Source organism: Periplaneta americana, chromosome 13, assembly GCF_040183065.1.
Source record: "Periplaneta americana isolate PAMFEO1 chromosome 13, P.americana_PAMFEO1_priV1, whole genome shotgun sequence".
Classification (NCBI taxonomy): domain Eukaryota; kingdom Metazoa; phylum Arthropoda; class Insecta; order Blattodea; family Blattidae; genus Periplaneta; species Periplaneta americana.
In genome coordinates this window covers 38,751,719-38,895,897 of record NC_091129.1, presented here as the reverse complement: position 1 = coordinate 38,895,897, position 144,179 = coordinate 38,751,719, and the positions used below count along the sequence as shown (strand labels likewise).

The following is a 144,179-nucleotide window of genomic DNA, read 5'->3' as shown; positions in this document are numbered from 1 at the left end:
TCAGTGACAGGACAACCACCAAATTAACTTTAGTGCCCCTTCGCGAACTGGTCACATTCCTAGTTCACTTTCGTTTCGTATCGTATTTCATTACTTTGCTCGTCTTTGTACAATACAGAAGATTGTCTGTGGTGTTACTTACCGAAATATGTTGTGTTTTTTTCCAGTTATTTTACGAAGTGAATTTTAAACTTTCCAAGAAGGTAAAAAAAAAACATAAAGAGCTCCGGCACTGTAAAGTTTGGGACTACAACCCTGTTTAAACGACAGCCCACCCGTTTAAACTAATGTTGGCTCTATATGCTGAAGGCTCTCTCACTTCGAGCCCGTACCTTGGATGTAGCATGACTGATTTAAATGACCCTCAAACCAGCTTCACATTCTAATGTATACAGTCCGAAGCTTGAGTTGTTAGGGTACTAGGAACAATAGACTGTGCCGGTACTATTTCGCATTGTCTGTGATGAGGCAATAGTAGCGGTCCTAGTGGTTAGCAACTATCTATGGATGCATATTCCCTACGTATTGAGCTTCGTGACTGTATATACTATAATATATTAGACTGTGCCAGCTTAACTGTGAGATTCTGCTTTTTCCGTATAGTTGGCGCTGACATCACACCACCTACACAGTGAACCACCTATACCACCTAGCAGTCGAGAAATAAAATACATATAATTTTAATGCATCTAGGTAAATTGGACATATTAAATAATAAATCTGTCATTATATGTAATGTCTAGATTCTAGTTTTTCTTTATAATGAGACGTTGACCACATTAACACTTAAAGTGATATGTAATGATTTGATAGGGCTGAAAATGAAAAGAAATAAAACCATATCTCTGTATATTGTATACGAAGATTAAATGAATTTGATACATATTTTTTAATGCATTGCATTATTTTATAATATAATTTATTGTATATATAACAAAAATTATTACAGCTAGTTTATCATTGAGAAATAAGGAAAAGCTGTTAACTTGAATTTATTGGAAGCAAAGCCGTTACTGAATTACGTAACAAGGTAGGCGATGTTTGGATCCTGTGTTTCAACTCTAATATTATGTATATATTTTCATTTTATTATTATTATTATTATTATTATTATTATTATCGACGAATTTTTGCTTATGCCAGAATCCGTGAATAAAAGTGGAACTAATCGCCGACGGACTCAGAAAAACAGAACAGGGAAATTCGTTCAGTAATAATCCCTATTGGCTGGCTCACTTGTGTTGGCTGTAATGAAGGAAGAGCTCAACAATAAGCTTTATCGGAACTGGCCAATCAGAGCTAAGTAAGCCAATGACGCGTCATTTAGTTTCAACATGCCAGCTGTTTATAAATATTCGTTGCTATAATCAAAGTAAATGAAGAATAAATTCAACGGTGTACTAGTTTTATAGATATGCCTAAATTATTTATATCCATGTGAAGAGTTGTGTGGCATCATTCGATCTACTATTTGCTGAATTACCATTTTGTGACATTTCTAACAATCCACAAACACAAGTAAGCATTATGTATGTACATTAAATGTAAACAGTTCAGTAATGGAAGCAATTAGAAATCAGTAGAGGAGGAGGAGTAGACTGTTAATTCGGAGTGACGACGCATTAAAGGCATTTCATATTATCTTGAATATCTTGGAAAGCATTCTCGATTCCATTTTTCTCTGATAAGCTAGATCGTATAATCCATGTCTTGTGACATCTGCATTATCTTATGGAATAGGTATGTGGGTCCATTTTAATATAAAAATTAACTTCCTTTAATATTATTCTTTTCTCGTTGAAAATCACCTTTCCAATGAATTTTAAGAAAATAACTTTCAGCTTTTAACGAGTTCGGTAACCCACCAAGTTATACACACCTGATGTACTCAGAACCTTAGTAGGCCTAATTATAAAATATATACTTTCTCTAGTTGTTATTTTATTATACTATCTTAGAAAATAAATACAATGCATATTTCATATAATTAGTTACTTTCTGTGATTGAAATTCAATACTAATATAATAAAATTATTATATAAGCACAGACATATTTAAATTTACAACATAACTGTACTAATGAGACAGGGAAATAAAATCCCTAACTCCAATAAACCAAATTTTACAGGAGAGAGAAAAAACTTATCATTTCTCTTACTAACTTTAAATGTTATACATTTATATATTAATATTGTGTAAAATTACATTCTTTATCAATTGAATACTTCAAAATCTAAATTTTTACATTATCTTACGCTACAATTTGAAATAAACACTGCTGGAGTTAGTGGTTTTCTGACTTCGACAGTGTATGAATTAAGGAAAGTGAATAAATATGAGCCATGTGAAGAAAAAAAGATAAGTATATCATAATTCCGTTATGTAATATTGGAATATACGAGAAAATGTAAGTTTATTATTAAGATTAACATTGCTACATCTGTGCTTCAGTGGCTGGCCATGATAATATCTTTGAAAAATATTGTAGTGCAAGAGGTCAAAATGACTTTATTGTCAAACGCCTGACATTAGAAAACAACAACAACAATATTTTTTTTAAATTTCAAATGGCCTATGTGAGACAGAAAATCACAAATTACCATAAAGCACATCAAAATACACAAATAAAACCAAAAACAATATTAAAATGTTAACACAGTCTCATTCATGTTACACATTGTTTTTTTCTCTCACTCTCATGTTCTTCTTGTGCATCTAGATTCTAGATTATTACTGTCCGCAAAGAGAGTTTGGTAATTCATCCTACTTTCCTCAGAAATAAACTGCATTAAATTTTGCAAGTCCTTTTGCTTTCTTCTTTCAATGGCAATGCTGAATTGTACTTTAGTTGACTGGGGAACGATGCATCGGTATTGGATTTCTGGAAGTTAATCGACTCGATATTGTGCCTTTAATAGTCTTATTTACATGGATTTCATAGATTTTTATGACATTCTGAATATTGTATCATATCACTTTACTCAGCTGGTTGAGCGATAGTTTTGCCACCTACCGGGAAATTAAGCTTGGAATGCAAAAACTCTCTTATTTCATGGAGTAAGAGGAGTTCTGACTTCCACGAGTTTTAAAACAGCCCCCAGAATGCAGATGAATGTCGAAATTAGTGTATTCTTGCCTTCCACGCATGCGGGATAAACTGAAAAGCATCATCCAGCCCATAACTCAATTTTGTAAAAAATTGGAGTTAGTGGGTTTTTGATCTCCCTGTCTCAATTAAAATGAAGTGGGATTTTTATGTCATTGTGATCACACTATATTACATTAAAATATTTGTGTACCAATACTAATATTTTATAGAACACAGTTACAGTACAGGTATTCATTTCATCAGTAGTATTCTATATAATTGTGATTGTGTTATAATATATTATAGGCCTATCTAATGCTACACTCGCACAAGGCACGTCAGATGTAATAAAATAATTTTGTACAGCATTTGCACTATGAAAATTAACAGCTCTGAGTAAGCTCCACGGTAAAACACTAATTTCTACTTCATTTTTATTGTATTTTTGGTCCAGAACAAAATACTTGTCTTTTACGACAACATGAGGTTACAAAAGTTGTGTATAAACATTTTCACTTACCATTACATTTCAGTTCAGTGAAAGGAAGTATTTCAACATTGTAACTACTTCACAATTCAATAATATAACTTAACAAATGTCTATCTAATTAATATGCAAACATTATTATACAGTATTCAATTTATCATTATGAACATTATCTTTCACTTTCCTCTATTAAGAATGTTATTTTGCCAGGTGACACATTCAGCATCTGAAACTAAGTAATCAACTAATTTGTCTCTCAGTTCAAGTAATGGAACGGAGAAAAATTCTCTTCGGCACCGGGATTTGAACCCGGGTTTTCAGCTCTACGTGCTGATGCTTTATCCACTAAGCCACACCGGATACCGATCCCGGTGTCGGACAGAAGCATCAGCACGTAGAGCTGAAAACCTGGGTTCAAATCCCGGTGCTGGAGAGAATTTTTCTCCGTTCCATTACGCTTTCATTCTGTCCGACACCGGGATGGGTATCCGGTGTGGCTTAGTGGATAAAGCATCAGCACGTAGAGCTGAAAACCCGGGTTCAAGTCCTGGTGCCGGAGAGAATTTTTCTCCGTTCCATTACTCTTTCATCTTATGATGACACAGAATATCTGCATGGAAATATCATATGTACTTCGGTACATTAAAATAATATATAAGCACAATGTAGCTTTAGCTATAGCTTCTGTTGTTTGTACAGATCAAGATAAGGACTGTCTGTACACTCTTCACTGGCTTGCAAGAATACCAAAACTATTTTCAATCGTTCTTCTTGCCCTCGATAGTCTATAATTGAAAATGTTTTTTTTTACCCAAATATTTACCTGGGCATGGCCTCATCATGTATTCCCTTAATGGAAAATCCTCGTCTTCTACGAAGAAATGGGGCATTGTTATGTCACTACAGCTCATGCATTATGTCCAGACACTCCTCCACTCTTCCTACAGAGTTGCGCAGGAGATTGGATGAGTCTATTTACGAATTATAGGAGAATGGATTAGCCTTTGCCTTGAACTCGGTAGACATACACCCGACCTTCCCTTCTACTCCTACCCCTTCCACGGAAACGTTGTTTCCCTACTGTGCATTGCGAATATCTTGACAGAATGCATGAGCTGTACTAGGAAGTATAGAAGAAGCAATGGTAAAGTACGCTGTTCTAATGCACGTCCCATGACCTTATTTTAGCCTAAATATTCCTGCATTGTTTTCTGATCCACATGCACCTAGGCCCTATATCAGCCCAAATGAACTTGTAATCTGAGTAACAACATGCCAGCAACACTAAACTAAAATGTTGTTTAAAATTATTGTAAAGGTTCCCGAATGGGGTGGACATTTAATTTCAACACGCTTTCCGTCAATTGCCCCTAGAGTTTTAGGGAAGTTTCATTTTCTGAAAAATCTTTTGCTGATTGTTATTCATTCTTCATATAATGATGGTTTAAGTACAAAGGGCAGAATACTTCCCAAATTGTTTGAGAAATCTACACTTGAAATACCAACTCTAAATTCCCAGCTTAAATTTAGAAATGACCCTCCATGTGCCAAATATTTAAGTGTCATTGCTAAGCAAAGTTCTGGACACAAAAATTCCCCGGCGACTTCGCTTCAACAGTTTAGGATTCACAAGTGATAATAGTTTATTGAATATTAATGTGGTTCCATCCGTGTGTACTTGAACATTTCCTGGTCATTTACTTCCATGTGTTGAACTATGGTAGCAAAAGCACCATGATGATTTCGTTCTTTGTTTATTGGGCGAATCCCCCATCTGGAATATAAACAATACTAAATCATATACAGTTAATATAAATATATGGCTAAACTAGTGCTTATAGTAAGTTACAGTATGTGCAGGGCCACTGACAGAATTTATGGGCCCCTATGCAATACTGTACTCAGACCCCCGTTGAAAAAAGTAACAATTACAAGTTACCAGTTATTCTAACCATAATAATTATTTGCAAAATAAATAAGAGATAACCCCATACATAGATACGAACTTAAAAATATACACTTTTATTACATTGAAAACTTTTAGCAAAACTTCACATTAGCACAATATAACCTATTATATTCATAAAACATTATTCCTAAACAGCTGTAATTTCTAACTTGCAGTCCGACATCAACAAACAACTCTCCTTGAATTCACTGATGCAGAATCATCAATTATATCACCAAAATTTAAAGACCTAGCAAGATCGTTCTCCAGACTAAGGAGGCCAAGGTCACTCAGACGTTCTTGACACAGTGTTTATCTGAATAGAATTTTTATTTCCTTCATTTTGCTGAAAGATCTTTCAGCATCAGCGACTGGCACAGGAATTTTATAGAATATTGTAATGGTTATACAAATATTTGGAAATCAACTATACAGTTTTAATTTCCTCAGACTATTTAGGAGATTCATAGGTTTCAGTGGGGCTGGCCCTAAATTAGAGGCCTGAATTGATTTTAAATATTTCAGCTCATCATGTTCTCATTGTTAATGTCGCCATAATATTTTTCACGCAGTCTAGCACTCATATTAATATCTTCCAATTTTTTCTTTCTGTCCTTATGCTTCTCAGGTCCCGACTTATGCCTGTACTTGTCCATTGTGCAGTTAAACTATAACCGGTAATACTAATAAACAGAATTCACTAGACAAACGACAACGAAAGTTTCGACACGAAACATACAATGTACTGAAAAGGAAACGTATCCTGCGACTTTGGTTTGGGAGACTCCACTAACATATTGCTGTGGGCCAGCGGTTGGTAGTTAAAAAGGACAAGCCAATAAATAATTGAATGTGTTCGGTACAAGTGACGGGAAGATAGTTCAGGCAAATGTAGGGGCCCTCAATTGTCATGTCGATGAATGTTAATGCGGGAAACCGATATTCTATTATATAAAAGTCAAATATTTATATATGAAGTGGTAATTTGTATTAATTCTACTATTGTTGAGTTAATATGTCAAATTTATGTAACAAATGTTCTTACAAAATTTTATAGTACCCATATGTATCTACGAATAATTATTCATGATATTAAAAAGTAATCAGACTCACTTAATCTGACGGGCCTTTACTGCTCACGGGCCCATATGCACTCTCCCTCTTTGCTCCCTCTTCTCGGCGGCCCTGAATTTATGTGTAACAAGTATAACATGATACACACAAAATAAAGTACCGGTAAATAATGATAAATATATTTTTTGTTAAGAAAAAATTCAGGGTATGCGACACATCACCCACACCCATGCACGCTACGCCCCTGGTAGCGCTACTTCCGGTTTATTATGGGAAATGGTACTACCACCAACCGATTCTTTACATAGGTTCTGGTTATCAAAATTTTTTTATGAACAACCAATATCATATAGGTTTTGAGAAAAAAGGCTCATACAGGTGGTCTGAAACACCCGGTACGTGGAATTATCACTGCATGAACACATGGATTCATTCACAGAACAACGCTTAACGTTAATATAGGGGTGTAGTATTATGTGACAGATTAGATTAGGTTTGATTAGGTGTGTATTATGTGACAGGTTAGATTAGATTTGATTAGGTGTATAGTATTATCTGAGAGGTTAGGTTTGGTTTGATTAGGTGTGTAGTATTATCTGCGTTGGTGACACTGAAACCAACTGTCGCATTAAGGAAATATGACTGTATACTTCATTCACGCACGACGATTTTCGTACATAAGTAAGGTACGTATTTAGGGTGGGTTGGGTGGATATACAGCTCTCCCAGTAATCACATCAATTTATAATAATCAATACTATAAATCCAAGGCATTTTCAAGGTATTGTTGCAAGTTCCTATAGTGGCCGGGACATAAGTAACCTTCAACTAAATAAATTCCTGTTCTAGGTTATGCTTTTCGAGCATGTTTAAATTAAAATGCGCAGTACAAATTCATTGTGTTAACAAAAAAATGTTTATTGTGATATCAGGGATGATAACTAATCTATTTTGACATGGGAGGAGTGCAGCCTTAGGGTTCATATTCGTTAAAAGGTATTTAATATCTCTCTAATATACTGTAGCCAAACTTCATTGTTTAATCTTATCATTGTGTCTCATTCATTTTAGATTTCCATTCAGCAGACCACACATTCTGCATCAATGGGTAGCTGCAGTTAAAAGGTAAAAGTGGACTCCCACAAAAAACAGTTCTTTTGTGTAGTGAACATTTCACAAAAGAAAGTTACGAAGCTCAGCTGTCATCAGGTAGATGGTACTTAAAGGAAGATGCAGTGCACGAGTTATTTAAGGGGAGAAGATGGTATTTTTTAAAACTATTTTCCTATTTGGTGTAAAATATTAATTTTTTGTGTGTAGAGAGCTCATAGCTGTAGCAACTCACCCAAATATAAATATTTTGAAAAAAAAAATCGGGGGGGGGCCCAAATTTGAAAAAAAATATATCCAATGCAGGATTGTACTAAAACCGATATATCTAAACCGTTTTTAAAGATAGATTCAAACGGTTTTTTGCAATGTATTTGCAAAAGCATGTTCTACAAACTGTCTGTAACAGAATTTTGATATTAGTCCCTACGTTTGTAAAATAAACAATTAAAATTTAATAACAATTTTCTGATTTCCTTTCTTGCAAACAAACGGACGTAATTTTAAAATGAAATAAATTAACAAAATTCTGTTACAGAGAAAAGTTTCCTAATCATCTAAAGAATATGTGTTATAAATTTGAAAAAAATATACCCAATGCAGGATTGTATTAAAACCGATATATCTAAACCGTTTTTAAAGATAGATTCAAACTGTTTTTTGCAATGTATTTGCAAAAGCATGTTCTACAAACTGTCTGTAACAGAATTTTGATATTAGTCCCTACGTTTGTAAAATAAACAATTAAAATTCAATAACAATTTTCTGATTTCCTTTCTTGTAAACAAACGGACGTAATTTTAAAATGAAATAAATTAACAAAATTCTGTTACAGAGAAAAGTTTCCTAATCATCTAAAGAACATGTGTTATAAATTTCATGCATGTATCTTTAATAGTTCAGAAATTATATCCATTTTTGTCTGGCAATGTAGCAAAAAAAAAAAAAGAATGAAGTTACTGAAAACCGATAAAAGCGGGCGTGTGATTTAAAAATCCATAAAGCAGGAAGTTTAAAAAGGACGTCTCAATATCCGATAAAGGCACAAATACCCACAATGTGTTATGCTATGCATTCCACACATATCAAAGAGTATTTTAAGGAAAAAAAATTTTTTTTTTTTTGAAAATTTAATTTACCGGAAACAACAATAAAAGTTGGCGAGTGATTTAAAAATCCATAATACAGGAAGTTTAAAAATGGCGACTCAACATGCGATAAGGGCACAAATACCCGCAAAATGTTATGCTATGCATTCCACACATATCACGAGTATCTTAAAGACTTTTTTCTTAATTTACTCATTTTTCACCAAAAAATACTATCCTCTCCCCTTAACTATCCATAACGAATGCATAAAGTTGTAAAAAGGAGAAGGCCTCTTATTCGGAATACTTCAGTTGTACCAGAGAAGATAAATACCTTTCTCATTGTTCTTACGTTTTTATATAGCCTAATGCAACAGTCTTGTTATTTTGAGTATTGGCTCTTCATGAAGGTTAGAGAGAGTCTCATAGCCTACTGTTACATAACATTGCTCACATCAAATTTTTTTTATATTACAGAAATTAAGAACTATCCAGGACTCAGTACATTCTAACTCAAATCATGAAAATGATGCCAGTTCATCAGACACACTAACAATGTCAAGTGACAGACCACCTACAGCTGCACCAAAAAGCTCCAAGAAACAGATTGAAAAGAAAAGTGAAGACACAGCAGCAAAAATTGCAATGCAAGAATGTTAGGATTACAACAATGAAGGAACTACTTAAAGAACTAAAGAGTAAGACTAACACTGCACCTGAAGTAAATATTGTTACATAATTATTTTAGTGAATTTCCATTAAAACTATTACAAAATGAAGTCATAATAAAGATGTAAAAAAGAATGGTGTCAGGTACACCGAAGCTATCAAGCAATTTCTCTTACTCTTTTACTCTTTATTTTTATTCACCTAAAGCTTGTAGATAAGTTATGTTAGAACTATGTTTAAATTGCCTCACCCAAATAGACTGAATAGTTACTTATCTAAATTTAAATGTGAGCCAGGTTTCATAAATGAGGTGTTTGAATATATGAAAGCTAATATTTCAGAAAAACCATGGCTTAAAGACTGCACACTTATAATTGATTATTGATTCTATGTCACTGAGAAAACAAATTCATTGGGACACTACACATTCGCGGTACTCTGGTTATGTTGAATTAGCTGGACTTGTAGACGAGAAAGATGTATTAGCTACAGAAGCATTGGTGTTTATGACAATTTCGATTGAACATAATTTTAAATGTCCTGTTGCATATTTTTTTTACTGACAAAGTAAATTCTAATGTCCAGGCACAGATTTTGAATATATGCTTAACTAAATTGCATGTAATAGATATTAAAATATGATCAATTACTTGTGATGGTTTATATGCCAATATCACCACCCTCACTGCTTTAGGATGCAATTTTTCTGCCCATGACTTGAAATGTTACTTTGTACATCCAAACATGGGTAAGGTTTGACTCTTGTCATATAGCAAAATTAGGTAAGGGTTGTTTAGCAGAGAAGTCCTCTTTGACGTGAGAGAAAGGTTCAATACAATGGAAGTATATTCCATGTTGAATCTTTCGTACTCTACTTTTAACACTTTAATATAAATAATTGATTAAAAGGCGATCTTACTCGTGTTAATTATGTAAGCATGTGTGGCTTACAGCTGCTTCGGTGTTACTTGACACCATCCTCAGAACCTACTAGATCTCGGTGCTACCTCAACTTCGCTGCCTGTTGTGTGGGTGCGTTCGTGTGATGAAGAGTTGTGTCAAATAGTGTGTGTGTTCTGAAATTGATTTGTGTGTTGAGAATTTGATTAGGGTGTGTTTTAGTGTGTCTGTATATTTCATATTGTTCTAGTGTGTTGAGTTTTTGGTTTTTGGGTTGTATGTATAGGATTTCCATGTCTGTATTTATGTTATTGTATGTGTGGTTAGCATTAGTTATGTGTTCGGCATATGTAGATGTATTGTGTCCTCTGGTTATTGCTTTAATGTGTTCTTTGTGTCGAGTTTGGAATGATCTGCCTGTGTGTCCAATGTAGAAACTGTCGCAATTATTGCATGTGAGTTTGTATACGCCTGTGTGGTTCTATTTATTTGTTTGTGTTGTTTGTGTGTTGAGATGTCTTTTTAGTGTGTTTTCTTTTCTGTATGCTATGTTGTATTTTTGTTTTCTGAATGAGGATGCGATCTTGTGTGTGTTTTTGTTTTCGTATGTTAGTGTGATGTATTTCTTGTGTTCTTGTGTTTGTGTTGTGTTTTGTGTTTGTTGAGTTTTTATTTTGTCTTCCTTATAATGTTTATTAGGTTTGGGTTGTAACTATTTTCTTGTGCTATGTATTTGATTGTGTTCACTTCTTCATTGTAGTGTTGTTGGCTCATGGGTATGTTGAGTAATCTGTGTACCTTTGTCCTGAATGCAGAATGTTTGTGTTGTGTGGGGTCATTATGAATTTACATGAGATACAAGAGTAGAAAGGGTTCAAATTTGCTAATAAACTCTCAGGCGCCCATGTAAACTGGAGAAATCAGAATGTTAGATTAGCTGTGCAAACTTTTAAGTCCTACCGTCGCTGATGCTATTGATTACACTGGCCAACACACATTTTGGTGCCTCCAATGTCCAACCTGTTCCTAAGTATATTCAACTCGCTGATTCCAAAAATGGCACCAGTTTTTCCCTATCAGCTCTAGTTCTTGAGATACAGCATAAATGCCATGTACCTCTATTCACTCTAGTCGGTCGTCAAAATTCAATATATTTTGTGGTATTGTTTTAATTAATCTCTTTGTAGCATAACAGAAACAGATTAAAAATTATAATAAACGTGAAATACACTAAATTTAATCATTTGAAACGAAAAGCACGAGTTTCAGATACAAATATTCCAATCATTCAATACAGAAGTGGCTCCTTTTGTAGTAGGACTTCCAAGTGTGGGATCTGCCAGGACAATCATGCATAATGTTCCAACAGTAATCTGTCATCATGTGTGCATCCCGTCTTCCTTGGTATCTGTCTCCTATTGTTTTTATTTATTAGTGAAATCTTTCACCCGGTTCTTCGCTTAAGTCACCAAGATTCTCTGGAAAATGATCTAAGTGAATGTGCAGAATATGAACTTTAATGCTCATTTTACATTCAAGTCTGTTGAAATGAAAGAACATCTCTTCTAATTTAGTATAGTTGCCTGCTTGTTGCCAAGTAAGTTTTCACAAGAACAAATAAAGATCAGGCACAAGATTAGATTTCATTAATTGATTCTATGAAATGTGGTCATTTATGAGCTATCTGATCGTTGGCCATCGAAAATTTATGCTTCAATTTTTCCGTCGTAAGTCCAGGCATTTTATGCTTTATGTATTCAAAACACGAAACATTTTTATTCACAGCCTTTAATTTATATTTTATGTGTAATGGTGACAGAATGATTCTGTCTCGCGCTATCAAAGGTGCATTTATAACAATGTACTCTCTAACCACAATATCTTTCCTTGGAGGCCAATCCTTTTTTATCCAATGAATATGTTTGGCCCTACTGTCCCAAAGGCATAGAAAGTAAGGATATTCTGACTAGCCACTTCATTGACTAAGAAGAAAATGAACCATCTTCAAGTCTGCATAGATGCTTGTGGTAATTTACTTATTTATTTATTCTTAATTAGCTAGTGAATACAAAACTTTTCACATTTAATACAGTTATAACAAAGTCAAGCATAATACAAATTGTATCAATTAATTTTTGTTCTTAATTTCGAGATTTTCCTAACACATTGTAAGATGTATTTGTGATTTTATAGCACCGTCAAACGGGGTGATACCGAAAATTAGTGGCTTTTTGTGTTTCAGTGTTGGTAGAAGCTTGCTGCTGAGACTTTCTCTTTCATTTCCAATATATTTGTAATATTTATTACATTACTCTACATGCTTCTGCATTCAAAAGTCAGAGTTATTACATTCACTGCTCAGACATTATCAGTAAACAGTGAAGCTAATGAATTTTTCGTATTGAATACGTCGCTATTGTACAAAACATTTTTCGTATACTGTGGGAAATGTCATATTACAATTTCTTACGCTTGTGGAGTGTCGCCTTCGTGGATCTATGATCTTCCATGGAGCAGATTCCCTGTTTCTCCAGATATTCCTCTATCTTCAGGTTATCCGTGCTCTCAACTACCACAGAATGCCAGAGTTTCTGGAACTCATCGTCCACAGGCAGAGCTGCTGTCTTGTTTGTGAAGAACACAATCTTCTTCTTGTCAATCGGTCGCGAGATGTATAATGATCTCATTCTGCAGAGCCTTGAGGGTTTTATTACAATGTGGCAAAGATTCCTGAACGTCTTCCAACAGAATTCCTTCAAGACTCTTCAAGTCTTGTTGCGTCAACAAACGCAGTTGATTCCGGTAGTAGGCCAATATTTTGAATTTTAAAAATAAAATATTTCCTCCAAAGCCAGTGTTTGAGGGAATGTCCCCATAACACTGGCAGCATTCCCACGCTGGATAGCAATAGCGATTCTTTGTCTCAAGAAATCAGTCAACCTGGAATCTCCATTGAACGCTTGCAACTTTTTCCCGATGTCTGAAACCAGCATTTTAGCCTCTGAGCACCAAGGTCCCAACGTCTCAACAACAAAAACAGAACAAGTATCTGTCCTGGAGATCCCGATACTTATTCCTTTTGATGCTCACTGCGGATGTTGCAGCAGAACCAGCAACTTTGGAGGTGGCAGGCAAATGGGATGGTGCTAAAGTGTCAACACAAGCGGCATCCTGTAGCAGAGATTTTCCATGAGACCAGGGTATCAAGGTCAATCCATCTGGTCTTTTTCCATCAGATAGGCAGATTCCAATAGGTTCCAGGATTGATGGAAAATCAGCAGAGACAAGTGCCCTATTAATGATGTCATTTAATTGAAAGTGCCTGGAAAATCTCCCGGTATTTTTGGGGCAACTTAAGCCATGGTGACCATAGGGGTCAACAGTGGCTCCACAAAGACATTTATGTGGGAAACAAATCTTGGACCCGAGTCTTAAGGCGACAGCAATTTTAAAGGACATATTGTCCATTAATGTGCCTATATTGGAAGATGGTATTGTCTGAAGCCAAGACCCTGATTCCTTCTGTCGTATTGCATGGTATCTAGCTTGATCAACCTCAGACAATGACGACGCTAGTAGAGCCTGGTAGATATCAGAGGCATGGATGTGGTCCCATTGTTTCTGAATATCACGAGAAGCTGGGAGGTTGTTGTTTCCTGTAATGCTGAACCATTTCTCCAAAGCCTCATTCACATAACAGATCCTGATTTCATCACCTTAATTGAGAGAATGGACTTGACGAAATCAAGGACTCCATATGCAGAAGCCAAGAAAGCATGAGACAAACATCACTCACATTCCGGATTCCAATACCTCCAAAGGCAATAGGCAGAGTGGCTAAAATCCAATTGTTATCTTCAAGACGTATACTGAGAATCGATTCCAGACAGTTTCTCAGTAGATCATCAGTCTCTTGAAGTAGGGATGGAAAAAGCCATAATGGGGTGGTGCGAAGAAAATATGTTAATTTAGGAATTAAATAACAGTTCTTTAAGAGAAAGTACGCTGTATGTGTGGAAAGAGATTGCAGACCATCAAACAGTTGCTTCATAATTTCAAGCTTTTCACGCATACTTGACTCTACAGTGGGAAGAAAAATGGGAGATCCAAGGAGAGTCAAATTAGATCGAGATACTACCTTAATCCCTGGAGCTATATTATTGAATGCGGACACTACAGCATCGTCTTGTGTAGAGCATAAGTATAATTCGCATTTTTCAGGATTAATCTCCAACCCAATGGATCTACAGGAATCTTTAAGTTTTTCAAGATCGGAAAGGACCATATCTGGATCCCCTCCCAAAGAACCGTCATCCAGGTAAAAGAGGTTCAAGGTACTATTCAAATGGGTAATGACAGAATTCAGGGTTAGACTAAATAGCAGTGGACCTATCGGATCACCTTGTTGGACTCCAGCCTGCAATGAAATGATGTCAGAATTGTAATACAGGTTAGATGGGTTTCTATACGCTTGCCACAAGAATGCATAGAGTTGAGGGATCTTACTCTTACCAAGTTCAAGCATTGTGTCTCTTTCAAGGCAATTAAATGCATTTCTAAAATCGATCTTAAGAAGAACATTTTGACTGCCTTCGTTCTGATTTAGAAATGAACGTACCGAGTGAATGATGGCTTCACATCCTTCACTGGTGCCAAAACCAAGCTGCTGAGGGCGCAAATGTTTACTAACTTTCTCCTTAACAGAAGTGCAAGCTAACTTAGCCGATAATCTGCGAAAGGTATTCCAACTGTGATTGGACGTATCCCGCCATTTTTCTTTTTGATGGCAATTAAAGATGCTCCATATAAAAGAGGACAGATTTCAGGATTAACTTTACCAGCCAACATTAGATTACATAATCTAGTAATAGCATTTAGGAGTCTCCTACCAAAATCTCCAGCAGATTTGGATGTGAGATCTTTTAAATGTTGGGGACGAATCCCATCAATACCAGATGCAGAGCCATTAGGAAAGGTTTTTATTCCTTGCAAAACCATATCTTGAGATACAGACAAACACACTTCATCGGTGGTAGGAGGATCTGGAAATGCCAAGGGCCGTGATGGTGGAGGGTGTTTTTGTACTAAAGCCTCTTGTGTAACTCGTGAAGCATGAGCTACTCCTGAATCAGAAGATAGAATTCGAACAGCTCCCTTTATATCACTGTCTGCCACTTTAGCTTCAACAATGCGTGACCTAGAAAGTGTAGACTTATTCTTACGGGGAGGAACTTCCAGTGTAAAATCATTAATGTTCTCTTTGATTTTAGACACTAAAGATTTGTCAGAGTTCTTCTTTGATCGAACATGTATCCGAAGGGCGATATATGCAAAAAGCAGAAGCTCTTGCCAACATTCTTCACTATTTTCGGAAATACATTTATCAATAAGTTGAGTCAATTTTTCTGCCGCAAAGCTTCTAGCTCCTTTAGGAATTCTTCTTAAAACTCTTGTATTGAGTTTACAATTAGCAATCTTTTGATGGAAAAACTCAAAAGAAGCATTTTCTGAATTTAACAGAAGGTCGTCAGGAGGTTCATTGGGATGAGCCCTAGCACAGTGTATTCACAGTCCTTTCAAGCCTTTGTAAGATTTAGCATCACTGCCAGTGCAAATTGGGCATGAGACTAATTCGACATAATTAGGGGCTGAGATATTATGGGTCCCACCTTTTGATGAACAAGATGGACAGAGCCAGGGGGAGTTAGACTCACCAAGGACTTTTACTTCATCACTGCATAAATAGACACAGCTACCATGGAACCAGCACTTACACTCTACACATAAAATTAAATTATATTCTTCACAAGTTCTACGATTATCGCAGAGTAGGCATTTAATGGATTCACTGGCATTCATGAACGAAGATATGAATCAGGTTAAATAAAACAAACATACAGCAATGTGTTGCTAACGAATATCAATAAACTCTTGTAGAATGAAAATGTCAATATTTCATTAACCTACTTAATAGTTCAATTCACGAACACATCCACAATTACAGTTCACAATTAATTATGCCATATAAATTCAAGAGATTAACTTCCTATTCAACGTAGGAAGATAGGAAAAGCATTGCTAACGAAAATAATTAAACACACACGAATGAATAAAATGACCAGATGTCAATAAAATATTTAGTAATTTAAAATATTTGGTAATTTATCTTTTCCAACACTAAAGAGAAGACGTTGTACTCTTCTTTCATCATACTGTAGTGACCGATTGCAATGGAGGTATATTTGTTGCCATTGTTTAAAAGAACACATTTCAAACTACGTTTTGAACTGTCAATTAAAAGAAGTCATTCACTAGGGGTATATTCTGATACACCCATTTTCTTCAGAAGGCCTCTGAAGTTGCTGTAGAATACTATGTTTTTGTCTTCAGTAAAAAAGAAAGAAAGCGGCAAATCTCTTTCTCTCCTTTGGTAAAATATGATTTTCATTCCAGGCTAAAGTACATTCTTTTTCTTTAGTCTGGAGGCCAGCAATTCAGAAGACTCCTTAGAAAGATTTAGTCCCTAATCAGGTCACTCAACTCTTTCTGGTCAAAGCGTTCATATGTGAAGCTGTTTAAAAATCACTGTAGCTGCGCCACTTTCTTTACCTTGTGCTATATCAGATATATAAGATCCATACTCTGAGAACCGTGGTAACTCATGGCAGGGTGGAATTGAGGACCATTTTTGCAAAACTTGCTAAGTGAAAAAACTAAATTTTACAGGAGAGACAAAACACTACTGGGTGTTCAGTTCAAAGTGTGTCATGACGTCACTGTTGTTGGGTCACCGATTTGAAGCGAGTTTCAGCTTATATGTTAGAGAAGTTGCCTATTATTTAAGGCGTTCTTCAATCTGAACTTGAGAACGTGTACGGTATAACTTGAACGTCGTAGCAACAGATGGCGGTCTGTACAGTCTGTGTGCTACCATAACCTCTTTCGAACTGTGTTTTTCGCCGGCAAGTCGTACGCAGGGTATTTGTTATCATTGGTTGCATACGGTAACATTCCACAACACAAATCAAATGCTCCGTGTTCATGTTGACCGTCGAAGTTAATGTCAACAAATACGTAAGTAATCGTCTTAACCCTCTCCCCATATCCCGACAGTACGTATTTCCAAACAGTTCACATTCCTGCCACTACTGGCGTTACCGTACGTATCGGTACGTACTCTTCAGAATGAACGCCGTACTTGCTAGGCAACTTCTCTGCCTCTTAGGTTATACACCTCTGCGGAAATGTAGGAAGATTGAATTCTCTAGGCTCATCGGCTAGCCACATGACGGCATACAGCGAGCCATGACACATTTTGAACTGAACACCCAGTATATAAGCAAGTTTTGCTGTATCTCTCACTTATAGCAGAAAGCAAGTTTTGAAAAAACGATCACACTTTGACACATTACAATGAAGAGAAATAACCCAATTTTACTAAGACGCCTTGAACATCATGTAGAGGCCTGCCTTATGTTAACGAATCCATCAAAATCTCAATTTTGAAAATTTTGCAGTTAGCAAGTTTCGCAAAAACGGTCCTCAATTGTAAAAGATGCGAGTAAGACACAGATCTCATAGCTAAAGGTGATCAGGATATGATTATTTCAATTGAGTTCTGTGATATTAGCAATAAAAAATAAGCCATCAAAATGATTTTTTGGTTCCAGGAAAACCATTTAGATGTTTTTACAGATAATTTTGTAAGAAAACAGAATTATGATACAGGTACCGGTATACTATATAATTATTAATTAACAATATCTAAGAAACTAGAGCTGATATGGCCTAGCTAATGTGATTTTCTGAATCAGCACATCAACTAACCCTAAGAACAGGTGTAAAAACCAAGGCACCAAGAAAAAAGTTCTTTTTTTGTTGGCCTGTGTTATTTAAGGATGATTAGTCATGAGTCTTTTCAGGGTTTTGAAGCAACAATTGAATTTATAAGATACAGGGACAGATTGCTCGACATTTTAAATTCCAGGAACCCTTTCTCTTCTTGTTATAAAAAGTTACTATCATTGAATAATGAAAACTATTGGAAAGAATTATTTCATGAATCTAAAATCATTGATGATTGATGGTATTCCACTATTGCCGCATCCAAGAAAAATGTTTGTATTAGGATATATTGTCTGTATCACTTCTATTGAAAACATTGCCATTGGTATTTTGAAAAGACAAGATGATTCTTTAAAATATTTATTAACATATAAATTTTGCCAGGACCACCTTGAATTACTTTTTTCATGCATCCGGGCAAGAGGTGGGAGGAATAATAATCCTAACACGCTCCAATTCAAGTGGGCACTGAGAAAATTATTGTTCAGAAATGCTGTTACTGCTAGTGGTAACTGCCTAAATATGGAGCACTCAAACATAGAGTCAGTGCTGGAGTTTAATAGTAATAACAGAATCTTAACTCAAACTTCTACATCATTTGATCTTAGCAGTGATACAGACATTATCCAGCTTGTAAACAGTTTAGATTCACACACTTTAAGTAGCTTCCAAGAAAATATATTATGTTACATTGCTGGCAGTATACTTAAAAAACTTCTTGAGTAAATTAACTGTGAACACTGTCAGGTAATGTGTGTTAATCAACAAACATTTCAAAGCATCACAATTACACCATGTTGCCTTGCATTTTTCAATTTCATAAATTTGTATCCTATCAAGGAGTGGACTTATAGATCTGTCAGATGATGTGTTTGTGATTGTAGACATGTTGAGAAAGCTTTTCAGATTTACATTATTCAACAGAATATGATAAGTACCATATGTGAAATATTGATAAGTACATTACTGATACTTGCTTTGTCATACAAAAACTGCTGAGTTTAGGTAAGCCTCCATTTACTTCCTTCCATCCTCCTACAGAAGAACTGAGATATGAAAATACCCACGAAATAAAAATTATAAAGGCAGTCATTCAAATGTTTAAGGAGTTAGGTACCCTACAGCTTACAGCAGTAAAATTTTGGAAATATTCAACATTTTTTTCCTCCATTACTATATCTTGTACAATAATAAAAATTAGTATGTGTAAAACACTGTCCTTCTGCTATATGAAAAAATATTTTTATGATTTAAAAAAATATTTACATTTTTTTTTTTTTTTTTTTTTCAAAATTCAGTTCACTGTGCAGTGATGAAGCGTTTCCCACATAACTAAAAAACTAGCCAACATTCTGTGATGAAATTTTTTGTGTGTCTTTATGCATGTCATATCTACAATATGATGCAAGATCATTTCTCTACCTTTGATGGATTGTCTGATAAAAAATAAATCCGTTTAAAAAATGGTCAAATATCAATACTTTCTTCTAACACACAATAAAAAAATATTATTTATTAAGGGATGTAGTTGAAAGAGCAATAAAATAAAAAGAGAGAACATGATCAAGTTAACATGTTTATGAGTTATGAGGGAAACGCTTCATCATTGCGCAGTAAATTGAATTTTGCAAAAAATAATAATAATAATAATAATAATAATAATAATAATAATAATAATTTTTTTAAATCGTGAAAATATATTTTTTTTTCATATAGCAGAGAACAGTGTTTTACACATACCAATTTTCATTATTGTACAAGATACAGTAATGGAGGAAAAAAATGTTGAATATTTCCAAAAATTTTACTGCTGTAAGCTGTACCTAACCCCTTAAACACTGGCTTAAAACATTTTGCTAAAAAGTTCACATTGAAGGTTGCTAAAGGAAATGCCACCGCCATAAGGAGCAAATTAACAAAACAGATATTGTTCCAACATGTGTATCTTTGTGGAATAATAACATTTTAACTATATCTATACAGATTTTGTGTTAGATATTAACAAATAAAATGCATTGTGATATTTTGAATAGTATATTTTTCTCCTTATATTGTCTGTGTATTGATTTAATGTAAGGCTATTGTAAAACCCAAATTCCTTTCAAGAATGAGTCCTTATTTAAGTGGATTATAATGTCAAATTGTTTGTAAGATGTATTAAAAATAATTTCTTGATCTTTAAAGATTTTGAAGAGTGTCTAAACTGTATGTGTGAAATATCTCAGAGCAGTTTCAAAATAAATGAACTGATGAAGTATATGTGAAGCTGAATATTGCCCCTCAGACCAGACATGACTAGTCGCACAGTTCTTATGTTACAGTGCTCCATCCAGTTTATCTTATAAGTCTATGGGTTATCCTCACTGTCTACATTCCCTGCCACTTGATAGCACTGAGACATGAATCATTTGCCTCCCTTATCGTAAACTTTCCAGTATTGTTGTTAAAGAGTATATGCTTAAACTGCATGCTGGTGCTATTTCTGTCGCCAACAGAAATATAACACTGCTTTGTGAGACTACAACACTTGAGAGATAGCAACTGATAAGAATGCAGGTCGGTCTTGAACTGATTGAGAGGTAATGCAAGTGTCAGTGTTGCCACACGTATAATATTCTCAATATCACTTTTCATATTATGCATGGTGCCTCGAAAAACCCCACAACACAGTTTGAGGGTTATGCATTTCTTTTAAACAGATTTTTTTGTTTCCCCAAATCGTTGTACTTCGTGACTTAAGGGTTTTCTCAAAAAACCAAGTCAATTGCTTTCGAGTGAGCACACCTAAACTTTTATATTTATATATTTATGCAATAGAGAAGAAAACAAATGATTGTATGCACATCGGAAAGCATTTCAGTGAGATTTTTGTCATGCTCCTGAAGTGGTATGTGAATGTATGTAAGCCACTGAAAATAACACTATTAATTCTAAAATATATGTCTCTCAAAATATTGTTGTTCATGTTCAGAAATGTGTTATTGCGAAATTGTATCTATGTAATCATGTTGCCGATGTAGTATGTTAAGCATTGTAGAAAGAGCAATCTCTTAATTCCTAAAATAATATGTCTCTTAGAATATTATTGTTCATGTCAAACAATGACTTCTCGTGAAATTATACTGTACCTTTCTCTATTCTGTATATAAAATAAAAAATAATGTAATTAATATCATCTGAATTTGTAAGATTTGTAAGATTAGAATTTGTAAGATTTCTAAAGTCATATTAAAAAAAAAAAGACATAATACAGTATAAGCAAGCATACAGCAGTCAAGGGGTAAACAAATCTTCCAATTTAAATAATTTAATTATTTAATGAAATTATATATACGTATATAGGCCTATTGATTCTTGGTACGACCGACAGAGAGAAATTTTGACCCACTACGACACCCCAATGGATTCAGACTGGAACAAAGGAATTACCTATTTATCGTCAGCTGTCTGAAGTTCAAGTGAAAACATATATATAGGGTAAAGTTGCCTAATTTCGTGATAGGTTTTTTTTTACTGAATATCACAGGATTGCATATCTTGCTAAGAAGTTCACTGGTGCCTCAGAAGTAGGCGAAAGATGCACTATTGCGAGAAAGATGTCTAGCGCTATTGTCGAACGGTAAAGCATTGGCTGACATTTTTTTTATCAATCATAAGAAAACTTTATTATACAATTATGTACAATACAATTGTGCTTAAAAATTATAAATACTGCGCTATAAAAGCACACAAGAAACATGTATGGAGGTTGCAGTCCTGTGACTGTCCTCTGGCAATATGTGAAACAAAACAAAAATGTTAATCTTCAAACAATAGATCTGAGTGTCTTTTTCTTTTTAATCTTCTTATTTGGCGAGGCGGTGGAAGTTGTTCTGGGATGGTATTAAGCAGTTCATTTTGATGGTTAACCATTGAACGATGAAGTCGTATGTAGTAGCTGCGCAGGGTGGATTCAATTGTAGGCACGTTCAAGTCTTTGTGTAGGTTGTCATTGCGGATGTACCAGGGTGCATCCATGATTAGACAAAGGACCCACTTCTGAATAGTCTGAATTCGTCTGATTTGGGAATTGGATGCAGATCCATACCACAGCCATACATCCATATAGGTCTGATCAATGAAATTTTAAAAAAGTATCACGGAATTAGGCAACTTTACTCTGCATGAAATTAAGTGAATGTCAGCACAGTTTCAAATCAATGTACAGATCTTATAATTATTTTATATCTGTCTCTGTACAACATCACATTTCCGATGTTGAGGAAAGGATATGGCAGATGCTCACGAATAAGATAAGCCACTTGAAATTAAACGGTCACTGATCTGCAGAGATAAAATGTAAGATCTGTAAAACATTGAGTCAACACTTAGTTGGTTATAGGTATCGAGGGATATGGTTTTGTTTTGCTCAACTTCAAGACAATGCTACTCATTTAAAATTTTTGTGACTGTAGCCTTTATATATTTTTGTTTAATTTTACTTTGTTTATACTCATAGTTTGATTTTTTCTATTACCGGTACTTTATTTATACGCTCGTATTTCTGGGTGGCGTGGAAGAGAAGGCCTATTGGTGTTAACTATATCAGATCAAATAAATAAATAAATGAAATGAAATAAACTGAAAAAAAATTAAATATATAAAATAACTAAATTATATTAAATAAATAAAATTTAATTATTAAAATAAAATAAACTAAATAAATAAATTAATTAAAAACCAGTTGACGTAACTCACGTGATGAAATTTTTTCTTTTCAGTGCCTGATCTACAACTGTTTTAAATTAAGTTGATCCTGGCAGGCATTTGGCTAAAATGTTTGTTAATTGATATAAGTGACGCTATGTGAAGATTCATCGTTATGGACGAGAAAAACTTAGTAAAGGCAATTCGTTTTGGTGTCTGTAGTTGAGTTTCCGAGATTTCTAAAATGTCTAACAACCTGTTTAAGTAAAAATAGTAGCAAAAAGGAAAGCCCGAGCAATGCCGGGTGCTTTCAGCTAGTACAATATAAAAATTACATTATTTTGTTTTCTTATAAAATAAAATGAATAACTTACTAGAGGGCAACGTTTTATAAGTAAAGAAAAAGTAACGGCATTTACATCAACATTCTCTTAGATTTCAGAATGGACACTATTTTCGTTGAAATTAATAAATATTTCAAATGTATTCTTCGAATATTAGAATGCAATGTTAATTATCAACATTAGTTTTAGAAGTAATTACTAGGGAAGTAGACATTTATTCCAATTATCCAATGTCGAATTAACCTATTTCTATTGTATTATTATTATTATTATTATTATTATTATTATTATTATTATTATTATTATTATTTGAAAAAGGTTTGACTCCTGCGAAGGTTTCTAATATATATTTTCAATCAGTACGTTAATTACCATATGACTGACATAATGTAGTAGCCTATGATAAAAAAGCTGTGAAATTTTAACTGTCTACTTTCACTTGCTCCAGAAAAAATGGAGACACATGCACAGAGATTTTATTTTTTAAAACCAAATACACAGATGAACACGTGGGAAGAATTGTGTTTTCTTAACTGCACTGTCCCAACAGATTCATCTCCTGACTATTATAAAAATGCACCCAACAAGAAGTTTCAGCTACAAAATTAATATAAGAAGAGGAAGAAGATCTCTAAGTCAAAGAGTTTTGAAATTAATGTTCTCGGAAAAAGTAAAGATTTGTGATTTTCATACTGATAAAAATCAAGTAACAGGAATGCAATACATCACTGCATCATAAAATGCACGTTAATTTATATCAATTTCTTCAGAAAATTTAAATATATGTTTTAAATAGAAAATATGAAAACAACAATATTTAAATTCTCTTGCAGCTGATTGACTATATTTTAAAATCAGGTCGAAAGTTCTCAACCTAAGTACTATCGATTTTCTTATCTACGGCTTCTACTCACTGACGCTAGATCCATTTTTTCATTCTCTATGGAATTCGAGTTCATTGCTCTACGCGTAACAAAGCCATCTTCAACAATGCAAATGACATATTGGACGCCATTATGATTTTTTATTTCAATTAAAGCAAGCAAGGATAGCGTTTTATGGAGAGTATGTGTATTGAGGAGCTCAGTTCGATTCCCATGGGACAACCAGGATCAACCTCTTTCCACTGAGGTAAGCTTTCTAAGTTATATTATGATTTCTGCTTGAAAACTGCAACAATAAGTAAGGAATAAAAACATTTACGTTTTGTGGCGTCAATGACGATTCTAGGAATAAATGTGTATGTTGGGGCTGCCAAGTAAGCTTAGATTGGACCTGCATATTTAAAAACACTACCAAACGCGCGACGTAATAAAAAAAAATTACTGAGGACAGTGAGGTTTTATGGTTTTAAAACATATTGTTTTATGACCATCCTTCCTTATTAATAAATACAAATAAAATAAATCGCATAATGTGTATATTGCAGTGCATCTGAAAGTGTGGAATTCTGTGAATCGTAAATTATATTTAAATAGCATTTTAAGTTTGGAGAATGCTGCAAAATGTATACAAAATCACGAAAATACGAATGAATAAAAACTTTAACCATCACCAATAATAATTATTATGATATAATCGTAATATTATAAAATAAATATTAATAATTTTTATATATTATTATTACCATTAAAGATATAAAAATAAATATATCATTAATCAGTTTCATATCTGGATTCTGTACGTATTTATCCATGACAAGTTATAGAAATATGCTAAATGCAGAAGCAGACATGAGACCAAAGCTTTCCGCCCTAAAACCAGATAATTATACAAAAAATGTGTACTCTTTAAAAAAGAACGTAATTTATCCCACCCAACAGAACAATTAAGTACTAGATTACATATAAATATTTGTGTGAATGGGCTCAATACGAATGTACCAGTCCCGTACTACAAATATCCACTTGATGTTAGAGATACAGGGACTAAGTTCCCTTCTTTGCAAATGAAAACTTCATGGAAGTATTAATCATTTCATGAGTAAAATATTGCAAATTTTGACTTAGTTCCTTTCTAAATGGTGCGATTCAAATATATAGGTGGTAGCCTAGCTACATATTAATTATAGGATAAGGTATACATACGAGTATTTTATCACTTAATTACATATTTGGGTGATTCACAGTAATATATACTTAAACGTCATTTGTTCCACATAAAATATTAATTTTTACTAAATTTCAATATAATAATAATAATAATAATAATAATAATAATAAATTATGGCTTTTAGAGAATCCAGAGGTTCATTGCCGCCTTCACATAAGCCCGTCATCGGTTCCTATCCTGAGCAAGATTAATAATTACAGTCCCTACCATCATATCCCACCTCCCTCAAATTCATTTTAATACGAGTATTATCCTCTTATCTACGTTTCAGCCTCCCCAGTAGTCTTTTTTTCCCCTCAGGTCTTCCATCTAACACTCTATATGCATTTCTGGATTCACTGATAGACCTACATGCTACATGCCCTGCCCATCTTAAAGATTTGGGTTTAATGTTCCAATTTTTAGGTGAGGAATGAAATGCGTGCAGTTCTGCGTTGTGTAACTTTCTCCATTCTCCCATAACTTCATCCCTCTTAACTCCAAATATTTTCCTAACACTTTATTCTATAGCAAACTTAACCTCTGTTCCTTTTTCAAAGTGAGAGTCCAATTTTCACAATCATACTGAACAACCGGTAATAAAGCTGCTTTATAAAATCAAACTTTCAGCTTTTTTGAAAGTACACTTGACAAAAAATTATTTTCAAACGAATAATAGCAAACATTTCCCTTATTTATTCTGCGTTTAATTTCCTCGCGAGTGTCTTTATATTTGTTGTTGTTGCTGGAAGACATTTGAATTTGTCTACCTTCTCAAAGGATAAAGTTGGAATTTTTATCAATTTTTATATGTCCAGTTCATATTAATTTATGTGCTGGTCAAGATACATAATACTTTACTTTATTTTTTCGGAATTTACTTCCAAACCAAACCAAGTAAAATTTCCTTGTTTTCCCTAATATTTCTTGGATTTCATCATAACATATTCACGTCATTCGCATAAACAAGAAGAGGATGTAATCCGTTCAATTCTGAACTTTCTGTGTTTTCCTGGACTTTCAAAAATGACATATTTTAGAGCTAAGTTAAAAAGAAAAAGGTGACAGTGCATCTTTTTGTTTTAGCCCGCAATGATTTGAAAAAGCCTGAGACAGAAATTGGCCTGTACGGACCCTGCCGTACGTTTCACTGAGACACATTTTAGTTAGTCGAAATAGTTTCTTGGGAATACCAAATTCAACGAGAATACAAAAAAATCTTTCAGTAATCCATCTATTACCGGTACGCCTACGTTCAGACGGACTTAAGCTTCTCAAAAGAATATCGGATAAATTTTTGTACAACGTCAATAAAAGTGGTATTCGTAGAAAGTTATTACAATTAGTATTTTTCCTCTTCTTAAAGGAAGATACAGTTATGGACCCCTCCATTATTTTATTCTGGTTCAATTTCCTTTTCTCAAATAGCAAGTAAATGCTTATTTCACCAGATAATGTTTTACACCCTCTTCCATTAATTTTGTGCACTGGAATTTTATTGATACCTGAAGACTTATTTTTTCAGCTTTCCTATCACAATTTCGACTTCAGAAAGTCTGGGATCTGGTATAAATGGCTCAGAATTTTATATATTATATTTTAGTTCCGATCATTTCTATTTGGCCTATGTAGACTTAGTGGTTCCCAAAATAGTTTTTCTATTTGTTCAGGATGGAATGAGAGTTTGTAAGCAAGTCACCGTTCTCATTCTTGATCGCGTTTATCCTTGCCTGATATCCTTTCTTAAGGGGTTAGGTACAACTTACAGCAGTGCATTTTTTGGAAATATCCAACATGTTTTTCCGTATCTTGTACAATAATGAAAATTGGTATGTGTAAAACATTGTCCTTCTGCTATATCTAAAAAAATATTTTTATGATTTAAAAAAATTATTTATATATATTTTTCAAAATTCAATATAGTGGCAGTTTACTATGTAGTAATGAAGCGTTTTCCTTATAACTCATAAACTTGTTAACTTTTTTATATTCTCTCTCTTTTATTTTATTGCTGAAACTCATGTTTACCCTTAATAAATAATTTTTTTTTTTTTGTGTTAGAAGAAAATATTGGTATTTGACTATTTTTAAAAATGAATTTATTTTTTATCAGACAATCTATCAAACATAGAGAAGTAATCTTGCATCATATTGTAGATATGACATGCATAAATACACATAAAACATTTCATCACAGAATGTTGGTTAGTTTGTTAGTTATGTTGGAAACGTTTCATCACTGCACAGTGAACTGAATTAAAGAAACGTAAATACATTTTTTTTAAATCGTAAAAATATTTTTTCATATAGCAGAAGGACAGTGTTATACACATATTAATTTTCATTATTGTACAAGATACAATAATGGAGAAAAAAATGTTGAATATTTCCAAAATTTTACTTGCTGTAAGCTGTATCCAACCCCTTAAATTCCTTTATGTCCTTATATAAATGTCTAATGTTTTATTCTTAGTATTTGTTTCTATCTCATTTTGTTTTTCCATCAAATAATAACTCTTTTTGTTCATAAGTTTACAACTTTCTTCCCGTCTTTCATTGACATAATTTGTAATAATAATAATAATAATAATAATAATAATAATAATAATAATAATAATGAAAACAATATAAATATGCACTACGAGAATTCTAAGTTTGTACAATATGTTAAAAGTGATCACAATGGAGAAGTTTGAGAAACACTGGCATAATGTATCACAATAAACAGTTATTAAATTTAATTCAAATTCAAGTAACTGTTACGAAAATCTTCATATTCTATCCATAATTTAAGAGTAATGTATTGCACGAATTAACAACTGCTTCGAAATGTTTGTAATTTTTCATCCACCCACGGTACGAACTCACAATATTAGAGGCCTTACAGGTGGCCACGAACTGATCACATGTTCCTCGGATAACAGCTAAATTGACATGAACTCATATTTCTTCTATGGTCCTTCTATTATCGAAGCAGTCTCAATGTTAAAAGGAATTGAAACACATTGATTCCCATAACTGCTTGTATTCCACTTGGTCTTATCACTTGTTTGGGTCACATAATCCCATAGCTCATTATGGATTCATTTTACCTTAATATTGTTATGCCTCAGGGCTTAAGAACTCCCTATAGCATGATTTCCTGTGGGGTGTCAAATCTGAAACAGTCCAGTGAGAGGATTTTTTGGCGGCAGACAGTGATACAGTAGGATGGTGACATCGTCTGGCAGGGATCGAGGACCAAGTCGTAATGGCATCGGCAGAGACAAGAAATATACCATTGTAAGTAACTTGTTATGTGTATTTGTATGTATTTAATACGTCAAGTATAGTTTCATTCACAACTAATTCAGTGTGGAATCTTAAGTTCAGTAACCATGTAGTTTTCCTATAATATCCTGAGAGTCCCAACTCTTTCAGTAAATCGTTTCTTTTCCATTATAAGTGTAATGGTGATATCAGAAATCCTGATAGGCCTAAGTGTGAGCGGCAGTCGAACGCAGTAGTCATTCGTTCAGGAAGTCATCCGACCTAAGTTGACGGTGGCACAACAAATGGTGTTCAGAGGCGAGATACGACGCGAACTACTCATAGACGCGTTCTATTCAATATGTAGCTGTCTATCAGGATACAAGGGAAACTACTGAATAATGTTTATATATTTCAGACTGATAATAATGTGTCTACACTCTACACCAGATGTCTTTGGAGCAGACCATAACAAGGGTCTCAATGCATCTCATGTTATCGCTGCGCTCCCATTGGTTGGCGAGTCATTACTTAGCTGAGAGTGTTGTAGACACTAGCGCGTGCATATCCTGGTTACGAGACTATTTAGAGACGCGTCCACTACTACAGTTTCTATTGCGTCTAGCATCTGTGCGGTGTATGAGCAGACGACAGCAGTACAACTAGTGACTGATGCAAGAAGGTATGTTCAAAGACATTACTTTATTTTTCACTTTTCGTTATATGAACGTAGTCGATTACTTGAGGTGCCTAGAAGCAAAGTCAGCAATCTCCACTTTTTTTAGAAACATATTATGGCAGCATTGGATCCACCTTGGTGTTTTCTAGCAATCTCCAGAGGTGAAGCAAAAGCAGCTGTAAAAGGTTTAATTTTCATATTGAAAACCGGGGTTAGAAGCAAAGGCAGCAATCTCCATGCTCAAATTTGATAATCTGAGAAGCAAAGCCAGCAATATCCACATTGGCCAATCAGAGAATCCCATTTGGTCATGTGACCGTCAGCTGTCTTCTTTCCTTTTTCTCATTGTTATTATGGTTATTACAGTGTCAGTTCTATTTCTCTGAGGTAAAAGTAAACTAAATTACTTTGTTTTAATGAAGACAGCTATCATAAAATTTCCAGTAAAATGAATAGTATAGAGAAACATTCTCAAGAGACCAACCAACAATAATCGCAATGAGAGGTGAAAACTTTTACTTGCGTAACACAGGCTGCTTTAAATACATAACAAAAAAAGAAACTCATGTCACTCAAATGGTTCCAAAACGCATTCCACCTCTACAACCAAATCTTGTGCAACCTAAGAAAATTTCTGATGTCAAACGACTGCTTCAAATCCACTTCAGTGAGAACTGGCGTCAGAACGCAAAATTGAATTTTTACAAGCCGCCAATTGACAATGTTGATACATTGGACTTATCTAATGAGGTAGACACTAATGACTGTGCGTGTGAACTCATGGAAGAATCTCCAGAATTGTGTGTGTAGCAAGATGAACAATAAGACTTTTCAAATGTTGAATATTGTGAAAAAAAAAAAAATTGTATGTTTTGTTATCCCTAAAATAATGCTTATAATTCAGAATTAAATTTGATAATTACACATGACTTCTGAAATCTGCAATAAAACCTGGCAATCTTCCTCATCTTACATGCAAAGACTATAATATCCATATCTGAGAAGCAAAAACAGCAATCTCCATATTAAAAGCTTTAATATATTGTTCCACAGTTACTTTGAAGTAAAGATACTATGTAAAATTGCTTTTCCGATGTCTATTTACATATGAAAATAGTTTTTGATGGAATTGTCGTTCAGTGAACACCTCGAAAAGTTTTTTGCTTCTACTGTAATATTTTCCAAAGTGGAGATTGCTGACTTTGCTTCTAGGCACCTCACTTAATTCATACACATATATTTAGTATCGTGTGAACCGCACTCTCTTGCATTTCGTTCCGTTTATATCTGCTCCAAAGACATCTGATATAGAGTGTAGTAGTTAAGTTATTTTATAAGAAATGTGTGTTATAGTGCATAGTGTATAATATGATGCTACGTAATAATTTGCGTGTGGCGGATACTGGCTGATTCCCTCCAGTAAAACAAAATGGCGCACAATCTCGAACAAGCTATTGTTAATCTTGTAGTGTAGGCTTTAGCTATTGTTGATTACAAACCGAAGTAACGGAGAACTAAAGATCTATCTTCAGCTACCGCGTTGAAAGAATGGACAGGCTTACCAGGCAGCTTACCGATTTATGAATTTTTCAACAATATTGACGCCGCTGCGCTATTAGAAAATTTAAGTGAAGAAGATAAGAAACACATACTCAGACTTAAAATAGCAGGACCAGCATTCGAATTTTTGCAAAGTAGACCGGATCTCATTCAAGATGGCGCCACCTTCGCAGACATTAGAGCCGCGTTTGAGGAGAGATTTAGGGGAAAAATGCCTGATATTTCTATTATGTATAATTGTAGAGCTACAAACGGCCACACAAAAGGAAACAGAAAGCCCAGAAGCATTTGCGGATAGGATTAAAGCTCTCAGTTTAAAAACCTTAAAAAAGACAAGGGACTCGTTAGAAAGAAGCATACTCACAGAAGAGACGGAACGTCGATTGTTAGGCACATACGTAGCAGGATTAAGAGGGGAAATAGCCAAATATGTTCGGTTAGGAAGGCCAAAGAATATGAAAGACGATGTCCAGTTAACCGTCACCGCGACGAACGAAGCGAGACAGGAAACAGGTCATCGCGACGTATTCGTAGTAACAGAACATAAATTCCGTCACAAATGTCACCGCAACGGGCACATGACTAAAGATTGCCGTACGAAAAAGCCACTTTCCACCCCGCGTCACCAGCAGCGCAGAGACGCTAAGGGAAAACAGTCACTACCAATACACCAATAGAAATAGAGGTGCCGCATATGGATTTCGTAGGGATACTACAGTGTATTACTCTTGCCGAAAAAGAAGTCATAAAGCAAGAGAGCGTTTTCGTAATGGATATGATAGTCCAAACCAGGGAAATGGGGATGCCTTGGCTCCAAACCTCGTAACGTCAAGGCAATAAATAAACCATCCGCTTGCACTCTCCTCTTTACCAGTTCACGCGTGGCAGGACTCCTGGCCATCGCAAGGGTAAACGGGAAGGTAACTAAGTGGTTAGTAGATACAGGGACAACCATATCAATCGTCCGACCAGGGTTAGCAGGGAATATAATTAATGATACCGATAAAAGGGCGATAAGTATTACCGGGAAGAGTCTTGAGATAAAGGGAAGACAAGATCTTGAATTAGAATTTACTAATGCGGTAAGGATCCCGCACAGTTTTATAGTATGACCAATAAATGCAGGCCCGGAAGTAGGTGATTGCTAGGTCTAGATTTTCTACAGAAACATAATTGTATCCTCGATGTAGGAAGCCGAAGGTTGAAGACGAAGGAAGGCTGGGTTATAAATTTGGCAAGCGAATCCACATGTCACGAAAAGGTAGGCGTAATTGATTTTGGAACGGCCACCTAAAATAGGTCAATGACTCGAGCGCAGCAGACGCAGAATTTGAGTCCGTCGCATTAAGTAGAACACAGTGAGAGGGAAAAGTCAAAATGTCTTAGGAAGACCCACATCCTAAATCTGAATCCCGAGGCGTGGTTGTTAGAAATAGCAAGGAAGCTATTATACCGCCAAGAAGCGAAGCAGTTGTCTTAGGACGGGTTAATGGAAATACCACCAGGAAAGGGGTAGGTTCCAATAAGAGAAATGCGAAGACATTTCAAGACAAAATTCCGATTATTCTCGAGCCGGCGAGTTTCGGAATAAATGGTGCATATGTTGCTAGAAACCTCAATGACAATCGAGCCAAGTAAGGGTCAGTTAGTCCCCGTGAAAATCATAAATTGTACGGGAGAAGAAATACGAGTGCATAAGAGACGAATATTAGGAGAAATTGAGTACCAGTATAGTGATGCCTCACCACAAGAACACGATAAGTCCCCATTGTAATGTTGTAAGTGCAATAAGCGAAAGTTCAGATAGTATTGTAGAATCTATCAGCTTAGACCATTTGAGCGAAACAGATCAAGTAATAATAAGAGAAGTTCTCCACGAATACCGAGATGTTTTCCAGGATCCTACACAAAATGAATTAGGGTGCACCAGTAAGGTGAAACACAGGATTAACGTAGGAGACGCCCTACCGATCAAGAAAACACTCTATAGGTTGCCGCACAAGTATAAAGAGGTAGCCAAGGACATGTTACAAGGACATGCTAGATAAGAGCATAATCCGACCGTTTGCCAGCCCGTGGAGCGCACCCATAGTTTTAGTCCCAAAGAAATCACCTGATGGAAGCGAGGAAATGCGATTCTGTACTGATTTCAGAAGTCTAAATTCTGTTACCCATGGTGATTCATATCCACTCCCTAACATCGTAGAAACACTCGAAAGTTTATCTGGTACTAAGTACTTCAGAAAAATTGATCTATTCAGTGGCTTTTGACAAGTCGAAATTGAGGAAAAAGATAAAGAGAAAACTGCCTTCGGTACACCCATGGGGACGTTTGAATACAATCGAATGGCGTTTGGTCTAGTAGGAGCCCCGAGTACTTTCCAAAGACTAATGGATGGAGTTCTAGCAGGCTTAAAAGGCGAATCGGCTTTTGTTTATATTGATGACGTCATTGTCTACAGTTCAACAATAGAGTAACACACAGAGAGGCTAAAAGAGATTTTGCAGTGTTTAAGAGACGCGAATCTGAAAGCACATCCCCTAAAATGTACTTTTGCAGTACCCGAAATCGAGTACTTAGGTCATGTAGTGGACTCGAGAGGCGTACGTCCCGACCTACAGAAAATTCAAAATTCCAGTTCCGAAAAACGCAAAACACATAGATCATTCCTAGGTCTAGCAGGCTATTACCGTAGACATGTTGACAACTTTGCTGAAATTGCTAAACCATTGTCAGATCTCACAAGAAAGGACGCCACATTTGTTTGGACCAAAACAAAGGAAAATTCATTTAGCACGTTAAAAGAAGCACTGTGTAGTGAACCAATCCTGAAATATCCTGATTTCAGTAAACCATTTATACTAGCGACAGACGCATCAGGAACTGAGCTAGGAGCCGTTTTATCTCAAAAGTTAGAAGGGAAAGAGCACCCAATTGCATATGTCTCACGAGTACTACAAAAATCTGAAAGGAATTATTCCACCACAGAACGTGAGCTATTAGCTCTAGTACAGGGACATCATTTTATTTTTACTTGCATTTTTATTGTACCTGCATTTCTGAATGTACTTCACTCTCATCCCTTCACTAATGTCCTTGCTCCCGTCAGACACACAAACTTACGGCCGCTGTTACATTCGAAGTCTTCAAGCAGTGAAGTAAACACTGCAGTGTATAGTGTGTTTCATAAATATGATTGCGTTTTCTATAGAAGAAAGAACCTATATTAATAATATCGTACTAAAAAATTATATTCAAGAAACGATAAATTCATTTTCAGAGAATATGCTTCAAAATGTTTTTAATAATATGCGTACTGAATTGAAGCCTGCATTGTAATGAACGGCAACCATTTTCAGCAACTTGTTTAAAAATTCAGTTTAGCTTTTTTTGAATTGAGGTGGCTAGAAGCAAAGGAATGCTAGTGACATAAAGTGTAGTGTTGGCCTATTGAAATATTATAGTGTGGTGATACTAAAGGGTAGAAATAACCTAAAACTAATATACGTAAGTACATTAAATTGAAAAGTGAGTGAAATTGAATTTGTAAATAAGGTACAGTATATACATAATGTGTGCTATGGCTGCTCTGTCTGGAAACTGTCGTAGTTGTAGAAGGATTGTAGTGAAAGGATTGGTATGTAATAATTGTAATTTCTGTTTTCATTGGAAATGTATAGATATAGATCCTGATAATTTTGTTGACAAAGGTAGTTGGGAATGTAGTGATTGTATATATGATAGAAAGATGCGCGATCAACTGGAGAGAATCAGAGCCCTAGAATTGGAATTAGATGAGGCAAAGTGTGAAATTAATAAATTTAGAGCTTTGAAGGATAGCATTAGTGTTTCGAATAAAGAGAGATCTCACACTTGGATGAAACCGAAGAATTCCAAATCTAGGAGTAGACGTTTCTCTGCGGATGATGCTGCATCAATCAAACTGACCAACAAATTCAGTGCTCTTCAAGCAATGAATGTTGATCAGGAGAACTCAGACCCAGTATCGACACTAGTAAAGGTAAGTCAGAAAACAGATAAGGTTAATGATTGTAGGAGTAAAGTATTGATTTTAGGAAGCAGCCATGCAAGAGGTATTTCCTCACTTTTGAAGTCGAAACTGGGCGATGAGTTTGAAGTATCTAGTGTATGTAAGCCTAATGCTCCTCTCAAGAATGTTGTTGAGGATATGATGAAATTGAGTTCAGATTTTTCTAAGAGGGATCATGTAGTTATAGTGGGTGGGCCAGGTAATAGTATTGATAACGATTGTAACTATTCTATTGAGAAAGATGTCAACAACATAATTGAGATGAGCAGCCATACCAATGTGGAGTTTCTTGGTCTTTTCAGCAGGTACGACAAGCCGTATCTTCACAGGAGGGTGCGGAGCGTGAATATGCGGCTTGAGCGGGCTCTGATGAGGCCTGGGGCATCACACATTGGTTTGATAGATGTAAGCCCTATAAGAAGGTATGAATATACGTCACATGGCCTGCATCTGAATGGTAGAGGCAAGGAGCACCTTTCGGTTCTTATTGCTAATAGCATCAGAGGCAGCCATGTTAAAAAGCAGAGTTGTAATATTCCTGTGTTAGTTAATGCTAGGGCTTCTCCTTTTTTAGGTTAAACCTCCCACCAGTAAGGTGTTTGAAACAAGTTCAACTAAATTGTAAATGCTCTGATGTTTCTAGTAATGAACACAGTAACTTCACTATTTTTAATCAAAATATTAGGGGATTAAAACAAAAAACTGATGAATTGATCACTTCTTTAGCAACTCAAAAGCATAAACCTCAGATATTATGTATAACTGAACATCATATGAAGCAACAGGAAATACTACAACTGTCTTTACATGGATATGTATTAGGTTCTCATTTCTGTAGACATGTCTTCCAAAAAGGGGGTGCCTGTATTTTTATCAGAGAGGATCTATTATTTAGTAAAATTGATGTATCTGATTTTTGCCTTGAACAAGATATTGAAATCTGTGGAATACAAATTGGTTATGAGATATCAAATTTAATTATCTTATGTGTTTATAGGGCGCCAATGGGAGATTATAAGAAATTTACAACTAACTTAGATTCATTATTGAAAAGACTTTATAAACCACATACCGAATTTGTAATCTGTGGTGACATAAACATAGATTATCTATCAGAAAGCTCACGTAAAAGAAAATTAAACTCACTTCTTGAAACTTATAATCTTAGTCACACAGTAAGTTTTCCAACCAGAACACAAGCTGGAAGTAGTACTGCCATTGATAATATATTTATAGATAAAAGTAGATTGAATTCCTATTCAACAGTACCATTAGTCAATGGCCTGTCTGATCACGATGCACAAATTCTAAGTGTTTTCAATATGAGTGAAAAATTCCAAAGTGTTAATCTAAAAATAAAAAAAAGGATTATAAATGCTGAATCTCTTCATCATTTAAATACATGTCTACAAAATGAATCTTGGGAAAATGTATATAGTACCGATACCATTGATATTAATACTAAATTTAATGCATTTTTCACTACATTTACGAATTATTTCAATGAATGTTTTCCAGTCAAGGTGGTGAAAAAATGTAAAAGTAAAAACACGTGGATAACTCAGGGAATTAAAATATCATGTGCTAGAAAAAGGAATCTATATTTAATGAGTAGGAATAGTGATGATCCTCATGTTCTTAATTACTACAAGAATTACTGTAAAACTTTGACAAAAGTTATAAAAGATGCAAAGAAAATGTATCTGAATGAAAAAATACAAAATTCAGATAATAAGATTAAAACTATTTGGGATATTATTAAAAATGAAACTAATCGATATTTTTTTTTTTTTTTTCATATACTTTTATTTAAAAACAAAGAAATTAAAGAACAAATACAATTTAACAGCTGTCAAAAATTCCAATTAATGTGTTTACACTTTTTTTTTTTCATTACATGATTTTTCTTCTTCTGTAAGCAGCTTCGTCATACAAGTCTGAGGCGTTTTGTTTTATTCTTAGAGAAAGAGAGCTATAAACACAAATCAATGACTGTGGTCGTTAGAGTATTGAATGCGATGATATATAAGATCACCTAAACATTTGTTGTATTTTTTTTTTTTTTTTTTAAGAAAGTTCAATGTCTTTCAGTTTTAAGAACCATGTCTTAGCTGGAGTTACACGTAACATAGATTGTTTTTCATCATACAGCACACGTTTCAGTTCACGAATTTCAGGATGTTCACTAGACAGGACGTAATGCACTACACCATGAATAAGCCACAACTGAGTTTCAAGGTTTTCACTTGAACCAAAATCAAAATGGAGTATTTTCCGTAGAGCATCATTTGGGTTAGTCGACATATCAAATTTACACAGTTGATGTTTTAGCCACGTCCAGATAGTTCTAGTACCTTGACAGCCTATTAGTCTGTGTTGAATGGTATCCAGTCTATTACACTTTCCACATGCTGGCGAATCTACCATGTTGTGTTTATGTTTCTTGGATTCTGTTGGGATGACGTCATTAACCATCATGTAGGATGTTACTAACCATTCTGTTGGCACATGCGGAAAATTTAGATTTTTCCAGATGCGGGACCAGGGACGATTTGGGAATTTCTCTTGCACAGAAGGCGTCGTAGTCATACGGCTCCGTAAGACTTTGTAGATAATTTTAGAGGTGCGCGGAGAGTCTGGCTTCAGTTCTGCTTGTTGGAATTCTTTCAAACCTTTGAAAACACAGCGATACGCACCTGAAACGCTGGGTCCATCTACGTGTTGGTTGTTCCATCTCTGAATATCCACGACATCCCCACTACCTTCCATAGACAGCAGTATCCGTCGTATCAAAAGCGATTGGGCTTTGATTGCTACATCGACCAGGTTTTGACCGCCTTTACCCTTTTTATTACGAAGTTGAGATCTACTGATTCGATATACATGACCTGACCAAATATAGAATCCAACTGATTTTTCCACTTGTTGTGAAAACTTTGCAGGCATTGGCAATATTGAAGCTGCGTACCAAATTTTGGATAAGAAAAAAGTGTTGATATGCCAAATCTTCTGAAGTAAGTTGAGTTTGCGAATCTTGTGTTTATTGATGACATGACGTATGGAGTTAACTATTTGTTCCCAATTACGGGTAAGCATTCCCTCTAATGTTGATTTGAAGTATATTCCTAGAATTCGGACTTCATCACGCACTGTGAACAGAGATGGTGAGAACTCAGTCTGCCAAGCCCCAAAGGCAACAAAGATGATTTCTTGTAATTCAAATTCGCTCCAGAAGCCAAGTTGTGCATCTTCACCGTGTGTACCACAATTTGTTCATCTTCAGGGTACTGGAGTAGTACTGTCACGTCATCTGCATAAGCCCGGACTGTAAAATGGAGACGTTCAGATTGAAGCTCTAGCATACGATTGTGTATCGTGCGGAGAAATGGTTCCAATGACAGAGCAAATAATAGCATTGAAAGCGGACAGCCTTGTCGAACTCCCCTCTTAATTGGGAAACTTGACGTAAAGTATCCATTTAGTTGCACTTTTGATCTACCAACAGCATAAAGCTTTCGGATAACGGATATCATAAAGTGTGGCACATTAAGTTTTTCAAGGACCATGAATAAGAAAGAGTGATTAACACGGTCGAAAGCTTTTTCAAAATCTAAGGATAGTATCGCAGCTTGTTCTGTGGGATGCGCTTGTAAGTATTCAACGATATTTCGTAAAGGAGATAAATTCCAGAAAATATTTCTACCGGGTACGCCGCATATTTGTTCCTTTTCTATCAAATGTGGGAGTAACGGTTTAAGTCTATTGGCCAAAACTTTCATCAATATTTTGTAATCTGTATTAAGCAAGGTAATGGGACGGTAATCGGCAATGGTACGAGGATTTGTTTTGGGAAGTAAAATGATTATGCCTTCTCCAAAGTTATAAAGCTCTTCTTGTGTAGTGAAAATGGCATTGAAGGCTGCCAAGAGGGGATTTTTTAAGATATCCCAAAATGTTTTATAAAAATCATATGTGATGCCGTCATTTCTAGGGGATGTGTTTGTTCTTGTGCCTAACAATGCTTGTCGGAGTTCCTCTTCATCAATCGGCTGTTGTAGTAGTTGTTGATCTTCTAGGCTGATGTGTCGATTAACATTTTGTAATAACGAATTACACATCTCACTCGATATGGGATATTCATTAAAAAGTTCTTGGAAATGTCTCGTGGCCTCATGTAAACAGTCTGAAGTTGTCGAAATTTGTTGATTGTCATTGGTCCGGAGATGATGAATGTATTTTTGATAACCTCTTTTCTTTTCTTTCACTACATGAAACAATGTTCCTTTCTCCTTGTCCATTTTGGATTTGGGTCTACACCTTATCATCACGCCCTGCATTATATGTTCATGGAATTGAAATATTTTTTGTTTAATTTTATTCATTTCCTCGTATACCTTTTCTCCTTTCTGAATCTCGTCATGTAGTTCATTTAGTACTTCATAATAAAAAGAAAGCGTCGCGCGTTGCTCACGTGATTTTATTGACCCTACGCGCTTAAAATATGATTGGATCGCCGGCTTGACTGTGTTGATCCAATACTTAAAAGGTGAATTAGCCTGTAAGGGTCGCTTTTTGTTGATTAGATCAGATAAATAAGTGCTAAAATCATTTTGATCGTCTTCTTTGCTATATAATGATGGATTCAGTTTCCAATAACTACGTCCTGTGGTAGCGAGCTTTTCTTTTATTCTGAGGGTCATAGTAAAACATTCATGATCAGAAAATACTATGGGCATGACTGTTGCATCGTAAATGGCATTACTGGTGTCCTTATCCACATAGATTCGGTCCAATCTAGATGCCGACTCCCCCCGAAAAAATGTAAACTGCACCGTTGTAGGATGGAGAAGTTTCCAAGCATCTTTCAAATTTAATTCTTCAACTAGTTGATTGAGTATATTCAAAGAGTGAAAATATTACTTGCATTAAAATCAATGATAGTAAAATAGATAACCCAAAATCAATTGCAAATCATTTTAACGACTTCTATATAAATATTATTCAGAACTTAAACATTCAAGATTGTGCAGAAGATGCTGCACTTGGTTACCTAACTGATGCATTTAACAGTGAGTTTTTAGGTCTCAAATTTATTCCCACTACCGCAGCAGAAATCATGCATGTGATAAAACAACTAAAAACAAAATATTCCTCTGGATATGATGAAATTCCAAGTAAAGTTCTGAAAGCTTGTTCTGAAATATTATCCCCTCCGTTAAGCTATCTATGCAATTTGTCAATGCAATGTGGTATTTTTCCAGAAAGACTCAAATATTCAATAGTAAAACCAATATACAAAAAGGGAGATAAATGTACTATTGCTAATTACAGACCCATATCATTATTAACAACATTTTCAAAAGTGTTTGGATTTAGAAAACAAAAATCGACAGAGAATGCTGCTTTTAGTTTGGTGGATGAAATACTAAATTCATTAAATTCGAAACTACATGTAGGTGGGATTTTTTGTGACTTGGCTAAAGCATTTGATTATGTAGACCATAGTATATTAGTAAAAAAATTGAAGTTTTATGGCATTAAAGATGAGATGTTGGGTTGGTTTACATCGTACTTATCAAATAGAAAACAAAAAGTAGAAATAAATGTACCAAATAACCATAAAGTTACTTATTCAGAATTTAGAAATATTAAACATGGTGTTCCGCAGGGGTCAATTTTAGGTCCATTGTTGTTTCTAGTTTATATTAATGATTTAGCCTTGACCATAAACAATTCATCCCATGTAATTTTATTTGCAGATGATACAAGTGTAATTATTTCAAGCAAACAATACGATCATTTTATAAACACTTCTAATACAGTGCTGAATCTAATGAATGAATGGTTCCATGCAAATAAACTAGCACTTAATGTTGATAAAACCAGTGCAGTCAAATTTAGTACACACAATAGTGCTCAGGTTTCCTACAGTATTCGATTAAATGGAACTCATCTCAAAGAATCTACAAGCACAAAGTTTCTTGGATTAGAATTGGATAATCACTTGAACTGGAAAACGCATATAGAATGTATTACTCGTAAATTGAGCTCTGCCTGTTATGCATTAAGATCCTTATCTACTATTGGTGATATAAACTTACTTAAAATGTCATACTTTGCATATTTTCACTCTGTAATGAAATATGGATTAATATTCTGGGGTAACTCGTCTGAAGCTAAACACGTTTTTGTTTTACAAAAGAAAGCTATAAGAATAATGGCCGGTGTGCATAAAAGGACCTCATGTAAAAATATTTTCCGAAACTTAGAAATCTTGACTTTACCTTATGAATACATTCTTTCCCTAATGATGCTGTATATTAAGAACCAAGATAAATTCAGTACTAATCAAGACATTCATCCTTTTAATACAAGACATAAATCAGATCTTCATCTACCCTCTGTTAGTCTAAGCTGTTTTAAAAAAGGAGTTCGCTATTCATGTATAACAGTCTTCAATGCACTGCCTAATTATCTTAAAGATTTGAAGAACAACGAGAAAAGGTTCAGAAAAGAATTAACCAAATTTCTACATACTCATACCTTCTACACAATTGATGAATTGTTTATGCTTGTGAATTGAATTATTCTACTTAAATGGCATGTACAATTGTATATAGCTCAACTAAAATATGTTTTTATATTGACTTAATCTGTTTACTATGTATTGTATTTTTTGTTTAGCATAACTGATGAATTGTATGTACTGTAAATTGAATAGTATACTGTATAGGTCAACTGATGAATTGTTTAAGCTTATAAATTGAATTAATCTACTTCATATGAATTGCTTATAGCTTAACGAAAATAAGTTTGTAAATTGAACTAATTTGATTGCAGATGTTTGTATAGTTTGGCTGATGAATTGTATATGTTCTTAAAATGATTACTAGTCTGTGTAGCTCTACTGATGAATTGTATATAGACCTACTGTAGATTGCATGGTAATATGTATAGCTCAACTGATGAATTGTTTATGATTATAAATTGAATTAATCTACTTGATATTAATTGCACAAATTTGTATAGCTTAATGAAAATATGCTACTTTGTATTGTATATATTTGTATAGTTTTGGCCGATGAATTGTATATGCTTTAAATTGAATAGTAATCTATATAGCTCTACTGATAAATTGTTTGTGTTTGTAATCTGAAGTAGTTTGCATGATATGTATTATCAATTTCTGTATCTCACAACTGGTTGAATTGTTTATGCCTTAAATTTAATTAAATTGTTTTGTATTATAATATAGCTCAACTTATGAATGATCGTTTGCATTTGTAAATTTAATAATCTGATTGGCTATGTATTGTATACTTTTAGTAGAGCCATCGATGTTGCTCAGTCGACAGACTCGCTGGGCTGCTGATCCGGAGCTGCGTTCGGGCTTGGGTTGGATCCCCCTTTGGACTTTGGTTTCTTCGGAGGTTTTCCCCAGCCGTGGGACTGAAGCCGGATGGTCTATGGCGAGTCCTTGGCATCAACCCCTTTGATTTGATTACCCCCTTTGATTTGATTACCTGGTTGGGTTTTTCCGAGGTTTCCCCCACCGAAAAGGCAAATGCCGGGTAATATTTTGGCGAATCCTCGGACCTCATCTCATCTCACTACATCTCGCCAAAATGTAAAAAAATGTAAAAAAATTGTACAAAATTGTAAAAATTGTAGAAAATTACTAAATTGTAAAACTATAAAAATTTGTAAAAATTGTAATTGTAATATTGTAAAATGTTGACATGTTCCACATCTTAAAGCTTCATAGCTCATGTAAGATCTATGGAATAAAATAAATGAATGAATGAACATTTGTAATAACATGAGTTAAGTGCATCCAGTGTAAGCTAAAGTATCTAAAATTTTAGTGGCAAAGGGATATTTTAATCGCATCACACATTAAAATTTAAATAAAAATTTCACCGATTTTACGAAAGCTTAAATATTTAAACCCCATTTTCTCAAAAGTAGCTTAAGTGCACTTACAGCCCTTTATTTACGTCCCCCTCAATTTAAATGCACTATCTATATTGTATTTTAACACCAATAATTAGTATGCTAAATAAAGTAGACATTACATAACGAACATAGCCGCCTGAAAAGTTGAGTTTTTGAAAAAAAAAAAAATGTTACTACTCTACTGTATTTTAATAAATTCCGTAAAAGTGATGATCAAACTGAAATATATATCGTATTTCCCTACAACATAAATGGATACACTACTTTTCTCTCCTCATATACCTAGTAAAATGATTTGTTTACATATTGCACTAGTAACATCAAACTCCTGTAATGGAAGGGGGCAACAGTGTTTCCGAGTATAGCCAGGTTAATGTTAAAAATGTTGGTAAAAATAAAGTGATGTCCCTGTATGAGCTACAAAGTACTTTAGATGTTACCTATACGGTCACAAGTTCATCGCAGTGACCGACCATGCAGCTCTTCGTTGGCTAATGAGTCTCAAGGAGCCGAGTTCGAGACTGCTCCGATGGACGCTCAGATTCTCTGAATTTAATTTTCAGATTCAGTACAAACCAGGAAAAAAACATCAGAACACAGATGCTCTATCTAGAATTCATAAAGTGCCCTTTGTTACGATCGACAAGATGGAATCTCAATCCGTTCGAAATCTACAATTGCCGAACCGCAATATGCACAATGGTTGAATGACGCAAATCAGTTTAAATTAGATGACAATGGGATTTTGTTTCGAATCCAAAATGACCGTGAACCTTGTTTGGTAGTACCTATACCATTGAGATTGACTATACTAAAAATATATCATGATTCACCAATCGGTGCACACCAAGGTCAAAGGTGGACCTATGACTTATTAAGTCGAAGTTTCTATTGGCTAGATATGAGATCAGACGTGGAAAATTATGTTGCAAATTGCATGTCATGTAGGGAAAGAAAAACAGGAAAACATCCTGTAGCCCTCTTCAGGAGTTCGGTGAAGTGGTGAAACCTTTGAATTAGTTAGCATGAACATCCTTGGTCCATTTCCAAAGACCACTTCCGGAAACGTCTATCTATTGATTTTCATGGTTGCCTTCACGAAGTGGAGTGAAGCTATTCCGATACCTGACCAATCTGCGGAAACTGTAGCTAGGGAATTTGTCACAAAAATAGTTGCTAGTCATGGAACCCCTAAACAAGTATTAACTGATCAAGGCAGAAATTTTGTATCTACATTGTTCAAGGAAGTTTGCAAATTGCTACACATAAAGAAAATACAGACAAATCCGTATCATCCTATGGCGAATGGACTAGTTGAACGCAGTCATCAAACGTTCACGGCAATGATGTTTCACTTTGTGCGTTAAGACCAAAGAGATTGGAATAAGTGGATAGCTATAGTACAGAAGGCGTACAGAATTACACCCCACTCGGTGACCGGGTACTCCCCATTCTTTCTCTTGTATGGCAAGGAAATGCCTCTGCCATTTCCAGTTGATATGAGTCCGAAATTTCCAAGAGAAAATATAGAATCCGACCCTATAGTTGGCCAAGCCAGGAAACTAGAGACGGCCTACAAAGTGGTTAGAGAACGGTTAAAGCAAAGTAAGACAACGCAAGCGAGACAGTACAACACGAGGCGAAATGTGAAACTTCAAACATCTGAGCTAGGAGACAAAGTATTCATACAAAGCACAGTGTTGAAAAAGGAAGTAACGAAGAAATTAGCTAAACCATGGACAAGCCCAGTTGAGATAGTAGAAATACTAAATGAAGTCAATTACCGCATTCGCTACGGAGACGGTAGAACACAAGTAGTTCGTGTAAATAGATTAAAGTTGTGCCGATGTCAGGTTGACGACATTCATCCTACCAAAAATAATACGGAAAGTATGTATACGCACTATTGGGAGAATGATGAAGGACCCCTGGGAATGGAATCGAACAGAGAACCCCAAGGTGAAGGAATAATCAGTGAAATGTCAGGAACGGCGAAAGAAAACGCGTGGGCATCGGAAAATGAGATACCGCTAAGCGAATTAAGAGAAAGAGTAGGAAGAGATGAAGATTTTGAGTCCGAGGACGAAATCCCTCTCGCCTCGTGGAAAGTGAGATCAGATGATCCTCCCCAGGCACACAATTCTGCTGAACCAGACCATGAGTTCGACTCTCCTCATAATTCATTTAATGCTCCCAGTGTGAGTAATGAAACAGCCGAACAGAGGAGCCAACCAACTTCACCTCGCTACGGATTGCGAACTAGAAATATTTACTAACCTATTGGATTACAGATTATCTAATTGTTGTCGCAAAAAAAAAGTGATCTAATAAAATATGGGGACGAGAATTATACTCTCTGTTCCCCGGATGTAACAATATTTTCAGCTACTCAGCCGCAATTCTAGCCAGAGTAAACTGAGGAAGCCTGTGTCATCGGATCTGAACGACCTTCGACGTGATATCGTCCATTCCAAGAAAACCCCAAAGTATATTGTATAATGTTAAGTTGGGCATGAAGCTCGCCTGGAGATGCCAAAGTTCAAAATGGGACTTGTAAAATTTACTTCTACTTTTGTAACTTAAAATAACTGTATCATAAATAATTCTGTTCATCGAGTTAACTGTTATGTAATATGTATATAGATTTCGAAACATTTTGAACAATGACATAATATGTTTCTAAGCTTAGGATCAATTTAACATAAGGATATTATTGTCTTGAAGGTTAATATATATGTGTAAATATTCAAATCCAAACGTATCTCAAGTGATGATTTAAAGAAAAGACAGTTGATGTGAAAATTGAAGTTAGACATTCATAACTAAAACTCTTTCGTGGTTGAGTAAATGATTATCTTAATTTAATCATTGTGCTACTCGAACTTATGTACTGTATGTACTCCAGGCTTCGAGAATGCAAGACATACTGCCGGACGCCGGTGGTGTAACATGAACAGCAGCGTAAGCAACGGGAGCCACGAAGGATAGGTGACGTCACTCGCCAGCTGGAACACTATCAGCGCCTAGTATGGGATTCAACCGCATGTGTCAGCAGAAGGAGAATATTGTATGTACGAAAAGGGATCCAACACAAAAAACAGAGTTAATACTTGAATGCTTTTAGGATAAACATTTTAGCTTAAGAATGGAGTGAATTACATTGAAAAAATGTGTGTGTGTGTGTGTGTGTGTGTGTGTGTGTGTGTGTGTGTGTGTGAGGTATGCATGAGAAGAAAAGAATATATATCGGGGCCAGAAAAAATAAAAGTGAATGAGTGTGAGAGAGAGAGAAATAAAGTTATCTTAATAATATCCCATATTGTGAAATTTTATTGTAACGAAAAAGAAGTATCCAAAATCTATTATTGTACCTAGAGTTGATAAGTGTTATAGCTGGCGCCATGCAACGAACCGAACCAACACAAAATCATAGAATACAGTATCTCAAAGTTTAACACGGAAAATCCAAAACCAATTAGAATACATTAAATGAACGTTATTAATGATTCCGCTCTGCCTATGTAATTCAGCGACCACCAGATTCATAGTATACATGATGTGCATGTGAAAGCCAATGGCGAAGGAATAAATACCCCTTAAGCCTTTCTGAGCAGAAAGAGTCCCTGACACGAGATTAACTCTCTGTAAACTCTCTCTGTTGCTTGTGTGTGTGAATGTATTCCAGAATCTAATCCACAATCACTAGGCCAGACAACAAGTTCAATGAAAAAGCATGTGCCATTGAGGCATCGTCTTTTTGAAATGAAGGGGCATTCAGTGGCGTATACTGGTTAAAGGGTTTGGGCTACCGCTGACCCTATTATTACACAAAATATATCTAACAATTACTTTAATTTTAATTATTATGGTAAAACTAATAATACAAAATTATTACATTATGTTATATTATAAACTTTTTTTTTTTGTAATTTCCTTGGGCTACCGCCGGTAGCCCGCAAAATACGCCCCTGGGCATTGTTATGCCTCAGGGCATAAGAACGCCCTGTAGCATGATTTCCTGTGGGGTGTCAAATCTGAAACAGTCCAGGAACAGTGTCAGCGGAATACATGGTCTTTAGCAGAAATGTAATACAATTCCAGCTTGTGAAGTAAATAGATGCTTAGCCAGCGTTAAAGAGTTTTGTCGCGCGAGCGGTAAATCACTGCCTACGATAAATGTATTCTTACGCCACGAATTACTGCTGGACTATTCGCAATGGTCCAGTGGAACAAAGCATGCATTTTAATTGGTTAAATTAAATCACGCATTGTTCGATTTCTTTTCTTACGCGTAATCTCATTAAAGCGACTTATCACTGTATTGCAATCAATCGAATTATTTGTAACAGAGGTTTGATTAAGACGACATCTTCAAGCACGAATAATCAAAAGGGGTTAAAGCCTATCTCACCTGTCCGATAGCGTGGGTGGTACCCCGTTCGGGAGACCGATAAGAGAACATAAAAAGTGATGGTGAGAGGATACAGTCGGATGGTGACACGGTCGGGCAGGGATCGAGGACCAAGTCGTAATGGCGTCGGCAGAGACAAGAGATATACTATTGTAAGTAACTTGTTATGTATATTTGTATATATTTAATAAATCGAGCATAGTTTCATTCATAACTAATTCAGTCTAGAACCTGAGTTCAGTAATCATGTAGTTTTCCTATGATATCCTGAGAGTCCCAGCTCTTTCAGTAAAATAGTTTCTTTTACATTATACGTGTAATGGTGATGTTAGAAATCCTGATAAGCCTAAGTGTGAGCGGCAGTCGAACGCAGTAATCATCCGTTCAGCAAGTCATCCGACCTAAGTTGACGGTCGCATAACAATATCATCTCCATTCCACCAATTCATTCGACGCTGAGTGACCTCGTTATATAACAGACTTATAAGCTGCCGGAAAAAAAAAAGTTCATACATTTTGTGTTTCCACGGTCGAATGTGGAAAGCTGCACTGTGTACTGCATTTTCGGCACTGTCCCCCAGAGCATGGAAGGAAAAAATATATGCACATATAATCAATTAACCGAAGTATAATCAAACTCACATCCCCAACACTTGTGTCCCTTTCCCTACTCCATCTACGCCGGTTATCACTAGCTGTGTTAAATTACATTCCAAGCATTCCGAAAATTTTTTAGGCGGCATTTACAAGTCTTTCAGAATTTTCGAAACAATTCCAGGGATCTACATGTAATTCACTGATTAGATCATCCAAGTTTCTTGCAGTATTGTAGGTCTACCGGCATGGCGCGTTCTCAGGTTGCGGATCGAGGAGACGGCCTCCAGATATGGAGGTTAGTTGTGAATATATTGAATAAGCGGACAGCCGATGAGGGGTGGTCCTCCAGCGGGGGGGTTGGGCGAAGGGCTAACAACCCATCACCGTAAAAAGCAGCTTGTTACGAAACCTTCAAATAAGCCTCGGAATGGGACTGATTCTCTGGCACGACCACAGCAAAGGAATAAGGTTTTGAGATTTGGTACTGGCAAGGATAAACGTGATCAAGGATGAAACTCTCATTCAATCCTGAACAGATAGAAAAACTATTTTGGGCAACTACGAAATATACATAGGCAAAGTACAAATGATCAGGACGAAATTGAAATACAAACTGCTGAGCCATTTATACCCGAACCCACACTTTCTGAAGTCGAAATTTCGATAAAAAATCTGAAAAATTATAAGTCTCCAGGTATCGATAAAATTCCAGCAGAATTAATACAAGAGGGTGGAGGCGCATTATGTAACGAAATTTATAAGCTTGTACTTGCTATTTGGGAAAAGGAAATTGTACCAGAACAATGGAAGGAGTCCATAATCGTACCTATCAGGGGACAAGACTAGCTGTAATAACTTTCGAGGAATATCACTTTTGTTGACGTCGTACAAAATTTTGTCCAATATTCTTTTGAGAAGATTAACTCCATATGTAGATGAAATTATTGGGGATCATCAGTGTGGTTTTAGGCGTAATAGATCAACTATTGATCAGATATTTTGTATTCGACAGATAATGGAGAAAAATGGGAGTATAAGGGTACAGTGCATCAGTTGTTCATAGATTTCAAAAAGGCATATGACTCGGTTAAGAGAGAAGTTTTATATGATATTCTTATTGAATTCGGTATTCCCAAGAAACTAGTTCGATTAATTAAAATATGTCTCAGTGAAACGTGCAGCAGAGTCCGTATAGGTCAGATTCTGTCAGATGCGTTTCCAATTCACTATGGGCTGAAGCAAGGATATGCACTATCACCTTTACTTTTTAACTTTGCTATAGAGTATGCCAATAGGAAAGTCCAGGATAACAGAGAGGGTTTGGAATTGAACGGATTACATCAGCTGCTTGTCTATGCGGATGACGTGAATATGTTAGGAGAAAATCCACAAACGATTAGGGAAAACACGGGAATTTTACTTGAAGCAAGTAAAGAGATAGGTTTGGACGTAAATCCCGAAAAGACAAAGTAAGTTATATGATTATGTCTCGTGACGAGAATATTGTACGAAATGGAAATATAGAAATTGGAAATTTATCCTTTGAAGAGGTGGAAAAATTCAAATACCTGGGAGCAACAGTAACAAATATAAATGATACTCGGGAGGAAATTAAACACAGAATAAATATGGGAAATGCCTGTTATTATTCGGTTGAAAAGCTTTTATCATCCAGTCTGTTGTGAAAGAATCTTAAAGTTAGGATTTATAAAACAGTTATATTACCGGTTGTTCTGTATGGTTGTGAAACTTGGACTCTCACTTTGAGAGAGGAACATAGGTTAAGGATGTTTGAGAATAAGGTGCTTAGGAAAATATCTAGGGCTAAGAGGGATGAAGTTACAGGAGAATGGAGAAAGTTACACAACACAGAACTGCACGCATTGCATTCTTCACCTGATATAATTAGGAACATTAAATCCAGACGTTTAAGATGGGCAGGGCATGTAGCACGTATGGGCGAATTCAGAAATGCATATAGAGTGTTAGTTGGGAGGCCAGAGGGAAAAAGACCTCTGGGGAGCCCGAGATGTAGATGGGAGGATAATATTAAAATGGATTTGAGGCAGGTGGGATGTGATGATAGAGGCTGGATTAATCTTGCTCAGGATAGGGACCAATGGCGGGCTTATGTGAGGGCGGAATTGAACCTCCGGGTTCCTTAAAAACCAGTAAGTAAGTAAGTAAGTATTGTAGGTCTACAGAGACATCTACCTTGCGACAGAGATAATTTTCATAGAAAGTGAACTTTAAATCTTTAATAGCTAGAATCCACCCATTCAGGAATAAGACTAATTTAATTGCGTCAGTGTACAACATGGGACACTCCACTTTATTTTTGTTCTGAAGAGAGCCAAAATTACGAAATTTATTGCCCTTAAAACTACTCCATCGTCGATTATAATTTTACCATCTATTATTCCACATTTTCGAAATTTTGTAGGAATAACAGGAGCCCATGCATTTGGAAGACATCGACGCAGAGAATGACATGCAGCCCATGGAGTGGGACCCTATAACTAACCCATTCGAGCATCAGGTTACATCAGAATACCAGACAAAGATGGGATACTCAACGGAATTAATGGAATAAACGTTTCACCAACAGGTTTAGACCTTGTGGCTTTCATCTTCTGTACTATACTCCGTTTCTGGAATCTGTAGAGTATAGGAACCGAAACAAGTCCTTTGCGCAAGTGGTGAGTGGAGGGGGCCAGTCCAATGACCGCTCTGGGGGAAAACATTGATTGAAGACGAGAATCTAAAATGCCACCTCTACCTATCACCTTCTGTCATGCGCATCTTACCCCATAGCGACTGTGAGCCGATGCAGCTCGCAATATACTCCCGCACTGATAGACTCCGCCCATTTGTTTGTCGTAGGCTCCTCCCAAATGCGTCGATTTACTCCACAGATTTCAGAAATGGAGTGCAGTCTAGGTAAAATAATTGAAATAACATGAACTATTACTCCAGCAATATTCCTGGTCCACAGTGCAGTAGCAGGGAAGTGAGGGTTTAAGATTATTTACCTCTAGGAATACAAGGCTTTTGATTTGAGAAATATTCAAGTTAAGTTATTGCTTGTCCATAACGTCTTGAATGGGCAATTCTCTTAATTCTTAAAATTAATTTATACCGATTTTTTTATAGCTTGTATATTCGAATGTGTGGAAATATGTAGGTTTTAACGACTACAAAATAGTATGTGTCTTTTGGAGTTTAGGCAACACCAGTTGTTACAAACACAGATCTACGAGTATGTACAGATGCGGAAAAAATCTGGAGTTTCCTTATTGTACAAGTTTCGCCTACAACACACTGCGCATGCGCAGTAAACAAGAACCCCTATATGCTATTTGTGGACAGTCGTGTGACATTGTTGCCTAGATACAGGTGGACTCCCATGAAGACTCACTCCATGAAAGAATTTTGAGTAGAATAAGTACTTAGTGCGTATGAGAATGCGTAATATTTCTTTTTTATTACGATTTTGTTGAGACGGGCTGTTCGCTCTTTGTAACGCCTGTTCAATCTGGTTAACATTTTAGTGTAACTTTAATGGATCAGTCGTGGAAATGAAAAGTGCTGTAATTTTAAGTATGCTTTTTATGATGTACACAACAAACACAAACAGCGAGAGTAAGATTATTCCAGTATTCATATTAAACAGTGTAACGTACACGAATTTACAACATGAATACTTAATACTAAGACTGGGGAATTCTGCAAAACATAACCTATAGAAAGTGTTGTCTGAGCGGTAGTTGTGTTTGTGCTGATCATCATGATGACTTGCAATGTTTGGACCTACCTGTCTTTAGTGTCAGTCCAAAGACAAGTGCACAGCACATAAAATAATTTTCACATGCAATTTCTCATCCACTCAAATATGAGCTCTGCTAGACATATTTTCACTCAGGGACACCAAGATTCAAGGGGCTTTCATAGAACAATACAAATTATCCCAAGCCTACCTGTGTGCCCCCAATCCACACAGCATTTGTTTCAAAATCTCTCTTATCACTGCATAAATTAATAATATTGAAGTGCTAGTTTCTTTAATCTTCACATAAGTTTAACTTCATCTTGTTCCTGTTTCACATCTAGGTATTGCGCAAACTGAAAATTAATAATTAATGGTATTTGTGAATTTAAAAATGGTGTCGTTCTAATTATTTTATTCTTAATGTAGCCAGAACATCATGTTTATTTCTTAGTAGGTAATAATGTTAATTTCACATATCTAGTATTTCAATGACATAACTTTAATCATAAATCATCCTGGAAGCCTAACTTTCTTGGTATCATGTTCGATAAGGATCTTAGTTGGCCTTTTCACATCGATGACCTTCATAATTCTTTAGACTCAATAAGGGGGGCAAAGACTAATTGGGATTTCCCGGTCTCTGATCGGGTCAAAAACCCTGATGGAACTGATATTTAACCCTTGTGGTGAATTTCGGTGAAGTCCGGAGGGCCTAATTAGTCAAATCCACTCTCCTCACCTCCACGCTGGGGCCCCCTGGGATCTTTTAAGGTGCGAAAGAGAGAGTGGTGTGCGGAAAGCAATGGGAAGCTTCCGCATTTATTTATCCCAAGAAGAATAGTATTACAAATAACTGCATGATGAGTTTTTCTCCCGTAAAAAATTCCGGACGTAAACTATCCCCCCAATCGGATGTCCGGGTGGGGGATACAGGAGAAGGACGATTCATGCCAGAACACGAAAAAGAAGAAAGAAGATTGACGACTGCAACTGGAACAGGAGCTACTCTGCAGCCAGGTAAGTTGGAAAATTTGAAGAAAGCAATAAGAACAAACAGAGTGGATGTGATGGGAATATCAGGAGGGAGGTGGGAAAATAGTGGGGAGTTGCAAAAGGAGGCTAGCAATAGCGAAGGAAGTTTTTAATAGAAAAAGGAACATCTTCTGCGGACCTTTGGGAAAAGATCTAAGAAAGATAGTAAAGTGCTTCGTATGGAGTTTAGCATTTTGTAGAGCAGAAATATGGACATTACGACGAAGTGAAGAGAAGAGAATAAAAGGATTTGAAATGTAGATATGGAGAAGAATGGAACATGAGAATTGGACAGACAGAATAAGAAATGAAGCTGTGTTGGAAAGAGAGGGTGAAGAAAGAATGATGTTGAAAATGAGCAGGAAGGGGAAAAGGAATTGGTTGGGTCATTGGCTGAGAAGACACTGCCTACTGAAGGATGCAATGGAAGGAAAGGAGAAAGGGAGAAGAGTTGGGGGCAGAAAAAGATCTGAGATGATAGACGAGAATAAGATATATGGATCATATGAGGAAACAAACAGGCAGGCAGAAAATAGGAAAGATTGGAGAACGCTGGGTTTGCAGTGGAAAACCTGGACTTGGGAGAACAATGAATGAATGAATGAATGACTGAATGACTGAATGTATTTTTTGTTACGGTTAAAGACCGCAGATTATGTAGAGGAAGCTATTGCATATCTGGCGAGGATAAAGCAATTTTGTGCATTAATCAATGCAATTGCCCACTTTCTACTGTACTATTTCATCTTCAAGTTTTTTTATTGTAAAAATCGGAGATATGCTTCCCCTTTACCATTTTTGATATCTTCATTCGATTTTGGTATGCCTTTTTTTCTCTTTTGCCTATAATTTTTAGGGCACTAAATTCAAATGCAGCCTTTTTTAAATATATGTAAAGTTATTTCATTCTTCTTCTATGTTTCCTGAAATTTTGATTTGTTGAAGGTGTTCCTTTATTCTACATTCATAAAGCCATTGAATACTACTATCTCTCAATAAATCTATTTTAAATATAGACCTAAGCCTATTATTTTCTTGCTTGAAATTTTTATTCTTTCTTTTATTCCATGGTTATGGTATTCTAATAGGGGATACAACTAAATGATAATCCGTGTCTAATTCTTATATTTCAAAGTGTTTAATATAAACAATTGAATGCTTTGTTGACGTGAAGACACTTCGAGATATACGAGTAGCTTCTAGCCACATAACTTATCCTTTTCATTTGGAAATTTGAGAACTGTAACATAACACTCTCACTTATAGCACTCTGGTAATTGCTGGTACACAATCACACAACATTTAGGAGCCATCTGTGAATAAAAGAATATGGATAAATTAATTTCATTTTAAATGAAAGTCTAAACTTCCATCATTTCAGTTCCCTGAATGTATTTTTCTTTTAGGTTATACTGTACCTATACTAGAAGTAACCGTTACTATGCGATTCATCTTTTGATTCCTTTTCAGACTTCACTTTTATGATTCACTTATTTTTAATAGTTTGGAGACGTACAAGTTACCATACTACTGTCCGTCCGAGTGGTTATTTCGCAGGGTCGTCCAAACAGGGGAAATCACATAGCAGTTAGGCCTACTTACTTAACCGTGCCCTTTCTTTTAAATTATTTTAAACAGTTGTATAATACTGCGTAAATTTCCAATTCTGTACAGCAAATATTTGCAGAGAAGAGTATCCACTAGTTCTTACAGAGAGGACAGGAGAAACGTTTGGGGCAAACCGGGATGCGACATAAGCATTCGGCTGGACAGTAGCTACCCATTTATCCTCTTCGTAGTTACCAATCAGTGTATTACGAAGATTTTAACCAAGAATTACACTTCCTTTTAGATCGACAAGAAGAAAATGACAAGATGGAAACGCCGATGATGGTGGAGGCTTCGAGCAGCGACCAACAGCGGGCATTTAACAACTGGAATGCGGAGTGGGAGAAGAGAGTCAGGCAGGGGGACCCGCAGAATCTGAAGAATTTGGAGGCTGGACTTCATTATTTCCAATTCGATAGCCGGGAAGGTACAGTAACTGTTTACATCCCGAAGTATACAATTGCTTTCAGCTATGCACAAGCAGCTCGTGGATACCCAGAGTAGCGCAATCAGCTAATCGGCCGCCATTGTTATTCCATTTCAACACTCTTGGGATAGGAATATTTAAAGTAAAGCTCAATTTAGGCAGTGTCCGTGGCCCTTAAAATTAAGAGTAGGTTATTTGATTCTGACTTAGACTATATTATTTCATTCCTATACAACTGTAGCATATACGACAAATAGCGAGCGCTGCGCTGGAATTGCAATGACTGATTTGTCGGTTTTCTGGCGCAAAGGATTGTGGTACTCTGGATATCTACGGACTCTGTGCACAAGTTCAGGAGACTTGAATTCTTATTAGTAGCGAATATGGCATTTATCCAGAGATGTCATGTAACCAGTTCTCACTAGTCGCCCGATTCACTTGTTGAATTAGTCACAATTCGTAGAATCTATTCTTAAATGTTTGAAGTTTAAAATACATTAGGTTCTTGAGAGAAAGCAAGAACATTAAACATTTTAACATGAAATTCTCTAGCTTTTTAATATGGCAGTAAATATAATCGTATCATATTTTTAAATCGTTGTTTCTTAACCAAGTGTGCAGACAGTCAGAGGAGGAATACAATATCGACGGCCCATTTAGAAAAGAAAACAACTCAAAATTTAAAGTTTTGAGAAACCTGAATTTTGAAGCTTCATGTTATTGTGAAAAATCATCAAAGGATTGTTGAACTTAATCCAAATTGAAATCATGGAAATAGGCCTACGTAGATAAATTAACATGGAACAACCTAAAGCTTAGTATTCATATCATGAAATAATGTTATTTAATTACTCTGTCTATTTAGAATCCCCTATAGAAGATTTCACTTTAAGAAAAAAGCATTGAACATATGGGGCTATTCCATCAAATGACCAGTTGCCATAGAAACGTCTACCTATCACATAGCTTGTACAATGTACAGAGCGATCCAAAAGTAGCGCACATCTTAATAGGTTTCTATGGATGAATAAATGGGTAGACCTTATTATAACAATTTTTTTGGTATACCGTCTGTATTTATGTCCTAATACGTTCACATATATTTATAAAGATGAATTTGTTACATTTACTTACATCAGGTTTAACTTAAGTTACATCATTTTTCACAACATATGCTGAAAATTGCAGCCCCGTTCAGTAACGCATGTATAGCTCGCGCAAGGAACGATTACCGAAAAGCAATGGTGGCGTTGCTGTCTGTTTTGACGTGTGTATGTAGTCACGCCGAGGGGGCGAGAAATGCTGGCCGATTGAAGTACTGTCTCTTCCAACAAGATGAACATATGAGGACACAGTTGTGGAAATGAAGAACGTAGCAAGAGAAAAATTTGAAGCTAATTAAACGCGTAACATATGTTTATGAATGAAATAATAATACCGTGCGATACAAGTCACGTATTCACATGCAACGGAACAAACTAAAGTCGTGATGTAACTATCATAACGCAAGACTCATTCTATAGATGTCATTTCTCTTCCGACTGTACTCTTGAATATCATTTAATCTATCTCATGACCTTTCCTGTTCGCCGCTCTTCCTTATCGCATTGTTTCATTCGCATTCCTTCCTTCGGTATTCTCTACTTGCGAGACCTATACCACGGTAGGTAGGCTATAACACGGTACTCGCCACGCGCAGACTACGAGGCAAGCCCCGCCCTTCTCTACGTCATCCGTTGTACAAAGTGTGAAAGCTTACGCGCCACAGACATGCATTAAAAACGGAGGAAAACAGTAACACTATAATATATGCATACACGCAGCAAAATACAATGAGCACTATTACTTAAAACATTGGCGTCTGGCTACGGAAATCTCCATAGTTAGGTGGCCAGCTGTAGGTGTCGGGGGCCACGGAGATTTCTGGTTTTACGTAAGGGTTTGTTTTGTCATATGTCAACTTTTGTAGATTAAGTCACAGGCTTTTAATTGTCGTAACATATTATTGAATAGGAAGTTTCTTATTACCTTTGGATCCTTCTCCCCTCCTTCCCCTAAAAATTTATAGCGTACAGACACATTCACAAACCGTCAATAAAATTTCAGTTGAAACTGTCCCTGAATGAGGAAATTATTCTTTAGAGAAGCCGTCTAAGAGTATGGACATGCAATTCTGGAAAATTAGTAAAACACGGCATTCTCGTGAGAATGGTAAGTGAGGTCATAACAACGTATATGTAACATGGAAATATACTCATATGCTACTGAAGGAAAGAGATTAGAAATAGACACGATATACACTTTCTGGAACCGAACTTCTATCTACGGCATTTTCTTGAAAGAAAGACAAGGGTTTACGGTACAATAAGAAGCAACAGAGAGCTTCCGAAGTCTTTCGTTGAAGATGAAAATAATTTAACAGTAGAAGAGAGCGTATTATATAGGGAGGATGGCGTCTTCTTTATATTTCGAAATACGAAAGAAGAGAGGAGTTAGGATGGCCAGCACTTTGTACTTGGTGACACTAGGAAGAAAGGAAAATGCTAGAGGAGGCTGTGTGAAAGCTCTCTTGCATCATTCAATAGAACAAATATGTACACAGAGTAAGTCAATATCTGTTCTACTATTCAATTCTGAGAAAAACTATAAAATGGAGCAGAAAAGTTGTGTCGTGATTCCTAAACTGTGCTTTAGGATCTATAAATTAAAAACTCTGACATGAAGCTGTTATATAAGAATAGGTCTATCTTGCTGGAAACAGCTAGCTACTGACGGAAATGATTTAATCTAGATGTCATAAGATACTTGTAGTTGTCTCTCTTCAGTTCCTCAAACAGACCTCGAACACTCTTTATAAAAATCAAAAATCCTTTCTGAAATGGCAAAATAACTTTCTTACCACTACACGCATTAAGTTGAACAATTGAAATAATTAATCTTAAACTTGATCCTGTTTTTCAGTTTCTATGCCGTAGATGATCTTTAAATTATATTTAGTGGCTGGCTAGAGTTCAACACATCGAATCCATCATTAACACATTTTATGAATTCTGATACATGCTTTTCTTCGGGAATAAGGTGCAAAATGGTTTTGGATATTGTATTAGAAAGAACTTCTGCGACCTTTCTTACATTTTGCTTCTCCATTCCACACAGAGTTAAATGATCATTTTGTATCTTGTATGTGTATTTCAGATCTCTTTTGTTGTAATTCAGAAGTTTTAAAAATGTATTCTCATTCACAAATTTCAAAACCACTATCAAGAAGATCGTTTCTTAAGAATTTCAGCGCATGTGGCACATCACAAAAAGCCCATATACTTATTTCAGGAACGTTAGTATTCTGAAATTGGGTTTTATTTTGGACACGACCCAACTTTAACAGAATCCACATATTACACGGCCCCATGTCATTTACGAATCCTCTCATCCTTAGGCCCATATTCTTCAATTCATATACAGCAGTATGAAGAATGGCAGGGGTTACTGCGCTGTCGGATCGTAAAATATTATCTATAAGAATGCGTATCATCATTTCCCACGGGGCGTGAAACGCTTCTGTCAAGTACGCTTTCGTAAGCCACTATCCATGTGAACGCGGTGTAGTAAGCTTGCCGGTGACGTCAAAAGCTCACGATTCGGTCGTGACGGGATCAAACATGTTTGATTTTCAGTCGTAAGCCGCCTGGCTTTAGTGAAGCAAGATGTCTTGTTAGCTTTGTTTTTAGATTTAGTAAGAGTGATACAATACAATTTTTAGAACTATAGGTATCAAATAAAACATGTTCTGTACAATCCAACATTGGGCGAGTATCGGGATCGTGATAAACAAGCAGCAGCGGATAAACGAATGTCTGCTACCCTAAATATACCAACATTTGGACCGAAGGAATTTATAATGAAATTTAAAGACTTGAAAAGTTTTTTGCCAGGAAATGAGGAAAATTTCTGAGAGTGAGAGATCAGAAAAGTCTACCGATGAGATCTACAAACCTAAAGCTGCCTGGTTAATGAAAATAAACTATTTCAAGTGACATTCTAGTTCTGTTTTGGCAGTTATTGTTTGTTTCATACAGTTTTTGTGTCATATTTTGTTATAAGAAGTCGAACTCGCTCAAACAAATCTTCAAATTGTACCTCTGTCATTCTTAACGAATTTTTGAAATCCTCAGGATGATTTTTAAGTTCTCCTTCAATAAATCTTCAAGCTCCCAAAGCTTTGCGTTGTAGTGTCCACTGCCTAACCCACCATCTCCTTCTCTTGTGTTTTCTTCTTTGCAAGAAACGATTTCATTCGCTGAAACTGAACATATAACCCAGCCGTCGGCAATTTTGTACTCGCGATGACATCACTGGACGCAAGCCGCAGTACGTAAGATATAATATTAGTCGAGGAGTATAGAGCACTCCGTTCGGATCCCAGTGGCGGACTCTCAACCCAATCATCTGACGTAGACTACACAATATTGTTTTATAGATGAACAGATTGTATTGTATTTCACCTTTATGTTTGCTGTGCTACAACAACCTAGGAAAATACTTCACAAATTGCCAGTCTTAATACAACTCGTAAATTTTCGTCTGCTAGTCACGATCTTTGTTTAGATTTTACAAGTTTTCGTTCAGAAAAAAATTGTTCGGAAATATATCGAATGTAGAGACAAACATAGCGGCTATGTAGGGTCGCGGCAGGCAACCTATGATAATACTATAGATATTTTCTATGGAGAGCATTTTAAATAATTCTAAGCCAGTCTGGTGTGTTATACAATGACAACGTTTAATGTCCTCACTTATTTCCAGCTCTCTTAATATCACGTTAGTCCACCTAGTAGACTTTTTTAAAGTCGTATTTCGAGTCCCGTATGTTACTATAGATACTAATTACTTTCTGTTCAGATTCGTTTCTTCTATATATTTTCTTCATGCTTGGCATAACTTTTCTCTTATTGTATTTCCTTCGAGTGTAATGACATCGAGCAAATATTCTTATACAGAGAGATAATTCGTAACTCCGCGGATGAACATTGTCATTTATACTGCATCAATATCTGTGTTTTCACCTGAAACGAGAGATTAGACCACTGTTCATGCATCTTTGATTTTATTTCTCGTTCAGCTAGTGTTTCAATATCCCTTATCCTCCTTTGTAATGTCTGTGTGGATAATTTCATACTGTTAAAAACATCAGATTATTCGGGACAAATAATGTTAGCAACTTTATTCTGACATGTTTTAATGAATTGTCTTTTATTTTAGCACTTCAATGATTTTGCGATTTGTATGTATGTATTGCGAGTAATTTTACGGCTGTCGCCGTCTCCCGCTTCTCAACTTCCAGGTACTCCGGTTTTGACAATCGCCCATTTGTAGACCCCTGCAGACCATATCCTCCTGAACCTCCTCGCTCCATTTCTTCATTGGCCTTCCTCTTCTCTTTTTTTCCGGGGGAGTCCAGTTGAAGACCTTATTAGGCCAGCGGTCGGCTGACATTCTCTGGAGATGCCCATACCATATCAGGCGTTTAGTTTCCACTGATTGTAAGATATCTCCTGATACCTGCATTATATTTCGGACATCCTGATTCCTAATGTGGTCCATCCTCGAAACTTGACAACTACGGCGCCAGTAATCCATTTTTAGAGCCAACAATTTCTTCTTCATCCTGTCTCTCATTTCCCAAGTTTCAGATCCATTGGTACATATACTTTCTATTATAGTTTTATATATACTTGTCTTAGTTTTCCTTGTTACCTTGTCATTCCACAGGAGTGTATTTAATTGTCTTATGGCCCGCTTTCCTTGGCCAATCTTATTATTATCTTCATCACTTTTGGCCTGACTGTTGAGGGTAACACCCAAATATTTGAATGATTCAGAATTTTCTATTTGTGTATCCCCAGTATCTAAATTTACCTTGCTGCGACTACCCACAACCATGTATTTTATTTTCTTGAAATTAATTGATAGCCCCCCTTCCTTATTTTGCGATTTCCAAAGCAATAATATAACTTGCATGGAGTTCCCTTTCACTCAGTTTGTTCCATCATAATTTAATACTGGAATTGTTATTTGAATTTCGTTCTTCTATATTTTAATTGCTTGACTCCGTCTAGCCCTACGAAAAGAAAATTATTTTTATACTTATTTTCTACTGCATACATTTCCGTTTACAATTACATTGGATATGTTCATGCTTACCTATGATTTCGTGATAATCTTATGACGTGTCGTAATGTCGCTAGATGTTTGATTTTTAAGTGTCTATTATAATTTTAGAACAGAAGAGGCGTCTACATTGTCACCATATGCACACCTACTGTTCCTCCCATTCTTCCTTAAACACACGTTTCCGAACAGACGTTGAAGGTTTTGAGAAAGAAACAATCTAATATAATCAGGTATCCACTGATAGATGTCTGTGTACTGGAGTTGTAGGGGAGTTGATTGGAAGGGAGAGAGTGAAGCAAAGACAGTTTACTGCGCTGCCCCTTCGACAGCACTATTGCTAATGATCACGATGACATTTTCTCCGATCCCTGCCATACATTCTTCAGCAACTAACCATGGCTACGTCTCGACTGACTACTTTGTCCTTCCGTGTGAACGGACCACGCTTTCCAGCAAGAAGGAACTGGCGTGGAGCAATCACGATATTTTTAAATTGACGCGAGCGTTTCACGCCCCGTGGGTACACAAGCCTGCTAAACAGTCAAATGTATTGTCGTAAGAAATGCTATGCTGCACTTGCATTTATTATTATTATTATTATTATTATTATTATTATTATTATTATTATTATTATTATGTCTTTTTCCATGTCAATCGTATTATTTATATTATATTTTAAGATCTCAAAACTAAAAGAGATCAAACCTACATGCATTTTATGGTGAAGAGATGCCTTTGTAATGTTCGAGGAGAAGGTAATGGATATTTAAGTTGTCTTTTAAAATCATAGGCGTTTTAGACAGAGCTCGTAACGTGACTGCTACAGCAACATCTTCGACTTTTTCCCCCTTCAAGTTACTGCTCTTCTAGTTATTAACACTGATTTTTTTGAGGACTGAAAATGGAGGATAATTTAATACTTTCATTTTCAAAAGTCTTAATACGGGCTTCTAAGTGCATATTTTCATGTTTTAATTCCTTCAAAGTTTCTTTTAGCTCTGTAATTTGGTCCGAAAGCATCTCATTTTCGGATTTCAACAATTTTTTTTTCAAAATATTAATTTTTTCGTGTCAGAGATACTAGGATTAGTGAACACTTGTTCATTTCCATTATTAATTGCAGGACAATAATTTTCTCCCGTGTTCGAGACGCTGGAATCCAACACATTTTCTAGGATCTTTTTGTTATTTCTCCTCTCCATGCGTTGGGTCCGGCGTTCTGAAGGATCATTATTTGATTCGGGATTAGAATTCGGTATAGGCCTATTTAGATGGGGTTCAGCTCATTCACGTAATATCCATTTATGTTTCAAAGTTGGAAGCTCCGTTTTAAGATCCCTTTCATAATAATTTTCACCAAAATGATAAGATCAGACTGTTGCGTTTTCTTCATTGAAAGAATCTTCCCTTTTACACAAATATGCCCATCTTTTCCTACGCACATCTTATTTAGGGAATCTGTGGAAAGTGATACTCGCGCGGGCAGAAATCCTTGTTGTAGGCTGTTTGAGCAGGTAGCAATAGCGCATACAAAAGGAATTTTTCTTGTTTTGTTTTCGCAATAGCTACTTTCAATAGTACGTCATAATGTTAGTCCTTAGAACTAGACCAATTAAATTTATATTTCAGTTATGCAATATACGGTCGTAGGACATATTTTGGCTGAGAAAGATAGCATAAACATTATTTATATTAACATTTTCCAGAAATTATTATTAAAACAAATGACCTTATGATGAAACTTACTTGTATGTACAGAATGAAGTAGCTCTATTAAACCTAACACAAAAATATGTACAATCACTATTTACAAACACAAAAAACAAACAATTTTCACTCAAACCCTCAAACTACTGTAAGACTGGTAATCCCCGCCACTTGGAGTGTACAGTACGATTATTTAGTCCTGACAGTCGCCGGAGATGTGCGCCTAGATCAGGCGAATCCATTTAGTTACGCCAAGGGGTGTATGGGTTATTCATTCGCTTGCCTTCGAAGCGATCGGGATGTCATGCGTGCGGTGGAGCGGCATGTTTCCAGTACAATTAAGCTGTACTGCATTCCTTTACCGACCGCTCGCCCTTATCTCTACTCCGGAACTTTTCCCCTCTTTCGCGTCGCTGAGCTGTCAGGACTAAATAAGCGGTCTGTACAACGGCTGACGCCAGAGACAGAGTTTGCTACCGCGCATCCAGTTCATGACATGTACCGTGTTATACTTACAGTGGCATGTACGAACTCTTTTTATCATGTTTGCGGCCACTTTTTTGAGCACGCGTACACTGATGTTGTTAATCTCCGTTGTTATAGTACTCTTTAGTTCCTCCAGAGTGTGCGGTCTGTTTTTGTATACCCTTCCTTTAAGATAACCCCACATAAAGAAATCTGGGGACGTCAAATAGGAGGTCATGGACGCTACAATCCTCGAAAAATGATACGCTCACCCAAAAGCTCGCGCAAAAACTGCATGGTTTCATTAGATGTGTGACATATGGCACTGTCCTGCTGGAACCAACAATCACATTCATCACTGTCAAGAAGCGCAATAAACTGTATAATGATATCTATGTACACAACACTGGGCACTGTAGTTTCAAAGAAAGTGGAGCCCACTATACGACGACGTGAAACGGCACACTACACTGCAATTTCTTTAGAGTGTAAGGGGGTTTCATGGAACACATGTGGATTTTCGGTGGACCAAATTCGAGAGTTTTGACTGTTCATGTAACCACTAAGGTGAAACCACGCCTCACCTGTGAAGAACACACGGTCAAGCTCTGCAATTCCATGGTTGTCAACTAATGACCGCAACCATGTAAGCTACAGTACACTACGCGATTTTGTTTATTAGGCTCCTTGAATTCTTGAACACTGCGTACATGATAAGCACGAAAATGTAACCGCTTCATCGCTCTCTGAGCACTTCCACATGAACTCTTAAGAGTGGAGCTCAGAGTCTCCGCGAACGTTTTGAAGGCGAACGCTCCATCACATTTCTCACCTCAGCCAGTTTAGCAGGAGTTAAAATGGCCGGTCTCCCAGTTCTCTTCTTGTCTGCAACTGATCCACATTCCCTGAAACTGACGATTACTCTCGTTATGGTCGAATTGTTGGGCACTACCACATCCGGATAATTCCTACGAAATTCGTCTACAACACGTGTACAAGGACGACTGGAAAAATAATGTTCAACAACGAAACCTCGTTGCTCTTTGGAAAACGACATGTTTGCCGAGCAATAAACAAAGAACTATTGCAAGCGTCAGTGTATACATACACATCACAATGACGACAAGGTTTGTTGCTGTTAATACCCATGATGCGGTAGCCGATAGCACTTTCCAACTGCATTACTCAATATAGACACCATAATTTTAATGTGAGCGACTTTTGGAGCGCTCGTATTAGGCAAGACCCATAGGCCTATAATCAATGCTTTTTTCTTAACGTGAAATCCTCTATAATTACTTTCTTCTCACAAGATCTGGGAGTTATCTTCGGCATGGAGTTCCACCTCCTTGGCCACCAAATATCTTCATTGAGTCATTCCACTTCAAACAGGACAAATATAAAGGAAATTTAACCTTGATGTTTTTTATTTGTCAAATTTTTTGTTCGATTGAAGGAACAAAAATAAAATTTAAGGGGTACAGGGTTACATACAATCTGTGAAATCATATCTTTGTAATTTCTCAGTCGTAGATTGGCTGTTAATTTCGCAATGTTTCCACCATCAATTAACAACTTTATATTCTCATGATGACCACACACATACAGACTGAATGAATACTACTAGCTCCAGGAAGCACACATTGTTTTGGTCTTAGTTCCGCAAATTTTTAAAAACTAATTTGTATGTCTCAATATTTAACCTTAAAAGCTCAAAATGTTTCTTTTAAATCTGATAACAATAATCTTTTCTGTTTCTGTACTTTGTGGCCATCTTCTTTTACAGAAACGAAGTTTTACTTTCTCGCCATGATGCGACTTATATCATTATTAGTGTAATGGTCAATTAAGTACTTTTTCCACTATGGATGTGTCTAAAGTTTATCCAATTCTAGATTCTGGATTTGAGAGAATTCCCCTCTCTGCAGCTAAGTTTTTTGCAACACTGATCATGTGATTAGATGCATCACAGTGTTCCCTAATTTTACTGTATGACCACTCTTCAAATATATAGTATTGACAGAAGTCAATAGTGTTTCCGAAACACTCTGGTAGCTTATTAATTATGTCACCGCTACTCTTCTCATCTGGTGTTGTTTCTACTTCCTTTTTTCTCAACGCGAAAAATCTTTTCCTTATGTGTCTGTTTTATTTTCTGATATTTCTGTTAGGGATAATTCTTCTGTGATAATTTCTTCTTCTTAATTGATGTCTCACCCTTGACATCAAACTTTCATTAAAATTATCAATGTCCGTCACTGACACCTCTGACACCTCTGAATTATTTATCAATTTCCGAATTGCCTGTTGTTTCTTCTTCAATGTTCTGGACACTAGAACCGCCTAAGATATCAACACTGCTGGTTTGAACAGCACTTGATTCACTAATATTTGACATTAACAAAATTTTCTTACGACAATTTTCACAAATCCTAAGATTGTACGACAACTTAATGTGTTGCATTTTCAATTTTTAAGCATGTTGGAAGTCACGCACCTTAATTTCCCTTTCTTAAACCTACGACTATGATTGCTTATTTTGAAAGGATTAAAACACTGATCATGTCTAGGTTCTGTTATTACTCATTGTGATTAGCCTACACACTAATTGCACCAACTAAAAACAATAACAGAAACTACGCCACACACACTCGCGGTAATACTATAGTACAGTGTTATTAATGCCCTAACGTTTGAAAATCTCGGAACAAACTGAAGAGAATTCATTCCGCCTTGGACCTGGATTAGGTATGGTATTGTATATCCCAGCCAATCTTCTCCAGACATAAACAAAGAGGACTGACAGTCGCCAGTGTGATGTCGCATGCCAGACTTCAGCCAACAGTTAACAGTGTGCCGCTACAAGGGATTAAGAGCGCAACAGAGCTCTATGCGCGTATTTATTTAGTATTTTTTTACTCTGTCATTTATTGCTTTTCCACTATGAAATTTTGGTCTACTTACACATAATTAAATGGAGAACATGCTGATAATTTAAAAATGGTGTTCTAAGTTTGCTAACATTATGAACAACAAAATTAACCTATATAATAATTATGGCATAAAGTACTGTGAATACATAAAAATGGAAAGTGATTATACACAGGCTAAAAGCCTGATATTTAACCTTCCAAATGAAACTAACCTCGATTTCATACGATACACATAATGGGAGAAACGAATGTTTGTATATGCCAATGTGTACAATTTTTCAATAATTTTGATGCTGTATAGATCTCAAAATAACCAGAACTGGGGCCAAGAAAAATAATATGGGTCTCTTATTTTTACCCTTAGAAAGCATACAAGAAGTTTCAAACAATTCTAAAAATATGAGATCAAAAATTTGTCCGGTCTGACGTGGAATGACTCCATTGCATATAAAGCCGACACCTTTACATTTATACTTTGCTCCAAAACATGACGCCCTTCCTTCACACCTTTCACCACTTAACTGTAGAAACGAGCAAGGGGTAAAATTTACAAGCGTCTAGCTGTAGCAAACAGGAGTCTCAATTTCTGCGTGTCTGATTGGGTCGGGAGAGATTGGTCGAGATCGGTCGTCTGCCGTTGTAAGAGCCATCTCGTGTATGTGTATATATACGCGTATTAGACTGTGGTCTATATCGTGTAGGCCAATGCCATCATCCTGGCGGCAGCCTTCGAAATCTCATAGAATTGTCTGTGTTTTTTCTGTAATTTGTTAAATTTGTTTCTCTATTTATTTGTGCTATTTAGATGTGTATTGATATAATGTAACTAGTAATAACCATACTTTTTATGTAAGTTTTGTGGTTCCTCAGTTTTCTTATAAACGTAATGTACAAACTCATAAGAAAGTAAAGCATGTTGTGAAAGTAAGCAAGTCCTTCAAGTGCGATTATTATGACGCGCAGTTCAATCATGTGAAGAATCTTAAAAGGCATGAAATTAAAAAAAAAAAAAAAAAAAAAAAAACATAATATTGTATATAATAGGTTTAAAAGTGACAAAATCTTTAAATGTGAAATGTGTGATGCTCAGTAATCAAGAAAACAAACTCTGAAATAACACGAAAGTCAGGTGCATCAGTTAGAAGCAGTGACGCGTAAGAATGTATCAAAACATCATTGCTCTCTTTGTTCATATGAATCAACCAAATATGAATGATTCAAACATTATAATGAAATTCATAATATATCACAACTAAATCGGAAACATTTCTAAACTTAGAAGAAGTTCATAAATGGAAGAAAAACACAGAAGTGGAGACCAGAGAAAACTTTATATACAGTAAGTTAGAGCGTGTCAGAAAACAGCAAGTAACATTAAGCATCACTATTTTTCCTGTTACCACAGTTGAGTATTACATGCCTACGTGAAACAGACAAAGGCATATATACAAATACAGGGCAGCAAAAATTAATGCTTTTTGTCCGGCCAGTATGAAAATAAGAGAGTTGGAAGTTATAATTTACGGACACACATGTTGGGCATGGAAGTGACCTTGGCCATTTGTTTCTCTCTTCTTCTCAGCGCCTGGAAACAGCCAGTAAGATAGCTAACAAGATACCATTTGACACCATATTGAATGAGATACGAGACTCTGTCACAGAATCCAGTTTAGAAACAGTACATCTCTTAACTAAAAAGGACTGTATAATACTGAGAAAGCCTTCAATCTTTCGGAAGAGGGGATGCGTAATGCTGGATACAGGAAGTTACAGAAAGCAGTCATCGGTGTATTCTGTATTATAAGTAGGGAAAGGAAGTTCATGTATTTGCATATTTATTCTCTATCATTGTTTGAATATGCTGAAAGATTATCTACATGAACCACACATTTCTGAATACAATTATATTACTTTTATTGTGCATTAATGTGCATATTTTGCCTCTATTTATAAAAGCATCATATTTTAACATTTATGCAGGGAACCTGCTTATTATGTATGTTTATTTGTCTTTCCCTCATTTTTAAAAGTATGTAACCTTGTAAACACGACTAATTTATGTTTATGAATTTTGAACATAACGATGGCGCCCCCATAGGGAGCCTCTTGAGTTAGCAATTAGTATTCCTTTACTGCAGTCTTGAGCAGATTTCGATAGAACAATATCCAGTTTAACATCAGTTCCAAAAAAATGTAGGAGATAAAGTGAATGAGAAAACAGCAAATATTCTTTCCAAAAACCCTGGATATTATCAACTTAAAGAAATTCAAGATATTCTCGAAGGAAAAACACCCCAAAAACCAACAAAATGTTCTGTAGAACAGCTCACAGCTTTTGTGCAAGCCCTTCTTACTTCTTGTGACGTAGAACGAAATTTATCGCGCTACAAAGCTATGCTGAGAGACAACAGGCAAAGAATGACAACAGAAAACATACGACACTGCTTAGTTGTGAACTGTAACAGCATAAATGGAACATTCAGCAATGAGGCTAGCATTTCAAAATCCATAGACTAAACGTAAGTTACCTATACCTTATTATTCTGTTAAAATAATCTCAGACTGATAATGAATACTTTGTAGCATATTTATCAACAATTTTTACGGCATAAATGCATACATATTCTTCACATTTTTAGGGCATGAACTTCCTTTCCCTGATTATAAGCCACAAGGAACTGCTCCTGACATGACAGCACATTTTTTGAAAGAAGAAGATTTTGTTCTTATAATACAAAGCCCAGGGAGAAATTTAAAAAACATATGGCTCAGAGAAAGTAATAATTGAGGGCTTTGCCGGAAGAAAGGCGGATAGACCTATATGCCCTTCTTCGGAAAAACGGTTTAAAATGTAGTGAATAATTCGCTAATTATAATAGCGGAATTTTGTTTTGATTGTACTGTACATACCTGCAGGACAGGGCTGCATGCTTGTATAACATTTTATTCAGGTGCGTTTTAAAATCTTAGATTGCATGTATCTCATTTAGCCATATTGACGTATACGCCCTTTTTCCGGCAAACCCCTCAATTATTGATGGTAGGGCCTACCCATGGTATGGGTGATTATGGATTTCAACTTATCGCAATAATGACAGTTGATGAAATGAATCAGGGATTTCCAGGGACTTTCTTAATATCTAATAGGACAGATGAAAATGTGCTATCTTTTGTTTTTTAATTGTGTTAAACAAGAAATTGGTATCCTGGCCACAAAATCTTCATGAGTGACATGAAAGAAGAATTTTATAAAGGTTTACGAAAATGTCCAGCTTTGGCATCAAATTTTTTGGATTAGGACTCTAAATTATACCGGGAAGCTAGAAGGCGAATGAAGAACTTCCAAGTGCCTGGGCAATAGATATTACTACAGTGCGAGCGAGAAGTTTCTCCGCAGTGCTTCTGTAGCCACGGTGCAGCCGAGAATCCACCAGGCAGAGAATTCAAGTGGCAGCACTGGCCGCTAAGCATATGATTGACTGGGGATGTGAGGTTGTCAAACCGGAATTAATGGGAAAATGTCAACTTTCTACAAGATTACGTACCAGCTGTCTACAGGATTACTACAACTAATGGAGCTGCGGAGGGACTTTTGGATCGCACTGTATAAAGCTTGGGTAACTGCGATGGGCCCTCCCGATAAACGCTTGTTTTACACCTGGCACATCGAAAAAGTATGGAGTAAGAACATTAGGAATAAAATAAACGATTTAACCTAGCAGGCAGTAACATACAAGTATTTACGAGTTCTTCACACAGAAAATGACGAGAACACTTATGCTAAACTTTTGGTAGGAATCCTTCAGTATTTAACAGGTGATACTGAATTATCATTATTTTTTTAATATTTTACTACTACTGCATGAAGAACGTAGTGTGTTGGGCCTGCTGCCGTAGGAAATAATTGTGGTATAGATATTAATATGCACATAGAACGGATGCAACGTAGTGCTCTAAAGCACATATACCTACACTGTAAAAAAAACAAGAAGACTAAACAAAGACATATCAACTCTCATGAAATTAACCAGAGATAGACTATTCGACAGACTGACCGTTTTGAACAAAAGAGAAATACAAAAACAAATCTGATATGAGCAAGCCAATCCGCAAAGAAGTTCTAAATATTTCTCTGTCACTTTTGCAAAGAAAGGAAACAGATCAATAAAATATATGTACAGTTCATGTTTCTTTAGTGTTGTTGTTTGTTTGTTATTTAGTAATATTGTATTTGTTAAATTCGTTTCTTCATAAGACAGTTTATTCATTTTATCCTGACATTATCTATGGGTGGCAAGATTTATATACAGTGATGTACAGTTCAGCAGTGTAAAGTGAAAAACTGGTATCTACACATTCATTTGTAGATTGGATTTAAATGGTGAGTGACCTATATGGTATTTCATAACATACTATTAATGATGTTCTTATATTAATTATTTATGTTGGATTTAATCAATTTTTTGTGGGGATATTCATATTATGTTAGTACAATATAGGAACCTTACATGCAGGAAACAAGCATCGAACCAAAATCACACATGCGCGACTGATTTCACTCGACCCAACAGTACAATCGTTAATGTTTTATTGTGCAATCATTACTTATTAATTATAAATAAGATACATTTTAGAAGTGTAGGTCTAAAAGCAATTGGCGTACAAATGTATGTAACACTTATTATACCACTACACCTATTCATTTCAAGAGAAACACAATATCTGAGACTTAGAATAAATCGACGCCTAATGTCAAAGGACACTAACTCCAAAATCACAACTTTACAGGGGAGGCAAAAAACAGTTTAATTGTGTACATTTTATTGTTACTGCTTTAATTTAAGAGATATGTTGATAAAATTTAAATCATATATACTGTATATATATCAAATATAAACCTAAAGACAATACAATACAGTACATATTTTCTATAAATATTTTAGTATTGTCTTAAAAATTAACACATTTTGGAGATAGTGTTCTTTGTTACTAACGAAGCTTTCAATTTAGTAGACAGTGTTAAAAATAAATGCCAAAATATTGAATTTAAACATTTTAATAAAAAATTATAGCTATTTGACAATGCAAATTAATAAATTTAATTATTGTGGTGAGCAGCAAATATCAATTTCTTCTTCTTCATAAAGGAATATTATCTAAACTTAGAACATATCAGTAAGATTATAAAAATACCAGTTAATATTATTTACGCAGCATAAAAGCATAATATTATCATTATTAGATCAATTTATACTATTATCTGAAATAATAATTTTAACAGTGCATTTATAAAATAATAAAAGAGCAAAGTTATCTTCATTTTTACATTGCATTTTAGAACATCAGTGTTTTTAAATATTGCTAATGTTACTTTAATATACCACAGCTGATGAGGGTTTGGACGAAAAAGTTATTCAATTAATGATCAATTTATTTAAAAAATAATGAATTCTACAAATTCAGTTCATTTAAAAGTCTGTCTGCACGTAATGAAAAGAAAACACACACTTAACTCAGAATTTGTGCCCTAAATGACATAGAATAAAATTATAATATGAATATATTATATTTGATTCAGTATTTTATGTTTTGAATAGTATCAATATCTACACCTCTCATATAAAAATTTGAAATTTCCTCTTAATTTTATAATCACTCATTGCTCTTCATTTTGAGTACTGTATCTTATATTACGATTTTCTGTTCTCCATTTTTAAACTATTGTAAAAGAATTGGTAATTTCCTGGTAAAATATTCTGTTTACACAGTTGCAATAGATTTTTAATTTTCTAATCTTGTATATTTTTAGTGCTCCTTGATGCTTTGGTTTAAGCTGACGATTATCCAGCCTAAATCCAAGTGTAATCTTGCTTTGTACATTGAATTTTTGGAATTCTTCATCATACTTGTATTTAAATAATAAGTGTTCACTGTTACTTTTCCGATACTGGAACCACACTATATCCAGCCATCTTACAATGTTTCTGTTAGTGTCAACTTTCTTGTTCTTTATTAATGTCTTCTGAATTTCTCTTACATAATTAAATCACTCTGTTTCACTTCTATTTTTGATACAGCTTAAAGTATAGTGTATCACCCTGATGGATCAAATATTTCTGTATGTTTGGTTGTTTTTTTTTTCAATGTTCGCGTGGACTGTGTCCATTTGTGAATGTCCTGGTTAAAAAAAAATATGTTCAATTTGAGGTATGTCAAAAACATTCGCAGCGTAGAGGAGCATGGTTGATATAAGCACATTCCTCCACAAGTATCGAACATGAAATAGAACCTTTTACCATTCTGCAGTTTTTTCATTTGAGCAAAGAGACGTGATGGTACTACTGCAGCTTCCCTTTCTGCAATTATCTCGTTTCATATAACATTTTGTGCTGTTCTGTTGGCTACAGCATACACGGTCAAATTATATAGGCCTACAGCTAATCTACGTTTATAAAACACTCATTCCATTTTAAAACTTGGATTGTAGCGCACAGCTTCGAAATAAAATTAAAAAAAGTAAAGAACGTTCACAGATGCCATAATTTTGTAATTTTCTTTTACTTGAGCTGCTTCCTTTCTTTCAATGTGGGACTGACGAACTGCCTCCGTTTCTATCTTCTTAAGTTCAGACATGTGATCATATTTATAACATTTATTGCATTGATGCTTTCTGGGATTATGAAAAGCTATATTAAAATTATTTTTGAAAATATGACGTTAATATGAAAGGTTTTCTGTCTGAACATTAGCATTCCTGAATTTCCCTCCCCCCAACATTTGGGCTCATCATTGATCCGGATGCACCGCAACCTTAGGCTTACTGTGCTACCTATGTTTTATCATTTAATACCAATTCATCAACCCTGTTACCTTGATTAAGGTGTACAGTCCAGATATAGAACGTTTATTACAAACTGTAAACTTCTTACAAACTGAATTGATTTAAGAATGCGTGTTCTATTAATAAAAAAAATTATCAAATCTTTAACAATAAACAGTATGGTGATTGTATTACATTCTTGGTTGTATGTTCTGAGGAAATGTCACCAATAAAATCTTAGAAATGTTAAATAATTTAGAGACAAAGAACACTATCTCAACTCAGTGTTCTTCTAGTTTATATTTTATTATTGTCAAAGAAAACTAAGTCTAGATAGTGTTGTTTGACACTCAGCATCTGTCTAAATTAACACAACACTATCTTAAAAAAAAAAAAAACAAAAAAAAAAACAAAAAAAAAACTATTACTTGTAGAGACATATTACTTTCACACTATTATAAAGGCTACTTTGTACAACATGATACTACAAATAATTCAGAAAGTCGATTTTTGGCGATAGTGTCCTTTGACACTAAGCCGTCGAAATGTCAAAGTGTTTTGTAACTAATTCTATAAGTGAAATGAATTACTTTATAATCGAAATTGAAACGTTTATCTCTCTTCAATAGCACAGAGCATACAGCTGATCGCGAAGCCCGACCTCTCTATGACGTCACATGGAATGTTTGAGAGCGACATTTCTATTTGTCTCCGAATCACACATTAGTCGATGGTAGCCAATAAGAACTCGACATACAATATAGCTAGCTACACCTGAAAATTTCTACTCCTCACAGCGCGACCGATCTCGACCGATCTCATCCGACCCAAATTAGACGTCTCTTGTATGCTACAGATAGACACTTATATAAAATTTAGCTGAGTTGCCAATTCCTGAAGTCATTATCACATTGTATTTATGCCACGCGCCTAAGGGTTAAGAAGATAGGGATTTACGAGGGTTTACAATTCCAGGAAGAAAGACCGTCATATATTTTGGTGCAAGGTATACCCTCACCATTATTACGATCTAAAAAGCGTCACATTCCAGTACAGTGCCCCGAAAACTTACATAGTGCGAACACTGGATGAAAGATTAAGTAACAAAGTTTACTCCGAAGACCGTTTAATTGCACAACTGGACAGTATTTCACAACACAGCATGACCTAATAGTCTATTGTAATGTAACGTTTATTGTTATAATTGTAACTAACAATAAAATTACAAAAATGGATAAGCAATAAAGAAAACTGGTAATGTTTTAGGCCCATATTCGAAAAATTCTGGGTTAAAACTCCGTGCCCAGCCAATTTGACTCATGTTTTTCATGGTTTCCCTCAGTCACGAAGGCATATACTGGATTGGAAATTTGCATATCATGATTCATAACACCCTTAATCACCAATATCATGAACATTAAAATAAAATCTAAATCAATTACATGAACACAAGCCATTTATAACACACGACAATAAAAACAGAGTCAGAACAAAAGTCCATGGCCTACAGATATACCCAAAGATCCTACACACGTGATACGATCATAGATGTTAGTGTGTATGAATAAACTTATCAAAAGAGATGCCAACTGAGAATAAGTGAAACAGGAGAAGGTGGTTATGGGATTTTTAAGTCAGGTAGGATAAATTTAATTTTAGACAAAATGAATAACACGACCTCAGAATGGCTCGAAATTAACATAGGAGTGAAACGGATTTGCGGTGTTTCTCTTTTTCTGTTTATAATGCACACGAAAAAAATTATTCAGGAATGGAGAGCCATGCGATTTAAAGAGTTGGAGATAAACAGATATTTAACAATATGTTAATTAATATTTGTGGATAACCTAGTTTTAATAGCACCTACAGAAAATGATCTACAATACTCAGTACATTAGTAAAATATCATTGCAAAATATAACATGGAAATAATACAGAAAAAGAAAGTTTCGCCTTCTGGCGAAAATAGCTTGTCCCTAGTAAAATATGTTTGGAAGACAAAATTTTAGAAAGAGCAAATGATATTACATATATTGGCTACAAATTAACATTTGATAATTATTTAGAATAATGAGCAAAACTGTAAAACACTCCAAGACTATGGAAATGATCAATAGAGTAATGAAACCTTCCCTGGTACAGAAAAGCACTAGAATACGACTTCAACAAACCCTGTACTCAGTTATGGCAGTTCTTTTTATTTTATTGAGTTATTTTACGACGTTGTATCAACATCTCACGTTACTTAGCGTCTGAATGAAATGGTGATAATCCAGGTGAAATGAGTCCGGGGTCCAGCACCGAAAGTTACCCAGCATTTGCTCTTATTCCCTTAAGGGAAAACTCCGGAAATACCTCAACCAGGTAACTTGCCCCGATCGGGATTCGAACTCGGACCACTTGATTTCGCGACCAAACGAGGTGACCGTTACTCCACAGGAATGGACTTACGGTAGTGAGGCAAATATATTAAGGGGAAAGAACAGCTAATGAAATAAGATTTATGCGAAGAACAGTATTATATAAAAATGAGACCATAAGCGCAGCGATGAAGTAATGGAAGAACTCGGCCTGTAATCAATACTCAATTTCATACAAAATATGAGAACAATTGCATGAGACGTTTGCGATGTATGAGATCCCACAGAATCCCAAAAGCTATGCTTCACTATCTATCTTAGGGGAAAAGATTTCTGGGAAGCCCCATAAAGAGTTTGAGAGAAAATTACTCTTTATTATGAGATCTAATAGACCACATGACCTAAAACTTGTATGGATGATGATGAAGTCAGGTAGATAGATCTTTGGAAATGGTTCTTGTTGCGCAGTAGTGCAATGGAACAAATGCATAGTGTGATTGTTTTGGTTTTGCCAATCCACATTGCATATGCAAGGAATTTCCGCCATCGAGTACAGTTAAGAGAAAAATATTATGTGCTGACAATTAAGATTATTATTGTTTTTACCAAGTATGCTAATTTGAAGCTTTATGCCATGAAGTCCTGATAATATGCTGCATAGCATGCTCAATAGTTAATATACACAGGAACGCCTGAAATATGAAAAAAAGGTACAGTTAATTTTGTATATTCGTTACTACTGTCGTTCAAAACATGTACAAAATGATTTTGTATGACTTGAAAATGGAGAGTAAATTATGCAGTTGAATACGTATCCTCGCCTTACTACTAGGTCTATGTCATTCACTGAAAGCAAGTGAATGCAGTGACACATGCATAACAATCAAGTTTATTTTGCTTCTTGCAGACTTACCAGGATACATGGAAGACAAGCCAGGTACAATACCACAAACCACGCCAGCTACCATGACAGAACCAATCCCAGCTCACATGTTAGATCCCATGCCACCACCCGTGCCACATTCCGTGCCACCACCCGTGCCACCTCCCGTGCCACCACACGTGCCATCACCCGTGCCATCACCCGTGCCAGCACCATCATTACAGAACCCACCAGAAGAAGAAGATGACAGGAGAACGAAGAGTTGCTGCTGGCGTTGTTTAAGGTATTTATTTCGTTGGCTACTTCCCATGTCGAATCGCAGGCCAGCAACCATGCCAGCGCCTATGTCATCTCCCATGATAGATTCAATGCCAGCTCCCATGCAAGATACCATATCAGTACCTTTTCCAGAAACCATGTCAGCTCCCATGCCAGAACCAATCCCAGACCCCATGCGAGCTTCAATGCAAGATATCATTCCAGCTCCCATGTCAAGTCACATACTAGATCCCGTGCCAGCCCCCATGCCAACTGGAATGCCTGCTCCCACGCCAAGAGCAATGAGCCTCTGGTCTCGTTTAAGATATAGGTTTCGTGGGCCAGCTTCCATTTCATTTGACATGCCATTTCGCAGGCCAGCCCGCATGCCATCTCCCATGCCAGCTCGCATGCCACCACCATATTCCAATTACCTACCAGCAGAAGATAGGCACCGAATAAGGAATGCCTGGTGGTCTTGTTTAAGATATATATTTTTTGGGCCACGTCCCGTACTAGATGACGAGACATATTACACGCCGGCAACTATGCCAACTTCTGTGACAGCATCCTTGCCAGATCCCAAGCCAGTACCCAGACCAGCACCAATTCCAGATGATATGCCAGGATCCATGACAGCTCCCATGCCAGATCCAATACCACTGCCAGTGCAAGATTCCATATCAGTGCCTATGCCAGGTCCTATGCCATTACCCATGCCAGCTTCCATGCCAGCAGAAGACAGGCACCGAAGAAGGAATGCCTGGTGGTCTTGCTTAAGATATATATTTTTTGGGCCACGTCCCGTACTAGATGACGAGACATATTACACGCCGGCACCTATGCCAACTTCTGTGACAGCATCCTTGCCAGATCCCATTCCAGTAACCAGACCAGCACCAATTCCAGATGATATACCAGGACCCATGACAGCTCCCATGCCAGATCCAATACCACTACCAGTGCAAGATTCCATGTCAGTGCCTATGCAAGGTCCTATGCCAGTACCCAGACCAGCACCAATTCCAGATGATGTGCCAGGATCCATGACAGCTCCCATGCCAGATCCAATACCACTGCCAGTGCAAGATTCCATATCAGTGCCTATGCCATGTCCTATGCCATTACCCATGCCAGCTTCCATGCCAGCAGAAGATAGGCACCGAAGAAGGAATGCGTGGTGGTCTTGTTTAAGATATATATTTTTTGGGCCACGTCCCGTACTAGATGACGAGACATATTACATGCCGGCAACTATGCCAACTTCTGTGACAGCAGCCTTGCCAGATCCCATTCCAGTACCCAGACCAGCACCAATTCCAGATGATATACCAGGACCCATGACAGCTCCCATGCCAGATCCAATACCACTACCAGTGCAAGATTCCATGTCAGCGCCTATGCCAGGTCCTATGCCATTACCCATGCCAGCTTCCATGCCAGCAGAAGGTAGGCACCGAATAAGGAATGCCTGGTGGTCTTGTTTCAGATATATATTTTTTGGGCCACGTCCCGTACTAGATGACGAGACATATTACACGCCGGCACCTATGCCAACTTCTGTGACAGCATCCTTGCCAGATCCCATTCCAGTACCCAGACCAGCACCAATTCCAGATGATATACCAGGACCCATGACAGCTCCCATGCCAGATCCAATACCACTATCAGTGCAAGATTCCATGTCAGTGCCTATGCCAGGTCCTATGCCATTACCCATGCCAGCTTCCATGCCAGCAGAAGGTAGGCACCGAATAAGGAATGCCTGGTGGTCTTGTTTCAGATATATATTTTTTGGGCCACGCCCCGTACTAGATGACGAGACATATTACACGCCGGCACCTATGCCAACTTCTGTGACAGCATACTTGCCAGATCCCATGCCAGTACCCAGACCTGCACCAATTCCAGATGATATGCCAGGATCCATGACAGCTCCCATGCCAGATCCAATACCACTACCAGTGCAAGATTCCATATCAGTGCCTATGCCAGGTCCTATGCCATTACCCATGCCAGCTTCCATGCCAGCAGAAGGTAGGCACCGAATAAGGAATGCCTGGTGGTCTTGCTTAAGATATATATTTTTTGGGCCACGTCCCGTACTAGATGACGAGACATATTACACGCCGGCACCTATGCCAACTTCTGTGACAGCATACTTGCCAGATCCCATACCAGTACCCAGACCAGCAGGCATTCCAGATGATATGCCAGGACCCATGACAGCTCCCATGCCAGATCCAATACCACTACCAGTGCAAGATTCCATGTCAGCGCCTATGCCAGGACCCATGCTAGACCCCATGCTGGTTCCCATGTCTGATTCCATTTCGAATTCCTTGTCAGCAACCTATTCAGATCCCATGCCAGTACCCATAGAAGTCCCTATGCCAGCTTCCATGCCACCAACCAAGCCAGACCCCATACAAGCACCTATATTAGATCCCATGTCAGATTCATTGCCATACCCCATTCCAGCTCCAATGGCAACACCTATATCAGATTCAATAACAGCACCCCTGCCAGATCCTATACAAGCTTCCATGCCATCACCCATTCCAGATTCCTTGCGAGAACCCATGCTAGCTCCAGTGTCTGATGCCATGCCGGCTCCCATGTCGGATTCCTTGCTATCACCCATGATAGATGCCTTGTCAGAATCCATCTCGCCAACCAAGCCAGACCCCATACCAGATTCCATGCCGGATTCCTTGCCATCACCCATGCTAGATGCCTTGTCAGATTCCATGCCACCAACCAAGCCAGACACCATACCGGATCCCATGCCTGCTTCCATGCCGGATTCCTTGGCATCACCCATGCTAGATGCCTTGTCAGATTCCATGCCACCAACCAAGCCAGACCCCATACCAGATCCCAGGCCTACTTCCATGCCGGAATCCTTGCCATCACCCATGCTAGATGCCTTGTCAGATTCCATGCCACCAACCAAGCCAGACCCCATACCAGATCCCATGCCGGATTCCTTGCCATCACCCATGCTAGATGCCTTGTCAGATTCCATGCCACCAACCAAGCCAGACCCCATACCAGATCCCATGCCTGCTTCCATGCCGGATTCCTTGCCATCACTCATGCGAGATGCTTTGCCAGAACCCATGCCATCTCCTATACCACCAACTAAGCCAGATCCCATACCAACATCCACATCATTTTCCATGCTTACTTTCATGCAAGATTCCTTGTCATCACCCATGTCAGATGCCTTGCCATCACCCAGGCCATATCCCGTGCCGGCTCCCATGTCACCAACCAAGCAACATCCCATACCAGCACCCATATTAGATTCCATGCCTGCTTCCATGTCAGATTCCTTGCCATTACCAATATTAGCTCCAATGGTAACACCCATGCTAACTCCGATACAAGATTCCTTGCCAGTTCCCATGCCAGAAACCAAGCTAGATCCCATGTCAAATGCCTTGTTAACGCCCATGCTAGATCCCATCCAAAATCCTTTACCAGCGCCTATGCGAGATCCCTTGATAACTCCTCTGCTAGCATCATCGATGGAAGATCCCATGCCTGAATCCTTGCCAGGTTCCATGCCTGGACCATCATTGGAGCACTTAGCAACGGAAGATGAAAATGAGGAAACAACAACGACGTGTTGGTCTTGTTTAAGGTATATATTTTGTGTTCTTTGTTGTTGTTTGAGGCGTAAGTAGTATAAATATTGTACTTCTAAGAGCCATTTTCAGATAGATTGCCCTCCGAGTGTTCCCATGTTTCTCTCCCCACTTGTTCATAGTAAAGCTTCTGTTAGAGTAATAGTAATTTATATACACTCCTTAATTTTACCTATCATCAAATCTTTCATTTTATTTGGCGACCTGTTTCTTTATGTTCTAACAATATGTCTGAATATCACGCTCCGTCCCTTGGTTCCACTCAATATAGCGATAAATAGACACTTGTGGTCGCGTTTTCCATTTAAATATTTTGTTTCCCGATAGGCACATCACGCTTAGAAACGTTTGGACCTGTACATTATGAATTAATTATATCTTTATGGCCATACAATAGGAAAGAGATTTACGTTTTTTCTTAGTTTTTTTTTCTAACCTCAGTCCTAAGAAATCCTTTTTTCTCTTGCTGTCACTAGAGTGCACTGAAATTAATGTTTGGATGGCAATGGACTTACTGTAAGGTAAGTTCATACATTTGCTTTGTTTTCTTGAATGTAGTTAGTAATTATGAATGGCTAGCAGTTTTTAAAATTATGTGATATTTTGTCTGAAACTACATTAACTCCCTCAAAATCTGTGCTTCAGTGGCTGACCATGACAATATCTTTGAAAAATATTGGAGTGCAGGAGGTCAAGTGACTTTATTGTCAAACGCCTGGTATTAGAAAACAACAGCAACATTAAAAACTCCATCCTAGCTTTCAGTTTAATAAGGAAACATGGTAAAAATTTTGAAATATTTTTTTCTAAACTCAGTGTTTTAATATATATTATTTTAATGTACCGAAGCACATATGATATTTCCATGCAGATATTCTGCGTCATCATACGATGAAAGAGTAATGGAACGAAGAAAGATTCTCTCCGGCGCCGGGATTTGAACCCGGGTTTTCAGCTCTACGTGCTGATGCTTTATCCGTTAAGCCACACAGGATACCCAACCCGGCGTTGGACAGAATCGTCTCAGTTTAAGTTCCAACTCTTGGGTTCCCTCTAGTGGCCGCCCTCTGCACTACGTCATAGACGTCTATGAACGTAGGACTGAAGTCCACACATGTGCTGAGGTGCACTCGTTATGAGTGACTAGTTGGTAGGGATCCGACGGAATAATCGCCGTCTTAAATCACGAAGTGATTTACGCATATCATATATATTATTCTAATGTACCGAAGTACATATGATATTTCCATGCAGATATTCTGCATCATAATACGATGAAAGAGTAAGGGAATGGAGAAAAATTCTCTCCGGCGCCTGGATTTGAACCCGGGTTTTCAGCTCTACGTGCTGATGCTTTATCCACAAGAGCTGAAAACCCGGCGCCGGAGAGAATTTTTCCTCTGTTCCATTACTCTTTCATCGCTAATGTTTTAAGGTAAAATTATGACCACTTAACCAAACCGAACTAATTGCCAATAATGCGGGAATATATTCGTATATTTCCCAGCAACTCTCACCACTATCCACCACTTGAAATGGACAGAGGTGAAATTAACTTCGGGCGTCATATTTTCTTTTTTTTATGTACAGTGAATGGATTATTCTATAAACATTCAGATTCCTGCTTAATGTTAATTAAATAAAAATAGATAAGCAATGAGAAAATAAAACTTTAATACAAAAAGAAAAGCAATAGGAAAATTCATTGCAAATGCTACTTGCGATGTTGAGGAGGGAGGATGGCTTTAATATGGTGGAAAACCATTGAATGAAAAATAATGTTTTTGCTGTAAAATACACTTTAATATGTGAGAAATATATATGGCTTGAAATTTAATGAGGATATATGCCCTTGCCATCTACTGCAGCGCTATCTTTAAAACTATGATGCATAGGGTTTTCAAAGAACAAGAATGGTTAAAATGTGGTGGAAAACGAGTGAATTTTTAAAAAGAAAAATTCTTTGTTTAATATAATCTTTTAAATTTCAAAATTTCATCGCACAAAATTTCATGCACATTTATATAACCCTTTAGGCTGTCATTTTTAAAGCACAGAGTTTTTAAATTACACTAAATTTTAATTGCAATTTCTGGTAACTTCAATTTTTTGCTTCATTCTCATACAAAGAGTGAATATTTTTATATCTTCGAACTATTAATACATGGATTTTATTTGAAACACACATTCTTAGATAATTAGGAAACGTTCTGTGTAACAAAGATTTGTTATTTTGTTGCATTTGATAAAATAATATCCTCACATGTTTCTCTAATGGTATCTCCAAAATTGATTCTTAAGATGTATTCTTTATTTTCACATTTTGAAAACGAATATCAAATTTATGATACAACCATTTTAAAGAATGTTCTTTTAGGAGTAAAATGACAAAGAGGTTTTGAACTTATCTTAAAAATGGCTCAGATATATTCACTATCGTGACCTACAGTGCCTTGATACTCCCCCCCCCCCAACATTTCTGCCCCAATTATTTTTACTAAACTCAAATGGGCGACTCCAAAATGAATATAGATTGTTAGTTGAGAGGTTTGAGAGAAATAGACCTTTGGGAAGGCCGAGACATTGATTAGAGGATAATATTAAAATGGACTTGAGTGATGTGGCATATGATGGTAGAAATTGGATTATCTTGATGAGGATAGAGGCCGATGATGAGCGTATGTGACGGCGGCCATGAATCTCTGGGTTCCTTAAAAGTCATAAGTAAGTAAGTAATCTCAAATTTAAATTGTTGCAGCAATGATATTTATATATACAAAAATGAAGAAATTATCATAAAATAGGTAAGAATTCAATTTATACAACATTAACTCATTTCGGAAAAAAAGTGATGTATCTGATTTTGCAACTACACGTCTAAATTAAAGTATTAAATATGTTGTTGTTGTTGTTGTTATCTAATGCCGGGCTTTGGCAACGAAGCCATTAGCGTTCTTGCTCTCCAATATTTCTCTGTGGTGGATCCATCAGGTAGAACTTCACAGATTAGCATAAGTGTAACCGTTTTTTAAGTGGGCACCAATTTTTTGTTTGTAATGGTGGTTACATCACCCACTCACGTAAACCCCCAGTATGACTGGAAGGCCACACCTGTCGTTGGTTAATGGGTCCATCGGACCTGGCCGGGAGAGTTTTAGAGTCCACCGACCTTTCTCACAAGTACCACTTGTGGAACATTTCTACGCAGTGGCAGGCCAGCGTAAGAGATGAAATAGCATTTCCTCTATTCCTGATGGTGTGTTTATACCGCCAATACTCGGTCCCCAGAGCCTCATCTGTAAAAGCAGGTTGCACCACGAGCAGGTTGAGGTTGGGTTTTGGATAGGAGAGGTTATGGAATGCACTTCACTGTCCCTTGCAACCCAGTATTAAATATTTAAGCCAGTATAACTGATTCAGTGAGAATATCAATTCAGTTCCAGAGGGAGACGAAGACAAGAGTCACTACAGAAATTAAAAAATATATTACTATTAAGCACACGTTAGTGAGTAGCTGTTAACCGTTTTCGGAAATCACAGCACACTTAAACTTTGAGATGAGTGCAGCAAAATTCATTTTTAATAACAATTATTTTCTTTTTATTTTGGTACATTGAAAAGGGTGAACTATCTGATTATGGCTCTTAAGTCGTTTCATTGTAAAAACAAATAGAAAACAACAATTTATATTAGCAGCAATAGCAGTAGTAGTTGCAATAGTAGTAGTAGCAGCAGCAGCAGCAGCAGCAGCAGTAGTAGTAGTAGTTGTAATACTCTTTATCTTCTGTCTATCCTATTCCTGATAACTATGCAATACTTGTGTACATTATTCTTGTTTAGAAACACTCTCGGCTACAATCCAACTAATCCTCTTCTACTGTCATTGCTATCTTCTATTACTATTATCCCTAATTTTTTATCTTCAAGCATATTTATCTCTGACTAAAATTCACTAATTTTTACGTATCTATATTCCACGTTTTACTGTACTACATTATTTTCCCTATTTTTCACTTACATTTTCTCAGAATTTTACTCTTGCATTCATTCAATGTTACAAAATTCGAATGTTTGTAGTAACTTCCTTAGTAGTCTTCTTCAATTCACTTATATCTCTTTCTGTTTCATTGGTATATCTTCTCCCTACTTGCACTCACTTTCATTTATTGTCTACTGCACTTCCCAGATTCTTCCTCTCTGTACTACATAAAACACTCAGTGTTGGTTATTTACCATTTATGACTTATTTTAACTCGCTTTACTAATTTCCCTTTCACTGGTTTATTCTATGCGTCTTCTCCTTAACACTTAACTAATTATTCCTAGATCTTTTCCTCAGCTCCACTTCAGTTACACTTAACGATCGAATCCTCACATTTCAGTTCTCTAGATTAGCTCGCTCAAATTACACCACTGAAATTTATATTAGAGCAAAGGATTTTAATGAATGACATCTGAAAAACAGAGATTTTTGAAAAGTAAAAGGACGATTTCTAAGAAAATATCCCAATGTTCCCGTTCTACATAGAAACAGATAATAAGTACATTTAAATTTAGTGATACCAAGGAAAAACATAGTTTAGGCTCTTTCTCAAGTTCGCACCATTTGTATCAATGTATTTAGAGCCAACTGAAATTAGTTATACATCTTGATTACACAATTTTTTAACACTGTATCACTTCGGAATATGTATGATAAGAACTTTGTGTTAAATATTAACGTACCTTGTTAACATGTTTCGAGCTATTTTCAGTAATCTTCGGAACTGGTCGTTGTTGGTCTTGGCGCCTCTTGTTTCCTGTGTTGGTGCGTTCGTAGTGTAGAGTCAAAGAGTGTATGTGTTTTGAAATTGAGTTGTGTGTTGACTCTACACTACGAACGCACCAACACAGGAAACAAGAGGCGCCAAGACCAACAACGACCAGTTCCGAAGATTACTGAAAATAGGTCGAAACATGTTAACAAGGTACGTTAATATTTAACACAAGGAAGTTCTTATCATACATATTCCGAAGATGAAATTAGTTGTACAATCTATTCCACTCTACAAAGATGTTTTTTTAAAATAAAGGTTAAGTAACTGTATTAGATGTAGTGAAACCGTTGAAAGCATACAGTTCGTACAGTTTATTTTTGCAAATTAAATAAGTTACAAAGAATAAAGAAAAGGGACTCTGTCAACTTCCCTTTACTATCATAACTAGTTTCAGAAAACTTACAAATCATTTTTATTGAACATGAGTTCCGTAGTATTTTATAATTTACGAAATATCATGCAATACTCGCAGATCAATGTTTTAAAAAATTACCCATCCATGGAGCACCACAGCGAACTCTGAGCAGCCGTTACAAAAACAATTAGATATATAGTTAAATATAAATTATTTACATAATTATGAGAAGAAAACAGCGTCCAGAATTTTCTTTGAATATTAGGCCTATTTGGATTAAAAATCATTTAAAGTAAGTTGATAAATGTCTTTGTCATGTTTTTTTTTTTTTTTTTTTTTTGGAAATGTGTAAATTAAAGGGAACAATTAAAGAGCGATTAAAACTCATAAATGTAATTTCGGACTAACACTGTTATATCAAAGGCAACTGAAGCATGTATCCTTTCGAGAAACGCTAATAAAAATAAATTATTTGCGTTTATATAATCTAAATGGTTACTGTACCAATATTTTAAGTATAACACTGGATGTTACTAAATGTTGCCGATATTAAATTTACATTGTACACAAAATATTGAGTTGTCTTGCAATTTATTTCATTATACGTCTAAAATTTACTGCATAAATAAAGAACATACGAAATGGCTTTGGGCAGATGGTAGGTGCCTGAAATAATATACAATAATCGGCATTAATATAACAACATTAGAGGGAAACCAAGAGTTGGAGCTTAATCTGAGACGATTCTGACCGGCGTCGGAGTTGTATCCGGTGTGGCTTAGTGGATAAAGCATCAGCACGTAGAGCTGAAAACCCGGGTTCAAATCCCGGCGCCGGAGAGAATTTTTCTCCGTTCCATTACTCTTTCATCGTAACATTAGAACAGTTAAATAAGTTCTTGTCAGCTACACAATGTAGTTTCCTATTCGTATCCATTACGCCTACATGAGTGCATATGTACTGTAAATATGTGTGAAATAATTTTGAAAAGACCAATTTAATAAAGGCAAATTCTAGAAAAATTAAATCTACAGCTACAATGGTAATCGCACCTTAAATACAGGAAGATAAAACAGTTTTATAATATTATAAAATTAGTATAATGTTTGAATGTTCTTAAATCATAATTTCATTTTCCTGATAATATTAAACGCTTTGGCATATCATAGTGTTATAGAAGTTTCCCGTTTTCTGAATTACTGTTGTGAACACTGCATCTTGCTAACTGAGAATTAACTGCATTCTGCTATTGACTTCTCGTGCCGTCGTAGTTCTGTAGCTAAAATTGCCCTCAATTCCACACAAGCTTCTATTCAGTAAAATTTGTAATTTTTATTTACCTTACTCTAAATTACTGTACTTCCTTGATAATTAATCTCTTAGTATTAAATCTCGAAAAATTTATTGCTATATAACCCTAATCAATAGGGAAAACTCGGCTAATTTCGATACACGGATAATTTCCTGGTATTTATTTTTAAATTTACCATGAAATTATACTAGAAATAAGTGTAACTTTGGTGACATATGTAAGTGACAGAAGTTGTACTATAAAATAGATTTTGTTCACTGCGCTCTTGCAATAACATGAGCGGTTCTTTTGGAAATTATTTCGAGAGTTGTGAGATTTGTAGCTTTGAATTTGTGAGTGAATACAACATCCGATTTCCTTTGTTAAATGAAGAATATTTGCTGCTTTTTGTGGTCCAAATAATTTTAAATGATAAGTATTACCATTGTATACATCTTCGTGAAAAATATATGCTTATCAATGCACTGATTATGTAGCAGTCTTATTTTGGGATGTTATTTTCTTAGCGTTTTTCTCATTCCACAAGACCATTTTTTTCTTTAAATTTCTTTATGGTATAACAATACTGTCTGGTGGAAAAAATAACAAATGCATGCAACGTACTTACAGATTACAGGTAATCAGGGTCAAACGTAGAAAGAAATACAACAAAAATTATATGAAAGGGTCATTGAATATGTTTTGAACAAAGGAAAACTGCTGTATCTAGGACCAGGACCAGGGCCAGGGCCAGGACCAGGACCAGGGCCAGGGCCAGGACCAGGACCAGGGCCAGGGCCAGGGCCAGGGCCAGGGCCAGGGCCAGGGCCAGGGCCAGGGCCAGGGCCAGGACCAGGGCCAGGGCCAGGGCCAGGGCCAGGACCAGGGCCAGGACCAGGACCAGGACCAGGGCCAGGGCCAGGACCAGGGCCAGGGCCAGGACCAGGACCAGGGCCAGGGCCAGGACCAGGACCAGGACCAGGGCCAGGGCCAGGGCCAGGACCAGGACCAGGACCAGGACCAGGGCCAGGACCAGGACCAGGGCCAGGGCCAGGGCCAGGACCAGGGCCAGGACCAGGACCAGGGCCAGGACCAGGACCAGGGCTAGGGCTAGGGCCAGGGCCAGGACCAGGACCAGGACCAGGACCAGGACCAGGACCAGAGATAATACATAGGCTACTTCTTTCAATCTCCCTTTTTCTCTAATATTCACTAAAATCTTAATTTCACTTTGTCTATACATTATCATATTGTGTCATTTACCCTATTTTTTCATTGACCTTTTCTCCTATTTTTCTTTTATATTATTTTACTGTTTCAAAGTTCAAATTTTAGCACTACTTTCTTGTTGTCACTTATTCAATTCTCTTAACACTTTTTCGCTATTATTATTCACTCTTCCTATTTGCGCTCATTTTCAGTTTTTCACTACTCCACCTACACATAAGTTTTCTTTCTCATTATTTTCACTTCCAATAAATAGGCCAACTTATATTTTTTCTCTACTCATTTGATTCTACACTTCCTCTCTCTCTCTCTCCCTCTCTCTCTCTCTCTCTCTCTCTCTCTCTCTCTCTCATACTTATCGATTTTTATACAATTCCACTTTAGTTCCATTTCTTGATCACATCCCTAGATTTCTTTTATCGCATCCTTTGCAATTTTAATATCCAAATCCTTAGTTATCGCAGATTTCTGGCCTTCCCCTACTCTTAATCTGAGCTTCATTTCTGTATCTGTCTTTTTTTCTATTTGTTTGTTTTTATGTATTGTTTGTTTGTAACTTCTGTATAAATTTATTTGTGGTAAAAATGCTGACATGTAACTTCCTGATATCTAATAATTTACGTACATTAAATACACCCTTTATTTTAACCTGAACCTTATTTTTGCACCAAAACCTTAGTGTCTGATCTGATCTGATCTGATCTGCCCTATATTAATTTTAAATTTCTACAATCAAGTAATGTATCATTACACAATCAGTTTTGTCGATTTAAAAATAAATTGTAGTCTTTTCAATAACTGGATCTTTAACAGATATTTTTATTCCACTGCACGTTTCCTGTATTCAAATTGAAAACATTTCAAGTTGTGGCAGCAAAGTAATGGGCTGAATGTCTTCTAAGTTCTTCAAGTTGAAGTTGACTTTACTACAATGATTACTGAGTGGACAAAAGTGCAGAGAGCTTTTACTGGACGTGTAACTGTGATAATCAGATATCGCCAATTCATATTAATATTAAGCAGCTCATGAAGTAAGATTATGTAAGTAACAAAAATTACATCATATTAATTGAATGTTTTGATAAACTAAATTTGAAAATCGGAGGTGTGCTCAGGCGTGGGTTCGATTACCACTTGAGTTGATTATCTGTTTACTATTTTCCAGAGGTTTATACTAACTATAAAACGATTGTCAGGTAATAAAATGACAAATCTCAGAATCAACTTCGCCAAATATCATCTCGCTGACACTAATTACATTGAAGTGAAGTAAATTATATTTCAAATTCTTAACAAAATGTGTCGTTTATTTTCTGTAACAGTTTAATAGTAACAGCTCCTTAAAAATAATTATTATAAGGAATCTTCGGTTTATGAAGAGTCAGCTGAATATTTTGTTGCCCAGTCAGTTTACCCCAAAATGATACACACGACACAATTTTTATCAAGAATAAATCAATTCTTATTTGAAATTAAAACATACAATGGCCGTCCACTATGAGACACGACGATTTCGTCATGCAAAATAATCAGTGATATTTCATGTTATTCTTACGCATCTACCACATTTTGCGACATTCAAAGAAGTTCCTTGCAGTGTAAGCACTATTTAAGTGATCACTTCATTTCAATTTCGGCTATTTTCATTTGTACAGACAGCATTGTTTACTGCAACCCTAGTGTAGCATAGCTACCAGGCGGCCCATCTGCGTCCTCTTGTGTTGAACGTGACTTCCTTTCGTACATAAAACGCTAAATAGCTGCCTAGTTCTGAGGCTTAGGGAACGGATATGAAAGCATTTGACTCGAGTGTCCTACTGGTTGAAATGTCAAGTACAACTAGTAACAGGATTATGAGCCCGGTCCATTTACTTTGTTCCTGTTTTGTTACTAATAAATGATAAAAACGAAGTTCCTGGTGCGTTTACGAATGATGAGGACACTGACTTTGTTCTGCTCTACGGTGAAACAAAGCAAAATGCAACTGCAGCTCGAAGGCTTTACCGGCAGTAGTTTGAAAGTGATGTTAATAAATAATAATAATAATAATAATAATAATAATAATAATAATAATAATAATAATAATAATAATAATGATAATAATAATAATAATAATAACAATAATAATGATAATAATAATAACAATAATAATAATAATTACAAACTACAATTCTTTTTCAGTATATTTAGCCATGGATCTAAACCAGCAACAATCGCCATCACACTGATTTCATGAAAGCATTGTCCCTGAAATTTAGAAAATCCTTTGTGCTCTCTTGTTGATAGGTTTTCTATAATCGTTTTCAAAACGGCGCAGATGGGATACCTGGTATAATTCTCTTCGAATATGTTGATCGATAGTGATCGTTATAGTGAAAGTGGTTGGTACCTACTGCGAATGCGTTACATTTACATCTACATTAGCTACAATACTTCAGTTGAAGTATGTGCTATTTAAGTTTACCATAATGTACTTGATGGTAAGCTGTTAATAAATTAAACTGACTCTTTTATAGTGTCTAGTTTCTTTGGATACGACTGTACGATCGATAAAGGAAAGAGTTTAATGCTTTTGTTTTCACATGGACGAGTAATAGTAAACTGCACAGTTAACTTCAGATAATGGTTTACAATTCCGCTCTCTAAATTATTTCATCGAGTATTCACTGAATAGTCAGTGTCACTGCAATTTTGTAACAAAAAAATTTGTTTACCTAAATTTTGAGGCATGACTTCAAGAAATCTCATTACATATTATACAAATGTATTAATCTTGTATTCGAGAACACTTATTTTACTGAAGAAATAGATGGACGTAAAAACGGAAATTGGAATAAGAAACAGAACTAAAATTGTACCCAACAGAGACATACAATTCACAGTATATACAACTTGAAATATTAAACAGTTGATAATTTATTGACCTACACCATCGCAATGCAAACTTTAAACTTTGATATTGCAACACCGTAATAAAGGACATAATCGTAATTTCTAAAATTACAATAAATTTTACTATTGTCTGCAATAATCAATAATCTTTTATGCTACAAGAATGCAGAAATTTTAGATATAAATAATAATTATTAATACATCCGTCTACCATAACAGATGATCATATAGGTCCGGAAAACAATGCCGGAAAAATACATATATGGAATGGAGACAAATATGGAATATATCAATACAATAGGTGGTAATCATAGTAGCCTACAATATGCAATTTATAAAGTTTAAAAATTAAACATTACCTATATAAATGATTATGTAAAATGCCTATGGATTTAAGAATATTACTTTTTTAAAATCAGTATCATTTGTATCATTAAGAAAGTTAGAATATCTAACATTGAAGAATTGTTCGAAATTTTATACTTGCAATCGAAAATTACGATTCTTCTGCTGAAACAGAAAACTCACAAGAAGTTATTAAACGTGTAACTAATTCTGAATTTGGACTGATCTGCTACAATGTTCAACGGAAATGTGACTTATCAAAGAGAACAAGTGAAATCTGGATGAAAGATTGTTGTAAAACAAGGAGAGACTTAGTCGTTTTATTCATAATGACAAATAGTGTGAACTACATGGAAAACATCTTCATCGTCTCAATATAACATACTCTGAAAGTAGCTCCTGATGGTATTGTGATTAGGACCATCTTGTACAGTACGACAACCTGGATCAGTAATAAAAGAAATGAAACTTACCTAAATTCACGTAAAAAAATATTGTCCATCGTACCGAAAGTTACCTTACACTTAACTATAGTGTATACATTTATATGCACGGTCCTACAGAAGGGAAACAAATATATGGCAGACTAAAAGCATGACATCAAGCATTTCTTCATATTTTTCGTTGTACTGACATGCAGTGATTGATTATAGTACCTTAATCATGTGACTTTCATAAATTGAGACAAAAAAGATATGAAATGGAAACCTAAATACTGATTCAAGTCGAACATTAATTGAAAATGACAAAGAAGGAATAATGGAATGCACTTGCCCACATGGTAGGGAGGTTGGGATGGGCAGGGCGGGACTCGACATGCAGCCACCTCCACGTGGTGAGTTCTGGGTTGTTTCAGTTCAAGAGAATGAAACAAGCAAAGAGCTGCATCTCTTCTGTGAATGGTGGTACGAAAATTCAAGCAGGGTGGAAGGTGTTCAATAACAGTAACTTCACACACTAATTCCTTAAGATAAGAGGAATAGGATCTTCCTTCGCCATTATGTGTTCTTTTTTTATTTATTACGAAATCAATTTTTTTCTAGCAGTATTCTTCCTTTCTTTCCTTTTTATCTTTTTCCTTCAACAGCAACAAACAAGGTTTATTTTTATTTAAATTTGTTTTGCACCACATTACTACTTAACCATTTATGTTGCCCTTATCAGGATGCAATAGAAACTCGCATTTTAAGATTACCTGTCAAGGAAATTGTCAGCGATGCTGTAGGTATCTCGGTAAGCTATATCTTTATTTAAAACTTCCTTTCTTTCAATATAATTTCTTCTCGAAAAAGGACACTCTAACAATGGATTAAATACATCATCATTATTCCTCGCATCTATTTCTGTTTATATTTTCCCGAAACACATAAAAACATTGAACCACCTCACTACTGTACTATGAAATACAATAGTACAACACTCTCGCTTAAGTCATAAACTAAGACATAACGGGTGAGAACAATGTGGGTCTCTGCCTGCTAAAAAGCGGAAATTTTTATGTTATTTATGGTCTATTTAGGAAGACAAGTCATCACTGCTATACCCAATCCATTCCACCCTTGAGACCAGTCCATGGATGGGAGGAGGGAAAGCTGACCAGGCCACGAGGCCAGACGAATTGTTTTTCAGGTACAACGTTTCAATTTCAACCACAAAGCCCACGAAAACATATGAAATGCAGAAGTCAGACTCGACACGAGCGATTCTGGCCGCAGGAACAAATTTTTACTGCAAAACAGGTCTATATACATCACAAAGTTTTCAAATACTTCTGCAGCAATATATGCTTAATTCAAATGACTAATACAGAATATTATATAAAAACACAAAATTTCATTTCAGTTAAGCCAACTGACTCAGACCTGGCCTCACTTGCCTCAGTTAATCAGCAGCCACTGGTTTTAGAAAAAAAACTGCTACATGGCAGTGAATTCAGTAGCACTTGCCACTAGACGGAAACAATCTTCCCTGCAGCATTGATGGCAGTGATGAGGAGACTGCCATTACACTCTGTCCCCACGGTACTCAGGCTTAGGGTGTAGCACGCATCTTGTAACAGCGTTGCAAACTATTCATTACTTAAACTGAATTATTATTAATTAAAGTATTAAAATAGTTACTCTTAAAGGCCTTGTCAACTTAAAAAAATGCACTTTTAGGTAGAAAATGATTCTAACAGAGTAGGTGTATAGATTAGTTTCTGTGAAAACCCGAGCGTCGTTCTATTAATAGTACAGCGACAATCCACAGTTAAAACCCCGGAGTTACAGAAGTGACGTCACAAATCCACTATGCAGAGTATGCCAGGCCCTGAGTAGCAGCAAACGGTAATTGTAAGCTTCTTCCCGCATCAGTCTCTTTCTATTATTAGTGTAAATTTCTGGTGTCTGGTGTCATGTCTTACATGAAATAGTTCTTTACACGAATCACGGCTGGAATCAGGCCATATCAATTTGAGCCCAGGAAAGATAAAATTGTAAGAATATGGAAAGAAAGCAGTGAGAATACAGACCGGACTGGTGTTTCTTCAGCAACTCATCAAGAGTGTTTCTGTTGCTGTGGAAGTGCAATGGTAAGGTATGTAAAGGAAAGTGCTGAGTGTACGAGTATTATGAGTACATAATTTTCATAATGCATTTCACGCTGTTGTACTAAACAGAGACACGTTGAATACTGCTAGGCATGTTATGATGGTGAGGACGGAGTCTTAATTTTGAAAGGGAAGAGTTACGGGAGGTAAATAACAGGAACATACGCTATGTAGCTTACAAACAATTTGTTTACTGAATTAATTCTTGGAATCCCCTCGGAAGAGAAACAAAAAAGTCATACCTTCATGGGTAATAAACGAAATTCGTCGTGAATACCCGACCTGACAATGAGTAGAGAAACTTTCAAACTACCGATAGAAGGGAAATTTCGAATTATTATTAATTAGAAATTGTTCTTAATTTTAAAAAATCACCACAATTTATTATATTTTGCAACCAACACTCAGAACATTAAAAAATTATCTTAATTTTAACATTTTTTAACCATTAAATTGTTCCTACCTTTTATAAACTTTTAATAACTTTACCTCCAATAAACTTATTCTTGGTCATTTATAATTGTTTCAATGTTAGTGATAACTCGATGAGAAAAAAGTAATCAATTTCAAAAACTATTACAACCTGCATTTTTTAAAACAATTCAAAGTTTTAACTGATAAATTTTTATCAATATACACATCGAAATTTTTATTGGACAAAGGTCGAATAGAGAGAGTAAATATTCCTACACAATAAAAAATATAGCACTCTTGTCTATTTTTAAATTGTTATATTTCGGTAAAACCTCTTCTCCTATGGAGTCAGTGCACTCGTCACTACTGCTACTACTGTAATTGTTTCACAGAACGATACATCCATATCATTTACTTCCTCACTTTCACAGTTTGAAATACTCCTAAAATTTCACTCCCCAGCCCACACTGCACACCTAATTCATTGCAATTTGTATGTGTGTTTAAATTGGCATCATCACTTGTTGGTCCCTGCTGCTTCGTTCACCGTCTCACAAAGTTCGCGGCATGAACTTGTAAATGACCAGTCTATTGCTTGCTTTATAATCTTCTTCCTTACATATGCACCAGTCTTTCTCTGGCATTGATGAGGTCCATTAATTTCATCCGGTTTCAATTTCAAAGAAGGAATTACACTTTTTTTTTAAACTGATCTACTTATTTTGATAGGCAGAAGTTCATTTCAAAGCCGAGATGTAATTTCAAAATCTTCTGGTGTGAAGTGTTCAGAATAAACGACAGAATTCCGGGTGAGTTCGAAATTACACCGATTTATTCGATTCACCCACGCTTTGAATCTAATCGGTGATCTTTGGCGATTAGGAAATACATGAATACTTATTCATGTGTTCGTAATATTTGAACACCCAAAAACAAGACAATGAGGCATTTCCGATAGAATAGCACACAAACGTATATATAAAATAATAAGGCACTAGTTGCTTCACCGTACGAAACGCTATTGAGTGAAGCTCTAAGAATCGCATTGAACTTCCTGGAGTTGTGACGTCACGACTACAGCCGGTGTATCATTATACACGCAGTTTTAAGAGAACGGAAAGTCGTAGAAACTTGCGATTTTCACTCTTATATTTCTCTAAACGAAACCTTTATTTTGAACACCACTTTATTTTTAAGTTAACAGGGCTTTTAAGCCATAAATGTAACAAAACCATTATGAAAAATTATTTTGTTGCATCTTAAAAGTGTTATATAGACGTAAATGTGTTTAAAACAAAAGGCCCGGTTAAGTAAGTAACTGCCATGAAAAGTTTTGTGAATAAAACAATTTTATTACTATTATAGAATCCTCTGACGTAGAGGTTAGGCCTATGTTTGATATGGTACAACATCTACCAAGACCAAGAATACTGAGAGACAGATCGAATCCTCTAGAAGAATACGATAATATTGATTTAGATTATCGAAAGACACATTCATAGCTCTCTTGCATGAAATAGGGCATCATATTGGAAAACAAATAGCACGCAGTAATACAATATCAGCAAGTAACCAGCTGTTGTTTGTCTTGCGCTATTACACAATATTAGCCTTTCAGAATGTGGTAGTGGATCATATTCACGTTTATAAATCTACAGTTTGTAGAATAATAAGATGTGTGACTGCATTGCAAGAATGAGAGAACAATACATTACTATGCCTCAAGGAAATTCTGTACAAACAGTAAAACAGGATTTCTTCTCAATTTGCAATTTTCCCAAAGTTATTGGTGCATAGACTGTAGCCATATGAAAATTCAAAGCCCTAGTGGACACTTGAATGAGATGTACCGAAACAGGAAGGGTTACTTCTCTATCAATCTGTACTAAGAATCGTTGCAAGTTGGCCTGGGTCAGTATTTAATGCCTGTTCTTCTACTTGCAAAGTTTGAAAACAATGAATATCCAAAAACACAATATTACCACAGTCTAGTATATACAGTCGCGAAGCTCAATACGAAGTAAATATGCATCCATAGATAGTTGCTAAACACTAGGATCGCTACTATCGCCTCATTACAGACAATGCGAAATAGTACCTGCACATTCTATTGTTCCTAGTACCCTCATAAACTCAAGCTTCGTAACTGTATATAGTAGACTGTGATATTAACATAGCGACACGCACGTATAATAAGGGAATAATTTGCGCCGGCTACGATGGCTCTGTCGCTTTGAATTTTTCCGTTTGAAGATGGAATAGCTAACAGTTCGTTAAATATCACATTTGCAATGACCTATACTTTAAAGACTGAAATAGTTTAAAGGTCATTTATTTAACGAGAGAATAGCAATTTGTGGAACAGGTTTCTTGCAACCCAGTATAGATCTAGTGCTTGAATTGGATGATGATGATGATGATGATGATAAAGTAAGTTTAAGAACTTGGAAAGTTGTTTAAAGTATATAAAGAGTGTAGCGAAAGTAGTGGGCAAAACTTCAGGTAAAGCTTCCTCATATGTAGAGAAGAAAAAAAAAAAGGTTATATAAACATGAGTCCGGAAATGCTTGGTTGCCGCTCTATAGGGGTTACAAGGAGGATTATTTTGAACTACAAAACTGATGTATTAGTTTCAGTTTGTGTACATTTGTTTACAGGAACTGTTCAATATGTCACCTCCTGTCTGAATACAGGCACCAGTTCGTCGCATTGACGTCTGGACCTGCTCCCAAATTCCTGGCATAGCACGTATTGTCCGACAGTGTTGCTCAATTAGCACACATTTCAGTCTGGATGTACGTAGACAACTTAATGCAACATTCCCTGGCCGATGGATAGGGCGAGGTGGAAGAAATGCTTGGCCTCCACGCTCACCAGATCTCAACTCACTGGACTTCTACTTGTGGGGACACTTGAAGTTGTTTGTGTATTCGACTCCTGTGAACGATGTAGAAACTCTCCGCCTGCGAATTGAACATTTTTGCTCGATTTTAAGTCCTCTACACATTCCTCAAAATTTTCGCACATATTTGTTAACACACTGTATATGCGTGTATGTGTTTGTAGTGGACAGATGGACAAGGGTCTTACTGATTTAACACAGCTATTATGTGAGGCTGGATTGATTCTCAGAACCTCACTCTTTATTATGCTAGTACACATTCTAATTTAAACTCTACAGTAAAGTTCTGTTATTACTTTTCTTCGGCTTCGTTCGAAGCTTTAGTCTTTTCTCGGAACTCTTCCTAAATTAAAGGAAGTTTTTGTTGATAAGGTTTCACGTGTGTCCTACTTTTCGAATACTCTATTCACCCCTAACTATCCTATCTCTGTGAGCGCAGCGACACTTTAAGCTTTTTCCTTTCATGCTAACTTCAGCTGAGTTTGAGGATAAAATGCGTGAAACAAAAGTTTCTGCCAAACTTAAGGAAGCTGTACTTCGCTATTCTTGGTAAGATTCCAGAATTTACAGTACATACACTCAAATTATTTTTCTTCCTTCTCTTGTTCCGAACATAATAGGCCTAACTTGTAAATTACAATTTATCATAATGTGTCAAGGTTCTCTTGCAACTCAATCGTCTCACAAATTCCTATCCGTAGAAATATTTACCAAACATATGGATAAAAGAAGTACTTCATATCATCAAATTCTCTTCATGTAATGAGAATCTCAAAGGCAGACAAAATTTTAGATAACAATTTTGAAATTTGTGGAAAGAGTAGCGATTTTCCAAAATGCCATTTAAATTTACAAAAACGTTAGTAATTCTTATATTTCTTAACCAGATTGGATTAAACTTTCTACAGAGAATATTTATATGCAGCATTATAAATGTAAAAATGTTCAGGTCTCTAGTTTGAAAATTTTAGGAAATTGAAACTTCACTTCAGTGTATTCTTATGTTAATATTTAATTTAAATACACATTTATTAATTTATGTATAATATGTAACAGAAACAAAGACACATTAGAAACTATTACATACATAAAACAGAAATATAAGTTAAAGAATTTATCCCCGTATGAGCAAACGCTTGTTGGGAGTTCAAAACCGCACTGTAGATAAGCAGAAAGAAGAAGATAAAATAAACAAATTAATATAAGCAATAAAACAGCACTGATTACACAAATAAGAGCCTATATGATAAAGAATAATCACAATTGAAAACGTTCCTAACCAATATTTACAAGTATAATAATATAAGACTAATAGCCTATTAGCAATTAATTATCTAATCTTATGTTAAGTTCTCTTAATAATTTCTTTAATTTTAAGTTTAAATTTTATCATACTTATGTTAACTGAAACAGGGTACTGAGAACTTAATTTGTTGTAAAGTTTTAAGCAGCAATTGAAGCCATGTTTCATATCAGCAGCCATTGAACTTTTGGATTCTGGTAAAATGAAATAATATGTTTCTTCTCGTATTATAATCATGCAAATATTTGTTGAAAATTTTCTTGTTCTTATGAAAGAAAGTCAGTAATGTGTATGTATATATAAGCTCCAATTTGAAAACGTAAAAATCCAAATATGAAGTTTAGTAGGGTAATCAAGAAGTTTTTTTCAGACAAATTTTGATTATTCTCATTTGTAGTAAATCCATCGACTTTCTTATGGATATAGAAACACTGCTCCAACCAACAATGCCATAACGTAATACATATTGCACAAAGGATAAATAAAATTAATCTTAAAATATTAATAGGGAGGTAAGAACGAAGTATAACAAATCTATATATAATTTTTGGTAATTTATTACATAAAAATGCAATATGTGTGTTCCATCTAATGTGCTGGAAAATTATCACCTATTACTAGGTAAAACTGTTATGTTTCTATATCCACTGCCTGTACAAATGACGTTCGTAATGTAACGTTTCCATCCCTACATTACTAACTTGAATCCACGGAATCTGTCTCCTTAATCCGTGCTCTAATTATGACCTTAGCACATATTCAACAAAATAATGTCATACCAGGAGTTCCTAGTAATTGTCATCGTGTTGTTGATCAATTTTAGAGGCGCAGACTGGAATAGATCAATGTCTGTTCCATGAAGCGTATATTTCATGTCAAACTACGAGTAAAGGCAGGCTATTCAATATATATCTACAAATGCATTTAGATTAAATTTAATTGATATGCTGTGAGTATGGAATACTATTCAAAACGGAAGTTGGTAGATACAATATGTACAATCTATTTCATGAATATTGTCACGTTTTGAAGTAGTTTACATCCAATACTTCATTTCTTTCCCACTGCTATGCTAGTAAGAACACAAGGCACAGAAAGAGCCATTCATATGAGTAGTGGCGTGCCGCTGTGCCTCTGAAATGTTGGCATATATCGCAAACGAGTTATAATTTGTGTGATGACGCCGCAGCTGCTACTCTAACATGAACACCACTGAAAACCGGAATACACAATACAGGCGAGTAGGGGTGGGTGTAGAAGACGTAGTTGCGGTATAGTACGGCTAAAGAACGAGACGGAATTAATGGAATCTAGTGAACCTCATGCATATGTATTGGGAGGACGTTTGTATAATAAAATATTTTTAACAGCTATGAACGCCATGTTTAAAGGAAGCTTGAGATCATTGTGGTAGATCTATTGGAAGTAGAACGACTGCCTAGAGGAGTGGATTTTTTATATCATCAAGAATAATGTATATTTAGTCGATTATTTTAAGACTCTCCATCGATTGGGTACTTATTTACCTTCGGTGAAATTGGTGGCAACAAGATAATGTTTTGGCGATATGAACCGAGTATTCAGAGATTGTACATCAAATCGACGGCCCAGTTCAAAAGAGAAACAATTAAAATTTAAAGTTTTGAGACACCTGCATTATAGAAAGCTGTGAAAAATCAAAGGATCGTTGAAATTACTGCAAATTAAAATGATTGTTTTATATGTATTATAAGTTTCAAATTAGAATGATGTTGACTGAATTATTCACAGCAACATGAAGCCTTAAAATTCAGGTTTCTCAAAAATTCAAATTTTGAGTTGTTTCCCTTTTGTACTAGGCCGTCAAAATGACATCTAACAATTTTACCCATAATATATGCAGATACTGAAACAGTTTGTAAATTTGATTTGCTGTCCCAAATAGTGTTTTGTAATTAGCCGTTGTTAACTTGATTTCGTGACGATGCAGCTTCATTCTCCAGAAATTGCAATCCGTCATTGGGACGATCGAAATCCTCATGCAATTGCTGAAATAGAACACCAGCAAAAATTTCAGCTGCAAAATAAACAGAGGAATGTTAAAGTGGTTTTTGGCCGGACATTAAAATAATTTGTTGAAGGTGTTTCAACTGACGGTGTAGCTGCATTTTGCAGTGTCAGTGAATCAAAGTATACGAAGTATTGCAGAGGTGTGCTCATAAGACATTTGTCCGGTCCGCAATGCTGCATTCTTCGGTCTCCAGAAATGTATTAAGTGTGTATGGTTATATGTCTCAAAATGTGGTATGTAGACTGATATGTGTGTGAAAGTATGAAGTATATGAATATGAGGGAACAAGGTTTCAATTAAAGATTCCCAGATATGGAATATATAAAGTCTTGCAGAGGCGATCTAAAGTTTTTTCTGTTTGTATTATATTTTATGTTACAATTATTAGCAAAATAAATAAATAAATAAATAAATAAATAAATAAATAAATAAATAAATAAATAAATAAATAAATAAATGAATAAATGAATGAATGAATAAATAAATAAATAAATAAATAAGTAAATAAATAAATAATTAAGTAAATAAATAAGTAAGTAAGTAAATAAATAAATACATAAATAAATAAATACATAAATAAATAATTAAGTAAATCCGTTTCTATATTTACATGAATTTCTACATCTGTGTTCACTAAAATTCATCGGTGTGGGGGAGGTACATTGTCTTCGTCTGCCAGGCTGTATATTGAAGTACTGACAGAGTGAGGCACACAAGAGAAAAGTAACAGATCTATAGACCAGCCAAGTTCTCGTTACCGACGGCAAGAGTCCGAAGTATTGAGCTGGTTGCATGTATCCTGGTTATAGCGATAGCAGCGACCTCATCTCCAATCGGTAGTAAGAAGTTGGTGGGTCTGTCCCGCGCAGTAGGTTAACAAGGAAATACTGATTACATCACAAAAGCCAAATTACGACAGCTTCTAATCGGCAAGAGGAAAACCAATATTGTTTTTAATTGAGATATTAACTTTTATTTTTTTTTTAAGTAACTAATATAAATAGGATGGCTGTTTAATAAGCTTTCAGAACTCTTTACACTTCATAAAGTATGTTGTGAAGAAGAATACGACCACCGATGTAGTTCAGGCGGTTGAGGTGTTTGTCTGCTGATCCAAATTTGGGGTCGGGTGTGGTTCGATACCCTCTTGAGCTGATTACCTGGTTCGTTTTTTTTTCACTGTTTTCCTCAACAGTAAAGCGTATGTCAGGAAGTTACTTGACGAATTCTTGTCCACATCTTGCAAAATATTATATCGCTGTCACTAATTTTACCAATGCTAAATATTAGTAGTTGATACAACGTCATTAAATGAACAATTAAAGCATTTTTATACAGAACAATGAGTAGTCTAAATCTCACCGCAACTGTCATCTACTAACCTTCGGACAAACCGCGCACGGAACATATTCTGTGGCGGACGTCGGCTCTGACGTTACACAAACACAGGTGATGTCCTATTTTTCTAAATGTAAATTATAATGAAAAGACAATATTTTATAGTGGAATTGCCTTGGTTTTGTCCACTACAAATACAACTCCTTCATCGCCGAGATTTGAACTCGGGTCTGTGGTCGTCATAAGCCAGAACTCTGCCAACTAAAATACCCAAGGTGACGTTATTTTCCTCCATGTCCTTTTTCACCTTCTTTTTGACAGACATTCAAATTCGAATTCAAATGTCAAATTCAAATTTATTCATAATTTACATTTGAAATGGTACATTTGAATAGATAACGTAATTTCCCATAACTATGGTCCAGGCACCCAACTATGGTCCAAAACGCATTATTTACTACTTAGTCCTCCAAGAGTTCGGTGTTTGCCATTTAAGGCGCCACTATGGTGGAATTATGTTCCCCATAGATACTTCTATCTACCATTACACGTGGCAATGATATGGATGCTTAACAAGGTCAGTGTGCATCGTTCTATTAAATGTGTGAAGACACGAAATCATTCACTTTGTGCTTGTCTGTTTTATTAAGCTCTCCTCTGTAGAACTGGTAAATTATAGATATATGATTCTTTGTACAATTAAACCTGGCTATATAGTGTTTACTTTCACGTAATAATTAGACTGGCAGAGGTTAAGAACTCTGCGTGAAAAATGTTTAACCTCAAGTCTACAAGTCAGTCCTCAACTATGTACCACAATTTTTCGTGGACCGTAGTTGTATTTCATTTTGAAATATTTGTTTTAATGAAATGTGAACAATTTGATTATTTACTTCTGCAAATACGGTATCTCAGTATATTCTAAAACACCATTTAACATTATAGCCTAGTAAATAAAGAAACTGGCTGTTCCAGCATCAATGGTACTAGCACAAATAATGGTCCGGTAAAACAAAAATTTCAAGGTAGAAAGATCACAACCGTCCCTGTAAGTGGCTATGAGAGCGATGAAATTGAATTGAATACAGATTATGATGTTTCAGTTTCCGGTGTACTCTCCATATTTACAGACAGTGAGTCAAATGTGGAAAAGAAGACGAAATATGTTAAAATAATGCTAAAGGCACATAGTTATATGGTAGTTACTTATGAGGAGGAATTGTGGCCAGGGAAAGTTTTGGAAGTGAAGAACAATGGAGCTGTTGTTTCATGTATAGTAAGAAGCGGCAATTACTGAGGGGAGGCAATATCCGCTATTAGTAACATCTAGGTGGCCACAAAATCAGTTGAACATTTGGACGACAATTGAAACAATTTGTAAGTTTTTACACCTTTTAATTATATCCATTGTTTGGCGTTGAAAATAATAGCGCAAGTGATAATAAAAAAAGAGTTTTTTTTTCTGGGAAGCAATGTTTTCTTCATTTCATAATGGGTTTTCTGATTCTCACCTCATAAAAAAAATTGAGCAACTTTAGGAGGCCCGATATTTTTGCCGGTGAGTGTAGTTGTTCATTATTGCAGGAAAATTACTTTCAGATTTCACTTGTTTATTGTGTGTTTATGCAATGTGTACTAATAAAAAGAATCCATGTACTTTTCATTTATTTTTAATATTTCTGTGCTAGATTATGTTTCTACCCTTAAATTAGAAACTCAATTTATTGATTTACGAATAATTACAGATCCAGCTATAGTCCATTCATGCTTTCAAACATGAATATATGAGTGAACCATAGTTGGGAAACTCAGAATACAACTATGTACCAATGCTTATCATTTTTTCAACACTTATAATTAAATAATTTCCAACACATATGTCAATATTTATTTAATATACACTTACAAGAGTCCGAAGCCAAAATTTCGCTTAATCTGGATGAATAGTATTGAATATACCAAGAAAAATGTGACAAATGTGGACCATAGTTAGGGGAAACTACGGTACCTGAAATGTGTTCGTGCTAGTGTACAGTCCAGTAGAGCCTACATAAATGTTACAGACATCAATAATAATGTTGATGATAGTAATAATAATAATAATAATAATAATAATAATCAGGGAAAGGATTTATATGTAAATACATATTTACTTATAAAGCTAATATAATTTATATTTTGCATTATCTTTATGTTTCACAATGTGTAGGGTTGAAAAATCCTACTTTTATTTTCCATATTTTTCCATATTTTAGAGTTTAGTACATATTTTCGTTAATTTCCATATATTTTCCATATTTCATATAAAACAGTCCATATTATATTAGGTTTAACAATAAAACAAAACAAAATTCCATTAACTTTTAAAAATACATTTCAACAATAGAGATTTAAACACATGTTCAGTAATCCCTTTAACATCAGAGTTATTTGAAAATTAGCAGTCCTATCAACAATGGGAAAGTAAGTTACAAAACTGTATTAATTTAATTTAAAATTTTCAACAGACTTCAGTTGTGCAGCTCAACAGTTAAATGCCAGTCAGAGTACACATAGGTTCAGTTTTGTAAATCATACTATAAAGACGGTAAATATGCCAAAAGTACGTCATTCAGTCAATTTAAAATCAAAACTAACAAGTTACATTTCAGAATTTAAAGAAGATGGTTTATCAACTGACAATAAAATATTATTTTGTAATTTGTGTCAGTGTGCAGTATCATCTACACAAAAGTTCCTGGTGCAACAACACATTACAACTAGTAAACATCAGGCCAACAAACAACTAAATTCCAAGCAGAGACAATTGTTTTTAACACAACCAACAACATCGAATGTAAGATCTGAGTTTAACATCGACCTGTGCCGTTCTCTCATCTCTGCTGATATTCCTCTCTACAAACTAAAGAATAAGGTCTTCAGGGAATTCCTTGAAAAATATACTCAACATACAATCCCGGATGAGTCAACACTTAGGAAGACGTATGCTCCATCCATCTACGATGAGACAATACAGAAGATAAGAGATGAAATTAAAGATAGTTCAATTTGGGTTTCCATTGATGAGACTCCCGACAAAGAAGGTAGACTTGTTGGTAATGTAGTTATCGGTTTGTTAAGTGAACAATATTCTGAACGAATTCTTTTACATTGTGATGTTCTAGAAAAGTGCAATAACAAAACTATAGTTAAACTGTTCAACGAAGCTATGGGTATCCTGTGGCCAAAGGGTATTATGTACGATAATGTGTTATTCTTTATTAGCGATGCTGCCCCTTATATGGTCAAAGCTGGACAAGCATTATCTGTTGTATATCCTAAATTGACTCATTTTACTTGTGTGGCGCATGCATTTCATCGTGTGGCAGAAGTGGTCAGAGACAATTTCCCTAAAGTAGATTTGTTGATTTCATCAGTGAAAAAAGTATTTCTCAAAGCTCCCAGTAGAGTTAACGTGTTGAAAGAAATGTACCCTGAAATTCCATTGCCACCAAAGCCAATTTTAACTAGATGGGGTACATGGCTAGAAGCAGTTGAATATTATGCCGAACATATAGACTCTATTAACAATGTTCTCCTTGCATTGGACTCTGAAGATGCAGTCTCAATTGATACTGCGAAAACAGTTACCTGTGACATAAGTGTGAAGAATGACTTAGCTCACATTCAGCATACATTTTCATGCATCATAAAAACGCTCAAAAGTCTCCAAAATAGGCACCTTTCACTATCTGAAAGTTTTGAAATTATAAATAGTACTGTGGAACAACTGAATCGTGGTAGAGGTAAAGTTGCAGATGCAGTAAGAGCTAAGGTGGACACTGTACTTTCAAAAAACCCTGGATATGAAGAACTACAAAAGGTTGTTGCTGTGATGAGTGGTGAATCAACAGTGAAGATTAACTTGGACTTATCCCCAGCAGACATTGTGAAATTGAATTATGTACCAGTTACTTCTTGTGACGTCGAACGCTCTTTTAGTCAGTATAAATCTATCCTCAGAGACAATAGAAGAAGATTCACTTTTCAGCACTTGAAAGAAATGTTTGTAACCTATTGTTATGGTAACAGACAATAAAAATTGTATTTTGTTGAAACTACATTGGAAGATAAGGTACGTCCATTATATTTTTTGTTTAGTTTGATTAAAATGTACCAATATTTAACGTACATAGTCATTTTTTTATAATTTTAAGTCCATATTTAATTCCATATTTTGGTAAAAATCCATATTTAATTCCATATTTTGGTAAAAATAACTACATATATATTTACATATTTCATATATTTTTAGTCCATATAAATCCGTTCCCTGATAATAATAATAATGATAGTAATAATAATAGTAATAAGAGAATAACAGTGACGGAGATAATACAAAGATAGTAATACAAATTAATAAATAATTATAATGAAATAAAACTATTAACGATAATAAAATAATAACTGTAAGAATGATAAAATAAAATATAAGAACCACTTAGCGAGAGTTAGCACAATTTATATAAGCATAGAATAACCAGAAAAAAATAACGAACTCGAAATCAAAAAAAAAAGTTCGTTGTATCGCAGACGACAGCAACCGCCATATTGATATTGTGTTATGCATTATTGGTAGGAGGGGGGAGACCAAGGTCTACATCCTGATGTTCTCTTCGAATCTTCTAACTACAATAATGGGAAGTTAATGCTGAAAAGCAAAGTATCTACCGTTCATTATTACCAGGATAAATACAATAATAATACTGAAATATATTAATCAATTTTCAGTTACAGGTCTCTCCTTTGGTGCAAAATATTTTGTGAATGGCTGGGAAAATATAAATTTTAAGAACTCTCTAGTGAAAGAGGTAGTGACAAGTACAAGAAATTTATTTGTGGCGATGCTAAGAAATCACTTATGTGGAAAAATACATTGCTATTAATTAAGAAAATGATCTATTTATATTTATTGCAATGTTTTGTCTTATAGGTTACATACATAATATAAATACAATAAATATCAGTAACATATAATTTATTTTATTTTATTGGGTTATTTTACGACGCTGTATCAACATCTAGGTTATTTAGCGTCTGAATCAAATGAAGGTGATAATGCCGGTGAAATGAGTCCGGGGTCCAGCACCGAAAGTTACCCAGCATTTGGTCGTAATGGGTTGAGGGAAAACCCCGGAAAAAACCTCAACCAGATAACTTGCCCCGACCGGGATTCGAACCCGGGCCACCTGGTTTCGCGGCCAGACGCGCTGACCGTTACTCCACAGGTGTGGACAGTAACATACAATGCTATTAACACTTAAAATAATAATAAAATGAAACAAATATCATACAAACATTTTTACTTTATTTTTAAACTTAGGAATGTGTAAATTGCTTAGGTCTGAATTATTTTTCAATACTGAATTGTATAGTCTTGGTCCATAATTCCTTCTGTGTCTTAATCCAGCCGTAGTGTGGCATTTAGGTTCTGCCAAAAGAGTTGGGACATTTCTTCTGGTGTTATGTATATGTTTGTCAATTATACAATGCATTCGATTTTTGTGAAAATAAATTAGTAATGTATGTATGTATGTATATTTGCTCAATATTTAGTACTTGGAATTCAGAATAAATAAATTATGTCGGATAATCAAATGGTTAATGCAGACAAATTACTCATTCAAATTGAAAACTCATCCCTTCATACCTTTACAGTTAAAGTAATTAAAAGGTAAAATCATGTTGGAAATATCTATAAAATAGGATAAAAAATATAATGGAGATAAAAAAAGCATATCAACTATGGTAGTAGATAGCATGCAACATAACTTCTTAATGTCTTCAGTATACAGGAATTGAAACGTTTCACTCATATCGTAAAAATAATAACTCCTTTGCCAAATACAATTTATACGCACATTTAAGCGATGGGCAACATTTAGAAGGGACTTAGCTTAGATTTCTGGCACTAAAATTTACAGAGATGTTGTGTTAGATCTTTATGCTCGCGTGATAGTTCTCTTATCCTGTCCACTAGAGATAAAAATATACACTGTTCTTTCCAAGTTAATTTCTTGTGTTACTAAAAATAAAACAACCCAGTTGTAGGAGAGCCATATCATACAGAGTTAGCAATCATTCTAGGAGAAGTTCTGAATCCTAAGCTTAAGTGTTGAATGGCTACAGAAATTTAGTATAGCTGCGTTCAGTTGAAAACCTATTCGCAAACATAAGGAACATGTGGAAGAATATGAAGTTCGACAAAAGCGAGGCTTTGCAGCCAATCGCGCAAATGGATGGGATATAGAAGAGCTCTGACTTACGTAACCTCTCGTGTACATTAAGGATGGAAACGACTTGGTTGTACTTCTAATAAACAGGGTGATTCACGAGGATTTACCGTCCTTTACGGAGCTTATTTCCGAAGACATTCTGAGCAAAAAGGCCATATAAACATTTGTCCTAATCTCAACATTTCCAGAATTACACTAATTTGAAGTTATTTGTAAAGTACCATTATTCTGGAGTTTTAAGGGTAAAAGAATATTACTGATGAAGAATTAACTATCCAGGAGTATCATTTCTATAATGAAGATAAAAAGTGTTATGAATTCCATAGTTGCTTCATACAGAATTTCTTCCCTATTTTTAACTATAAAATTACATTTTCTTACGCATTTATGACAGTAATTGTTGCAAATCACGCTACTCTTGTAATTTCTTTAAGACTGTACATTAGGATGCATAGTTAAACTGTAAAGAATCAAGTTCTTAAAGTCGTATGATTTGTAACAATTTTTGTGATAAGTGCGTAAGGATGATGTCATTTTTAGTTAAAAATTGAAAAATAAAATCTGTACAAAGCAATTAGCAACACATCTTTAGCTTCATAACACTAGAAAATTAAAGAAATAACACTTCTGAATAGTTCATTCTCTATTTTTAATATTTTTTTACCCATAAAACTAAATAAAAAAAGTATTTTCCTAACAACTTCAAATTAATGTAACTCAGAAAATATCGGGATTAGGACATATGTTTATATGACATTTTTTTTTGCTCAGAATGTCTTCGTAAATAAGCTCCGTAAGTGACGGTAAGTCCTCGTGAATCACTCAGTATGATGGTATGGATTAGGATACTTAAGGGGAATTTGTTGCCAGACAATGTGAATTTTTTAAAAATATAGTGTATCCCAATTGAAACGCCCTAATTTTATTGGCCTGTAACTCCGGGTTTATGTGACACAGCGAAATAAAATCTACATTGAAAGCCACAATCACATGGGTTTTTACAAACAAAAAATCAAAGCACCTCTACATGCCATTCACTGTAAGCTCTGCAAAAAATTAAATTCCTACAACCATATCCTGCATTAGAACACATCACAAATTAACTCTTGTACCTCATGAGGAGGCTGCCTACCTCAAATCCGGACGTTATAACGATTAACGTTAAGTGGAAAGTCGGCTCTTCCCAAAACATTACCAAGGACAAAAGGACATTATCGTTATCGATGCAATCCAGCATGTCTTCCGCTCCGTTCGGTTTTGTCGTCGGGTTGCAATTCGTGTAAAAGCCGTTCCACCATAGTTGAAGCATCACCTAGTTATCTCGCGCAGGTTATGTGGGCGGAAGCACGTGGAAATCTTACGGTCCACAGAATATCCAAGGTCATACTTCAGTCACCATGGAACGGCTTCTAGCAATTGAACTTTGTAGGCATGCAGCCTGAGTCGCTTATGAAGAACCCTATACACAATTGATTTTGATTTGCACAGTTCTTGCGGAGCTCTGCGAATGGATTTCCGGGGGTTTGTTTCAAAACCTTCTTAGTCACTGATCACGTCTCCAAAAACGCAGCTTTCCATGCCTTAATTCTCTTCGCATCAGATGGATCCCTGTTGTACATCGCACAGAAGCGTCGTTGCACCGTAATGATGAAATCTTTTCGCATAAACTTTCTTTCCATCAGACGTCATTTTCACATCTGTCTGTAAACACCGCTAACTGCCGTTGCTCATGAAATAAAAAATTTCACCGAAACTTGGGGAGGTATCTTACCATTTCCAACTGGAAAAGACAATGATCTGGCCAGATTAATTTGTTACCAGAATTTGAAATTAGGGACTTTGAATTAGGACATTTAATATAACTACGTTTTATTTTATCTTATTGTTAGCTTAGGTTATAATATTCTTATCTACATGAACTTTTCCCTATTATATCCTCTTGCTAGTCAACCCTTTCTGACCTGAATTTACGGCTGCACAAGATCATAGACACACTATGGAGAAAAAAAAAACAAAGGAGATGGTCAAGGAACTGGCGGGTGCTACACTCTGTCGGTAAAGAACGAAACTACTTCTGAGGATACAAAATATAATCATCAGGCAAATCATATGGTTCAGAGAGTACAGAAATGTTAGTGATTCCGAATGTACTCATTCGAACAGAAAGAGTTAAATATGCATTAAAAGTTCTTACACATTAATTTACTTTTGAGAAAAATTAATAACAGAATTTTATTAAGCTTCCGTTAACAATAACAGTACATGCACGTGAATTGTCACAATTTGCTCTTTTCCTACAATTCTGATTAAAAAAATTAATGTCATAGATTAAATATAATAGAAGGCATTCTTCACAAACGAAAATGTTATTTTAGGTATTATGGTCTTCGGGAACATTTGAATTTATTAATTTAAAAAAAAATATATTTTTTTCTGTCATATAGTGGCATCTAGGTCAGAATAATATTAATAAACAGAGTGTCTCAGGAGGAACGCAAAATATTTCAGGATAATGTAGTTTGGGTTATCCTACGTCGATTTAAACTGCTACACCTATGTCCGATGTCTAGTGGTTGGGGAGAAATTAAGGGAGAAATACTGGAACGTCTTGCAGTTCCGTATATTATACTTGACGTGTTACACCAGATCTTTTGCACACGGCAGTATCTGGGCACCGCAACGCCTGCGTAACATATACAACGAAAACACGTTCACTTGACATTTATTTCGAGTATTCGCATAGTGAATATATAGGCACACTTTTTGTTGTTCATAAATTTTGTAATGACAATGCGTTGGATACTGTTGTAGAATGCAGACAACGTTTTCCCAATCGAAGGGTTCCATCTGGCTGTGTGCTCTCCCGTGTTTACCGGTATGTTATCTGAAACTGGAAAGCTACCAAGTGTCTCATTGAAGTCGGAAAGAGAAACGGTAGCGGTACCTGATAGAATTTACAATTTATTTAATTTGTAAGAAGGGCAAGCTTAATAATTTTTCTTGCGTAATTATTTTATTTTCTTACCGAGTTCGTATTTAATTATGAAATAAACTTATTGAAACAACATACGATCCCTCAATTTCAATAGGCTACTGTATCATATCTAAAAAAAAAACCGTCTATATATCAGGTTAAATCGATAGGTTAGCCCAAACTACATTATTTTGAAGTATTTTACATTTCTCCTGAGACACCATGTTTTTCATTAGCATTATTATATATCTTGTAAAATAGACTGCAAATTTCATGTCTGGCTCAAATAGTTTTTTTTACAAAGTGTACCAATAATTTGGAATATGTAGATTTCGGAAAACAGCATTTGAAATTAAATGTTTATTATTTGTCATTATGGCGCCTTGATTTGAATAACCCTTTTACTGAATATAAATAGGTCTACTATAGGATTATGTAACAAATACACAGAATCTTTCAGAAAAGAATGCTAATACAAGTACTATTTTTACCTTGTTAACGACCAACATCCCTTAATAGATATTTTCATGACAGATAAAACAAGACACACAATAAATTCTCTTGCCCACATCCAAATGTCCTTAAATTTTGTTCACTGTAATCGATAGACAACTCCCTGTCCGCAAAACTGGTTTTATGAAACTAGTTTATCTAATTATTTGGAAACTTTGTGTCACATTTTTAAAACTATTCTCCGAAAATTTTATAAACTGTAACTTCACTCCTTCAGTTTTTTTTAACCGTGGTAAAATACTTTCATGACAATTTGTAGGTAAGCATAAATAAATAAAAAAACAGTGTTATCATTTCCAGAACTACATTTTGTTTACTATTAAAACATGTATTTGTAAGACGTTAATTTTGAGTCGGTTATTTCTGAATTAAACTGTATATTAAAACATCCTGAGTTATGTGATCTTCAACATAATTTTAGTTATGTGATCTTTCGCAACTGCAGAGGTTATATCAGCGTCGCCGGTGTGCCGGAATTTTGTCCCGCAGGAGTTCTTTTGCATGCCAATAAATCTACTGACACGAGCCTGTCGCATTTAAAAACACTTAAATGTCATCGATCTGGGCCGAGATCGAACCCGCAACCTCGAGCATAGAAGGCCAGCGCTATACCAAGTACGCTACCGAGGCCGACTAGTCATTTCATGACACAGTGAATCTTACGAGCAAAGATTCTGATGGGGGCAGATAAAGTTATTTTTTTCTTTCACCATATTAATAATGTCAAAAGAAGTGCTTATACAAATTTTGGCCACTCGAACGCAATTACGAGGGCCGTAAAAAATAAGTTCGCCAAGGGCCGTTAACAGAAAGAAAACACAATTTCATCTTGAAAAAATTTATTGCAATAAACAGAGCAATTGTTGAGCTATTTTAAACATATTCCCCGCCAGAATTGAGACATTTGTCATATCATGGGATCGACAGAGACGTGCAGACGGCTGTCAAACGCTGGTTCCGATCCCAGGGGGCTGACTTCTAGGACACAAGGATAGAAAAACTGATCCCATGGTATAACAAATGTCTCAAATCTAGAGATGGATATGTTGACAAATAGCGCAACAATTATTGCTGTATCTGTTTCAATAAATCTTTTCATGCAATTGTACTGTTTTTCTGTAAACGGCCCCATGACATTGAGTGCAATTAGTTACCACTGCCACCGAATATTTACCCATTTGCAGTGTGAATAAATACATACATAGAGAGAAAAATCACTTTCTGGACGGCCTCATAATTGCGGTCGAGTGACCAAAATTTGTATAAGCCTTCTTTTGACATTATTAACATGGTGGAAGAAAATAAAGTAACTTTTTTTATCTGCTCCCATCAGAATGTTTGCTTGTTAGACGTAGGGTAATCGACATGTGTAAGAAGACGCCTAGCTGGAGGTTAGGATAGAAGATCGACATAGGTTGCAGTGTTGAATTGCAATGGATTCCTCTAAAACAGCGTTTCTCAAACTTTTTTGAAGTGGGGATCACTTTTTAAAGTCAGAACAGTTCCGCGGACCACCTTACTCTTGTTCCCATCGAAAGCAAATTTATCATTTTCGTAGCATATTTTAATGCCAGTATACTTATATTTTAAAATTGAATTAAGGTTCGGTACTTTGGTCCTCTGTTATGAATTCGGGTGGTCCCTGGCTGAGTTACAGACGCGGCGCCAGATGTGCAGGGAAAAGATGTCGAGAAACACCACGTATATAGTGCTTTAAATCCCTCTTTTGTTGCTGAGAGTAGAATGGGAAGTCGATAGATGGGTAGGGTAATAAATTTCATAAAATGCAGTACTGGGAGAAATAGTGAAATTCGATTGCCATGTGTCATTTCCAAACTCTAAGAGTGCTATTCATAGACATTTCGCAGCACGCGCTACGAGCGTACTAAGCTAGCCCCGGCTATCCACTGGTTACTAGTACAGAATTCAAATCATATCCTATCGCTAACACTGGTTTATGAATACGAAAAACGCTGATCATCCACTGGAAACCCGCGCTAAAAATGTCTATGAATACGGCCCTCGATTTTAAGCTGTAGTGTGATACGTAATTCGTTTGAATTTTATTTTTCCTCCTTTTTTTTTTTAAGGATCACAAGGGCAGATCTCGAGGACCACAGGTGGTCCGCGGACCATAGTTTGAGAAACGCTGCTCTAAAACAACCTCTGCATTTTGGAGCGTCTACTACATCATACTGTTTACATTCATTTAGGGATCTTATATACGGTTTGCTATTGCTGCATGTAAAAACTTTTTGTTTTGGTTTGGTTAGTCTGCTGTTTGTGAAGTTCAACTCAACTGTTAACGTAACATCTCTAAACATTAATCTTCCGCAATAACTCCACTTAAGTCAAATAAAGGACACAAGAACATATCGTAAAATAAATACGGTCTCCCCAACGATTCATAGCAATTGATTCGAACGGATATACAAGCAAGTATATGGCTGTAAACAATGCTATGTCTCAGTTTATAGAGTCCAGTAAACAAATTTATGAAACCAACGAATTCATATGTAGGCTATGTGTTTCTCCCAAAGTCTTGAAGTAATACTGTAGATATGTTATTTTCTAAACAGTTTCAATTTGCTGGAAAGCCACAAACATAGTTTGGGATTTAGCATGTAACAAAGATTTATTTTCCTTTAAAATAATATTATCTTGCACTGTCATAGAAGAATGGACACTTTCTGGAGACTATACATCACGACAAAACTGTCGTTTTTATGTCAAGTGAAGCTATAAGCATTCCAAAATGGGAGTTTGAGGTAAATTTTACTGGGATATGATAGATTTCGTTGATCGAACAGAGTTGGTCATGGTACCAATGATGCTGTTCCATTCTTAGTTAATCTATATATAAGGAGTTCCGAGGCAAAGATAAAAATCATTAACACGTTTTATGACATGACTAGAAATCTTTTAACAGTGTATGTCACTGTGTTTTATTGAACATGCATACATACATACATACATACATACATACAGCCCACATCTGTGGAGTAACGGTTAGAGAGCCTGATCACGAAACCAGGTGATCCGAGTTCGAATCCCGGTCGGAGCAAGTTACTAGAGATGGGATAAACTGATCTTTTTAAGAAACAGTTTCAACTGTAACTGTTTCATGAACGAAGCTGTTCCAAAATAACAGTTTCAAAGAAACAGTTTCATAAGAATATTTTTACAACCTCAGTGCCAACTTTTCCAAGTGTTCCAACTGTTTCAACTTCTCATCTGCTTCAGGAACATGTTTCTTAGACAGAACCATTTTATAATGGAAAAGAATTCTTCCCAATGACACTGAAGCAATGGAAACATATTTAAATCTAGCAATATTTACCATGCAAAGTTTGGTGATAGAAAATTAGAGAAAAATGTAGTTATGTATTGAAATGTATTGAAATGCCAATTATGAATAATATGTTAACTGTAAATTCATTGGTAAATTAATTAATTAAATTGTAATATAAGCACTTATGTATTAGCAGCCTTAGAACACTGAGGCCGATGAATTCTTTAATTAGGAGACTTGTTAGGGAATTTGATTCATACAATTAAATTTTCGCGATCCTACATAGGCTACTGTTGCACAAAGGCAGTGTGGAACACGGATAATATTATATCTACTTTCGATTGGAGGTCAATGATAGCGCTACATATGCCTTTTGCAGACAACAAAGAGGAAAACTGTTTAGAAATTGATTTCTGTTAAGTCTTATATTCTGGTGGGGCTAATGGCTTTGTTGATATTCGAATTAATATACACGGCTGGAACATAAACAGACGATTATCATGGACAGATCATACTCTGTATACCGGTACATAATTAGGAAGTGGAAAAACCGATTTTGTATATGGACGAGATGCGGATAGATAGGCCTACCAATTTAACTTTTCCCAGGTGCTGGCACGATAAAAATGTTACTGTAGTTTGTGTGGCTATAAATTACATTTTAGCTGCATGTTTTTAGTGTCTAATTTGATAAATTCAGGACCAATTTTAGATGCCTAAAAGTCAGTTTTCAATGCCTAAAAATCCAAGGTCTAGTCTGTGGAAAAAATTAGGGCTTAATGTCACTAATATCCTCTCTATTCGGTGAGGGTGAGGATGGTGTTGCACTGCGATGGTCTTCGAATTCAGTCGCTGCCGAGAAATGTGTCTCGTCTGGATTACCAGGAGCTACAGACACTTTGCTCAAATTCCTGGGCTTCACTACATGTTGAGGAACTTCATAGCTTCAAAAATGTGATCATTTTACTATGTGATCGCTGCAATTACCAGGATCTGCACATCGAAAACGTGGAATTTTCCCACGTTTGACGGCAAATTGTTTATTGTTTAGTTAACTGTCCGAAGACAGGTATAAACCTCATTAAGTGACACCAATAAGGTATCACTCATGAGGCAACTAAGCTAGAAGATAAAGGGATAGGGTGGACAGTTCGTTTTCCCATCCTTTGCATACATCGCTGACTAGAAACATATTACACTAATGGACTGCAAACTAATCTCTTATAGTAGCCTATACGCCCACATCATCCTCAGCTTTGTTTCTAAAAAGAGTATTATAAGTGAGAATTAATTAGCTCTAATGTAGCATTTCGTAAGCAATCAAATCAACAACTGAAGTGTTGGAAGATAAAAGTTATCAAATTAATCGATAAGATTTTTCAGAAAACATTTTAAAAACGTAATCCCATCTTACCTATAGAAAAAAATGTTTGTAAAATATTTTTAAGAAATTCCCCATTTAAAGGTTTCTAACAGTCAGTAGTCTAATTTCCCCATTAGAATCATATAAACCTTTTAAAAATACATTTTTGTGACGTGATGTTTAATCTGGAAAGCCCTCAATTATTGTGGAACATTTTCTATTCTTATCTTGAGATATTTTACTTACCGTCCTGCTTCATTTCTGCACTTATCCCTTTCCAACAACTTTATTCTTCACTAATCAACGATGTATGTAATGGAGGGGGAAAGGAACTGGTCACCCTACCCCATTATCTCCTGGCCTAGTTGCCTAATAAATTATGCTTTTTGTATCACTTGTGAGGTTCAGACCTGTCTTCGGACAGTTGACTAAACAATTACTACATTCCTTTTGCTATGGTACTTGTCTTTTTTATCCCATACAGCAGGATTATTATAAATAGCAGCAATTAATGCATCACTATTCATTTTACTTTCTGCTGTGTACCGATAATACAGAATACAGGCGTCAACAACCAGCGAGCAGGAATTAAAGATTCATTCCGGTAAACTTGTAGGCGCTTGTTGTACGCGTTGACAAGTACGAACCTGTATCCTTTCTGTTCGGACCTCATTAGTTAACATGCAGAACTTCTTGGCGCGGGTAAGCGCGTGTCGGCGCCGGTAACCTGAAACCGGGAAACCAGCGTTCTTTGTGTGCGTACCCGTACGCTGTAAGTGAAATCAAATCATGCATAAGCGGGGACGTCCGAAAACAGTTACAACAGATACAATTATTGTGGCAGATTATGGCAGTGAGTATTTTTCCTCTGATGGTCGGAATATTGTTTGTAAGTTGTGTGGAACAAAAATAAGAGGGGGCTACCATAAATGTTATATAGAACAACATATCGAAACTAAGATGCATAAAAAAACATATTGTATTACATAAACACAGAGAGAGAGGAAAATGTGCCTTGAACGTTTAACTTCAGTTCAAACAGACACAATACCTTTTATCCAGAAAAATGTAGGATTTTCAACTCTCTGCTATTCGAGATGAACAAGAATGTTCTAGAGGAGACCAAAATGTTAACCCACATAAAGGAAACACTAATACTTCTTCTTGATTTAAATTTGCCCCCGTCATGTCATGCGACGTAGAGAGAGAAATCTTTCCCAACACAAATCATCTTTGGAGGAGAATAGAAGATCTTTTCCAATTGTAAACTTCAAAATGTATATTGTAATTCATTGTAACAAAGCATATGCACATAATGCATAATATAGTCACAATCAATTACCTTTTCATTTACTTGCCCATTGCTAATATTAATTAATTTATTTTTATTTATTTAACCAGGTAGAGATAAGGCCATCAGGCCTTTTCTTCCCCTCTACCTGGGGATTACAACTACAATATTAAGAATACAATTACAATTATAATTACAATTAATATTAAATTTACAAATACAATAAAAATCAAAGTACTAAAAGATTAACTGATTGATAAATGCTAGACAGTTTATTGTAAAAGTTAAGAAGAGAGAAGCATTTCTTTCATTGATTAAATAAAAATTAAACCTACTCTACGTAGTAAGAAAATGCTTAATAAGTTTGCTTTTGAACGCTACTGAATTCCGACAGTCTATGATGTCACTGGGTAGGGTATTCCACAAGCGCGAGAGCGAGATTGTGTATGATGATGAATACGATGATGTCTTATGTGTTGGTATGGCTAGTATGCGGCTATTTTGCGCGCGTGTGAAGAGATTACGATATGATGACAGGTAACTGAAACGGGAGGCAAGGTAGGTAGGTGTAGAAGTGTGAAGGACTTGGAAAAGGAGAACAAGAGAATGAAAATTTCTACGTTCGTTAAGCCGTAGCCAGTTTAGTGTTTGGAAGGATGGGGTAATGTGGTCAGCGCGACGGACATCGCAGACGAAGCGAACACAAGAATTATGAACACGTTGTAATTTTTGCGACTGGTTGACATTGAGGTCAGTCAGTAGAAAATCACAATAATCGAAGTGGGGCATTACTAGTATTTCCACTAGTATTTTCTTGAGTGATAGCGGAAGGAATTTTCGAATGCTGTTTAAAGAATGTAGTATGGAAAGCACTTTTTTGGAATTATGGGTTACTTGGTTATTCCAGTTTAAATGCTTATCAAAGTGAACTCCAAGGTTTTTAACACAGGAAGCAAAAGGGATTATTGTGTCGTTTAACTTGACTGGAAGAGCAGGAGTAATATTGCATAATAGACGTTGATGTCCCACTAGAATTGATTGTGATTTTCTTGCATTCAGAGTCAAACCAAACTTTCTGGCCCATGCAGATATAGATTCAAGGTCCTCGTTAAGATTGTGTATTGCGTCATTGTGTGAGTCAGGGGTTGTATGGATATAGATTTGTAAATCGTCTGCGTAGAGGTGATGCTTACAGTGCTGTAGAGTCGAGGGGTATGCATATGTTGTGTATAGTTACGTTCATATTACTGGAAAAGATATTTGGTTTGTATAATTTACGATTAAATGTGAAATTTATTCTACAACGCTGTGTCCGTCAGTTCACTACGTTAGCTACTGTTGTCACGCCAGGAGAAGTCGCCTGAAGTACTTAGACGGGGCGGAGGGGAAACAGTCGCGCATGCGCACCGCGTTGTTCACTGCAATATTCCTGTTTCACAAACATCTACTGCACTTGTCTATGAGTCTTTGCGACTTTGTGAAAATAATAGTGCGGTTTTTATTGTAGTGTTTTATTAGTTTCAACAAGACAATTGTTTTCAGTATACCGCAAATCTTTGTATTGCTTTAGTTATCCTTTGCTTTTCGTGTTAATAGTGTTGATAATAATATATTTAATAGAATTTATGTTATTGTATACTGTTATTTAGGTTTATAACAGTTTTTTGTTTATTGTAAATATGTCGACAAAGAGGAAACAAGGATTGACAATCTATAGCGAAGAAAGGAATATTATTAGAAGTGCAAAATAATTCTGTGATGAAGAAAAAGAACAACAGTGCCTTTGCATTCCTCTTACGAAACCTACAGCAAAGGTAGAAAAGTACTCTAATTTTTCCACAAGAACAATACAGCGCATAAGGAATGAAATGAAAGACTGCACAGAAGAAAGTGTGTTGTCGACACCTGAGGGAGAAAAAAGAAAAAAACGGAAACGTCCAGACTACCGAAACGCAAATGTAGATGACTTCGACGGGAGATTGACAAAAAAAGATGTAATTGAGAATTTTTATTTGAAAAAGAAAGAGGGCCACCGGCGTAGCTCAGGAGGTAGCGCGTTTGCCTGCTGATCTGCAGTTGCGCTCGGGAGTGAGTTCGATTCCCGCTTGCGCTGACTACCTGGTTGGGTTCTTTCCGAGGTTTTCCCAAGCGGAAGGCGAATGTCAGGTAATCTATGGCGAATCCTTGGTTTCATTTCGCCAAATACCATCTCGCCATCATCAATTCAATCGACACTGAAGAAGCTAGTAGTTATTACAGTGTCGTTAAATAACAAGTAAAAAAAAGTAGTACCAAGCTGCAACAAACTTATACCCTTCTACAAGAGAAAATTGATTTGAAATGAAAGACAACATTAAGACGAATACTGAAGAAAAAGGATTTCAGGTGGAAGAAGTGTGCAGCAAAAAAGAAAAAGAGGAATCACTGTAAATTAGAATACGTGAAGATATCTACAGCAAATAAGAAAGCTTAGGAAAGTGGAAAAACCGATTTTGTATATGGACGAGATGCGGATAGATAGGCCTACCAATTTAACTTTTCCCAGGTGCTGGCACGATAAAAATGTTACGGGAGTTTTGACTACCATAAATGTGTCCAGAACACTCATTGTTGTCCATCAGGATGGGGGCGGTGGGGCTAATGGCTTTGTTGAGAGATTCGAATTAATATACACGGCTGGAACATAAACAGACGATTATCATGGACAGATCATACTCCAGCAATTTTGAAAAATGTGATAATGATAGTCATAGCGACAACACCGAAGATGCGGAAATTTTTGTCTGACTCCGTTCACTTGTAGCCAAGTAAGTGGACTGAAGTTTTCAGGTCAGAGTGTAGCGTAAAGTTCCCCCGTCCCGTCTATCTACTCCCCGCGCCAACTCTTAGCGCGAAGACAGTAGGCTGCCCTTGACCTTGGTTGTATGTATTACGTGAGCGACTGAAAGCGAGTCTACTAGTCAACCCCCCTCCTTCATGTTTACGAGATACAGATGGGTATAACCCGTCACCATTAACCTGTTGTAATATTATTGTAGCTAAACCCCCGGGCCTTAGTTATTACAATTAGTTATTTTCCTATAGCATAAACGTTTTACAATTTGTATACTACTGTACAGTAAATACTTGCCAATAAAATTAAGCTTGCATCATTATAAAGCAACATGCGAATTACAAATTCGAATAGAAATGTTCAACCTCCCCCCCCTCCACACACACACACACACACACACACATGCACATATAAATACTAATTGATTTCCGCGTTATACAATTTAGTTATTAAATCCTTAATATACATATATCACACTATGAATATAAATCTGGAAAGCTTAGAGCTGTACATGGCATACAATATGTATATTGCAGTTCTAATCCTCTGGCGCCAACTGATAAATGGGGTCATAAGCGTTATTCCATGTAATTTAATGCTATGAAACAGATTTGTTCATAGTTCCTACTTATTAAGCATTATAGTAATACAAATCAGTGGAAATTAAAAACGTGTGAAATAAGTGATTTGTTTTAGTAACCATGCGCTCAAAATTCAAGATCAATAGAAGCGAAACGAAGCAGTTTTCCCCGTGATATTTGTATTTGAAATTGACATCGATCCTCCAAAGGAGACTGAAAGAAAGAAAGAAAGAAAGAAAGAAAGAAAGAAAGAAAGAAAGAAAGAAAGAAAGAATGAAAGAAAGAAAGAAAGGGCGAAAATATAGTTATTACTAAAATTATAAACTCAAAATAAAACAAAAATTGAGTTAAACTTAACAACAAAGAAAAAAAACATACATAGGCTAATAAAAAAAGGGGTAAAAAATTGACAATGTAACTTTGATTCCAAAGAGTTTAGCCTAAATATGTCTTTAATAAAAATTACATTTTATTCAATGTAATACATTTTTAGACAGCTTTAAGTTACTAGATGCCGGAGGAGGCCAATAGGCCTAATCCATTATGTAGATGATGAAGATGATGATGATGATGTAATATATTGTCACAATTGGCATTTAATGAATTTTTTTCTTTCCCACTACGTTCTTTACGTTCTAGCCTAATTTTTTACTTTTTATTTTTTTGGTGGGAATTGCCTATTAATGTCAGCTGTTTCCGGTCTTTTTCATTTTCCGTAGGTTTGCTGTCTCTTTTACACTGTAATTAAAGTTTTATAGTTATTACTAAGCTAAGGGCACTTAGACATTAAAAATCCGCTTTAGGCAGTCTAAATGGGCACTATAAATTTTAAAATAGGCACTACAAATATTTATATTAACTTGTATTAACTATCTATTAATATGAGAAAAATTCGTTCTGACACCGGGAATCGAAACCGGGACCTCTCAGCTATGCGTGCTGAAGGGCGCTCAGCGCGTAGAGCTGAGAGGTCCCGGGTTCGATTCCCGGTGCCGGAACGAATTTTTCTCAAATTAATAGATATTTACAGAATGGCTACTTATAGTCATTGATTATTATAGTCAATAATATTAATGAGGACAGCGAGGCCTCATATATATGAATATTTGTATTAACTACTTAACTATTTAAAATTTAAATTATTTCCTGGTCCATGAGTCCTGAATAGTGTGAAATAGGAGTTTCACTGCATTGGAAGTACCAGTTTGTTACTTACTTACCAATGGCTTTTAAGGAAACATTTCTATGCATTCATTTTATGAAATATCTCATTTATTCACTTAAAAATTGAAATCTTGAATATGTTATTTTTCCTGTAATTCATGAAAAAATATTAATAAAATAAAGTAGCAGTATTTATTACAAAATAAATGCATAGAAACATGCAACTAGCTCATACATACATAAAGTAAAAATTTCATCCAGATTGATTAATACTAATATTTGTCATAAAAATGTTGGTATTAAATCAATAAAAATAAACTTATGGAAAAGTAGATTTAAAAGTAAAATGAATACTTATGTAACATATAACTTATTAAAATTCTCCTCCGCTACATTCATCTCGTAACTTCAGGGAACCAACTATTGAAAAAAAAAAAAGTTACTAGATTTGTATAAAGAATTATTTGATGAAAAAATAATTTTGGCATATCTTTAAAAATGCATACCTCCTTATAGGCTTAAGTTAAAAACATTTTTAAACATATTTGTAATCAGAATTGAACTAAAATTATTTGGGGTATTAAAATATAGACCTACATTCTAAAGACGTAAAATAGCAAATACAAATTTTTGGAAAATTTTCTTGATTTTCAGTGAAGTTTCCCTTTAAGCAATATTATAATACGGATACTTTTATATTCTAAAGCTGCAGATCTGGAAGAACGATATAATCCATAGCGAAGAAAATGAAATAAACAAAAAATAAACACAAATTTAAGAAGTCAGTTAAAAATAAAACACAGTAATGAATAAAATCCTATTCTGGGCAAGATGGAAATGAAAAGGGAGAAATATTGATAAAAATATACCAATATCAAAGAAAATTTCTGCTACAGTATTTTTCAATTAATAAATGGATGATACTGGAGAATGTCAGTGCTGTTATTGCTTTGAAATACTGCGACGAGAGAATGGAAATTCTCAACAGAATGCCATTATCCACAATCATAAATTAATATTCCTCTACCACGTAAAGGTGCTCTTCCAACTTCCAAGTAGCTACGGTACACGACGGAAATGAAATCATGCCGGAGGATTCAGAGAGTTGCTTTGCTGTCATTACCAAATCGTATGTTATGTCCAGAGGTATAGAAAACGGCCGTGAGAAACGTCAGTGTGCGTGAAGCTTTGAAGAAGTAATCAAATATCTCGATTAACTATTGGAAAAGGAGAAAGATGATGAGCTCAGTGTGAAGTCAAACAATATTATATTGGGAATAAATTCGCCACGATGGCCCAGTTATATCGCGCTCGGCTTAGAAGTCAAGGGGGCAGGGTTCAAATCCGCTTTTAATCCACCACGCTCTCGTTAAATTACCGACTAAGAACCATACCTACCTTTATTCCGTTATAGCCACTTCTAATTCTTAACGCTCTCGTTATAACAAATTAGAGAGTTTTCGCACTCTCCTGGTAGGATAAACGGTTAACGCTATGTTGACGTCAGTAGTGACGTATTTGGTAACGTATGTTAACGTACGTAAAACTTTGGAAAGAATAATTATACGATATTTCCCGCTCCTTTATCATTTATCATGTCGTGGTTGCTATCAAGGTCCGTCGCTGAGTCAGGTCTTCGCAAGCTGCCATATTTGCGCCAACCCTCAGGTTTGTTTACATTGCGCTATGGTTGGATTGTGGAAGGAATTTGTATTTAAATTTATATATTTCATAAAATAAGTTTCCAAAACAGATATTTCGATAACTTTCGGAGAACGTTCTGCTTGACAACAGCAACCGATGGCGCAAAGATGGCGGACATTAGTGGAATGGGAGGACCTGATTAAGAGCAGTTCGACAGCGACATCTAGAGACCTTGGTTGCTATGATAGTCAATCAATCCTGCTGTAATTTTTTTATTTGATAGCTCAGTGTCTAAGGAAGACACAGAAAAAATTCGAAATGAAAATCGTTTTTGAAAAATAAGAAAAAAAATATACTAACTTCGATGTCATCTGTTCAGAATAAACTTTGATAAGCCGTAATTTTTTTTTTCGTGTTAGATGGGGGATCAAAGCGACAGAAATGTACAGAAAGGAAGAAAATTACTTTTAAAAGTTGTCGTTACTCAAAATATTTACTGGTTACTGAGTTACGACGAGTTGAACAAAGGAGCATTTTCGTTTGGCGGAGTACTCACGAATCAATCTTCTTATCTGTTGGAATTTCAACAAAAATACTTTCCTGATCCTTCTTGTATTTCGGCCTGAATAATTTATCCATCTCGAACTGTTCTCAGTAGATGAATATTATCCACAGTGGTAAATCTCAAACGAAATGCCATCTTTTAACACCAGGTTAAGCCTAGGGTAAACTTCATTCACGTAGACGTTATCCGGCTACAGATAGCGGGTTCCTCTATTGAAATAACGTGAGGTGAATGATTCTGATTGACTTTTTCATCAATGACGTCAAGATGGCGTTAAACGTCTAGCATACCAGGAGGGTACGATAACTCTCTATTGAAAAAAAAATCATTCTTCTTCCGCTATAGCTGCTTCCAATCCTTCATTCTCTCATTAAATAGCAGACTAAAAACCATTAATCCATTTTTCTTCTGTTATAGCTACTTTTAATCCATCGCTCTCTGTTTAATATCCGACAAAAATCATTCACACATCTTTTTACATCATAGGTAACACTTTTAATATCTCGTTAAATAACTAATTAAAACTATTCATCCCAACCTCCTTTTGTAATAGCTACTTTTAATCGTCAATTCTCTCATTATATAACTAAAAACTATCCACCCAGCCTTCCGTCAGAGCTAATTTCAACCCTTCACTCTCTTGTTAAATAACGAACTAAAAACCGTTCATCAATTCTTCTTCTGTTACAGCTACTTTTAATTCTTCAATCTCCCGTTAATAAAATACAATTTAAATTGTCCTAAAGAGATAAGTCCTAAGTTCAGTTTTTAAAAGTTGTGGGAAGCTGAGAAAAAGATAAGCTGCTATAGGGTTTATTAAACTATTTTTTTTAGCGGTTTCCTTTTATTTTGTTCCTTCATATGCCACAAGCACAACTTTGAGTAACAATGTGTGGTGTTTATAAATAATTAAAATTTTTGACTTGTACAAGATATTCAGTCACTGACTACTTTAATCATCTTTAGTTGTGGGCCAGTTAATAGTTCAGTGTAGAATTCCTCACGCTCCTGAGGTAGGTAGCGGAGAATCTTCCTTATATAATTCATTTTGGTCTTTTGATAAGAATTTCATTTGGGGGAAGCTATTTTGGTGGTGAGGACAGGGATTCTTTTCTCTACTTGATTAACTTGGAAATTGTTTATAACAGCTCCATTAACAGTGGTATATCTCACGATGCGACCTGGCTTCTCAGAATCATACCAAAATGCATCGAACTTCTAATATCAGAAGCAAATTTTTTGTCTCTAGAAATATCTCTTGATGCAGTTTGCTCTGAAATCAGTTCCTCTTATATAAAAGTGGCCACCAAGTTTTAAAGTCCAATATCTTGAGATTGTACCTCTGTTATCACAAAATGTTTGATATTGTTGGAAGATTTGATCCCATCTTATTACTATGTTGTGCAGTTTCTACGTCCTCTTCATCAAGTATAAAACAACAAATACACAAAGTACAATTTATGCAATGTGTCTATGCCACAACAATGAACACAAGTGTTTATAAGTTACCAAAACATTATAAGTATTCAAGATTTCTAACCTGTAAAATCTAATAGAAAGTTTCAAGTATTTGACTTAGAACCTCTCTTCAGAAAACAAGTTTAATATTTCCTATTTATTCAACTACCATTGGATGCGGCATATGCCTTTTCATACAGAAAATACTCTGAAAACATTTTCTCCCTGAAATATCAATTTTTAAATTTTTTGGACCTGTGCCCGCCCCTTTTTTTGGGGGGGGGGACGATTCATTTAGCCTTTCTTCTTCCGCCATTCTCACTTTAACCTCTTCCCTTACTATATATTTTACCAGTTTTGTGAAAAAAAGTGTCAAATTTTAATTTTCGTAAAGAGATAATTTAATATTGCAGAATCACTGTACATCACTCATTTTCTTATATACCTAAAAAATCACTATGAACTAGACATACATTCATACCTGAATTATTATCCCGAGTTATCTCGTGCACCTTGATTCCAGCTCTGGTAGTTGTTTGACTTTGATTTTCTCCTGAACTATTTACCAACTTATGTTTTTTTTATGGATTAATTTATGAGGTACAATACCAGTGCTGTTATCAAGGCGTTAAATGTTGCTTGTCGTGTGATAGACTCGAAAGCAGGGTATTACGCACAGTGGCACATTGCATTCCGGACAGTAGTATCTGCTCTCCTATATGAGAGCGTTTTGGGAAGAATGGTGTAGCAGTCATTGAATATTTGTACCAGTACATCAGCTGTTCTTCAGGTTTGTGAATAATGTTCTGCAGTATCACTATGCCCAAAAGTACACGTATTTCAGAGTCTGTAGTAGGTCGCCACGAATTATTTTCAGCATTCTGTGAACACTTATTAGCATGCCGAATCGTCTCCTCGAATATAATATTGATGAGGTCATTATTAAATAATAATTTAAAAAATTGAGAATTATCGTTATCAGAAACAATGTTAAAATTTCAAGGAATGGGGACCCCGGAGGTGCAGAAGAAATGGTGCCAGATGTCTTCTATTGAAACCACTGTCGAAAAGACGCCACATCAACTGATCTGAATTTGTTTGTTGGTCTGTAACTTCATCTTCTGATACCGATGTTTCATTTCCTAATCTTCTACAGAAATATATTCCTGATCAAAGTTTCGGAATCACTAACTTGATCCATCTTTACACAAAACAGCACAAAAACACTAAACACAAACAGAAACCGCCAAACTAACTAGCATCTACTCACGACTGTGTGTGAATGCTATATGAGCATAGAATTCCACTCGCAAGGAAGAAGTACAAAAAACACCACCAGATATAGCAATATCACTAACTTCTGCAGCCATCTAGTGAGAAAAAGGTTAATGAAAGAATGGAAACGTATATATTCGGGATATAATCCTTAGCAGCGAAAATGGGACTCAAACGAGTTAACTCGGGTTAATAAATTTTGACACAAGTTAACAACCCGAGTTCTCGGGTTAATCAGGGAAGTGGTTAAAATATTGTTCTCTCCTTACATCCATTCTTTTGTTCATCTCTTTATTTGTTTGTACAGTGCTCTCATTTTACAAGGAAACTACGCATCATTCCGCCGCCGGCCGACTTCCTGCTCTCCCGACCGCAGCGTGGGAAGCCAGTTCTACAAAACATCCCAACAGTTAGTAGGTACTGAAAATAAATTGTATCGGAACGTGTGTGTGACTGTTGCTTGTGTAGGCCTATTAAGTAATCGATTGAAAAATGAAGTATACGGTTGAACACCGTAATATAGATTCCTCGTAAATGTATTTGAATCGGGGATTGCAGAAACAGCACATGTCATGAAAACTAAATTTTTCAGTAGATACAAAAAACGGTATTACTGGTGGTATACCACATCATTGGTTATAATACTGGCTTCTTCAGACAGAACCCTAATAGATGTGTCGTTTTGTACCAAATTTATTGGAATGTAATGAATTGTTAATGAAATAAATCAATATATATTAACTTGACATGTGCTGTTTCTGCAAGGAATCAAAATTGTAGTATAATAATTTCAGTTCAACTGAAGTTTATTTGTCAAATTAGAGACATAATATATGCATTGGCCTACTGTGTACTTAATACATAAGTTCAACATATAAATAAACTAATTTTTCCACAATAGTCCGCTGAAGAATATTGCTGTAAAATTCTTGATATTCATGTGGTATGTAACGCATTAGTTTGCGTATATCATTAAGCTTCTCTCTTTGAATTGGCACGATTTTGTCTGGATACTCCAATGAAGAAGGTATTCTCCTTATTCTCCTTTGTACTTACAAGCAAACATTCTCGGGGGGGGGGGGCAAATAAAAAATTAATGTTTTTTCTTCCATCATTTTAATAATGTCAAAAGAAGTGCTTACACAAATTTTGGTCATTCGAGTGCAATTTACAAGGCCTTAAAGTAAGTTTCCCTGGGGCCGTTTACAGGTAGAGAAAAAAATTTCATGGAAAGTTTTATTGGAACAGATATAGTAAATGTTGAGTTATTTTTCAAAGTATTCACCACCAAAATTGAGACATTTGTCATTCAGTGGGATCAATTTTTGTATCCTTGTGTCGTAGATGTCTGTCTGGAATCGGAACCTATGTGTCGGCACATGTCTTTGGCATGAGTTGTTTCTGCGCGCTTCCAGGATTTCACAGGTCTCCAAATGTGAGACGGCTATACTGAATGATAGCCCTATATCAACAGCCCATGAAACTCGAATAAACTCATTTCGCCACAAATAGTGACATGTGCTGTTTCTGCAATCCCCGATTCACATGTAAATGCAATAAATTAAAACTTTTTAAAATTCATATTCCATCTGTACTCCTTACTTACTTACTGGCTCTTAAGGAACCCGGAGATTCATTGCCGCCCTCAGATAAGCCCGCCCGTGGTACTTATCCTGAGCAAGATTAATCCAGTCTCTATCATCATATCCCACCTCCCTCAAATCCATTTCAATATTATCCTCCCATCTACGTCTCGGCCTCCCCAAAGGTCTTTTTCCCTCCGGTCTCCCAACTAACACTCTATAGGCATTTCTGGATTCGCCCATACATGCTACGTGCCCTGCCCATCTCAAACGTCTGGATTTAATGTTCCTAATTATGTCAGGTGAAGAATACAATGCGTGCAGTTCTGTGTTGTGTAAATTTCTCCGTTCTCCTGCAACTTCATCCCTCTTAGCCCCAAATATTTTCCTAAGAACCTTATTCTCAAACACCCTTAACCTATGTTCCTCTCTCAAATTGAGAGTCCAAGTTTCACAACCATGTAGAACAACCGGTAATATAATTGTTTTTAAATTCTAACTTTAAGATTCTTAGACAACGGACTGGATGATAAAAGCTTCTCAACCGAATAATAACAGGCATTTCCCATATTAAATTTATTCTGTGTTTAATTTCCTCCCGAGTATCATTTATATGTGTTACTGCTGCTCCCAGATATTTGAAATTTTCCACCTCTTCAAAGGATAAATTTTCAATTATCATATTTCCATTTCGTACAATATTCTGGTCACGAGACACAATCATATACTTTGTCTTTTCGGCATTTACTTCCAAACTATCTCTTTATTTGCTTCAAATCAAATTCCCGTGTTTTCCTTAATCGTTCGTGGATTTTCTCCTAACATATTCACGTCGTCCGCATAGACAAGCAGCTGATGTAACCCGTTTAATTCCAAACCCTGTCTGTTATCCTGGACTGTCCTAATGGCATACTCTAGAGCAAAGTTAAAAAGTAAGGTGATAGTGCATCTCCTTGCTTTAGCCCACAGTGAACTGGAAACGCATCTGACAGAAACTGACCTATACAGACTCTTCTGTACGTTTCAGAGACACATTTTAATTAATCGAACTAGTTCCTTGGGAATACCAAATTCAATAAGAATATCATATAAAACTTCTCTCTTAACCGAGTCATATACCTTTTTTGAAATCTATGAATAACTGATGCACTGTACCCTTATACTCCCATTTTTTCTCCAATATCTGTCGAATACAAAATATCTGATCAATAGTTGATCTATTACGCCTAAAACCACACTGATGATCCCCAATAATTTCATCTACATAAGGAGTTGATTTTCTCAAAATAATACTCCTTAAACTTAGTTGTATTCAGTTACCTGTATTTATCGCTGGTCGTCATTGGAATTCATTAAAAATATATTACGCAACATTCTCTATGAGCGTAGGTAGCATTTAAAGAAAAGTAGAAAAAGGCGTAATAGATGCAAACGCGAATAAGTGACAGAAGTAGGGCACCTTGTCATGTCCAAGATGCTGCCAATTTATGTGATGGAAGGTCCAAACAATTACAGCAACACTTGTGAAGCTCTCTTTTGTTGTCCGTAAGTGAGGCGTAGAGAGTACTCTTTTTAGTCTGTGATGCAGGGGTGGAGGCGACTCGACCAGGACAAGAAGACAAAAGAGAATATGGAAGATGGATAAAAACGAAGAACTGTCAGATGACGCCGAGAACCAGAGGGTCGCTCAGACACGGGCTCCTCCCCCCATGTGGATATCATCATCGATCCTGGAGAATGCCGTGCCTCTGGGGATACAGCTACAAGCCAAGATTATTTTATTATTCCGTTTATTCATTTCTTATCAATTCTCCTCCCCATTACTGCAGGTCCAGCTAGTTATAAGGACACATAGCACAGCAATGGTTGTCGTCCTCGTATCAGGTGAAATAAAATGACCCCGAGTCACTGAATATTGTATTCATCATAACATACTTCTTATTAGTTGTGTTTGGTATAGACAAAGATATGAAAGCTAAAATTCTGTTTATTCTGTGTTGTCTTCGGCAATGTCCTCTAATATGATATCAATATACAGGGTGATTTAGACCACCCGTAACAGTAATTTATTTCGGAATCTAGTGCATTAAAATTTTCGAGACAAAAAAATTGTAACTAAAGCATGTGAACTTTCACTTGAGCTTCATTTCATCAGTCAGCCTTAACAGGAAGTAGTGTGAGTGGCGTATCACTTTAAAATTTCAAATGGGAGTCGGGGTTAAATAGGGTACCATTTGATAGAGATTTTCAAAACAAACAACTTTTATAGGAAACGTTTTTATCAATTCCTACACTTTCAATGAGAAAATGTACCAAAAGGTAATGTTATTAATACTGAGAAACGTTACGAGAAGAAAATGTAAACTAGACAAGTACATTTAATGTTGACATATTACACATGCACAATTACCTGGCTGAATGTAGACCGGCACCACCGTCGAGGGGTGAATAGAAGTAAACTACCCCTTCCCCTTTGCTCGCTCAGCAGTGTTTTCTTTAGTCATCGCAGTACAATATCTACTGCCAGGTCTACATGTACACTGCACTTATCCAGGTAATAAACTCAGGTGGCCTTGCCCAACAATGTACAATAAGAAGGAAGTGTTTTGTTTTCTCTGTACCTGCGTATGTAGATTTTTCTAGGTTTGCAATTACTCTTGTAACTAATAAAATAAGTACCTAAAAGTTCAGAATGATTACAAATACCTCCTACGTACTACAAGCTTATGCGGTCCTGTGGCATGGCCAGCAAGATCTCCTGACTTGAATCCTTTGGATTTCTACCTTTGGGGAAGGTTAAAAAACATCGTGTATCAAGACCGTTCCACAACAAGAGATGACATGAAACAGCGAATCCGAGAGCCCTTCCAGTCACTTGACCACGGTGAAGTGTTAGGAGTCACTGACAGTGTTAGAAGAAGAGTACGGGTGTATGCTGCTTAGAACGGCAGACAGTTTGAACATTTGTAAAAGTTAATGGCATTGTCCAGTCTTTCAGTAACATCTGTCAACATTAATTGTCTTGTTTACATTTTCGTATTGTAACATTTCTCAATATTGATGACACTGTTTTTTCGCACGTTTTCTCATTGAAAGAGTAGGAATTCATAAAAACATTTCCTATGAAAGTTGTTTGTTTTGAAGACTCTATCAAATGGTACCCTATTTGACACCGACTCCCATTTGAAATTTCAAAGTAATACGCCACTGACCCTACTTCCTGTTAGGACTGATTGATGAAATCAAGCTCAAGTGAAAGTTTTGTCTCGAAAGTTTTAATGCACTAGATTCCGAAATAAATGACTGTAACGAGTTGTCTGAATGACTCTGTATAGAATTGTGCAATGAAGAAAGAATCAAGTGATGCAGTAAGGAGAAATTAGAGGCAAGCCAGCATCTCTTTATAATGAATAGATATACAGAAACAAAAATTCCAGATAAAGTAGCTAAAATAATAAATAAAAGAAAGGTGTTATTAATTTAATAGTAGAGTCACGGAATTAACAAACAAATTCAAACTTGGCAGATACGCATTTTCAAAACTAACTGATAATAGCATCTTGGACTTAGTTTAGAAATTACTTAATAATATTTTTTATTTCTAAATTTATTAGTTTTGAAGGTATGTCAAAAGAATACTGTGAAATTAAATTAAGAAATGAAGGCTTGCCAACTAGAGAGGGCTTAGACGAACTGTATAAATATTTCTGTTGTGAAGGAGGAATGGAAGGAAATAGCATAATGAATGATTTATATATACTGGCTGCACATTGTGGAGTTAAACGAGAATTACAACTTAAGCAAGTAGGCCTAAATATTAAGGTTTGCAATAAACTAGAGTAGTTGAATCTTGCACTACAACTGGACGTAAGTGCAGGATAAGACAACATAAATTAAATATTACAATTATAGAAATTACGTTATAAAATTGTATATTTGTGTGAAATTATTAATTGTGTATAGATTCCTTTAATTATTCAGTGTATGTACTATATTTGTGAACGATTAATAAAGTGTAAATTAAATTAAATATGCTATCAATATGGCCAGAGTTACAAGCAGTAACATGAGCTGCTGCCAGGAAGTCAAAAGGAGGATAGCAATGGGAAAGGAAGCTTTTAATAGGAAAAGAAGCATTTTTGCGTACTTCTGGGAAAAAAGTAAGGAAGACCTTAGTGAAGTGCTTTGTGTGGAGTGTGACTTTGTATGGGGCAGAAACATTGACATTACGACGAAGTGAAGAGAAGCGAATAGCAGCATTTGAAATGTGGATATGGAGAAGAATGCAGCGTGTGAAATGGATAGACAGAAAAGAAATGAAGCTGTGTTGAAAAGAGTGGATGACGACAGAATGAAACTAATCAAGAAGAGGAAAAAGGAATTGGTAGGGTCAGTGGCTGAGAAGAAACTGCCTGCTGAAGGATGCACTCAATGGAATGGTGAACGGGAGAAGAGTTAGTGGCAGAAGAAGGTATCATATGGTAGACGACATTAAGATATGCGGAAACTAAGAGGAAGGCAGAAAATAGGAAAGACTGGAGAATGCTGGGTTTGCAATGAAAGACCTGCCATTTGGCAGAACACTGTATGTATGTATGTATGTATGTATGTATGTATGTATGTATGTATGTATGTATGTATGCATGCATGCTGTATGACCAGAGCTCTCAGTCACTTGCAAATTTACAGACTTGGCATTATTGTTCTTGCTTCCATAAGAAACTAGGACATCCATGAAACATTTTCTGCTTTCTTCGGTTTGCTAGTATGCAACCTCTCTCCACAACTATCCCACTTCAGCAGCTTCATCATTCACGAGCTTTTTCTTCTACCTTTTGGACGACCTCTCTTGCTGGCTCCTTGTGGATTCAAGTCCAATGCTATCTTCTCTCTATATTCTTCTCTTTTTTCCAGTGCGTGACCAATCCATTTCCATTACCTCTTTTAATCTTAACCAAAATTGGCATTTGATTAGTAATCCAAATATGTTCATTTGAAATGTATTTTGATCATCTGATGTTTATGATGTGTTGTAAATAACGGTTTATAAAAGTTTTCAAAACTGCGAATGCACGCTGTTGATTCAAATTCTCACACTAGTCAGAAAAAACGAGCTAAAAGTTCGATATTTGAAGTGGATAATAATAATAATAATAATAATAATAATAATTAGTAGTAGTAATAATAATAGTAATAAAATAATATAAATAGTAATTAGATGTCTTAAGAAGTGACACATTACTGGAGACAGAAATCCACTTCTCAAAGAAATATTCTGCACAGTATTTTTGCTCTGCTGTAGAAGAATAGTGCCTTTACCTCTTCAATACTTCGAGATCTCTTTCTTCAGGTATATTTGCATTATTGAAAATGCCCAAAAAATCGTAAAATTAATATGCGTGGAGGGCTTTCACTGCCACTTCAGCCTTATTTGGTCTTTCATTTTCCTGTAGAAGGAAAGAAGAAACCATTTTTCTGGGATAGAATGTGAACTTCTCTTTCTGAGTTTGTTGTTCAAATCTCTTCTTGGGAAAGAATATGAATATTTCAGTTTTGAAGCAGAATTCTTGAGAAACGGTGCTCTTCTTACAGATATCTATCCATTTCCCAAACACATGTACGATATTTTTCGCCTGTTTCAACAGGATAATAAATAGGGCTATATTGACTCATTGATCATTTCGAAATTCCTTACCTTAAAACTCCTTTGCGTTATTGGAAGTGCCCAAAATCGCTACATAGATTTCGATGAACATTCTCACTCTCAGTTCAGCTTAATCTCGCTTTTAATTTTTCTAGAGCAGAAATTACTTTTATACTTTTATGAAAAAAAAAAAATCTGAACGTTTCTTTCTAAATACGTTCTTCAAATATCCCCTTGGAGTGGTATCTTAATATCTTCATTATGAAGTTTATTCTTGGGAATCAGTAGGGGAGAGTCGGGTAGTATCGGACATCGGGTAATATCGGACAGTGAGTTTCTTTCCTCTACCACACGATGATAGTACCTGATTGACATGGTTACGCTTCTGTGATGTCGCATAGAGAAACGTAACCATGTCATTCAGGTACTACCATATGGTGATAGATGAAAGAAACGCACTGTCCGATATTACCCGATGTACGATACTACCCGACTCTCCCCTACACTTTTCTCGCCTGCTTCAACAGATTAATGAAACACGTGATTTTCACCTTATGATCACTTCGAAACGTCTTGCCTCGCAACTCTTTCATTATTGGATGGATTTGGATAGGCCCTTTTACTGTCAATTCATCCTATTGTAGCTCTACATTTTTCTATAGCAGAAACCATTTTTATATAAAATAATTTGAATTATCCTTTTAAAGTACGTTCTCCAAATTTCTTCTTCAATGTATTGGAATATTTCCATTGACATTTATTTATTGCAGCATTCAGAATAATTCCTGTAGAGTGAAAGAAAATAATAATTTCAGCAGAACAAGAACTGATGCGAATATTTCGTGATTTTCCAGAACGAAATTTATCACAATTTCGTTTGTCTATCGTTTTGTCCGTCCGTTCGTCCGTCCATCCGCCCATCCATTCATCCATCCATCCATCCATCTCACTAAAGCACCACAAGATGCAAATATTAGCCAAAATATCTTATCACATTTATGATAATCGTTCTTCATGCCCAACAGCAACATCATCGTTCGGTCAGGGAACCCTCATGTCCTCTGTACTGCAGTGTTTCCCAAAGTGGGGGTCGTGTAAAGAGCTTAGAAGGGTTGCTGGTGATTTACAAAATAAATAAAAAAAACACCTTATTAACATACATTAATTTTGTATTTATAAACACAAAAATAATCAACGTTTAACATAAAAATAAGAAACCATTTTCAGTAGTAAGTAAAAAATAATCAAAAAGTAGCTTCTCGAATATGGACTAAGTATTCCATACTACACACACGGTGATAGCAATTTCAATTTCTCGCTTTTGTTTTGATGGCAATCATAGACGAGAAACTTATTTAACATAAATACGAGGTTGCAAATGTTATCAAGTTCCTTTTGAAAACTCGTAGTTTCCGTTTGATGCAAAACTGATCTATCCTGTGCGAAGAAACGCCCTATGTTTTAGTGAGTTTTTTTTTTAATTAAGCCATTTGAACGTAACTGCCTAAAAACGGATTCAGTATCCAACTCTGACTGTTGTAATTATTTTGAATTTTTTCGCAAAATATTAAAAAAGCAATTGAATGGAAGAGAAGAACTCACGACCTTAACTCTGCCAGAAAAATAAAGCATTATTATTATTGTTATTATTATTATTATTATTATTATTATTATTTCTCATTTATTTATTTTTAATTTGTACTTTGGGTGGTATTCAGTGATTTTGAGTAATCTTATAGTTGTTTGAAATTTCACAGGGACTTTTATTTTGCGAATGGATTCAAGAACCATTACGATAGTGGGGGAAGGGGTCGCAAGAAAACGTTTTGCCCAAAAGTGGTTCACGCCTTCAGAAAGTTTGGGAACCACTGCTCTACGGAGTAGGTACAAAACCGGTCACAGAAATAAATAAGAGGTTGTTAATTTCGGATTTAAATTCTGCAAGAAATTTGAGTGGATTTAAAGATGGTGAGATGGTCGGAAAGTTAAATAATACATCTAGATATTACGGCAATTTTTACAATAGCCATTATCTTATATTTTATCAGTTAGTTAACAACACTCTTCGACTGAGAAGTTATCTAGTATGGATGAAATAGGTGACAGCCAGATGGAGTTTTTACTATGGTGTTTCCAAAACTACTTCCGACCTGACAAATGGCGCCTTTAGTATGTTACCATGGCAACCATTCAAATCAACCAATCATAAGAGAAGCGTAACCATGGTATCGAGACGGTGTTGCCGTGTCTATGTTCACAAGTTGCCCGGAATGACTTTGAGTTGGCTAGTTAGCGCGTGAGTTCTGTGAATTAAAATATTGTTTGGTTTTATTATTGTTTTAGTGTATCGATACTTATTGTGTTTAAATTATATTACACGTATTACCTTCGTTGTCATTGGTGAAGTGTGTGACTAGTGTGTGTTTTCTAGTTTCTGCGAGAGTTTATAAACAGGTGACTTGTGCAATGTCGGAAGGAAGGAAGGAAAGACAGGCGGAGAAAAAAGAATATTGTACAAAGTGCCCCGTTAAAGAGTCAAGCGCAAGAGATGTGTAACGTAAGAGAGTGTTTTGAGAGAAAAAATGTTAATGGCGAGCCTCTTTTACATTTGGCGCAAGTTGTAAAGAGAACTGCTGCTTGTGTTAAAATTAATAAGAGCACTGTTATCGGTATTGGAAAAGAAAGATGAAGATGACGCAGGGCCCTCAAGATTTGAAACTCCGCGGAAAAGGGAAAAGTGGAGAAAAGTATAGCAAATATAAATGCTTTCCAGCAAGATGCTTTTTAACTATATTATACATGGACGAATACTGCCACTCATAAAAGTAAAGGTATCGTATTAAATTTAAACTTATTTTAAGTTTACAGTACATTCAACGCTTTTGTAACAATATTACACTACATTAAAGACCACTACCACCACTACTAATACTAAAATATAATGTACACTAATTTTAATGCATAGTATTCAACAATGTATATGTTTATGTCAGCTGTTCGGTATTGCACTCTATCGGCAGCGCGCTCGCTTACACGTAAGATGGACAACATAACAACATTGCTCTCCCTTCTCTGTAAGCTGTCAAGTCGGAAGTAGTTTTGGTCACACCATAAATAATTCCGAGGTTTCGTCATGAAAATGACATTAGTATTACAGAAGGAATGAAGCTCGGAAAAAGTCCAGGCAATTATTTGGCAAAGCGGAATTCGAAACCACGCCTAACTCAGCCTCGGATCACAGATCCCTTTGCTAACTTCTAGGTTACAGTTATTTTCGTTACTATATTAAATTTTAAATTAGAACTTAGAAACAATTTAAATTGATGCTGTTTATTCTTCAGTATCCTTTGTAAAGATATTAATATAGCGTCGCTTTTATATTTCAACGTAAATTACAGATACACCTTTCGCTGCACTGAGTATGGACATCCGTTCCGGAATCCGGTGGAACAAAAGACAACAGAATTTCAAATGCTTACTGTAATAATACTATGAGTCACAGCCGAATACAAATATTATGAGCAGTTAGGCAATGGACCAATGTAACTTGTGTGATAACGCTCCTTCCAGTGGCGGCTCCTGCGTATTTCTTAAGAGGAGGAAAGAAGGTAACAGGACGAAATGATACTTTCTTGAATGAAACATGCTACAAATTAGCCAACATGCACACATGTAAGACCAGGTAGTGTTGGGGTGGCCTTCCCTTCTGTATAGCAATAATCTGTTCTTGTAAACTGAGTTTCCTAAATTTTCCAAAATATATAATGTTTTCACTTCCATTCATTGTTGAATAATTGCACAAATTAACAAGTACAAGGAAATTCACCTCGCAGCATTTCTCGAACACACTACAGCATCACACGTGTTGGAAGAGACTGTAGCTACTAACACGTAATCGGAACCGCGGAAATGGGAATGGGAAATAATCTGAGGAAAGCGAGAACACTGCACTCACCCACGTGATCTGTGTTGCCACATGTATATTTTACAAGTTCAGTATCACATGCTTTTGAATAATATCAGTTCTTGTAAAGTCATACTACCATGATTATTGTTCAAAGTTGTCGGTGGCCAATTAATTTTTTATGTTAAAAATGATGTAGTTTGGAGTACCTACTTTCAATTTAAAATATATTTGCACAAAACTGACAATTTGGCTGTTGCCCTGTCTATTACACAATGAATGGGAGTGAATTTCAGGGGCCAAAAATATCTGCGATACTAACGTAGAACTACTTCTTCTTTGTTTTATATAAACCCGACTTTAACTTTCAAATATCCTTAAAAGTTTCAAACCATGGATAGTAGCTTATATAAAGTGCAATGAATAATATTTTTGATTTATAATTTAAAAAAAAAGTTTATTTGGTGTCTTTCATAGCGTTGCGTTAAAACTGTTTTTATTGTGCCTCCTACTAGATGTATTATAGTCTGGTTGAATGCAAGATCGTTAGATGGCAGCGGTAGCGAGCTTGTTGCATGATTAGTCGGTTTCTATTTCCCGCCCATGCGCTGATTCAGAGGAGGATCTCCTCCCTCTCCGTTCATTTACTCGCTTTAAAACTCTGCTTCTTTCTCTGGCCGCTAGTGCGCTGTTGTCTATGTGTACTAACTGCAGTAAAGGAGGAATGGATTTACTTTCCTCCAAACAAACAATTCGCATCTTCCTCACAGTTTTGTAGCAGCACATGAGCGTGCATCGTTTAAAACTCGATCAACCGAGGTTTTCTTATATCTGTGAACTTAAAAATTATCGAATCTTCCTTGAATTTCAGGGCACATATTTCATTTGGTTATTTATTTTCAAAAGAAGAAAATGTGAGGAGGACGTTCCTCCCTTCCCTCCCCCGACGAACCGCCACTGGCTCCTTCCCTTCCTACGGACATTAGGACGTCGACGTTAAGTTTAAAATTAGCTGTGCCGCGCAGACTCTCAGTGCAGAAAAGCATAATCTATTATCCATGTGATAAAAAATACATGTTCATCTTCCCTCTTGTTTAAAAAGATCCCTTGTGCAGACGTTTGTACGAATATTTCCCAGTTTTGACTATACTGACATTTTATTTACTGACCTTTCCAGCGACAACAAAACGAAACTTCAACGTGCTCATAATTTGTGTGTACGTTCTGTAAGCAATGTTCGAAAATATGATCATATTATCCCATCCTTAGAAGCAATAGGTTGGCTTAAACTAGATAAGAAAATAAATTTACATTCATTTATACTTCTCTTCGAAATCTTGAACTCTTCTATTCCTTCGTACCTGTCGTCTCCCTTCACTTACCTTTCTTCCCACCACAATCTGAACACACGCTCTTGCCATGAATCAATACTAACAATACTATCCCATCGCACCCCCTCTTGCTCATTCTATTTCACAATAACCCTGCCAAGATTCTGGAATTCGCTACCTGTTAGCATCAGGAACTGTCGAATTAAATTGAATTCAAACGCAAATTTACTAGGCACTTGGTCAGTAATTGAGACTCGTTCAGACATGGTTTCTTGTAAACAGTTCTCTTAATCTATCTCAAAGTATTTCAATATCCGATAATTTCATCACTATACAATTTTGTTATTCTACAGGCGTATGCAAATTATTAGACTCAAACGATAATACTCGTATATATTATTCAAGTAACATTTATTGTACAAAACTCATTTATTACACACTGTTTGCAACAATTAATATTTAGTATGAAACCCTTTGTTCTTTATCATCAATTTTATAAGCTTTGGCATGCTGTTCATGAGATTTTCACATTGTTTCTTGATGTCTTCATCCCTTTGCCATATTTTGATAAGTGCTTCTATGAGGTCCACCTTGGTGGTAATCATCTTTTTTTTTTGTTTTCTCTTTACCATATACCAAAGATGTTCAATTGAATTTGGGTCTGGGCTGTTACCTGGCCAGGGAAGGACGTCTACATTATTTTCAGCCAGAAAATTAGTTACTCATCTGGCTTTGTGGCAGAGTGCTGTATCCTGCATGAAGACACATTCACCATCAGGGAACCAGTCCCTCATTTGTGGAAAAATTCAGGTTTTTAGAACTTTTTTTGTACTGATCCAGTCGCATAGAAGCCTACAGAATTATTTTGTGGCTAGTAATTCATGATAATTATGAAAATGTAAAAAATGTGCTGCTGAGTCTAATAATTTGCACACGTCTGTAGGTTTAATTCGTAATTCAGTAAATACATTATATATATATATATATATATATATATATATATATATATATATAATATTTTTTGTTCTTGACTTCTAAGATAAATTGTCAGGTAAACTTTTCGTACTTTGATTTTTATTGTTATTGTAATTGTAAATTTAATATTAACTGTAATTTCATTCTTCATATTGTAGTTGTAATCAGCTGGTAGAGGAGCAGGGAAGGCCTGACGACCTTATTTCTACGAGGATAAATAAATAAATACTAAACATATCTCGGCATCCAGAACAGTTGCACATGTACGACCACTCATTTGATTTCATAATCGCAAGTTCTGCAATATTAAAGCGAGAATAGACACAAACAATACACTTTGAGTGAGTCATAATGAACAATCAGCTGTGAGCTGGGACTCAATTCGGAAAGTCGCTTCATATGAAGAGAAAATATATTGCATGCCCTTCGTTAATTGTCTGTGTCTCTTGTCATAGTTCCATACACTCCATTTGTAAATTGAAACAAAAGTAAAACATTCAAATGAACACAACTATAGTTTAATTCCCGAAACTTGATGAATTATTCCACGTGCCCGTGTATTAGTGATACAGCGTAGAATTGTTTTATATTTTGATATAATATTTTCCTATTATAACTTTCTATACGTTTTAAGAAACATATAAATGCAACGTAACAAAATATTAATAATAATAATAATAATAATGATTTATTTAACCTGGCAGAGTTAAGGCCATACGGCCTTCTCTAACACTCAACCAGGAGTAAAGACTGCGTTACAAAAACACTACAAATTTACAAATTACACTACAATTTTACACACAAAATTGAATAAGATAATAATAATAATAAAAAATAAACAACAAATAAGAAGAAATCGGACATAATATATAACATACAGAAAGAAAGAAAAAAGCATAATAATATGTGAACAGCAGGTCAAAATAAATGAGGCATACAAAAAAAGACAATTATTCATAATAATAATAATAATAATAATAATAATAATAAAATAAGAATAGTAATAATGATGATAATAATAATAATAATAATAATAATAATAATAGTAATATTAGTAATAAAATAGTGCAGTACAAAGTATACAGTGAATACAATATTTCTAAGTACACACAATAAGGAAAATTAAGATTATATATAGCTCAACTTATCACATTAGAGATATAACATTATCGGAAAATATGAAAACAAAAATATAAAATAAGTTGAATATCATTAGAACATAAAAAAAAAAAAAAATATGAAAACGTGGAAACATGCAATACAACACTTGTCATAATAGTAAGTTAGTTTGGCAACTCGTCATAAGATAATTTTCTAACTTTGATTTGAAAGAATTCAATGTTCGGCAGCCCTTGACTTCAGGCGGCAGAGAGTTCCAGTGACGAGAGGTAGCAACAGTGAAGGATGAGGAATACAGAGACGATGCGTGAAGTGGAATTTCTAGCGTGTTATCGCGTTGTGATCGAGTATTAATATTATGATAGCGAGAGAGAGTATGAAATCGAGCGAATAAATAATAGGGGGATGAAGAGTGCATAATTCGATATAAGAGAGAAAGTGAGTGCAGATTTCTCCTCTCATGTAACCTAAGCCATGATAACTTCTTGAAAGAAGGTGAGATATGATCATAGTATCGAACATTACAAATGAAGCGGACGCACGCGTTATGAACACGCTGTAGTTTCTGAGCGGAATCAATCCTGAGATCACTGAACAAAACGTCGCAATAATCGAAGTGAGGTAGAATGAGTGTCTGTACCAGCGTCTGTTTTAATTTAGATGGATAATGATACAATCTTCTTAGTGAATGGAGAATAGAGAATGCCTTCTTACATGTATATTTAATATGCGTATCCCAATTGAGATTAGATTCGAAATGTACTCCGAGATTTTTGACGGTAGAGCTAAACGGGATGATTGTTTTATTCAGTTTCACAGGCGGAATATTCAGGTCGTTGACTTCAGGAATTAATCTACGGTTCGCGAACAGAATAGCCTGTGATTTACATGCGTTTAGGTTAAGCCCAAATTGTTGAGACCAGGAAGAGATGGAATCAAGATCTTCATTCAGACTATTAATGCTATCGTTTAGTGCGTCGGGACGGGCTGAAATATACAATTGAACGTCGTCTGCATATATTTGATATCTGCAGTGCTTAAATGAGTTGGAAATTCCATTTATATAAATAGAGAAGAGCAAGGGACCTAATACTGATCCCTGAGGAACTCCTGCATCTACAGTACGCCAGGATGAGAAACGATTATTAGATATGACACGCTGCTGGCGGCCAGTAAGGTAGGAGTACATCCAGGTGATAGCACTATCAGAAAGGTGTAGCGTTTGTAGTTTAGTTAGTAGTAGATCGAAGTCAACAGAATCAAAGGCTTTGCTATAGTCCAATAAAACTAGTACAGTAGCCTGTCGTTTATCCATGGCTGCGCGTATGTCCTCAGTAACATTCAACAAAGCAGTAGAAGTGCTATGGCCATTTCTGAATCCTGATTGTAAAGGGTCTAAAAGATTAAATTCTATTAGGTAGTCTGACAACTGCTTATGAATGATGCGTTCCAGAGCTTTAGATAAAACGGGAAGAATGGAGATTGGCCTATAGTCTTTTGCAGAAGTAGGTGAATTTACTTTAGGAAGTGGGCGTACCAAGGCTGTTTTCCAGAGTTGCGGATAAACAGACGTGATAATTGAAGAATTGAAAATATGAGTTATTACGGGAAGCACGACATCGACTAACTTATTGATAAAGACTATGCTTATGTTATCAGTGCCTTGTGCTTTAGATTTAATGCTTTTAAGAGCCCTTCTTACTTCAGAATCAGTAATGTGCGAGAAGAAAAATTTTTCGCGAGAAGGTGGAGGATTAGCTAGGAGAGTATTAATTGTATTTCGTTTTGACTGTTTTTCAGGTCGTATAGTGGGAGGTGAGGTAAAGTATTCATTGAGTTTATCAAGCGGTATGTTTATAACTTCAGCTTCTGATACTTTCTTCCCTACTCCCATATCACGTAAGTTATTCCAAAGACACCGAGGGGGAATGGACGGGTCGACGAGACTCAGGGCGTGACGGCGTTTAGCATTCCTAATGCTTTGTGTGGTTTTGTTTCTAAGTTTTTTTTAGTTGTTAAAGTTTTCGGCAGATTTGTTGTGTCTGCACTTCCGGAAAGCAGCGTCACGTGACGTCATAAGATTACGAATACTGTCATTCAGCCATGGGGCAGGTCGGTGAGTGACACGTCTCTTCTTTAAAGGTGCATGTTTGTCGAATAATTGTATTACCATGTCATTAAAGGTGGCAACTTTTTCGTCAACTGTAATTAAATTAAAAATAGTATGCCATGGCATTTGTAGGGCGTCAGAAATTAGTTGGTCGTTGTCAATGCCTTTTAGATCTCTGTAAGTAATTACCTTAGCTGCATTTTTTGGGCACTGAAGAGAGTACTCGGCAAAAATAAGATCATGACCAGATATTCCCGGAACTGGTAACTGTCCTGAGGTTAGAATTCTATCAGAATTATTCGTAATGATTAGGTCAATTAAAGTATCAGAAGTAGGTGTGTGGTGGGTAGGATTGAGTGGAAGAATTGTTAGATTGAAAGTTTCGAACAAATTACGCAGTTGATTAGTCCCATTTGATCTGACAGCCAGAAGATTAATATTGAAATCCCCCATAAGTAAGATATGTTCATATTGCGGTAAAAGATCGGCTAACGGGCTTTCTAAATCGGATAAATGTCCAGCTTTGGGAGGCTTATAAATAACTGCTAAGAGACATTTATGAAGACTTGCTTGTATTTCTACGAACAAATATTCGGGTCGTAATGCATCGCCTTGTGATTTTAGAATAATTTTAGGGTGCAGATCATTCCTAATATATGCGCAAACTCCACCCCCTCGTTTGTATAATCTGTCATTTCTACATAACGTATAGCCGTTTAAGTGAACGAGTGAGGAAGACAACGAGGGTTTTAGCCACGTCTCGCTAACAAGAATACATTGGACATCTATATTAGTGAAAATAGAAGAGAATTCCTGGAAGTGAGGAGTAATGCTTTGACAG

At 35.8% G+C, this 144,179-nt stretch overlaps 1 protein-coding gene and 1 long non-coding RNA gene across 3 annotated transcripts; both read left to right on the top strand.

Moving 5' to 3' along the window:
• Positions 1-52,384: 52,384 nt before the first annotated feature.
• On the top strand, positions 52,385-76,718 carry LOC138711618 (tetra-peptide repeat homeobox protein 1-like). The gene is made up of 4 exons (XM_069842753.1): positions 52,385-52,620; positions 54,488-54,670; positions 76,034-76,566; positions 76,644-76,718. Exons 1-4 carry the CDS (start codon positions 52,461-52,463, stop codon positions 76,716-76,718), a joined length of 951 nt encoding a protein of 316 aa, XP_069698854.1. The 5' UTR covers positions 52,385-52,460.
• Positions 76,719-92,834: 16,116 nt separating this feature from the next.
• LOC138711814 (uncharacterized) lies at positions 92,835-130,390 on the top strand. Of its 2 annotated transcripts, none has more exons than XR_011335472.1 (3): positions 92,835-93,424; positions 126,980-127,089; positions 129,844-130,390. It is a non-coding gene; the product is annotated as an uncharacterized lncRNA (long non-coding RNA). The 2 variants fall into 2 exon arrangements; XR_011335471.1 differs by having other exon boundaries at positions 129,832-130,390.
• The last annotated feature ends 13,789 nt before the right edge of the window (positions 130,391-144,179 follow it).

Coding starts and splice junctions, on each gene's coding strand:
- LOC138711618 (XM_069842753.1), top strand. CDS start 52,461: ATGATGAGTTTTTCTCCCGTAAAAAATTCCGGACGTAAACTATCCCCC. Junction 52,621..54,487: donor AGGAGCTACTCTGCAGCCAG/GTAAGTTGGAAA, acceptor ACTTCCTTTTAG/ATCGACAAGAAGAAAATGAC. Junction 54,671..76,033: donor CCAATTCGATAGCCGGGAAG/GTACAGTAACTG, acceptor TGCTTCTTGCAG/ACTTACCAGGATACATGGAA.